We start from the raw sequence: 144,179 nt of genomic DNA, 5'->3' as shown, positions 1-144,179 counted from the left end.
AAATAATTTCCCAAGATCCGGAATATCACTAAGTCACAAGCTGCTATAATCTATGTAGCTCTATACAAAAGTCTGAAGATAATAAGAAAAATCTCTAGACGATGGAGTAGAAGGGGACTCCGAAGATCTGCGGATGCAAGCAGAGGTACCTTGAAGTCTCCTAGAATCAGCAGCACGTACTAACCCCGAGGCTGATAGCTCGCACCTGGATCTGCACACGAAAAACATGTGCAGGGAAAGGGCATGAGTACACCACAATGGTACCCATTAAGTGCCAAGCCTAACCTCAGTCGAGTAGTGATGAGGTCAGGTCAAGGCCCTACCAGAGTAAATATAATAAATTAAATAGAAAAAGATATAAGTAGAGTTTACGGTAACACAGTTAAAGAAATTCTCAAAAATTTAACAGTTAAGGGAGCCCTCGGCTCAAAACAAGGTAAACACAGTGGAAAACTGTCTCGGGATACCGTCCCGTAGTTTCAAATAAATATACAGTACAGGGGGATCTCCCGGAATACGTCTGTAGTCCCAAAGTAAATATGCACTACAGGGGGATCTCCCAGAATACGTCCGTAGTCCCAATTTAAATATGCAATGCAAGATGAAATGGAAGGTATGGCATCGAGTTATACAGTTTATACTGGACACAGATAAGGCAAATAAGGACTTAACTAAACATGACGCACAGAATGTCAATTAGGCAGTCAAAATACGTAAGCATGCTTTTCAAGTCTAAATTACACAATTAAACATATTAGTACAATTAATAAGAGAAGCAATTTATGATTTTAAAAGGTTAAACATGATTTTTGCAATAATAGCTCGTGTACGTACTCGTCACCTCACGTACACGGCGCTCACACACCAAATAATATCAAGATATCTTAAGAGGAAAGTCCCCAACACAAGGTTAGGCAAGCCACTTACCTCGAACCGCTCAAATCAACTTGATATCACGGTCTTGCCAAAAGTATCCGACTCCAAATGGCCCAAATCTATTCAAAACAGTACAATACCATCAATACGCGCTAATGGAATGAATCTCACAAGAAAAACTATAAAATTAGGCCAAAACCCGAAATTGGCTCAAACCCGGCGCCCGGGGCCCACATCTCGAAACCCGACAAAATTCATGAAACTAGAAAGCTCATTCAATCACGAGTCTAACCATATCAAATTTACTAAAATCCGATACCAAATGGTCCTCCAATCCACAATTCAAACTCCCAAATCCCTAGTCTCCAACTTCAAATTTCCACCTTAAATACACATTAACTAGGTGGGAAAATACATGGCAAGGCAAGATTATTGGCCAAAAATAAACACAAAGAAATTACCTCAAGAAATGCCTCGAAAATTCTCTAAACAATCACCCCAACCCGAGTTTGCAAAGCCAAAAAAAGATAAGAATCGCGAAGCCCTTCGGTTTTAATCACTGCCCAGGTATTTCCGCACCAGCGGAACCTGGGCTCGCACCTGCGGGTGCGCTTATTCGGAAAAACGTACGCATCTGCGCAACTCACTTACCCCCTCTGCCTTCGCACCTGCGACGAAGGGGTCACATCTGCGCCCTCGCGCCTGCGGAGTCCCTTCCGCTTCTGCGCATCTTGCGCATGTGCGAACATCCTTGCGCATTTGTGGGCATCGCAGATGCGGAAACTTCCTAGGACCTGCGACCCCATACCAACTCTTGATTTATCGCATCTGCGCTTCCATCTCCGCATGTGCGGCTCGCGCACCTGCGGTCTCTTTTACGCATGTGCGAAAACACCAGAACCAGCAAAGTTCAGAAATTTCTCTAAGTCCAAGTTTTCATCTGTTAAGCATCTGAAACACACCCGAGGCCCCCGGGACATCAACCAAACATACCACCCAATCCTAAAATACCTTATGAACTTAGTCGAGCTCTCAAATCTCATCAAACAATGCAAAAATCACGAATCACCCTCCAATTCAATTTTAAAGAACTTGAAACTTCAAAATTCTACAACCTATATCAAAACCTATCAAATAACGTCCGATTGACCTTAAATTTTGCACACAAGTCATAATCAACATTATGAACCTACAACCACTTTCGAAATTCTATTCCGAGCTCGATATCAAAATTTCCACTATCGGTCGAAAAACTAGCTTCTGTCAATTCAAGCCTAAATCTGCTACAGACCCCCAAAACACATTCCGGACGCGCTCCTAATCCCAAAATCACTCAACGGAGCTAACAGAGTTGACGAAATTCCATTCCGGATCTGTCTTCATACAGTTCCGACTAAGGTCCAAATCCTAAGGCTTAAACTCTCATTTGGGGACTAAGTATCCCAAAACACTCCGAAACTCAAAACCAATCATCCCGGCAAGTCACAATAATAGAAAAACATTTGGGGAAAGCATATAATAGGGGATCGGGGCTATTACTCTCAAAACGACCGGTCATGTCGTTACATGAATTAAGAAAATATGAAGGATAGCGAGAGTATAGATCCATCAACTATTCTATAGCAGCGTAAAGAAACTAAGCAAAGATAAAGAAAATATAAATCACACGAGTGAAAAGATATTAACCAAGCTGAAATTCATGAATAAAATCTATGGAAGATTAAATATTAAAAAGATAAATCCAAATCATACGATAAGTAAATATATTCAATACATTGTAGATTGCTACTCATAATCGCTAGAATACTGTGAATATGCTAGAAATAATTTAGTGACAGTAGGGGTAGGATAATAGGTTTGGGAATTAGGATTTTACTTGTAACTGTTCTCATAATTCCAAGGCCCAAGAAAAATATTAATGCTTTATTATATATATATATATATATATATATATATATATATATATTTATTAACAAGTATGGCAGTAATGATTAACAAGTATGGTAGTAAAATATTTTTATATATAGCAGGTTCCAATAAATTCAGATATGATAGTAATAAATTTCGAGCGACAATCAAGCTACTACTAATTACACTCCTAATACTTTTTAATATCTTTTCCTATATATTCTCTTGAAACCAATCCATTACCTAAAACATTTACATGGTTAGAAACTAATTCATTCCATAACATAATATATTTTTGTCACGACCCAAAATCTGACCATGGTCGTGATGGCGCCTATCGTGTTACAAGGCAAGCCTACTTCCCAAAATATTTCTACTAAACCGATTATAAGAAATTAATAAAATATTTCAACACTTGAATTTCTCATAACTAAATCAACTCTAAATATATTTTTTGAAATACGGAAACGAGCCCCAAACATCGGGGTGTCACTAAGTCATAAGCGTCTAAATCTATGAACTAAGAAATGAAACTGTCTAACTGTCAATACAATCCAAAAGAATAAATGATAAAAGGCGTAACAAGGTCCTGTGGACGCTAGCAGCTACCTTGCAATCTCCACGGAATTCAACGATCGCCGCGCTCTAACTCACGTGAATCTGCACATAACATGCAGGGTGTAGCATGAGTACAACCACCTCAGCAAGTAACAGAAATAACTAAGGAACTGAGCAATAGTGACGAGCTAAGTAAAACAATCCAATTATTTATTTTTCACAATTTAAAAATAAACAGAAATAAATAGGTAAATTACATAACTTAGTAAATGCCACAAGAAGTTTAACAGTTAAATGCAGCAACAACACAAATAAATACAAGCTCACAGCAGTGTCACTCCATCACTCATCACTCGTACTCAGCACTCAATACTCAACACTCTGCGCTCACTGGGGTGTGTACAGATTCCGAAGGGGCTCCCAAAGCCCAAGCGCTAAGCACAGACAACTCACGTGCCATCATATCAATACCTAGATCCGCACGGTCAACTCACGTGCCATCATATCAATACCTAGATCCGCACGGTCAACTCACGTGCTACGCGGATAACTCATGCGCTATGGTATCAATACCTAGACCCGCACGGTCAACTCACGCGCTATGTGTACAACTCATGCGCTATGCTATCAAAATCCTCATAACCAGGCCCTCTGCCTCACTCAATCAATATCAATACCTGGATCTGCACGGTTAACTCACGTGTTACGCGGACAACTCATGCGCTATGGTATAAATACCTCGACCCGCACAGTTAACTCACGTGCTACGCAGACAACTCACGCGCTATGGTATTAATAGACTCACAATCAGGCCCTCCGTCTCACTGAATCATGTACCTCACTAGCCTTACCATCATCAAAAATAAGGGAACACAACCCACATCAAGTATCACAATATATTAGCAATTAATAGAGACTGAGGTAAACATGTACAATAATTTCTATGACTGAGTACAAATAATGTGAGCATGAATAAAGCCTAAGCATGATCTCTAACATGAAGGCAAACAAGTTCAACAACAAATAAACACATAACTATAGATAATGGCCATTAGGCCTCACGGGACGGACCAAGTCTCAATCCCTCGTGGTGCACACCCACACGCTCATTACCTAGCGTGGTATCACTTCCAAACAATCACGTGATGTCAAATCTCCAGGTTTATACCCTCAAAGCCAGAGTTAAAACTGTTACATACCTAAATAACGTAAAATCCTACTCTGGGATGCCCTCGTCTCTGGACTCATTCTCCAAAAGCTCCAAATCTATTCACAATTAATTCAATTACTCAACACGAATTGTAGTAATTAATTCCATATGAGAATACAAATTTTTTCCAACAAAATTAGAAATTTTACTCAAAAATCGCCCGTGGGACCCATGTCTCGGAATGCGACGAAACTCACAAAATCCGATAACCCATTCAATTACAAGTCCACCCATACCAATTTTATCAAATTACGATATCGGATTGACCTTCAAATCTTCATTTTACCTTTTTGGAAGATTTTACAAAAATCTGATTTTGCTTCCATAAATTCATGGATTCATGATATTAATGAGTATTGGATCATGAAATATAATCAATATAGGATAAGGAACACTTAACCCAATGTTTACCCGGGAAAATCGCCCAAACATCGCCCAAACCGAGCTCCCCAACTCTATTTTTGTCAAAAATGGTCAAAAAACCCGTTTATAGAGCCTCTGGTGTATTTGAGCATCACAGGTAGCGTGGGGCGCTGCATGTGGCGTAGTTTCCAGTACCCAAAAATTCCCAGCACCAGGGATAGCGCCCCACGCTACCCTGGGCGCTCGCGGCGACGGGAAATCTCCTCCGATACAGAAATTATCATAACTCTCTCATACGATGTCCGAATTCGATGATTCTTTTTTATATGGCTCCACAATTTCAATACGGATCTATTGAAATCATAAAAATTCAAATCCGAATTCGTTTACTCATAAGTCAACTTCTGGTTGACTTATGAGACTAAGTGTCTCATTTTCCTCCAAGTTTCTTCCGGACCCGAACCAACTAACCCAATAAGTCATAAATCAATTGCAAGACATAAATTGAGCAGTAAATGTGGGAACGGGATTATAATATTCAAAACGATTGGCCGGGTCATTACATTCTCCCCCTCTTAAACAAACGTTCGTCCTCGAACGAGTCTTACAGAAGAACATACCTAAAATCACATCATCTGAAGCAATAGCGTCTGTCCTGGATGGGAGGGCATAGAAACGGTCCTGACCTCCCCCTGATCTACCTCCCCCTCTCGGGCGACCCATAGCTGACTGGCCTTCGCCCCTAGCTGGCTAAACTCCACCCCTAGTTGGTTGGGCGGGTGGTGGGGGAATTGGTGCTGGTGCCGTTGGCCGAGTACTCCACTGTGGAGTCCCATCCAACAGCCTAGGGAAATATCTCGCAATGTGTCCAAAATTCCCGCACTCGAAACAATCCCTCCTCTGACAAAACTATTGTTCCTGATGCCCAAAAGAATTACCCGATGATACATGAGCGGGCGGGGCATAATGAGAACCATGTGCTGCCAATGCACTGAATGATGACTGACTCTGCTGAAACTGACCTCCCTGAGGAGCACCACTGAAACCACCCTGACCACGAGGCCTCTTAGCCTCCCTCTCAGTCCTTTCCTGACCTCGAACCATCTCAATATGTCGAGCAATGTCGACAACCTCATCAAAGATACTCTCTCCCTGGTCATAAGCAATCGAAGATGAAAACCGAGGCCATCTATAAACCTCTTGATCCTCTCTCGGTCTGTGGGAACCAACCAGACTGCATGACGAGCTAAGTCGGAGAACCGCATCTCATACTGTGTAACAGACATCTCACCCTGGCGAAGCTGCTCAAACTGCCTGCGCAGCTCCTCTCTGCGGGGAATTAGGTACAAACTTCTCGAGAAAGAGAATGGAGAACTGCTGCCAAGTAAGGGGTGCTGCGCCAACAGGCCTATGCCTCTCGTAAGTCTCCCACCATCTGAGTGCAGCCCCAGAAAACTGAAAGGTAGTGAATGAGACTCCACAAGTCTCCAGAATACCAGCAGTATGGAGTATCCTCTGACACCTGTCCAAAAAGTCCTGAGCGTCCTCTCTCTCTGTGCCACTGAAAGGTGGCGGCTGGAGTCTCCCAAACCTCTCCAACCTACGCTGATCATCCTCAGGCATAGTCGGAACCACATAATCCTGTGCAGCCGCAACCAGCTGGGCTGGTGGTGCCTCCGGTGTCTGAAGTCCCTGAATAACCTGCTCGGGCGTGCAAGCGATGGGAGTTTGAGTGCCTCCCCCAGCCTGAGAGGCGGCTACGGCCGTCGAAATAGAGACCGCCTGAGCAAGGCCAATACATGCTGTCAGAATCTGAGCTAGGGCCTCCTGAAGGCCTGGAATCACAATAGGCACAGGTGGTGCCTGGGCTGGAGCATCAACAACTGGAACCTGGTCCTGATCTGGGACAACCGGTGGATCTGCAGGTACTGCCCCAGCTGTTGTACGGGCTGCACCTCTGTCCCTACCACGGCCTCTACCGCGGCCTCGGCCTCTCGCGGCCCGAACTGGTGGCTGACCCTCTTGACCGGTAGCACGAGTCTTCACCATCTATGAGAGAATGAAATACGGATGTTTAGTTACTAGAATACACAGGACGCACGATAAGAATCCAAGAATGTGAAATTTTCCTAAAGGTATCGCAGCCTCTCGAAGATAAGTACAGACATCTTCGTACCGATCCGCAAGACTCTACTAAAACTGCTCATGACTCGTGAGGCCTATGTTACCTAGAGCTCTGATACCAACTTGTCACGACCCAAAATCTGACCATGGTCGTGATGGCGCCTATCGTGTTACAAGGCAAGCCTACTTCCCAAAATATTTCTACTAAACCGATTATAAGAATTTAATAAAATATTTTAACACTTGAATTACTCATAACTAAATCAACTCTAAATATATTTTTCGAAATATGGAAACGAGCCCCAAACAATGGGGTGTCACTAAGTCATGAGCGTCTAAATCTATGAACTAAGAAATGAAACTGTCTAACTGTCAATACAATCCAAAAGAAGAAATGATAAAAGGCGTAACAAGGTCCTGCGGACGCTAGCAGCTACCTTGCAATCTCCACGGAATTCAACGATCGTCGCGCTCTAACTCACGTGAATCTGCACATAAAGTGTAGGGTGTAGCATGAGTACAACCACCTCAGCAAGTAACAGAAATAACTAAGGAACTGAGCAATAGTGACGAGCTAAGTAAAACAATCCAATTATTTATTTTTCACAATTTATAAATAAACAGAAATAACTAGGTAAATTCCATAACTTAGTAAATGCCACAAAGAAGTTTAACAGTTAAATGCAGCAACAACACAAATAAATACAAGCTCACAGCAGTCTCACTCCATCACTCATCACTCGTACTCAACACTCAATACTCAAAATACTCAACACTTTGCGCTCACTGGGGTGTGTACAGACTCCGGAGGGGCTCCCAAAGCCCAAGCGCTAAGCACGGACAACTCACGTGCCATCATATCAATATCTGGATCCGCACGGTCAACTCACGTGCTACGCGGACAACTCACGCGCTATGGTATCAATACCTGGACCCGCACGGTCAACTCACGTGCTACGCGGACAACTCACGCGCTATGGTATCAATATCCTCACAACCAGGCCCTCGGCCTCACTCAATCAATATCAATACCTGGATCTGCACGGTCAACTCACGTGCTACGCGGACAACTCGCGCGCTATGGTATAAATACCTGGACCCGTACGGTCAACTCACGTGTTATGCAGACAACTCACGCACTATGGTATTAATATCTTCACAACCAGGCCCTCCATCACACTGAATCATGTACCTCACTATCCTTACCATCATCAACAATAAGGGAACACAACCCACATCAAGTATCACAACATATTAGCAATTAATAGAGACTGAGGTACACATGTACAATAATTTCTATGACTGAGTACAAATAATGTGAGCATGAATAAAGCCTAAGCATTATCTCTAACATGAAGGCAAATAAGTTCAACAACAAATAAACACATAACCATAGATAATGGCCATTAGGCCTCACACCCTCACGGGACGGACCAAGCCTCAATCCCTCACGGTGCACACCCACACGCTCGTCACCTAGCGTGGTATCACTTCCAAACAATCACATGGTGTCTAATCTCCAGGTTTATACCCTCAAAGCCAAAGTTAAAACTGTTACTTACCTAAACAAGGTAAAATCCTACTCCGGGATGCCCTCGTCTCTAGACTCGGTCTCCAAAAGCTCCAAATCTATTCACAATTAATTCAATTACTCAACACGAATTGTAGGAATTAATTTCATATGAGAATACAAATATTTTCCAACAAAATCCGAAATTTAACTCAAAAATTGCTCGTGGGACCCATGTCTCAGAATCCGACGAAACTCACAAAATCTGATAACCCATTCAATTACAAGTCTACCCATACCAATTTTATCAAATTACGATATTAGATTGACCTTCAAATCTTCATTTTACCTTTTTGAAAATTTTTACAAAAATCTGATTTTGCTTCCATAAATTCACGGATTCATGATGTAAATGAGTATTGGATCATGAAATATAATCAATATAGGATAAGGAACACTTACCCTAATGTTTACCCATGAAAATCGCCCAAACCGAGGTCCCCAACTCTAATTTTGTCAAAAATGGTCAAAAAACCCATTTATAGAGCCTCTGGTGTATTTGAGCGTCACAGGTAGCGTGGGGCGCTGCCTGTGGCGCATTTTCCAGTACCCAAAAATTCCCAGCGCCAGGGATAGCGCCCCACGCTACCCTGGCCGATCGCAGCGATGGGATATCTCCTCTGATACATAAATTGGCATAACTCTCTCATACGATGTCCGAATTCGATGATTCCTTTTGCTATGGCTCCAAAATTTCAATACGGATCTATTGAAATCATAAAATTTTAAATCCGAATTCATTTACTCATAAGTCAACTTCTGGTTGACTTATGAGACTAAGTGTCTCATTTCACTCCAAGTTTCTTCCCGACCCGAACCAACTAACCCAATAAGTCATAAATCAATTGCAAGACATAAATTGAGCAGTAAATATGGGAACGGAATTATAATATTCAAAACGACTGGCTGGATCGTTACAATTTTCATATTTTTATGTTGAGAACTTGCCATAACAAAATTTCTACTTTCCATACATTGGATATTTTTACCAGTAAAAAATATTCATGGGCTATTTATATAACATAACTCTATTGAAATTTTACATCGTATATTCTAAAAGTAATAAAATACATATATATTTTGAAAAATATAATGTATATTAGAGATATATATACATTATAAATTATGTATTTTCTAAGGAAAATCATGTATATATACATATATTGCTTATACTCATATTTATATTTAAATATATATCATCAATATACCATTTATACTTTTCACTAATATAACATATATATTTGTATACATTATATCTATATAATAAGTTTATCTAATATATTTCTTTTCTACACACATATTAATGGCATATTAAAATTTTAGATTTTTTTTCTGATAAGGTGTTTGCTAGTAATATACTTTGAACAATACATATTGTGTGAGAGAGAAAAAGAAATAAATGTCGAGAAGAGGATAAAATTGAAAAGTAAAACTCAGTTGAAAAGATTTATTGTAGATTCAATTTTAATATCGAAGACTCCATGTGAGAGAAATTAGCTACTACTATTAAATTGTGAATTTTAGATCCCATAATTTATGTCTTCCAAGTATTGTAAAAAATAATTGTTATTTGTGGATTAAATTAATTTTTTTTTTTTTAAAATACTTTTTGGAAAGGGATTAGGCGTGTAAAAATCTCAGTACAAAAACTTTAAAAGACGACAAAGATGTCGTACTATGTATGTAAGCAAACATGCCTAAAGGTCCACTGGTGGTTGTGGTTGTGGTGGACTTGTCATACCCCATATTAGGTAGAGTCCATAAATTGTCAAACATTTGTTGAGGGTTGAGGGTCAAATGTGGGGAATGAAGTTAGGGGCGGAGGTTAAAAGTCCTGGTGGCTGGAAAAGAGTATTAATAGCCGGGACTTGCGGAACCATAGAGGGCGGTAGCAATCCTTGTGGCCTATCAGTGTTGGTAGGCACCAACACCAGTTGAGAAGATGTTCCAAAAGGAGGCAATAAAGGTGGAACAATAGCCGGCGACGCCAATTCTTGTGGCCGACTAGAGTCGGCTTCTTGTGAAGGTTCTCCGTTTTTTTGACTCTTCGATGGAGCCGGGATAAACTTGTCACGCCATCTTGTAACGGTTTTTCTAGACGCTGCAAAAGCAAACATCAGAAAGTTGGCCAAAAAATAAACTGAAACTCGTTCACATAAATGTGCAAAAACTTACTCCTAAACAACTTCTGCATCTTTGTGTCTTTTGCTGCATGTGTGTTGTAATGAGGACTCTTTTGAATGGCATCGTAAATCTTTAAAAAATCTCCGGAAAGAATGTCAAAGGTCCCATTTTTAGGTTCAGGCTGCCCTCTTAGATCGTCCCTCTCGACCTCCACATGGTACATAAATCGGTTGTTATCTAAGAATTCTTTTACTAGCGTGTCACAATCTAACATCTTGACCCTCTCTTCATTTTCATTAAGTGCAAAGATATCGAATCCTATACTAGATCTTGTCCGCCCAAAAACTCCCTCAATATATTTTCTCAATTGGAGGATGGAGAAATCTGACCCTTTCCAGTCAAAGACCCTGCTGGTCTTGGGGTTGACCAGGGTTGCAACAACCATGGGATAATAACCTGCCATAAAAGAAGTTAGAAGTTCAGGGGAGGTATAAGTTATAAAATTAATAACAACGACTTACCAAATGGGGGAAGAACATTATCTCCCTCTTTCTCTTTTCCTTTTGAGGTTAGCAAGGGACCAAAAATCAAATTCTGTTGGTTTCCTTTTGAGGCTAGCAAGGGTGAGGGTGCAACAATCAAAACTTGCTCATTTTCTTGACTAGGTACCAAATTCTGTTGGTTTCCTTTTGAGGTCAGCAAGGGTGAGGGTGCAGCAATCAAAGCTTGCTCATTTCCTTGATCAGAAACGAAATTCTGTTGGTTTCCTTTTGAGATTAGCAAGGGTACGGGTGCAACAACCAAAGCTTGCTCATTTTCTTGAGCAAAAACTTGCATTTGCCCTTTTGCGGCAAAATCAAATCCCATGCTCAATGAGGTTTCCAAGCTAATTTTCTGCAGTTCTTCTTTAATCTCCATGAACTCATTTATGGGAAAGAGTGAGTTTCTTGAAGTAGTGAGTAGTTCGAACATAGCAAAAGGCCGCCATTCAAAGAACAAAGGAAAATATCTAGAAAGACTAACTCCCATGCTTTTGGCAAGTTCATAGTGCAAAACTTCCCCTCTGTATTGGAAATCCCTTAAGTTGCTAGGGATGTCCCGTGTCAAAGTCTGATCCCGGTATCGCTCGAGCTCATCAATGCCCTTTTAAAATGCCATAGCGAAAGGAGTATCCCTAACGGTGAGGGTGCTCCCTTCTTCGATCCAAATTTGCATTAAGAAACTTTTAGGGATGAGACTTTGTTGATTCGGGCTTCGTTTCTGGTATGGAACAATGTTGCGAACAAATCTACAAGTGATTTACAGAATTTATTGGTCCATTCTTCCTTGCCTGAAAAAACAAAAAGAATAAAAGCAATCAAAAGTAAAGTACAAAGATAGCACCTTGCCTGAAAAAACAAAAACAAAAAAAGCAATCAAAAGCACGGGGAAGATAAAAAGATAAACGTGGCTAGACGCGTGTCTAGTTAATGCTTTTGCTTAGAATAGGTGTCTTTTATTATAGTAAAAATATTCAGTTTGGGCCTAAGTGTGTCTAAGCCCAAAACATCATCTGTTGTAACTCTACAATCTCGAAATCCAACATTAAACACTAATCGTTTATGGATCCAGCATCTAACATACAAACATCATCGGCTGTAACTCCTACAATCTAGAAATCCAACATAAAACACCAATCATTTATAGATAGATCCACCATATAACATAAGAGAGTGGTAAAAACACACACATACACGTAGAGGTGGTTAAAATTTACTTTACGAGATTCAACTAAACTCAGTAATTAAGTACTCCACTATTACTTTTGAAAGTGCAATGGTTTAATAGTAAAAACTCCAAAATATTTTAAGCCTTTAAGAGACGATTATTGCATAGAAGTTGGGGAAATTCAATTTGATCAAGGAAAAACAACTAAAGTCGATTGTCGTTCTAATAAGACAGAATAATTTTCTGAATCAACAGCGCAATTTTTTAAATTTTGATAATGAAAAACCGCGACATTTGGTCGGCTTTTCGAATACGTTTTTTTATTCTTATAGTATTGAGAAAGACTCCTTTATATCCATATGAGCATAAGTTTCCAGAAATATCGTCGATTCTCTCCAGTATCCTCCCCAAGCTCTGACCAAATTCCTAGTATTGACGAGGTGCGAAACAAATTGTGTAGTTAATGAAACTACACAATGGAAGCATTGGAGTTTATGAAACTAATTAAGTAGTTGTTTTGCCTTAATTTCATGTTTGAATAGCTATTTTTTTAAATAAGATTTTGACTAACTACTACAAAAATATAGTAAAACAAAATAAGGAAGACAAAATCATGTTTCTGATAATTCGCACGATAGTCGAATGTGGATGAAAAAAATAGAAATATGTGAAGAAGATGATTGTGATCGATCATGGATCTACTACTTACTTGGAGGAAGTTCCGAAATTAGACTCACTGTTGGGATGATCATTATTGAGAAATGAAATTGGCGGCAAAAGAGCTATTCTCAGAGAAGTGAAATAGTAATTTGAATTTGTAAATAAGTAGCAGCTTATATAGTGGAGTATATGTATTGGAGTGTGTTTTGAATCTGCACAAGTAAATGCATCATGTATAGACCAGTTGGTATTAATTTTGTGTCACGATTGATCCACTGAATGCCACTTATGACCCCTTTCAAATTGGTAAGACTCTCTAGTTTATGGCCGCTTCTCTATGGTACCAGTTGTTGCTTTATTGAATTTGCGGGTTTTTGCTTTCTGAAAAAATCTCTTACTAGATGGTTATTCGCTACAGCCTTTAAGTCTCGCCTAACCTCTCCCGCCGTTCTCCGAGTTGGACATCCAATTACTTCGATTTGAATTATCCGGAGAATGCAATGCGATGAACCGAGGAATCCAACCAAATATGAATGAATAGGCATATGGGAACAACATTGCTTGCATTGATTCAATTGATTCAAGGGTAAGGACGAGATGGTTTTCTTTCACAGTACCACTCCCAACAATGGGAGTGTGTTGAAGAAACAGTATATTGATAAAGAAATTTTTTTCCGAAGTCAAAAAAGCGATTAGGTTGAAAAAATAATGGATTCCAATCCACCTTATAGTCATCGTAAACCCATGTCCTCGGTGCTCCCTTCTTTAGCACATTATCTAGCGTTATAGTGGCCGTATTCCTTAATTCGCAAATTTTGAAATGTAAGCTTCAATTAATTAACTCAATAGTGGTTGCAATTGAAAGGTCAGAAAGTGGCTATTAATCAAAGACCCATTTCATTTGGCCTCATGAATTTGGCAAAGTTTTAAATAAGATGGGTTGCCAGCGTTCGACACTTAACTTAATGTCGCATAGGCCCTGAGTTTGTCCTGGGACAACTCCAATAAGGCTATGCGTAGGATATTAAAGTTAGTCCAAATCTAAACCAACATTAGTAATATTAGTTATATAGCTAATTAGAATACCTAAGCAATGTTAATAGGGAAATCTACACAAAATGCTCATTTTTCCCAAACTAATTACTCACTCTAAACTTTTTATATAATACACCCATGAGATCCAAAATTTATCGTGACATTCCCTTTTCCCCATTAATTAATTAACTCTCTGTGTTTTGTGTTTTCTCTCCCATGTTTTTTTCCTATTTATCTTAACTTTTCGTTAACTTTCCCTTTTTCCCATTAGTTAGTCCGCTCCTATTGTTTTCCTACATTGCATGTTATTCATTTTTTTCATCATATGTGCTTCTATTTGAAGGCTTCAAGAGCTTCTTTTTACTTTTTTTCCTGCATTCATAGATCAAGAGCTCCCGATCCAAAACGTCTCGTTAATGAACTCCATGGATAAGTTAACTCTTCAACCACATACAGAGACTAATTCGGAATTTAAATTTAATGGTTCAGCTTTTAAGATTTTAGCATTGAACTCGTTGTATTGTTAAAATTATGGGTTCAAATGTAATACTTGTTGGGATTTTAATAGAATTTTACATATAAATCCATATGTTGTGTCGAAGTTATTGGTTCAGGTGAACCCGTATCCCAAAGGCTACACCCCCCTAGCCACATATTGCGATTAACTAACTTTGAGAATTATTATTAATAGAGTATGACTTATTATATGATATACAAACTAATGGCAAAGAAAAACAAATTAAAATGATTTTTTTTAAATTAGAAAAGAGCTAACAAAATGCAGGGTAAGGCTGCGTACAATAGACCCTTATGGTGCGGCTCTTCCCCGGACCCCGCGTTTAGCAGAAGCTTAGTACACCGGGCTGCCCTTTTTTTAAAAAGAGCTAGCAAAACTATATATTGTAATAATATACAATATTTCAACTGAAACTTGAATAAATACATTTAACCAACGATATACCGCTACTGTATCAAAATATACTATAAGATTGTACAGTTATACTACAACAGTATACTGTAATGGTATACATATATACCGAAATAATATACTATAATAATATTTAAATTAATTATTTTGATGTGCAGAATCAGGATATTTGTTTTTGGTTTCTATGGGTAATCCTATGTATATCCCATATTAGTAATCTAGTACCCTTGTAATATAATTAATCTTAGGGCCTTTCAGCGCATCGGGCTAGAAGAAATTTATTTTCGCCAAGCCCATTGCAATGAAATATTTAAATGGGCTCACCTCCCAAAACAAATGCTAAGCCCATTCACAAAAAGCGGGCTAACTTAATCTTCTTCAAAGAAGATGTCCGTCTAGTCTTTCATAACAAAGTTAGACAAATAATTAAGGGGTATTATCACTTTTAACCCGCGACAGAAACTATTAACATCTGGTAGTCAAAAATATGTATAAATTTTGTATATAACATACATAATGTATATATATACAAATTCTATACATTTTTCGGCTATTATGTTTACAGCGGCTATACAATGTCATTTTTTCCGATAATTAACAACTTTATCCGGAAGAGCTTTAAACTCATCAAAGTTAATAAATTTGTCCTACCCGATGTCAGAATACTCGCTTCGAAACAAAGACATAAATAAAAAGCAAGGTCGTGGAGACACGTCTTGACCTAATTACTCAAATAATTTCCTTTAATCATGTTAGACTTAATTCTTTAGAGTCCAATGCACAAACTAAGGTCGGGAATACTTATCTTGGTGAGTGTAGGCTAGGGTCGGGGAAACTTCCTAATTTGTGATTATTAATTTTCAACAATTGAAAGCAAGTATAGGCAAAACATGCAAGCCCTATAAGACACAGTTTAACCAAAAACTATTAGTAGGAATTAATAAATCGACGGTGCCAGAAATACAGAATTCAGGGAGTGCCTCATACCTTCTCTCCAATCAATAGAATTTTATACCCGGTCTTCTGTGTTCGCGGACCATAAATGGAGTCAAAATTTTTCTTGATTAGGGATTTAATAAAAAGTGGCCTGAAACACTGAAATGACACTATTCCAAGTGATGACTCCTAAATTAATAGAATAATTTTTTTTCGAATAATATCACTTTAATTGAAAAAACTCTTTTACCCCACATGAAAAATAGGAGGTGTGGCATAACCAAAACAACCCTACCAAAATATAAGAGACCATTTTTGTTAGTTTTCTCCCAAAATTTTGGACTTCCTAGTAAAAACAATAAACATGACCTAGGGGTGTCAATGGTTCGGTTCGGTCGGTTATTTTATAAAATTCGTACCATACTAATATTTCAGTTATTCTATTATGTATAACCAAATTAGACTTTTCGAAACTGCCCAAATCATGTCGGCTTCTCTTCGGTATGATTCAATTAATTTTCGGTATTTTTGTCAAGGTCTTATAAAAGTCACTAGTAGAATGCAATAACATACGTACTTTTATAGGATTTAACAAAATTCTCTAGATATTTTTACTGTTTAAAGGGTAATGAATTAAGAAAATATGAAGGATAGCGAGAGTATAGATCCATCAACTATTCTACAGCAGCGTAAAGAAACTAAGTAAGATAAAGAAAATATAAATCACACGAGTGAAAAGATATTAACCAAGCTGAAATTCATGAATAAAATCTATAGAAGATTAAATATTAAAAAGATAAATCCAAATCATACGATAAGGAAATATATTCAATACATTATAGATTACTACTCATAATCGCTAGAATACTGTGTCTTGCTTATGAATATGTTAGAAATAATTTAGTGACAGTAGAGGTAGCATAATAGGTTTGGGAATTAGAATTTTGAATTTAATTACTTGTAACCGTTCTCATAATTCCAAGGCCCAAGAAAACAATTAATGATTTATTATTTTTAAACTTATATATATATTTTTATTAACAAGCATGGGAGTAATAATTAACAAGTATGGCAGTAAAATATTTTTATATATAGCAGGTTCCAATAAATTCAGATATGATAATAATAAATTTCGGGCGACAATCAAGCTACTACTAATTACACTCCTAATACTTTTTAATATCTTTTCTTATATCTTCTCTTGAAACCAATCCATTACCTAAAATATTTACATGGTTAGAAACTAATTCATTTCATAACATAATATATTTTCCTATTTTTATGTTGAGAACTTGCCATAACAAAATTTCTACTTTCCAGACATTGGATATTTTTACCAGTAAAAAAAATACATGGGCTATTTATATAACATAACTCTAGTGAAATTTTACATCGTATATTCTGAAAGTAATAAAATACATATATTTTTAAAAAAATATAATGTATATTTGAGATATATATACATTATAAATCATGTATTTTCTTAGGAAAATCATGTATACATACATATGTTGCTTATACTCATATTTATATTTAAATATATATCATCAATATACCATTTATATTTTTCACTAATATAACATATATATTTGTATACATTATGTCTATATAATAAGTTTATCTGATATATTTCTTTTCTACACACATATTAATGGCATATTAAAATTTTAGATTTTTTTCTGATAAGGTGTTTGCTAGTAATATACTTTGAACAATACATGTTGTGTGAGAGAAAAAAAGAAATAAATGTCGAGAAGAGGATAAAATTGAAAAGAAAAACTCAGTTGAAAAGATTTATTGTAGATTCAATTTAAATATCGAAGACTCCACGTGAGAGAAATTAGCTACTACTATTTAATTATGAATTTAAGATCCCATAATTTATGTCTTCCGTTCACTCATCAATGATGTGCCTAAATTTTACAATATGCTAGTATTGTAAATAACAATTGTTATTTGTGGATTAAATTAAAATTAATGTTCTTTTTTTAAATACTTTTTGGAAAGAGATTAGGCGTGTAAAAATCTCACTACAAAAACTTTAAAAGATGACAAAGATGTCATACTATATATGTAAGCAAACGTGCCTAAAGGTCCACCAGTGCTTGTGGTTGTGGTGGACTTGTCATACCCCACATTTGGTAGAGTCCATAAATTGCCAAACATTTGTTGAGGGTTGAGGGTCAAATGTGGGGAATGAAGTTAGGGGCAGAGATTAAAAGTCCTGGTGGCTGGGAAAGAGTGTTAGTAGCCGGGACTTGCGGAACCATAGAGGGTGGTAGCAATCCTTGTGGCCTATCAGTGTTGGTAGGCACCAACACCAGTTGAGAAGAGGTGCCAAAAGGAGGCAATGAAGGTGGAACAATAGCCGGCGGTGCCAATTCTTGTGGCTGACCAGAGACGGCTTCTTGTGAAGGTTCTCTACTTTTCTGTCTCTTCGATGGAGCCGGGATAAACTTGTCACTCCATCTTATAACGGTTTTTCTAGACGCCGCAAAAGCAAACATCAGAAAGTTGGCCAAAAAAAAAAACTGAAACTCGTTCACATAAATGTGCAAAAACTTACTCCTAAACAACTTCTGCATCTTTGTGTCTTTTGCTGCATGTGTGTTGTAATGAGGACTCTTTTGAATGGCATCGTAAATCTTTAAAAAATCTCCGGAAAGAATGTCAAAGGTCCCATGTTTAGGTTCAGGCTGTCCTCTTAGATCGACCCTCTCTACCTCCACATGGTACATAAATCGGTTGTTATCTAAGAATTCTTTTACTAGCGTGTCACAATCTAAAATCTTGACTCTCTCTTCATTTTCATTAACTGCAAAGATATCGAATCCTATACTAGATCCTGCCCACCCAAAAACTCCCTCAATATATTTTCTCAATTGGAGGATGGAGAAATCTGACCCTTTCCAGTCAAAGACCCTGCTGGTCTTGGGGTTGACCAGGGTTGCAACAACCATGGGATAATAACCTGCCATAAAAGAAGTTAGAAGTTCAGGGGAGGTATAAGTTATAAAATTAATAACAACGACTTACCAAATGGGGGAAGAACATTATCTCCCTCTTTCTCTTTTCCTTTTGAGGTTAGCAAGGAACCAAAAATCAAATTCTGTTGGTTTCCTTTTGAGGCTAGCAAGGGTGAGGGTGCAACAATCAAAGCTTGCTCATTTTCTTGACTAGGTACCAAATTCTATTGTTTTCCTTTTGAGGTTAGCAAGGGTGAGGGTGCAGCAATCAAAGCTTGCTCATTTCCTTGATCAGAAACAAAATTCTGTTGGTTTCCTTTTGAGATTAGCAAGGGTACGGGTGCAACAACCAAAGCTTGCTCATTTTCTTGAGCAAAAACTTGCATTTGCCCTTGTGCGGCAAAATCAAATCCCATGCTCAATGAGGTTTCCAAGCTAATTTTCTGCAGTTCTTCTTTAATCTTCATGAACTCATTTATGGGAAAGAGTGAGTTTCTTGAAGTAGTGAGTAGTTCGAACAAAGCAACAGGCCGCCATTCAAAGAACAAAGGAAAATATCTAGAAAGACATTCCCATGCTCTTGGCAAGTTCATAGTGCAAAAATTCCCCTCTGTATTGGAAATCCCTTAAGTTGCTAGGGATGTCCCATGTCAAAGTCTGATCCCGGTATTGCTCGAGCTCATCACTGCCCTTTTGAAATGCCATAGCAAATGGAGTATCCCTAACGGTGAGGGTGCTCCTTTCTTCGATCCAAATTTGCATTAAGAAACTTTTAGGGATGAGACTTTGTTGATTTAGGCTTCTGTTTCTGGTATGGAACAATGCCGTGAACAAATCTACAAGCGATTTACAGAATTTATTGGTCCATTCTTCCTTGCCTGAAAAAACAAAAAGTATAAAAGCAATCAAAAGTAAAGTACAAAGATAGCACCTTGCCTGAAAAAACAAAAACAAAAAAAGCAATCAAAAGCACGGGGAAGATAAAAAGAGAAATGTGGCTAGACGCGTGTCTAGTTAACGCTTTTGCTTAGAATAGGTGTCTTTTATTACAGTAAAAACATTCAGTTTGGGCCTAAGTGTGTTTAATCCCAAAACATCATCTGCTGTAACTCTACAATCTCGAAATCCAACATAAAACACTAATCGTTTATGGATCCACCATCTAACATACAAACATCATTGGTTGTAACTCCTACAATCTAGAAATCCAACATAAAACACCAATCATTTATAGATATATCCACCATCTAACATAAGAGAGTGGTAAAAATACACACATACACGTAGAGGTGGTTAAAATTTACTTTACGAGATTCAACTAAACTCAGTAATTAAGTACTCCACTATTACTTTCGAAAGTGCAACCGGTTTAATAGTAAAAACTCCAAAATATTTTAAGCCTTTAAGAGACGATTATTGCATAGAAGTTGGGGAAATTCAATTTGATCAAGGAAAAACAACTAAAGTTGATTGTGATTCTAATAAGATAGAATAATTTTTTGAATCAACAGCGCAATTTTTTAAATTTTGATAATGAAAACCGCGACTTTTGGTAGGCTTTTCGAATATATTTTTTTATTCTTATAGTATTGAGAAAGACTCCTTTATATCCATATGAGTATAAGTTTCCAGAAAAGTCGTCGATTCTCTCCAGTCTCCTCCCCAAGCTCTGACCAAATTCCTAGTATTGACGAGGTGCGAAACTAATTGTGTAGTTTATGAAACTACACAATAGAAGCATTGGAGTTTATGAAATTAATTGTGTAGTTGTTTTGCCTTAATTTTATGTTTGAATAGCTATTTTTTAATAAGATTTTGACTAACTACTACAAAAACAGAGTAAAACAAAATAAGGAAGACAAAATCATGTTTCTGATAATTCGCATGATAGTCGAATGTGGATGAAAAAAATAGAAATATGTGCAGAAGATGATTGTGATCGATCATGGATCTACTACTTACTTGGAGGAAGTTCCGAAATTAGCTTCACTGTTGGGATGATCATTGTTGAGAAATGAAATTGGCGGCAAAAGAGTAATTCTCAGAGAAGTAAAATAGTTATTTGAATTTGTAAATGAGTAGCTGCTTATATAGTATATATATGTATTGGAGTTTGTTTTGAATCTGCACAAGCTCCACTTACACGATGCATCATGTATAGACCAGGTTGGTGTTAATTTTGTGTCACGATTGATCCACTGAATGCCACTTATGACCCTAAGTGAATCCACCTTATGGTCATCGCAAACCCATGTCCTTGGTGCTCCCTTCTTTAGCACATTAGCTAGCATTATAGTGGTCGTTTTCATTAATTCGCAAATTCTGAAATGTTAGCTTCAATTAATTAACTCAATAGTGGTTATAATTGAAAGGTTAGAAGGTGGCCATTAATCAAATACCCATTTCATTTGGCCTCATGAATTAGGCCAAGTTTTAAATAAGATGGGTTACCAGCCTTCGACACTTAACTTCATGTCGTATTGGCCCTGAGTTTGTCTTGGGACAACTCCAATAAGGCTAATGTGTAGGATATTAAAGTTTTCCCAAATCTAAACCAACATTAGTAATATTAGTTATATCGCTAATTAGAATAACTAAGCAATGTTAGTAGGAAAATCTACACAAAATGCTCATTTGGGCCAAACTAATTACCCACTCTAAACATTTTATATAATACACCCATGAGATCCAAATTTTACCTTGATATTCCCTTTTCCCCATTAATCAATTACTCTCTGTGTTTTGTGTTTTCTCTCCTATATTTTTTCCTATTTATCTTAACTTTTAGCTGGCTTTCTCTTTTTCCCATTAGTTACTTAATGTTGGATTGTGTTTTTCCGCTCCTATATTTTTTTTTTAACATTGCATGTTATTCATCTCATCATCATATGTGCTTCTATTTAAAGGCTTAAAGAGCTTCTTTGTACTTTTTTCCTGCATTCATAGATCAAGAGCTCCCGATCCAAAACGTCTCGTTAATGAACTCCATCGATAAGTTAACTCTTCAACCACATACAGAGGCTAATTCAAAATTTAAATTTAATGGTTCAGCTTTTAAGATCTTAGCATTGAACTCATTGTACTTTTAAGATTATGGGTTCAAATCTAATACTTATTGAGATTTTAATAGAATTTTACATATAAATCCATATTTTGTGTCGAAAGTTATTGGTTCAGTTGAACTCGTATCCCAAAGGCTACAACCGTCCCTGGCTACATATTGCGATTAACTAACTTTGAGAATTATTATTAATAGAGTATGACTTATTATTTGATATACAAACTAATGGCAAAGAAAAACGAAATAAAATGAAATTTTTTTAAATTATAAAAGAACAAACAAAATATGGGGTAAGGCTGCGTACAATACACCCTTATGGTACGACCCTTTCCCGTACCCTGCGCATAGCGGAAGCTTAGTGCATCGGGCTTTTCTTTTTTTAAAAAGAGCTAGCAAAACTATATATTGTAATAATATGCAATATTTTAACTGAAACTTGAATAAATACATTTAACCAATGATATACCGCTACTGCATCAAAATATGCTATAAGATTGTACAGTTATACTACAACAGTATACTGTAATGGTATACATATATACCGAAACAATATACTATAATAATATTTAAATTAATTATTTTGATGTGTAGAATCAGGATAGTTGTTTTTTGTTTCTATGGGTAATCCTGCGTATATCCCATATTAGTAATCTAGTACCCTTGTAATATAATTAAACTTAGGCCTTTCAGCGCATCGGGCTAGAAGAAATTTATTTTCGCCAAGCCCATTGCAATGAAATATTTAAATGGGCTCACCTCCCAAAACAAATGTTAAGCCCATTCACAAAAAGCGGGCTAACTTAATCTTCTTCAAAGAAGATGTCCGTCTAGTCTTTCATAACAAAGTTAGACAGATAATTAAGGGGTGTTATCACTTTTAACCCGCGCCAGAAACTATTAACATCTGGTAGTCAAAAATATGTATAAATTTTGTATATAACATACATAATGTATATATATACAAAAAATATACAAATTCTATACATTTTTTCGGCTACTATGTTTACAGCGGCTATACAATGTCATTTTTTCGATAATTAACAACTCTATCCGGAAGAGCTTTAAACTCATCAAAGTTAATAAATTTGTCCTACCCGATGTCAGGATACTCGTTTCGAAACAAAGACATAAATAAAAAGCAAGGTCGTGGGGACACGTCTTGACCTAATTACTCAAATAATTTCCTTTAATCATGTTAGACTTAATTCTTTAGAGTCCAACGCACAAACTAAGGTCGGGAATACTTATCTTGGTGAGTGTAGGCTAGGGTCGGGGAAACCGGTCCTAGTTTGTAATTAATAATTTTCAACAATTGAAAGCGAACATAGGCAAAACATGCAAGCCCAATAAGACACAGTCTATCCAAAATCTATTTAAGTCAAGTAGGAATTAATAAATCGGCGATGCCAGAAATACATAATTCAGGGAGTGCCTCATACCTTCTCTCCAATCAATAGAATTTCATACCTTGTCTTCTATGTTCGTGGACCATAAATGGAGTCAAACCTTTTCTTGATTAGTGATTTAATAAAAAGTGACTTGAAACACTGAACTGATACTATTCCAAGTGATGACTCCTAAATTAATATAATATTTTTTTTTTGAATAATGTTACTTTAATTGAAAAAATTCGTTTACCCCACATGGAAAAAGGGAGATGTGACATAACCAAAACAACCATACCAAAATATAAGAGACCATTTTTGTCAGTTTTCTCCCAAAAGTTTGGACATCCTAGTAAAAGCAATAAACATGACCTAGGGGTGTCAATGGTTTGGTTCGGTCAGTTATTTTATAAAATTCGTACCATACTAATTTTTCGGTTATTCTATTATGTATAACCAAATTAGACTTTTCGAAACCGTCCAAATCATGTCGGCTTCTCTTCGGTATCGATATGATTCGATTAATTTTCGGTATTTTTGTAAAGGTCTTGTAAAAGTCACTAGTAGAATGCAATAACATACGTACTTTTATAGGACTTAACAAAATTCTCTAGATATTTTTACTGTTTAAAGGATGATGAATTAAGAAAATATGAAGGATAGCGAGAGTATAGATCCATTAACTATTCTATAGCAGCGTAAAAGAAACTAAGCAAAGATTAAAAAAATATAAATCACACGAGTGAAAAGATATTAACCAAGCTGGAATTAATGAATAAAGTCTATAGAAGATTAAATATTAAAAAGATAAATCCAAATCATACGATAAGGAAATATATTCAATACATTGTAGATTGCTACTCAAAATCGCTAGAATACTATGTCTTACTTGTGAATATGCTAGAAATAATTTAGTGACAGTTGGAGAAGCATAATAGGTTTGAGAATTATGATTTTGAGTTTAATTACTTATAACCGTTCTCATAATTCCAAGGCCCAAGAAAACAATTAATGCATTATTATTTTTAAACTTATATATATATTTTTATTAACAAGTATGGCAATAATGATTAACAAGTATGACAGTAAAATATTTTTATATATAGCAGGTTCCAATAAATTCAGATATGATAGTAATAAATTTCGAGCGACAATCAAGCTACTACTAAATATACTCCTAATACTTTTTAATATCTTTTCATATATCTTCTCTTGAAACCAATCCATTACCTAAAACATTTAAATGGTTAGAAACTAATTCATTCCACAACGTAATATATTTTCCTATTTTTATGTTGAGAACTTGCCATAACAAATTTTCTACTTTCCATACATTGGATATATTTACCAGTAAAAAAAATACATGGGCTATTTATATAACATAACTCTAGTGAAATTATATATCGTATATTCTGAAAGTAATAAAATACATATATTTTGTAAAAAAATATAATGTATATTTGAGATATATATACATTATAAATCATGTATTTTCTTAGGAAAATCATGTATACATACATATGTTGCTTATACTCATATTTATATTTAAATATATATCATCAATATACCATTTATATTTTTCACTAATATAACATATATATTTGTATACATTATGTCTATATAATAAGTTTATCTGATATATTTCATATTAATGGCATATTAAAATTTTAGATTTTTTTCTGATAAGGTATTTGCTAGTAATATACTTCGAATAATACATGTGTGGGAGAGAGAAAGAAATAAATGTCGAGAAGAGGAAAAAATTGAAAAGAAAAACTAAGTTGAAAAGATTTATTGTAGATTCAATTTTAATATCGAAGGCTCCACGTGAGAGAAATTAGTTACTACTATTTAATTGTGATTTTTAGATCCCATAATTTATGTCTTCCGTTCACTCATCAATGATGTGCCTAACTTTTATAATATGCTAGTATTGTAAAAGAAATTGTTATTTGTGGATTAAATTAAAATTAATGTTCTTTTTTAAATACTTTTTGGAAAGGGATTAGGCGTGTAAAAATCTCAGTACAAAAAAAGACGACAAAGATGCCGTACTATATATGTAAGCAAACGTGCCTAAAGGTCCACCGATGCTTGTGGTTGTGGTGGACTTGTCATACCCCACATTTGGTAGTTGGCCAAATGTGATAAATAAACATACATAGATATGAAATGTTGATGTGATTTTGGGAAGAGAAAAATAGAGTCCTAAACGAACCGAAGGGAGGACATGAACCTCCTCTTGAGATAGGTGTCCCCAAACTTTGGTCCGCATGTTTGTAAATTTGCGAAAAGGTCACTCAAATCTGTAAAATCCTCCTCAAATACCCTGGTACATGTCTTTCATTGCCCAGTAAGTAAGTCTTCATAGCGTCATGCTTGGACATGGTCGTACCTGATTACTACATTCCTCTTCTATATGAAATTTTGATTGATCGTACGCTGTGACGGACCCAGAATTTTGTGCAATCGGGTTTAATCTTAGAAGTACATAACTTTAGTCGTAAAATAGTAGTTGTCAAGTGAGTTCAAATAAAATATTTATATAAAATTTATGCAGCTTTAATTCTAATTTATATATATACACAGTATTATTTTTTGATGAAACGGGTTCAACTGAACCTTGAACCCACTTGCCACCACGTGCGTCCACCACTGATCGTACGTGATGAGCTTTATTAAGTATGTTTGTCAAAGAAAATGAGACTAAGCAAACATTGAATATTCTGCAGTGACTTAATGTGATTGTTGTATCAATAAGAGGAAATTGTTATAGCACTGAATCAACAATTTGGTTAGTTCCTAGTAACATAAGCAGTAACAGAGGTACTTGTGGCAGATAAGGATGGTGATGACATAGGTGACACCTTGGCAGCCACGGAGGACAGGAATTATCAATTTGGTTTTGTGCTCGTAGGGAACACACATTAATCCTAATATGAGCAGGTGTTTCAAAAAGATATTTGCACGGTCATCCAAACACATTCTTTTTCCAAAAATGTTTCTCCAAAATAATTCAAAAAGCTGTCCAAACTCCATATATGTATGTGTGTGTGTTCATTTGCATAATGCTGCTTCATGTTCTTGATTGTTTCAATGCACTTAGTTTACTTGCATTCTCTTGACCTTGGGTTTGATATTTTGACTTTAATACAGTAATTGTTATGTAGAATGCACGAAGGCAGACCTGAGAGGTTGGTTCTTTTGAAGGAATAGAAGCAAAGGAAAGGAAATTATAAGAGGATAAATGCATTTCTAAGTCAAAATATTCAGATTATATACAAGTATTCAGTTTCCATCTTAGCCAATTTGCCTCTAAGAGATCTACATATCATTTGAGAAACTGCTCGCATCATCTGCTAAATGATCACCGTCATTTTATGATTTCAGCTTCCGGCTTTTACAGAACCTTTGTTCTTTCAGGTTGAAAGAGTTTCCCATAGAGATAATTTGCGGAGCTATATTCAGAAGTCTGAGGATCTTGAGAAACAGTGTCTAGCAAAAGCAATTAAATCATATTGTGAGCTGGGTGAACTAAATAATAAACAAGACAATAAGACAACAATAAAAGAACACCAGAATTTACGAGGTTCGGCCAATTTTGCCTACTTCCTCGGACACAATCAATATTTTATTCCACTCCAAAATTACAAGTGAAATAATACTAAAGAGAGAAGATACAAATGCCTTAAGAAGATAAAAGGCAAATGAGAGGTGTATTTAAATCCTAAACATTAGGCCTCCTTTTATAGGGTGAAATTCTCATTCAAAATTGTCATCCACCGATGTGGTACTTTTGCCAATTTCAACAAATCTCCACCTTGGCAAAATTCCACATCTTCAATTTTCTCTCAATAACAAATTTTGGTTGTGTCTTCATCTTCAATCTTTAGTGTTCAACAATGTTGATCAAATCCAAACAATGTTGAAACTTGACCGCAGTCACCACTTTTGTCAGCATATCAGCAGGGTTCTCCGTAGTATGAATTTTCTTCACCGTGACTCCACCTTCTTCTATGATTTCTCGTACGAAATGATACCGAACATCAATGTGCTTCGTCCTTGCATGATAAACTTGGTTCTTCGCTAATTGAATAGCACTTTGACTATCACAAAAAATTGTAATATTTTTTTGTTCAATACCAAGCTCCTTTAGCAACCCCTGAAGCCAAATTGCCTCCTTCACAGCCTCCGTAATAGCCATGTACTCTGCCTCTGTTGTAGACAAAGCAACTGTTGACTGCAAAGTAGACTTCCAACTAACTGGTGCCTTTGCAAAAGTAAACACATAACCAGTAGTTGACCTTCGTTTGTCCAGATCACCCGCAAAATCTGAGTCACAATATCCAACTACAGACCGATTGCCTTCCTGCTCAAAAACTAACCCAACATCTACAGTACTATGAATATACCGTAGAATCCATTTCACAGCTTGCCAATGCTCCTTTCCTGGATTATGCATATATCTGCTAATAACTCCAACGGCTTGTGAAATGTCAGGTCTCGTACAAACCATTGCATACATCAAGCTACCAACAACATTTGCGTATGGTACCCTTGACATATACTCCTGTTCAGTTTCATCCTTTGGCGACATAGTAGTACTTAGCTTAAAATGGGGAGCAAGTGGCGTACTAATTGGCTTAGTCTTCTTATCTATGCCAAAACGCTGTAGTACTCTCTTCAAATATTCTTTCTGAGATAAACAGAGTTTCTTTGAACGTCTATCTCTTATTATCTCCATGCCAAGAATTTTCTTTGCCTCACCCAGATCCTTCATCTCGAACTCCTCCTTCAGTTGAATCTTCAACTTATCAATTTCTTCCGAATTCTTGGAAGTTATCAACATATCATCAACATATAGGAGAAGATATACAAAGGAACCATCATTAAGTTTTCTCTAAGTCCACTTCTATGGTTTGAATAAAAAAGCCAGTTAAGAGCCATTTTAACTTTTTCAATTTCAATATTTAAAATTCTCGTACCATCACCCACAATTAAATGGTAAATATGATAAATACATCTAACATGAAAAATATCACTAAATGTAGGATTTAGCGTAGTGGTAAGCAAGGCTATAACATTTGTGTTACTAGTAGCATTATTCATTGAAATTGACATTATTTTATCACTAATGCAAAAATATCTACAAATATCTGTAACTGTGCTAGCAATAAAATGCCCTGTGTGACGTGAATTAATTATTCTATAAGAAATAATGCGCTTTTACATTATCCAATCCTCATCAATCCAACGACTGGTAACAGTAAGGTAATCACAATCGTTACCACTTCTACCAATATCAGTTGTAATAGCAATACGATAATTTATATAAGTAAATAAATAGCGCAAATATTATTCATATTCATGTTTATATTTATAAATATCACTCTTTACGGATTTGCGAGGAAAACCTTTATAAGTAGGATTAAAAAAATTCTAATATAATGAACAAAGTTAGGGTCAGAAGGAAAACTATAGGGTAAACACATAACAGTTACCATTTTTGTCAATTCTTCCCAATCTTTTTTTGGATCATAATATAAAATACCACTGGTAACAGTATTAATTCTCGGTTGAAATTGATTTGAACCGGTACTAGGGTCAACCTGACTAGGAGTAGGTAGACTTTTCACCTCGGCCAAAGCTTTTAGACGAAGATATCTCACTCTATCTTTAGGGTGTTTCATTATGTGTCTAGCCAAAGTTCTCGTCCCCCCTCCCCGCGATCCAAAATATTTAAAAACTAACTCCGTGCCACAAGTTTTACACTTAGCCTTATTTTCTGGAATTAGTTGAGTAAAAAATGGCCAAACGGGAGATATTTTCGTCCGTTTACTAGGTTGTCTAGAAAAAGTAGGGGTAGTAATAGGAGTATCAAATGGGGCATCATTTGGATTAGCAGGGTTATCGCTAGTTGGGTTAACATCAGGAGCAAGACTAGTTGGTGTATCATCATCCGGTTGAGTTTCATCAAAATCTATTTCCTCGTCATCATTTTCATCAATAGTTGGATTAGAATAAAGAACATTCATTAATTCATGATCTAATTGTTCACCAGCTATAATATTATGGAAAAATTGACTTTCAGTAAATTGTAATAAACTATTATCGCTATCAAGAATAGCATGTGTAGGACGTATATGGAGTTTGGTTCGGGGAGCCCGGAGTAGTGGAGGAGGAACAGATTGAGCACTAGATTCGTCACTCTTGGATTTTCCCTTATTTTTACCAAAAAGTTTTTTTAAGGAAGTCATCTTAATTAATAAAGTAATAGCAGATAAATAAAATAAACAAAATTATAATATTAAAACTTAAGAGTTGGAACGAGTTTACCGAATTGACGAACAACTTGTTGAAAATTGATTATCGTTGAAGACTTCATTTTACCAACTTCACAATTGTTTCATAAATTGTAACAATAAAGTAAGCGATAGTAGCAATTATAGAAGAAAGAAAAAATGAAAGAATGATGGGGTATTTATAGTTGAAAATAGGGAAAAAGTATAATTATAAAAAGTTTGGGATTAAAACAAAGTTAGGGGGGATTAAATAGCTATTTTATAAATAGCCAACGGCTATTTTTGACAGCCCAACGGCTATATTTTTTTTAAATGGTCTCGGGCCTGGCGGGCCCAAATTATAGGACCGGCCCACAAGACCGGCTCACTAAAACCGGGCCAAACGGTCCTGGCCCATTTAGCCCGTTTGGCCCGCGGTCCCGGGCCGGTCCCGGCCCACTTGCCATCCTTACCTGTGGTGCACAAAACAGAATGCTAAAAAGTTGAGCATCAGGGCCAGCGCCCCATGCTGCCCTGGACGCTCAAAACGTGAATATGTCCTATTTCGACAAGAAATCGATTATTTCGACCCCAAGACGCCCCCAACTCATATAAAAGCCAACCTAAACCTATTTTAATGGGGAGAATATTTTTTAAAGTAATTTTTGACAAGGGGAGAGCACAGAGCCTCCGTTGAGGCCGGGTTTCATCTTTTCTTCCACCAAAATTAGTAATTTTTGTGTTTCTTTGTATGATTTATTGTTTGGCTACCATGTCGATGTGGAGCTAAACTTCACGTTCTAGGGCTGTGGCTCTTCCATGACTATTGTTATTCGGATATTGATTTTGCTTTCTTGATTTATCATATTGGTTTATTTATTCAATCCTACACTTAATTATTTGATTGCATGATCACCAATTGAATACTATCTACGAATCTAGAATTGAACTCAAAAGTGGAAATTCTAGATTGCATATAGGATTGAGTAGAGCAAGTTCTTGAACCCGGACATCGGAGAATGGATTCGCGGTTATGATAGACATATATATAATTGCCTTTCTTGGTTGATTTACAGGAATTATAAATGCGTTCTTGTTAGTTCTAATTCCATAGACATATAGGCGTTGGGTTAATTTGAATTGGCGAGTAAGAACTCGACATATTTTTATGAGCAATATTAACCCTGTTAACCAATAATTTAGATAAATTAGTTAGTCAATTCAATTGAAGAATAAATAGGAATGTTAGATAGCCCATAACCCTAGATCGTTTTCATCACATTGATAATACAAAAAATTGTTCTTCCTCTGTTTAAAGCTCATTAGTTATTTTCTTTTTAGTTTAATTACTTTAGCATCATTATTTTTGGGTTTAATTCTTGTTTAGATAATTAGGATAGTCTAATTTAGTTAATAGTTAATCACAAGTCCTCGTGGGTTCGACATCCGGCTTCTAGTCACTTTATTACTTGACGGCCGAGTATACTTGCGTGTGTGTTTGGTCGCAACAACGCGCAGATGCGCCTAGCATTCCGCTCCTGCGGATCCCCCCTTCCAGTCCAAGTTTCGCTTTTGTGATCCCCTGCTTCTAGCTCTTGTTGCGCTCCTGTGCTTCGACTGCCGCTTCAGCGGCTCCGCACTTCGACTGTGCTTATCCTGATTTTCTTATCATATGTGATTTCTCTATTCCTTGAAGGAAGGACAATATATTTACCGTATTTTTTTCTTTTACAAAAAAAGGAAAATATAATTCTTCCATATTTGGCTAGTCATTTTTCTTGGAGGAAAATATTTTGACCTTTATAAAAGGATCATTCCTTCTCGTTCATTAACATCTATAATAGCCACAAGGGGTTTGAGAGTCTTGTTTAGGGGGAGAATTTCGGGACAAGTGTTAGCCTAACACTTGTGTATGCTTTTTGTGAGGTTGTTCTCTCGATATTTTGTACTCTCTTTTATATAATGGATTGCTCATCTCTACATGTCGATGTAGGTTAATTGACCGAATCACATTAAATAATTATGTTTCCTTTGGTATGTTTATCTTTTGTTATCGGATTTATCGTCGTAGTTAGCTTTGCTAGCTTCTACATTACGTCTGTCCTATCAGTCTCATTGGAGTGGGAATCTTTCATTGTATTCCTTATCTTATTTCTGTGTGTAATAAGGCAACTCTGCAATAATGACATGTTCATTAATGGTGGAATTCTTTACACTAGTGTTTCGTTTAATGCATTAGCTGCATCTGTACTTACCTAATTCAGACCTTTGACCATGTTTATTTTGTAACGGATTCAAAATTTGAGTCAGTCATTTTTCTATAGTAGGTTTGATCGAACCTGCTTGCGTCTACTTTAAATCTGTCCTTGTGTATGTCCAGCCAGCCTCATGTGCCATCTGAATATATTGTGGTTTAATTGCCAAATGAACTTAACTTTGACTTTTTCTCGAGTGAAGAAAACTTTTGGTTCGAGATATTTGGTGTTCTTTTTAAGCAACCGCTATGCGCATGTGAACTAAAAATGTGGGCTAGCTTTCAGTTTATTTGATTCAAAAGTTTAACGTTATTATATTTTTATATATATACAAAATGAGTGAGTGAAAATTTGAATTGCTTGCTTCTTCTTTTTTTTCTATTTAAAAGTTGGTTAGTATTCATTTTATATAACTTTATGTTGGATCATTTTAAAGGGGAATTTAAACAACTATGCCTAATCCTTTTTATTGAAATTATCTTGATGAAAATGAGAAGATCATCTTAATACTTGTTTCATCAATCACGCTAATAATTTCAGTAGTTCACTAAGATTTTGTGCAATTTAGCATTTCAGTAGTTCCTATTGTAGTATATTGAAAAGCTAGACTAGTACTCCTATTTCTCTCGATGGACACAATTGAAGGGAAACGAAATACTCCCTCGTTAAAATTTATGTAGCGAATTTAGGGAGTAACGGTTTTCTTTGATCATGATTTGTTCATGCTTTTAGATATTTTGAATTGTTAATTACTGTGACTTATAGTACTTTTACGTAATTTTCAAATATATAAATTTTGTTTCAAAAAAAGTTAAAGATTTTATGTCTGAATAAAATTCGAGCTCCGACACATAAATTGGGAAACAGGGAGTAATTAACAAGTTGCACATTTTTCAGTTTTTATGAGAAGTATAATTCTCTTTCTCTAGGTTTTGGATCATCATTTCTTTTTCTTCGTGGATTTGCTATATCAGATTAAAGGAATGAACTAAGGGTATTTGGCTTATTATTTAACTGGTTGATAATCGCAAATTGGACGCTTTGATGTCTGATTGATACTAGCCTTTTAATGTGTTCAACCTCCTACATTCCTTAAAACATGCTTTGAATTTTGACCAGCTCCTTCAAATGATTTCTCTCCACTCTATCTAATTCCATACGAGGAAAATCTAGCTGTGGAATTTTGGAGCTTGAAAAGTTTTGATTACTTTGTCTTGAACTGCTGCCTTAAAAAGCTTTACAAACATCCCCCATTATACACATCTTGAAACAAAGAGTTGTGTGTTTCATCAACTTTGTGTTTTATTTCCCAAAACTTATTACTTACTGAATAATATCAACAACCAAGTGAATGTGCGACCTTTTAGTTGTTACTACAAGTCTCGATTCCCAACAAGTTAGTGATAAAATTTGAGTACAGATCTAGAAGAAACCACAGTTGCATGCGACTAAGAATGGACATTGTAGAGAGAAGAAGATGAATGAAGAAGAAGATCATTATTTCTGCTAGAGAGTAACCGACTCTGTTAATACATAGTGCTTGTTTTATACAGCTCACTCACACGACGTGTGTAAGAATGAGTAAAAAGACTAAAGTACCTCTGACTAACTAACATAACTACCAATTGGCTAATATGCCTACCCTACTTTTGTACTCCCCCTCAAGCTGAAGGTTGGAAGACATCCAACACTCCAAGCTTGGAAACTAGTGAGTGATGTTGAGCTGCAGACAGACCCTTTGTGAGCAAGTCTGCAAGTTGTAGAGCAGAAGTGACATGGTGTGGTGTAAGGAGCCCAGACTTGATTTTCTGTCGTACAAAATGGCAATCTATTTCTATGTGTTTGGTGCGTTCATGAAATATGGGATTCTCAGCATTTGAATAGCTGCTTTGTTGTCACAGAATAATTGGACAGGTTTGGAAATTGGTATCCGCATTTCTTTAAGTAGGCATGATAACCAAGTGACCTCTGCTGTCACAACTACCATACTTCTATATTCTACTTCTGCTGAGCTCCTACTAATTATTTGTTGCTTCTTAGATTTCCATGAGATCAGAGAGCTCCCTAATTTGACAACATATTCTGTCACAGACCTCCTAGTATTAGGGCAGGCTGCCCAGTCTGCATCACAATAGGTAGTTAATTTGTTAACTGGCTTTGCATGCTGAAGTACTCCTAGACCTGGTGCTCCTTTGATATACTTGATCACCCTTAAGGTTGCATCCATATGATATTGCTTTGGACTTTACATGAACTGGCTCAATGTTTGTGCTGCAAAACTAATGTCAGATGTGTGTGATTGTCAAACACAAGAGCTTCCCAATCAGCTTCTGATATGCAGTAATGTCTTCTAAATATGGATCTCCTAGATTTCCCACATGAGCATCATATTCTGATGTGGTAAGCTTTTGATTCAACTCTAGAAGTGTTAAAACATGCTTAGATCCACTTAGACTAACACCTGAAATAAACTCAAGTGCAAATTTTCTTTGGTTCAGTAGAATCCCCTTTCTGTGATCTGGGGACCTCAATACCAAGAAAGTATCTCAGTTCACCCAAATCCTTCACTTTGAACTGGCTTTGTAGTGTCTTCTTAGCATCATTGACTAACTGAGGACTGCTTCCAGTGATCAATAGGTCATCTATATAAACAAGTATGATGACCATATCTGAGCCTTGCCTCTTGCTGAACAAAGAGTGATCAAAATTACTCTACAGATAACCATATGTAACCAAGGCATCTGTCAATTTTATGTTCCATTGTCTTGACGCCTATTTCAACCCATAGAGTGACTTTAGTAGGTTGCAAACTTTCCTCTCCCCTGTCTATGAAAGTCTTGTGGTAATCCTATGTATACCTCTTCATATAAGTCACCTTGTAGAAACACATTATTTACATCCATTTGATGCAAATTCCATCCTTTTGCTGCAGTAATGCTCATAATGGTCCTAATAGTTACCATTTTTTTCACTGGGGAGAAAGTGTCATGGTAGTCTAAGCCCTCCTTTTGATTGTAACCTTTAGCCACTAATCTGGCCTTAAACCTTTCTACTTCTCCATTTGCTTTATGTTTTATCTTATAGACCCATTTTGATCCAATGGCCTGCTACCCTGGTGGCATATCAACCAGCTTCCATGTGTTTTTTTTCCTCTAGTGCACTTATCTTCCGCTGCATTGCCTCAACCCATCTGCTATCTTGGACAGCTTCTTTAAATGAACCGGGTTCAATGTGTGCTGAGAAGGCCTTCAAATAGGACTGATATCCTACAGTGAGGTTTACATATGAGAGTCCTTGTGAGATTAGATATAGACTGTTCCCTATGAATGTCCATGTTGTCACATAATCCTTTATCCATATAGGTGGTCTAGAGGGTCTTGCTGATTTCCTGACATCATTCATAGCATCTCCTTCTGATGAAATGCCCCAAGCTTCTTCAACTGGATCTGTAGCTAAAGGATCTAAATTCATGCTGTTGATATCTACCTTTTCTTGATTCTGTGATGGTAATTGATCAACACTGTCTGCAAGTTTGTGTGATGATTGGAGATGTGCCTTTAGATGATGTAGGGATATTATGAGAATTAGGTTGAGAGGTGTTAGGATTAGAGGATATCTCAATAGTTGTTAGCTCAGGACGATATTGTGGGAATATGTCATCTAGGTCTGAAGTCATTCCTTTGAAAGGGAATACTTGTTCTCTGAATGTGACATCTCTGCTCACTATAAAAGTTCTATTCTCCAAATCATATACCATGTAGCCCTTTTGGGTTTTTGAATATCCTATTAGTACAACTCTCCTAGCTGTTGGAGCAAATTTGTCTCCTCTAGGCAGAATGATTGCAAAACACAAACATCCAAAAACTTTCAGATGCTCAATCTTAGCTGGTTTCTTATAAAAAGCTTTATAAGATGATTTCCCTGATAGAACAGAAGTTGGCCATTTGTTTATCAAGTAAATTGTTGTTTTAGCACAGTCACCCCAGAATCTGTTTGGCAAGGAGCTTTGAAAATTTAAGGCTCTAGCTACTTCCAATATATGCATGTGTTTTCTTTCCACCAGCCTAATTTGTTGGGGGGGTGTATGGGCAGCTACTTTGATGCACAATTCCTAATGATGTCAATAACTCATTACATTTTGAATTAAAGAATTTAGTGCCATTATCTAATCTCAATTTTTTGACATTCAAACCAAACTGATTTTGCATCATGGTAAAGAAATCCTTCAATACAACAACTACTTCACACTTTGACTATAACAAACATACCCAAGTATACCTGCTAAATTCATCCACCAATGTTACAAAGTAGTATTTTTTGTCATATGTTGGTATCTTATGAGGACCCCAAACATCTACATGTACAAGTTGAAAGATCTGATTTGTTCTACTAATACTAGGTTGAAAAGGAAGTCTATTTTTCTTAGCTAAAGAACATACTTTACAACCATATTGTAACTTGGTATTCATCTTATTCTTTAATAGAGGAATATGTTGCATTGCAACAGTTGAAGGATGGTCTAATCTGATATGCCACAGGGCTGAATCTTCCTCCACTTGCACAATATTTCCTGCTATAGCTGGTAATTCCTTATTGAGCTCTTTCTTCAGCAGATACAAACCATTGTGTTCTTTACCAATCTCCAGAGCCTTCCCACTGTAGAGACCTTGAAACATACAGAAATTAGGAAAAAATGCAGGACAACATGACAACTCCCTAGTCAGTTTAGAAACCGACATTAGATTGAATTTAAAGTCAGGGACATGTAGTACATCTCTCAGTGTCAAATCCTCCAATATCTTCACATTTCTTGTATGTGCTACATGACATTTACCCTGTTGTAGGTACTTGCACAACATTGTTATTTTGGTTTTCAATCTTTCTTACATTATCTAACACTTCTTTATAAGGTGTAACATGATGTGAAGCACCAATATCTATTATCCAAGCATAGTTAAATGCCTTGGACAATAATGAAGTTATACCTTCCATTAAAATTTGACAATCACCTGGATCAGGATCTGGATTGTTTAAAAGTCCCAACAGCTATTTGTATTAATCTTCCGTGAAGAAATGCCCCTGCATCTGAGGAGTGGTGTCAGAACTCCCTCCTTCTCCTGCTGATATGTTAGCATATCCTTTCACACTAGTGTTCTGAGGCTTTTTCTTACTTCTAAAATCTGGTGGATAACCTATAATCTTGTAACACTTCTCCTTCAAATGACCTTTGTAACCACAGTAATCACATATGAGACCTGGTTTCCTTGAAGCCTTGAAACCTTGTCCTCTTCCAGCCAGCATAGTTAAAGGCTTCTTGTTTTAATTAGCTACACTAAGTGTTCGTTGACTCTCTTCCTGAACTTCTAGTGCATACGTTTGATTCACAGTTAATACAAGTGTTTTCAGAAGGATCTCACTTATCACATGACTGTAGCTTTCATTTAAACCAACAAAGAATTGTAGTAATCGCAAGTTTTTGAACTGATCTATAAAAGGCCTAGTTTCCTCACAATCACATCTTGCTCCTTGAACCATTAGATCCATTTCATCCCAAAAATCCTTTATTTTAGTATAATAGGATATTATAAAGTCTGTACCTTGCCTTAGGGTTCATATTGTTGTCCAGAAGTGATAAAACCTAGTAAGGCTCGATTTGTTAAAACGTTCCTTAAATTCATTCCATACATTCCTCGCATCTGATGTGTAGATGATGCTAGGCTGCAATTCAGTAAATACAGTGCGACCAATCCATGAAAGCATTACGATGTTACCCCATTCACATTGATTCCCTAATTTACCTCTGTAAGATATTCTCAAACAGGTTTCATCTATGAACCGTAACTTTTTTTTACCAACAATGCCATTCTCATCGATCTGCTCGCGCATAGTTTTCAGGTCATGTATGCTTGATATCAATCAGTATTATTCCAAGAGTTTCAGTTTAATGTAAAAAATAGTGGATGATTGTGATCAATTTATAAATTTCCAGTTTCTGCCATGACAAACCAGCTCAAGCTTCGAAAATGGCCGTCAATTGGAATTTTGAAATCTTTGATCTAATCTCAAATCACCCGCTCTGATGCCATGATAAAATTTGAGTGCAGATCTAGAATAAATCACAGTTGCATGCGACTAAGAATGAACATTGTAGAGAGAAAAAGATGACTAGAGAAGAAGATCATTATTTCTGTTAGAGAGTAACTGACTCTGTTAATACAGAGTGCTTGTTTTATACAGCTCACTCACACGAGTCACGCGTGTAAGAATGGGTAAAAAGACTAAAGTACCCCTGACTAACTAACATAACTACCAATTGGCTAATATGCCTACCATACTTTAATAGTTAGGGAGCTTTTGGTTGTTACTTGAAAATAGCAAGAAGTCTGTTAAAAAACCCAAATGGAAATAGAACAAAGAAACATATACAGATAACCAAGGAAACATCTCACATTCAAGATTTCATTTTAGGAGCAGAAATAATGTGTCTGTACAATTGCCCGCAGTAATCACATCATTCATTTGTATGTTTGATGCTATTTTACCTAAGAGAGAAAACAAAAACAAAAATAACACTGCATGATCTATAAAACCACCATGGTTTCTACCCTGCCATATATATTCATTTTACCCGAGAAAAAGAAAGAACTTGTAATTGCTAAGGTTTCTGTTTTCTTTCCTGTTTGCAGTTCCAAGTTGAAAATCCAGAGAAAAACTGTTTGAGTACAAAAGGGATTTCAAGGTTCTTGTAACTCGACAACCCAAGCTGAAAAAGACTCTCTTTTCCTGCCAATTGACACATGATCATTATTTTCTAGCCTCTTGCTTGTGAGAGATTCTTGTAATTTTTTCTCAAACTTCACATCCCAAGCCTCTTGCTTCTGATCCTTTCATTATCTTTAACCTTTTGCAAGAAGAAAAAAACATATCCCAAGGAACATCACCAACAAGCATCAAGTCACCATCTTTATCTTTCATAAGCAGGTGCAAATTCTGACTTCCCTTTCTGAATATTCACCTATACTGAGCTTGAACATGTTCTCTAACACCTTAAGTAGTTCTGAACATCCCTTATACATTTTCAGATCAATTTTTCTAAGATAAGGGGCTCCATCCATTTTGTTTAAATCTCAACATGAAGAATCAACTCCATTTTGTGAAATAAACAAACATATCCCGTTCTATAGTGATAAGTAGTGATAAGTAGTTCAATCAATATAATAAATTTACAGACTAAACAATGTCATTAAATCTTCTCGAAATTATAATGGCATACATTAAGATAGCTTTCGGTAAATATTATAAATATACTTTAATAGTTGGGATCAGAAAGTTTTTTTACTTATATGAGAAGACCCATCAACAGCTCATCAGATTGACATTATTCAATATCTACAGCAACCATACATGGGGTTGGAGTTGCACCATCTAAATACTAACTTAATCAAAGCATCTCATTTAACTATTCTCAACATCCAATCCTCAACTCATGCCCGAAGACCGCTATTTTTCTGGAGGATTACTGATGAAACTTGATGTAGTAAATCAAGCATGCTGCCCTGCTCTGAGATGGTAAATGCTTAAAAAACAAAAATTACTCAAGAACTAGCCTTTAGCTTATCTTTTTAAAACATATTCAAACTCTCCCACTACGAGTCCTTCGAGAAATCTGTCTTGCATCCAGGAGGAAACGAAACTGACATAAAACATAACCAAATAAGTTGTCAATCAACTAATAGAGGATAACCTATTGATCCCGAACAATGTTTAACTACAAATAAAATGTACTTTGTGGGAGCAAGAAATCACTTAAAAAGAAAGAAAATGTGTTAAAATAAGCAGTTTATGGTGCAATAATTGACACTAACTATACATAAAACCTAAGACAATGAGACCTAAGCACATCCACGTAGTGCCAATGATATTTTAGACTCTTCAACATCCTTACTGGAACGTCCTTAATGTTTTAATCTTGGCAAGTTGCTCATCTCAGAAACTGTGAATTCACATGATATCGTCATTAGCTTGTATAAATACTTCTAAGTTTAATGAATAATCTATTAGCCATAATGGCTGATACCGATTTATTATTAGAACATTATAGCATGCCTTCTTCAAGCCATCCCTCTCTAACTTTGTCAGTTATTTTGTGAACGAATAGCAGAACCCAGCTCTAAAGCTACTTCTTTTCATTTCTTTTTCTTTTTCTTTTTCCTGATAAATATGTCCAAAAAGCTTCGACGGAAACAGGGGTAAAAAGAAAAAGATAAAAAAGTTGGTGGGTTGAAGGTGAGAGAGACTAAGTGGCTCTTCTAAAATTGTCAGCAAAAAGTGATATTACCCCGCTTCTTTAACTCTGAGGTAGAACATGACCAAAATCATAGAACACAATTAAGCCAGACCTGCTCCTAAAAATCCACCAGCAATAAAACCTCAAAACCTCTACTGAAGTCATACAAATAGATGAAGATTTACATCCATACTAAGCACTGACTAAAGCAGTTTATGAGAACAAAATCTATTGATCACTTCTTTACCAAAAAAGAGATTTAAATTAGTCATCCTTAATCCAAGTCATCATCAATCCAACAATCATTTACTTGGAACTCATCCCCTTGCAAAGAAGAGTCCATAAATTGTCAAACATTTGTTGAGGGTTCCCCTCTCTGCAAAGAAGAATATTCTTGTTGTTCCCCTCCCTGCAAACAAGAATATCTTTGTTGCCAAACATTTGTTAAGCCCGGCAAAGAAGAATATTCTTGTTGTGCCCCTCCCTGCAAAGAAGAATATCTTTGTTGCCAAACATTTGTTGAGCCCGGCAAAGAAGAATATCCTTGTTGTTCCCCTCCTTGCAAAGAAGAATATCTTTGTTGCCAAACATTTGTTGAGGGTTCCCCTCCCTGCAGCAATAACAACAAAAATAACAACATACCCAGTATTATCCCACACCAGTGGGTTTTGGGGAGGATAGTGTATACGCAGACATTACCCCCTATCTTGTGAGGATAGAGAGGTTGTTTCCAATAGACCATCGGCTCAGGAAAGCATAAGCACCATATTAATAAAAATATAGACAAGAAGGGACATCACCAAAAAGCCATAGAAAAGCAGAATAAAAACAACAAGATAGTAAGGTGATCAACAATGAAAGAAAATAATGATTAGTCATAAAAACCTACTACCAGCGGAAGGCGAGATTGCGTGCCAATACTACTGTTATGAACACTCTAGACTACCTACTCTATTATCCTAATCCTCAACTTTCATATCTTCCTATCAAGGGTCATATCCTTGGTTAGCTGAAGTTGTGTCATGTCTTGCCTAATTCCCTCCCTGCAAAGAAGAATATACTTGTTGCGGAATATGGAATTGAGCAGAGCTTTGGTCAAATGTGGGGAATGAAGTTAAGGGGTAGAGGTTAAAAGTCCTGATAGCTGGGAAAGAGTGTTGGTAGCCAAGACTTGCGGAACCGTAAAGGGCAGTGGCAATCCTTTTGGCCTATCAGTGTTGGTGGGCACTAGTTGAGAAGAGGTGCCAAAAGAAGGCAATGAAGGTGGAACTATAGCTGGCGGCTCCAATTCTTGTGGCCGACCAGGGTCAACTTCTTGTGAAGGTTCTCCACTTTTCTATCTCTTCACCAATGGAGCCGGGATAAACTTGTCACGCCATCTTGTAATGGTTTTTCTAGACGTTGCAGAAGCAAACATCATAAAGGGAAAAAAAACTGAAACTTATTCACATAAATGTGAAAAAGCTTACTCCTAAACAACTGCTGCATCTTTGTGTATTTTGCTGCCTGTGTGTTGTAGTGAGGACTCTTTCGAATGGTGTCGTAAACCTTTAAAAATACTCCAGGCAGAATGTCAAAGGTCCCATTTTTATGTTCAGGTTGCCCTCTCAGGTCGACCCTCTCGACCTCCACATGATACATAAATCGATTGTTATCTAAGAATTCTTTTACTAGTGTGTCACAATCTAACATCTTGACCCTCTATTCCTTTTCATTAAGTGCAAAGATATCGAATCCTATCCTAGATCCTGTCCACCCCAAAACTCCCTCAATATGTTTCCTCAACTAGAGGATGGAGAAGTCTGACCCTTTCCAGTCAAAGACCCTGCTAGGGGTGGTAATTTGAACCTAAACCCATCCAACCCGCTCAACCCGGCCAGAGATTAATGGGTTGAGCTATAACATTTTAGCTCATAGGTCAATTTGGGCTGAGCCCAAGTTAACCCATTATTTTTTGTAGCCCATTCTGACCTATGAAGTAGCCCAAATACAATTCATTAAGCTCACCCCAAAACAAAAGGATCTCAACCCAACTTATCTAGAAATTTACTTAGTTACCCCCACCCACCCATGCCCCACCCCCGCAAAAAAAAATATTTTTACTTTTTTTTTTTGTATTTTTAGTTTTCTGTTTTTTCGTTTTCCTGCACCACCCATCCCAACCCCCCATTGAATTTTTTTTTTTTACTTTTTTTTTGTATTTTCAATTTTCTGTTTTCTGGTTTTTCGTTTTCCTGTATCACCCACTCACCACCCCCAACCCCTCTCCCCCCGCGCGCAATTTGTTTTTGTATTTTATTTTCTATATTTTTGTTTTTCTGCACCCCCGCATCCCCGCGTGCAATTGTTTTTTGTATTTTATTTTTTATTTTTTATTTTTTTACTTAGTTACCACCCACCCCCGCAAAAATATTTTTTTTTTTGTATTTTCAATTTTCTGTTTTCTGTTTTTTCGTTTTTCTGCATCACACACCCCACCCGCAAAATATTTTTCAACTTACATATTTTAAATACTAATTTGTTATTTAAGAAAATATATTTTGATTCTCAAAATATTAATAGTATTTATTTACAGTTTATACATAGGTGTATAAAAGATAAAAGGCTTTATTTATGCAAAATGATTATGGTTCTAAAATATGGGTCAAGTTGGGCAGGTTGGGCTATGACCTATTGTTTAGTCCATCTTGACCCAGCCCATCTTAGCCCAAGTAAACTTTAGGCTGGGTTGGGCAATGACCCATTTATTTACCTAACCCATCTTGAACCACCCAAATTCAGTTCAACTCGCCCATTTGTCACCCCTAGACCTTGCTAGTCTTGGGATTGACCAGGGTTGCAACAACCATGGGATAATAACCTGCCATAAAAGAAGTTAGAAGTTAGAAGTTCAGGGGATGTATAGGTGATAAAATTAATAACAACTTAGAAAATGGGGGAAGAACATTATCTCCCTCTTTCTCTTTTCCTTTTGAGGTTAGCAGGGACCAAAAACCAAATTTTGTTGGTTTCCTTTTGAGGCTAGCAAGGGTGAGGGTACAACAATCAAATCTTGTTCATTTCCTTGACCAGAAATCAAATTATGTTGGTTTCTTTTTTAGGTTAGCAAGGGTGCGGGTGCAGCAACCAAAGCTTGCTCATTTACTTGAGCAGAAACTTGCATTTGCCCTTCTGTGGCAAAATCAAATCCCATGCTGAATGAGGTTTCCAAGCCAATTTTCTGCAGTTCTTCTTTAATCTCCATGAACTCATTTATGGGAAAGAGTGAGTATCTTGAAGTAGAGAGTAGTTCGAACAGCACAACGGGCCGCCTTCAAAGAACAAAGGAAAATATCTAGAAAGACTAACTCCCATGCTCTTGGCAAGTTCATAGTGCAAAAATCCCCTCTGTATTGGAAATCCCTTAAGTTGTTAAGGATGTTCCGTGTCAAAGTCTGATCCCTGTATCGCTCGAGCTCATCACTGCCCTTTTGAATGCAATAATGAAGGGAGTATCCCTAACGGTGAGGGTGCTCCCTTATTCAATCCAAATTTGCATTAAGCAACTTTTGGGGATGAGACTTTGTTGATTTGGACTTCTGTTTCTAGTATGGAACAATGTCGCAAATAAATCTACAAGCGATTTACATAATTTATTGGTCCATTCGTCCTTGCCTAAAAAAACAAAAAGAAAAAAAGCAATCAAAAGTAAAGTACAGAGATAAAAACCTTTCCTGAAAAAAGAAAAAAGAAAAAAAGCAATCAAAAGTAAAGTACAAAGATAGCACCTTGCCTGAAAAAATAAAAAGAAAAAAAGAAATCAAAAATAAAGTACAGAGATAGGGAAGATAAAAAGGGAAACGTGGCTAGACGCGTGTCTAGTTAACACTTTTTCTTAAAATATGTGTCTTTTATTACAGTAAAAACATTCAGAGCCCGTTTGGGTTAGCTGAATTTAAGTAGCTTTTAAGAAGTAAGTACTTAAAAATAATTTTTAAGTGTGGAGCTGAGAATAAGAAGCTTATGTGTTTGATAAAAAGTACTGAAAAGTTCTTTTATTATTAAAAAGACTGAAATACCCTTAAAACTATTAAGCGAAAAATGAGCTTGTTATTGCAATGATAAATCCACAGGATGCCAATAATAAGAACTTCCTTTTTTTTTTCCTACAACAATAATGATAATTTCAACCTCCTAAAGTGCATGTTGCCACATTCTTCCATACTTCAAATAAAATCCTAATATATAACCAATTGTCGACGATAGAGCAATACATTTGCACCTCAATCTAATTAATGGAAGAATTTGCACATAAACAATTTATAACTTCCCTTGCAAATAATGACAACAATATACTCAAGACTATAGTGATCTTATGGCTGATATATAATAGAAACAAAGATATATCATAACATTGCAATTATTCGTCCATGCAACGTTAAATTGCTTCAATCATTCATATTGAACTTTCTTCAAGTAACATAAGAAAAAAGAACAGTAATGACCCGACTTGTCGTTTTAAGAATTAATGTCTCGTTCAGTGACTTAAGGTATCGAGTAGCTTCGCAATATGTATTATGACCCACGGGTGTGATCGAGTTTGATTTACTGATAATTTAGAATTTAATTAAAAGAACAATCCTTATTTAGAAGCTTAAATGAAAAGAGTTGACCGGAGAGTTGACTTTTAAATAAATGACTTTGGAATGGAATTTTGATGATGTAAATAGTTCTGTATGGTGATTTTGGACTTAGGAGCGTGTCCAGGAAATTATTTGGAGGTCTGTAAAGGAATTTGTCTTGAAATGACGAAAGATGAATTTTTGGGAAGTTTGACCGGGGGTTATTTTTTGATAGCGGAAGCTTAGTGCATCGGGCTGCCCTTTTTTTAAAAAGAGCTAATAAAACTATATATTGTAATAATATGCAATATTTTAACTGAAACTTGAATAAATACATTTAACCAATGATATACCGCTATTGTATCAAAATATACAATAATATTGTACAGTTATACTACAACAGTATATTGTAATGGTATACATATATACCAAAAAAATATATTATAATAATATTTAAATTAATTATTTTGATGTGTAGAATCAAGATTTTTTTTTCCTGGTTTCTATGGGTAATCCTGTGTATATCCCATATTAATAACCTAGTACCCTTGTAATATAATTAATCTTAGGGGCTTTCAGCGCATCGGGCTAGAAAAAATTTATTTTCGCCAAGCCCATTACAATGAAATATTTAAATGGGCTCACCTCCCAAAACAAATGCTAAGCCTATTCACAAAAAGCGGGCTAACTTAATCTTCTTCAAAGAAGATGTCTGTCTAGTCTCTCATAACAAAGTTAGACAGATAATTAAGGGGTATTATCACTTTTAGCTCGCGTCGTAAACTATTAACATCTGGTAGTCAGAAAAGTGTATAAATTTTGTATATAACATACAAAATGTATATATATACAAAAACTATACAAATTCTATACAGTTTTCGGCTATTATTTTTACAACCGCTATACAATGTCATTTTTTCCGATAATTAGCAAATTTATTCGGAAGAGCTTTAAACTCATCAAAGTTAATAAATTTGTCCTACCCGATGTCAGAATACTCGCTTCGAAAGAAAGACATAAATAAAAAGCAAGGTCGTGGAGACACGTCTTGACCTAATTACTCAAATAATTTCCTTTAATCATGTTAGACTTAATTCTTTAGAGTTCAATGCACAAACTAAGGTCGGGAATACTTATCTTGGTGAGTGTAGGCTAGGGTCAGGGAAACCGGTCCTAGTTTGTGATTAAAAAATTTCAACAATTGAAAGCGAACATAGGCAAAACATGCAAGCCCAATAAGACACAGTTTATCCAAAATCTATTTTAAGTCAAGTAGGAATTAATAAATCGGCGGTGCCAGAAATACATAATTTAGGGAGTGCCTCATACCTTCTCTCCAATCAATAGAATTTTATACCTGGTCTTCTATGTTCGCGGACCATAAAAGAAATCAAAACTTTTCTTGATTAGTGATTTAATAAAAAGTGACTTGAAACACTGAACTGATACTATTCCAAGTGATGACTCCTAAACTAATATAAGAATTTTTTTTTCGAATAATGTCACTTTAATTGAAAAACTTTATTTACCCCACATGGAAAAAAGGAAGTGTGGCATAACCAAAACAACCATACCAAAATATAAGATTCCATTTTTATCAGTTTTCTCCCAAAATTTTGGACATCCTAGTAAAAGCAATAAACATGACCTAGGGGTGTCAATGGTTCGGTTCGGTCAGTTATTTTATAAAATTTGTACCATACTAATTTTTCGGTTATTCTATTATGTATAACCAAATTGGACTTTTCGAAACCGTCCAAATTATGTCGGCTTCTCTTCGGTATCGATATGATTCGATTAATTTTCGGTATTTTTGTCAAAGTCTTGTAAAAGTCACTAGTAGAATGCAACAACATACATACTTTTATAGAACTTAACAAAATTCTCTAGATATTTTTACTGTTTAAAGGGTGATGAATTAAGAAAATATGAAAGATAGCGAGAGTATAGATCCATTAACTATTCCATAGCAGCGTAAAAAAACTAAGCAAAGATAAAGAAAATATAAATCACACGAGTGAAAAGATATTAACCAAGTTGGAATTCATGAATAAAGTTTATAGAAGATTAAATATTTAAAAGAAAAATCCAAATCATACGATAAGGAAATATATTCAATACATTGTAGATTGCTATTCATAATCGCTATAATACCATGTCTTGCTTGTGAATATACTAGAAATAACTTAGTGACAGTAGGGGAAGCATAATAGGTTTGAGAATTATGATTTTGAGTTTAATTACTTGTAACCATTCTCATAATTCCAAATCCCAAGAAAATAATTAATGCATTATTATTTTTAAACTTATATATATATTTTTATTAACAAGTATGGCAATAATGATTAACAAGTATGACAGTAAAATATTTTTATATATAGCAGGTTCAATAAATTCAGATATGATAATAATAAATTTCGAGCGACAATCAAGCTACTACTAAATATACTCCTAATACTTTTTAATATCTTTTCCTATATCTTCTATTGAAACCAATCCATTACCTAAAACATTTAAATGGTTAGAAACTAATTCATTCCACAACGTAATATATTTTTCTATTTTTATGTTGAGAACTTGCCATAACAAATTTTCTACTTTCCATACATTGGATATTTTTACCAGTAAAAAAATACATGGGCTATTTATATAACATAACTCTAGTGAAATTATACATCGTATATTCTGAAAGTAATAAAATACATATATTTTGTGAAAAATATAATGTATATTTGAGATATATATACATTATAAATCATGTATTTTCAAAGGAAAATCATGTATATATACATATGTTGCTTATACTCATATTTATATTTAAATATATATCATCAATATACCATTTATATTTTTCACTAATATAATATATATATATATATATATATATATTTGTATACATTATGTCTATATAATAAGTTTATCTGATATATTTCTTATTAATGGCATATTAAAATTTTAGATTTTTTTCTGATAAGGTATTTGCTAGTAATATACTTCGAATAATACATGTTGTGTGGGAGAGAGAAAGAAATAAATGTCGAGAAGAGGAAAAAATTGAAAAGAAAAACTCAGTTGAAAAGATTTATTGTAGATTCAATTTTAATATCGAAGGCTCCACGTGAGAGAAATTAGCTACTACTATTTAATTGTGATTTTTAGATCCCATAATTTATGTCTTTCGTTCGCTCATCAATGATGTGCCTAACTTTTATAATATGCTAGTATTGTAAAAGAAATTTTTATTTGTGGATTAAATTAAAATTAATCTTCTTTTTTTAAATAGTTTTTGGAAAGGGATTAGACGTGTAAAATTCTCAGTACAAAAACCTTAAAAGACAGACAAAGTTGTCGTACTATATATGTAAGCAAACGTGCCTAAAGGTCCACCAGTGCTTGTGGTTGTGGTGGACATGTCATACCCCACATTTGGTAGTTGGAAGTTGGCCAAATGTGATAAATAAACATACATAGATATGAAAAGTTGATGTGATTTTGGGAAGAGAAAAATAGAGTCCTAAACGAACCGAAGGGAGGACATGAACCTCCTCTAGAGATAGGTGTCCCAAGCTAGTATTGTAAAAAGAAATTGTTAATTTCATCGATTAGAGCTTCTTAAATGTCCATCAATCAAAGAGAAGAAACAACGCCCAATACGACCAGAAATGACCAGCCGGTCATCGATGCGAGCAGTCCTCTGTACATTCATCTTTCGGACAGTCCTGGAGTAATGCTAGTGCCAGTTCCATTCGGTGGAGTTGGATATAAGTCTTGGAGAAGAAATGTGTTACGAGCTATATCGGTCAAAAATAAATAAGGGTTCATAAATGGGGAATGTAGGAAACCTAGCCTTAATTCACCTCAATTGTGCCAATGGGAGAGATACGACGATATGGTGACCTTCTGGATTCTCAATTCCCTTGCAAAAGAGGCTTCTGACAGTGTTGAGTATGTTAATGACTCAGTCGAGCTATGGAGGGAGATGGAAGATCGATATGATCAAACAAATGGAGCGAAGTTTTTTCAAATCCAAAAGGAGATCAACGATCTTGTTCAGGGCTCATTAGACATCACTGCCTACTATACATGAATGAAGAGACTGTGGCAAGAATTAAACACACCGAGTGCTAAGTCTCAGTGCAGCTGTGTTTGCACATATAGATCAAAGGAAACGATGCATAAAGTAAAACAAGATCGACAACTCATCCAATTTTTGATGGGCTTAAATGAGGTCTATACAATAGTGCGAGGAAGCATTTTGATGATGAAACCTCTACCGTCTTTGGCACATGCTTTCTACCACCTAATACAGGAAGAGAAACAAAGGGAATTCAGGGCAAGTAATCAACTGAATCTCGAGTCTACTTCACTACATGTGAATTCCACATCTACAGAACATCAAAATCCATTCGAAGCTAGGAACTTCAAAACACACTACACTGGAAATAACAGAGGTCGCCCATTCTGTGACTATTGCAAGAAACCGGGTCACACAAAGGAGAAATGTTACAAGTTACATGGGTATCCCCAAGGCAACTCATACAACAATAAGAATTTTAATCGGGCCAATGCTCAACAGTTCAATCAGAATAACAACTCAAATCAGACTCAGGGTCACAAGTTCATCAGAGGAAAAGGAGTTGTGGCAAATGTACATGGAGTTCCAGTTGATTTACTTCATAAGAAGGAAGATGATTTAGTTGCACATGATGAGAATCAAAATGTCAACCTAACAAGAGATAAGTATGGGCAGATAATGAGTCCGTTGCAGCACTTTCAGACATGCAACACAGGACGACCCTCCAGCAATGCCAACATTACTAATGTTGTTGTCAATTTCGCAAGTATTGTAGTCTGCACCTCTTCTATTGATTTTGACAAACCATCATGCAAATACTTTGAATCAAAGTATGACCTTTGGATCATACACTCAGGAGAATCTAACCATATAACTTTTAATAAGACAACACTTAGCAATATCACCACTCTACCATATCCTTTATTGATTAGCCTACCAAATGGATATAGGGTGAAAGTACTTGAATTTGGAGATGTGATACTCAATCCTGAAATCATCCTACATAAAGTCCTCTATTTTTCCTTCTTTCAAATACAATCTAATCTATGTCCACTCTCTTGCAATGCATCTTAAATGTATTGTGCTCTTTATTAATGCACCGTGTCTATTACATGCCCCTTCAGTGAAGAGGCCTCAGGTGATTGGTAGTAACAGGGAGGAGGGACTATACTATCTGTGTTCCAGGTGCTTAAAGGGTAAAAGCACCTTCTCAAATTCTGATGTATCAGGTTCTTGTTGCAACTGTTTTTCCTCCACTAGTGTAAATAGTGAAGGCTTCAGAAGTCCTAGTCATTCATATCACCATTCATCAAATGTAAATACATCCACTCAAAATAATAAGAATGAGTCCTCAGTTGTGTTTGATAAGTATGATGTGAATCTCTTGTGGCACAATAGGCTAGGTCATGTTCCCTTTGTCAAAATAAGAGGAATGTCCTCCAAACCTGTACTTTTCTCACCCAGACCAGAGTTGTCAAAGGCGCGCTTAAAGCGCACTTAAGCCCTGAAGCAAGGCTCAAAACATGTTGAGCGCTTCGCCTCACTTTGTGGGCGCTTTAGAATCACATCAAGGCTCTAAGGCATACTATTCCTTGCCAATGAGTGTAATCATGAAAAGGCAGCATTAAACAATTGATATTTCACTTTATCGTAATCATTTTTCAATTTCTTTGTCCATATATTTATTATTCATGCTTATAATTATTAGTCTTGTACTACATATACATATTTTTATTTTTTTTCTCCAGTTGCGCCTTTTTTCATTAAAGCTCACACTTATTTGCGTTTTGCGCTTAAAGTCCCAACGGACCTTAGAGCATTTTTGCGCTTTTCGCCTTTGATAACACTAACCCAGACAACCATTTATCTTTTCAATTTTCCATATGGCTAGACAAGCCAGACTTCCATTCCCACAAAGAACCAGTACCTCTACCCAAATATTTGAGTTGATACATATTGACATATGGGGTCCCTACCATATCAATACTCATGAAAATTACAAGTATTTCCTCATACTAGTGGATGATTTCAGTAGATCCACTTGGACACATTTATTAAGTTGTAAGAGCAATGCTCTTCAAACCCTCGAGGCCTTTACAACCATGATTGAAAATCAATTTAACACCTCTGTTAAGACCATCAGATATGATAATGGGCTGGAGTTTACCAGTCATGAAGCTACCGCATTCTACCAATCCAAAGGCATCATTCATCAGAAAACTTGCCCCTACATACTACAACAAAATGGGGTAGTCGAAAGAAAACACAAGTATCTCCTAGAAACTGCTAGGGCACTTATGTTTCAATTCAAATTACCAACTAGATATTGGGGAGAATGCATTTTGACAGCCACCTACCTAATTAAAAGATTGCCTACCACCTACCTAAACAACAAATGCCCTTTTGAGCTTTTGTACCATAAGAAACCCAATTATTCTCACTCGAGGGGCTTTGGTTGTCTTTGTTACCCTACTACACCCAAGGTACATAGGGATAAATTTGAGCCCAGAACAGCTCCTCATGTCTTAATAGGATATCCTTTTGGGACAAAAGGTTACAAAGTGCTAAGCCTAGCCACTAGGAAGATACACATCTCTAGAGATGTCATATTTCATGAAAAAAAAATTCCTTTTGCTTTGAGTTCCAAGAATGTTTCCCCATACAGTATTTTCAAATCAGTCACATTTCCTGTTTGTATTGAAAGTGAAAATGCACTTCTTGATGTTCAAGGTACTGTAGATATCACATCTCCAGGTTTGCACCAACACCCTGAATTCTCTCCTGTTAATGACACTTCAACACAATCTAATAACTCATCCTCTTATAGCCTTGTTCCTGCATCTTCTTATGAGGCTGCTGACCTTAGTTCACCCACATCTAATCAATCAGAAATAACTGCAATCAGAAAGTTCAACAGAACACACAAAACCCCTAGCCACCTCAAAGACTATATCTACACCCTTCGTAACAGAACCTAACATACTATTTCTCAATACTCACCTTCTTTAAATGCACTATTCTCCAATCATAATCACATCAGCACTGATATTTTATGTTCTAAAAGTCAGCACTTAGTGACAAATGTTTGCCATGATAATGAGCCATCCACATATGAAGAGGCAGCATTTAATCATGCATGGCAGGCAGCCATGACACAAGAATTTGAAGCTCTTCATGCCAATCATACTTGGGATTTAGTTCACCTACCTGTTGGAAAGCAGGCAATAGGCTGCAAATGGGTCTACAAAGTTAAGCATAAGGCATATGGAAGCATTGAAAGATTTAAGGCTAGACTAGTAGTAAAAGGCTATACTCAACAAGCAGGGATTGATTACAAAGAGACATTTTCTCCTGTTGTCAAGATGACAACAGTTAGAGCCTTGATTACTGTTGTAGTGAAGAAAGGCTGGGACATATTCCAACTTGATGTGAACAATGTGTTCCTTCATGGTGACTTGTATGAGGAAGTATATATGGAGGTGCCACCAGGTCTTTTGATTGATCAGTCTAGCTCATATAAGATGGTTTGCAAACTAAACAAATCCGTGTATAGACTGAAACAAGCAAGCAAGCAGTGGTACGCTAAGCTAACTGAGGCCATATCATCAATGGGGTACAAACACTCTGAGAATCACTATTCGTTGTCTTCTAAAAGGACCTCATTCTCCACTGTCTTTGTAGCAGTGTATGTTGATGATGTTATCATCGCTGGTACTGATTCAGTAGAGATAGCCAACTTGAAGGTTTTTCTTAATAGACAATTCAGAATCAAAGACTTAGGGAGACTTCACTACTTCTTAGGCTTAGAAGTTCTTTACAAACCAGATGGAGTTCTCATCTCTCAAAGAAAGATTGCCTTAGACCTGTTAAAGGAATATGACTACTTTGCATACAACAACTTATCTTCTCCCCTAGATCCTACTCTGAAATTAAAGGCCAATATAGGGACTCTGCTGCCAGATCCCATATATTACAGAACACTAGTAGGCAAGATGAACTTCCTGACAAATACCATACTTGATATAGCATACAACGTGCAGCTCCTCAGTCAATTCATGCAAGTACCTAGAGACACACACTTGACTGCATCTTTCCACCTTCTCAGATATCTCATGAAGGATCCCACACTAGGGATATTTTTCTCCAATGGTGTTGATTGCTCCATATCTGCATACTGTGATTCTGATTGGGAAGCATGTCCTGATTCCAAAAGATATGTTATTGGCTACATTGTTCTAGTAGGAGATAGTCCTATTAACTGGAAATCCAAGAAACAAGAGACCATTTTCTTGTCATCAGCTGAAGTTGAATACAGGTCTCTTAGAAAAGTTGTTGGAGAACTAGTGTGGCTGAACAAGTTGTTTGAGGAACTTACTATCTCACAGTCCAGTCCTATTGTTGTCTTCTGTGATAGCCAATCTGCCATCCACATTGCTCACAATCCTGTGTTCCATGAGCGGACCAAACATATTGAGGTGGATTGCCATTTTGTGAGGACTAAACTCCAGGAAGGTCTCATTTCTCTCCATCATGTAGCAACTAATGATCAGTTGGCTGATATCCTTACTAAAGCCCTCACAGGAGTTAAACATGTTGTTGTCCTTGGCAAGTTGGCTGTGAGATCCGCCCATCCAACTTGAGGGGGGAGGGGGGGGGATATTGAGAGTCTTAAATTATTGTATAGTTGTACATATTTGTGTTTGAGTCAGCATGTAACTATACACTATTAGTTGTAGTAGTTATACAGTAGTTATACAATTAGTCTAGTTGTATTAGCTGTCATACGTGTACATGTACATATATACACACTTTGCAATTAAGCAGAATATCATTTCACATTCTATTCTTTACTCTCTCTCTCTCTCTCTGCTCTCTTAAAACTCTCGAGAACCTCCATTGGAGGTCTTGCATGAGCTTGATTTTTTCAGTTTCGAGCTAATCTCAATAGTTGTTACAAAAATACTATGCTTTCATAATGACCATCAAGCAAGAAATTACGAGCACCAAAGGGAAAATTCATATTTTGCCCGCTGCAAAATATTGTCTATGACCAATCATCTGGATTAAAATGACGGAAGTTCTGAATCCAGAAAATTTATCGAAGAAGCGAAATAGAGAATAATAACTTGAATTAGAAGTCAATATATAATTATAATATCCAAAAATGAACGATTATCCAAGATACTTAGACCAAAAAAGTCACCTAATCATTGCAAAAAGCCACAGTCGCAGTCAACATTCCCAAAGTCAACACACTATTTGCCATATTTAATGCTTAAACTTTGAAGTTGCTCCCTACTTTCATCATCCAGGTAACAAAAATAAAGAAGACTATGGAAACATCTCAAATTTAGTTATGACTCACAGAAAGTAAACAATATGAAATAAAAATTTGAACTAAGTTTCATCCTAACAAAACTTCTAATGAACACTTCTATAAGAAGATTTATATCAAGCTCAGATTAAAATATTCAGAGAAAAATTGAGTATATAATAATATCCATGTCAATTCATTCTTATTCCTAGTTACCTAAGCAAAAATAATTTAGTCCGCACCCTCTAAAAAATGGAATTATATGAACACCAAAATTAGGTAACATGAGACAAAAAGAATAAGTACTAAGTTAGAAGCAAGTTACATACCTCTTCAAGAGCCATGATTTTCAGAGGCACAAAATCGAGTTAGTGAGCACACAATGATACCAGTTGTCCCAGTCTGAATAGCAAGCATAGCTGCTGATCCGAGGTTGAAAAGTTGTTTCACCACTAATACCCGACTATAGGACTGAATAATAAAAGAGAATACCACCCTCAGCCGCAAGTACACCATTCACCAGGATTGGCAACGGAGTGATTGTCTGGAGCTGCTAAATTTCCTGTCAATGTCCAAACAAAAATCTTTGACATATGATAGCTTTCTTGAGATTCGTTGTAAGCACAAAATGCACATACACAGCAGTTTCAATTGATATCACCAAATCCTTTTTGTAATGTTAGATTGAGTCTCAATCCTAATTTCTGTGGACTTTTACTACTGGAAAACAAAGTATACCAAATTTTATAGGTTCTGCATATGTTGGGAAAATTATGTGTATTATAGTTTTTTTGTGCTTCTATAAATTTGAAGTCAATGCTACACATCCCTAGTAAGATTTAGGCACACACTTAATGGTGATGTAATGGTAATAAAATGATCTTTTATCTATCAAAGCAATCTCAACAATACTCAAAACCTAATCAAATTCCAACTTTCCCCTGTAAAAGTTAGTGGATGAAAATTTGTTCAGGAAAAAAAATTTATTAGCCTTAGCTAGATTATAAGATTTGATATGGGAAAATCTGTCTTAAACTAATTTTAGGAGGGATATTGTAAAGGGATAACCAAAATCAGATATCTAAGGACAAGAAACTCTCAAATAACAAATTTGCCTTAATTTATTTAGACAACCCTAAAAGAAAGACATGTCCATCACTAATCTGCTAATATAACAAAAAATAAACTAAAAATATCTTAAACTTTATGAAAGCAATCAAATTAGTTAAAGGAGACAAAAAGCTTAACTTTATTGTAGAAACAAAAAGGATGCGATCGCTTACTGAGTTTGTCAGGCTTGCCACCAATCCATTTGGAGATGGAGTAGTGAACTTTTTCCCGAGTCAAGGCTTCAGACTTGTAGGAATCACTATTCTTACATATATGAAAGGAAGGGCTTGCAAGGGTCAAGGGAGAAAAAACTATCAGAAAAACTGATCAGAGTGATCGAGAAAATGAAACTCTGAATAGCTTGTCAAAATGTCCAGGGATTACTTTACGCTTCGAGAGCTCTTTGTTCTGATTGTTTGAAAATAAAGTCATTGAGCAATCAAGCTGAAGATCGTCTAACTTTTAAATAGTAGAATCAAAAGCAGATGGTGTAACTTGCGCAAAATTGTATTAACATTAAAAAAAAAATTCAATATGAATACTTTTACACGCAGGATTGTACTAAAGCACGTAAGAATATTAATAAATATATAAGTACAATCATATGAACACTAAAGAAAGCAAAAGATTAAACCTTCCTTATAAACAAGCCAAAAAGAAGAATTGCTTCTTGCAATTTAAGCACTTAAGCAGAGATCCTGGTAGCTACTTATACACCAATGAGACATATTTGTCTTTATTTTACGTAAATTCTTTCCATTCATTACAGCAGTTATCAGGTAAACACAACAATATATCAATTCTAAATAACATCAGTTATGAATTAATTAAAGCGAAAGCTCGGAAGTAAAAGATATTACTTTACATTTTAACCAATTGGAAGGGGTTCACTATTTTTGGATCTTTCAAGGCTAACAGAACCAGCAATATTGAAATTCTCTTATTGATAGTTCATCTTCATCAACAATTTTCAATTGTAAACCTAGTTACCCGAAAGCACAACATTGACAAATAAATATAATCAATTAACCATTATTATTACTACTATATACTAATGAATGTCGCAAACCGGAAAGAGAAAGAAATGCGTCGTGTGTTTTTGCAACTGTAGGACATAAATTTTGGAATACTTATTTATAAACAATAGTTTTCAATTAACGAATTCACACCATTCATCTGTGTGGGTAGGGAAATGCATCTAACTGTCAATTAATTCATTAGTCTACATCTATACTATATTAAAAGCACGATTTTTTTACCCTTTAAAGATAAATTTCATACTAGACAAAATCGTCATTTAATTATTTCTCTAACTTTTAGAGTTCTGAAATTAACTAAAATCTTTCTTATTAAATTTTTTCTTATTTGAATTATATAGAAAGTCCTAATAATTAGGACAATAAATCAATCAATTTTTTACCTTATTTAAATTCTTAAATAATAGTATGAACTAGGTAACATAACTATTATAATACCTTGCCTACTACTTATTCTAATGCTTAAAAACCTAGGCACGAAGAGTAATCACCAATATATCCGCCGCTCTTTAACTTATGGCATATTAATGAAAATTCATCGTGTGATGAATTGTATATTGTTTTTTATGACGAGCAATGAAAATTAGAAGTCATCTTAAATTCACTCTCTGTTGATTGGTCTTCTTGAAAGCTGGTGAGCTCCTTCTTTTCTTTTATTTTTTATATGTGCCTATTATGCTAGGATGAATTTATATTATGATAAGATTTAGTTTTGCGTGTAGGAAATAAATTATTATCATAGATAAAAACAGAAAAAATAATGGTCTGTGGAATTATTTTAGACCTTATCAAAATTAATGGTGTAGTCTACACAAGCTCCGATTTCTTTAACAGTCTTTAGCCAATAAGGAATTATAGTTCTACTCTTTTTTATTCGTGAATATAATATCATTGCTTGACGAGATAATTGAAAGAATTAACTATAACGACTCGGCCGGTCGTTTAGAATATTATAACCCCATTTACTGCTCAATTTATACTTTACAATCGTTTTATGACTTACCAGGTTAGTTGGTTTGGGTCCGAAAGGATTTCGGAGTGAATTGAGACGCTTAATCTCATAATTAAAAACTTAAGTTGGAAAAGTTGACCGGATGTTAACTTATGTGTAAACGACCCCGAATTTGAATTTTGATGGTTATAAGTATTATGATATTTCAAACAAGTGATAAGTAAGAGTCGTGAAGGTGAGAGGGTAAACGAGTTGAAGAAAATGAGGTTGGTCGAAGTTTGACATTTTGGGATAAAATATGGTTCAAGCTATAATACCCCATATTTATGGACTAGTGCTATACCATATGGCCTTGATAGTAAGGTATATGAATTATATTAGTATTTAAGTGAAATAAAATTTAGAAATTAATTATGTGGGTAAATAGTTAAATGCAAGGATGTAATTAGGGATTAGTGGAAGACAAGTGTCCAAAATAGGGGACAATTATGGAGTCCACGTAGGACTACTCAAATCTCTATTTTATGACTGATGTTTCATGGATAGGTATATCTTGGTGGCTGCTCCATGGCCAGGCTTCTTTTTCTTATTAAATGATTATCATGTGGGCCCAACAACCCACTAAGTATTAGTAAACTTCAAAGTTTCATTTTCAGAATATGTATATTATTAACAAGCATCATCATCTAGCTTTAAAAGCACAAAAACGTGAGAGATTGAGAGGCAACTTTGTGATTTTATTTTCAAAACTTTTCTATAGTTTGATGGGGAAAAACGTGGGCAACAAAATCATAATAGAGAATTTATCCCTCCATCTCTCATAGATTAGCTTGTCGTAGCTGCTTATGGCATGACTGTTTGGAGCATAATTGGTAGGTCTTAGTTTATTAAGGTAAGATTCCATCTCTCTTACATGTTCTTGAGGTTGTTGTATTATTATTGATATGTTTCTTGAAGTTGGAAGAAGGAAGTGTATAAGGTACCGTATAAGAAGCATTTATTGGATTATCATTGAATATTTCGACTAGATTATATATTTTTGAGGTGAAATTAGAGGATTTGGGCCTAGGGATTTGAAAATAAGATTTGAGGATTTGAAGGTCGAGTTGTTGTCGCAATTTGGTAAATTTGATATGGTTGGACTCATGTTGCGTTCCAAGATGTGAGCTCCATGGATGATTTTTGAGTGCAATTTCGAATTTTTATTGGAAAATTTATATTTTCATATTGAATTAATTCCTATAATTTGTATTGACTTAATCGAATTATTTGTGTCTAGATTCGAGGCATTTGGAGGCCGATTTGCGAGGCAAAGGCATCACAGAATAAAGAATTACACGGTTTGAGGTAAGTAACAGTTCTAAATTTAGTCCTCAGGGTATGAAACCCTAGATTATGTATTATGTGATTGGTTTAGAGGTGACGCATATGCTAGGTGACGGGCGTGTGGGCATGCACCGTAGGAATTGTGACATGGTCAATTCCATAGATCTGTGTTGTTGAATAAATTGTTGCTACCCGTATATTTTTTTCACGTATTAGGGAAATTGAACTATAAATCATGTTTAAACCATGTGTTGACACTATTGGGACCCACATAGGTCGTGTACATGTTGAATTATCTGTTAAATTACTATTTTATACTCGGTCACGGTTTTACTTGTATATTACATCTCAGTCTCTCTTGTTCATTATTGATGCATCATATCATTGTTGTTGGGCTGCTTATCAAGATTTCTGAGAGCCCGAGAGACTGGAGAGGTTGATGACCGAGTGAGGTTGAGGGCATAATTGTGAGAATATTTATAGGATTGGGTTGCACGCCGCAGTATATTTTATTGATTTATGTCATGATTGGCTTGTTATAGCGCTTGGGCTGAAGGATCCCCTCCGGAGTCTGTACATACCCCCAGTGAGTGCAGGTACCTACTGAGTGCGAGTGCCGAAAGTCGAGTGCTGAGTGATTGAGAGGAATGAGTGACTATGAAGAATGAATGATTGTGAGGAAAGAATGACTGTGAGGTTGGAGTGAATGGGAGGACAGAGTGACTGTTACTCTGAGAGGATGCATTGATTTCATTATTGCTGCATTTCAGCGGTCATATATTACTATTTTGGAAATTTCTGAAAGACATTATCTTCTGTTTCAGTCGAAGTTGATATGAAATTACTGTGAAATTTTAAATGTTGAACTTGAGAGCATGCCTACCCTTTTATGTTGAAAATTATTGTATTTGGACTTAGTTGTGAAGATTGTCACTATCTTCAGTTCTTTATTTTGTATTGTTACTTACTGAGTTGGTTGTACGCATACCATACCTTGCACTTCGTGTACAGATCCAGTATTTCCGAATACAGTGGGTGTTGATTCCTTCGCACAGTTAATTTTTCGGAGATTCCAAGTAGATGTCGTGTTTCGTAGACCTTGTCTCTCCTTTCCTATCTTTTGTTTACTATATTTGGTCTCAGACTATTATAGACCATGTTTTCCAGACTAGTGATATATAGATGCTCATGTACTCAGTGACACCGAATTTTGGGAGTGTATTTATATCCAGTATTTGTGGGATTTTCCCTTAAACTTAATTATTATGTTTTTCGTATTTAAAAGAAATTGTGGGTTATTGATCTTATCATCTTGCCTAGTATTGAGATAGGCATCATCACGACGGGTGAGATTTCGGGTCGTGATAAGTTGGTATCAGAGCCTAGGTTACATAGGTGTCATGAGCAGGTTTAGTAGTCTTGCGGATCGGTACGGTGAAGTCTGTACTTATCTTCTAGAGGTTGCCGAACCCTTAGGGAAATAAATTACTTTCTTGTATTCTGTCGTGCGAATTTGTTGATTCCGGAAACTAATTTGTTGTTATTTTATTCTCTCACAGATGGTAAGGACGCATATTACTGGATCGGACGGTTAGCCACCAGTGCCCCTAGTTAGGGTCGCGAGAGGCTGGGGTCGTGGTAGAGTCCGGAACGAGGTAGAGGTCGAGCTGTAGCTCGTACAACAGTTGGAGCAGCACCTGTAGTACCACCAGTTACTCCAGCTCAGGAGCAGATTCCATATATAGTTGAGTTAGCGATACCAGCTCAGGCACCAGCTGTGCCAATTATGATTCCAAGCCTTCAGGAGACTTTGGCCCAAATATTGACAGTTTGCGTTGGCCTTGCTTGGGTGGTTTCGGCTCAGGCCACACCAACCACTTCTCAGGCCGGGAGAGGTACTTATACCCCTGTTGCCCCAGCCGGCTCAGCTATTCAAGCCCTAGTAGTCCCCGTTATGACAGATGATGAGCAGAGGAGACTTGAGAGATTTGGGAGGCTTCGACCTCCATCATTTAGCGGTGTTGAGTCAGAAGATGCTCAGGGTTTTCTGGATAAGTGCCAGCGGATGCTTCGGACAACGGGTATTCTGGAGACCAGTGGGGTCTCGTTAACTACTTTTTAGTTTTCTAGGGTTGCCTTCAGATGGTAGGAGGCTTATGAGAGGCGCATGCTGGTTGGTGCAGTACCACTTACATGGCAGGAGTTCTCTGTTCTTTTTTTGGAGAAGTTTGTGCCGCAGTCTCGCAGAGAGGAGCCACGCCGATAGTTTGAACAGTTACGTCAGGATGGCATGTCTGTGATGCTGTACGAGATGAGATTTTTTGATTTGGCTCGTCACGCAGTTTGGCTGGTTCCCACTGATAGGGAAAGGATTACGAGATTCATTGATGGCCTCACGTATCAGTTGTGGTTGCTTATGACTAGGGAGAGGGTATATGGTGCTACTTTTGATGAGGTAGTCGACATTGCTCGGCAGATAGAGATGGTCTGTAGCCAGGAGTGTGGAGAGAGGGAGGCCAAGAGGCCTCGTAGACCGGGTGGTTTCAGCAGTGTTCGCTCAGACGGGTCGTCCAGCTCACCGTTGTGCATCATCCAGCCATGGTTCATATAGTTCTCATCAGGATCAGTCATCTCTTAGTGCCCTTCAAGTCCAATGTTCGTTTTGTGCTCCTTCAGTTCAGGGTTCATTTGGGTCGGGTGCTTCTAGCGGTTATTCTGGTTCACGGGGCCCGATTCAGTCCTCACCACCACTAGTACCAGGGAGTTGCTTTGAGTGTGGGGAGTTTGGCCATATATGGAGGCAGTGTCCTCATCGCTCGGGAGGTCCAGTGCAGTAGAGGAGTTAGACTACAACTTCAGCACCAGTTACTTCGCCACCCGCCCAGCCAGTTCGGGTGGGGCTCAGTCAGCTAGGGGTCACCCAAGAGGGGGAGGCCGATTAGGTGGCGGTCAACCCGATTCTATGTTTTTCCTGCCAGGACAAATATTGTTGCTTCAGATACAGTAATCACATTTATTGTCTTAGTGTGCCACATGGAAGCTTCTATATTATTTAACCATGGTTCTACTTATTCGTATGTATCATTGTACTTTACTCATCATCTGGATATTCCCCGTGAGTCCTTAGTTTCACTTGTTCGTGTTTCTACGCTGATGGGCGATACTATTATTGTGGACCGTGTATATCGGTCTTGTGTGGTAACTATTGGGGGACTGGAGACTAGAGTTGATCTCTTACTACTCAGTATGGTTGATTTCGATGTAATCCTGGGTATGGATTGGTTGTCTCTGTGTCATGCTAATCTGGACTGTCACATAAAAACCGTAACGTTGGCGATGTCGGGATTGCCGAAGGTCGAATGGAGAGGTTCTCTAGATCATGTTCCCAGCAGGGTAATTTCTTATTTGAAAGCCCAACGTATGGTTGGGAAGAGGTTTTGTCATATTTGGATTTTGTGAGAGATGTTTATGTAGATACTCCTACTATTGATTCAGTACCGGTTGTACGAGACGTTTCAGATGTATTTCCTGCAGACCTGCCGGGTATGCCGCCCGACAGGGATATTGATTTCGGTATTGACTTGGTACAGGGCACTCAGCCCATTTCTATTCCTCTGTATCATATGGCACCAGTTGAATTAAAAGAATTGAAAGAGCAACTTCAGGAACTTCTTGATAAAGGGTTTATTAGGCCTAATGTGTCACCTTGGGGTGCACCGATTATGTTTGTGAAAAAGAAAGATGGTACTATGTGGATGTGCATCGATTACAGGCAACTGAACAAAGTTACAATCAAGAATAAGTATCCTTTGTCGTGTATTGATGATTTATTTGACCAGCTACAAGGAGCGAAGGTATTCTCCAAAATTGATTTGAGATCGGGGCATCACCAATTGAAAATTCAGGATTCGGATATTCTAAAGACGCCATTTAGGCTCGTTATGGTCACTATGAATTTCTTGTGATGTCATTTGGGCTAACCAACGCCCCATCAACATCTATGCACTTGATGAATAGCATATTCCAGCCGTATCTTGATTCGTTTGTTATGGTATTTATTGATGATATCTCGGTGTACTCACGTAGTTAGGAGGAACATGCACATCACTTGGGTATTGTATTACAGAGGTTGAGAGAGAAGAGACTTTATGCTAAATTCTCTAAGTGTGAGTTATGACTTAGTTCAGTGGCATTCTTGGGACACTTAGTTTCTAGTGAAGGGATTACGGTGGATTCGAAGAAGATAGAGGCAGTTCAGAGTTGGCCCAGACCATCTTCAGCTACTGAGATTCGGAGTTTTCTTGGCTTGGCCTGTTATTATCATCACTTCGTGGAGGGTTTCTTGTCTATTGAATCGCCTATGACTAAATTGACTCAGAAAGGTGCTCCATTCAGGTGGTCGGATGAGTGTGAAGAGAGCTTTCAGAAGCTCAAGATATCTTTGACTACAGCCCCAATATTGGTGTTGCCTACGGGTTCAAGATCTTACACTGTGTATTATGACGCATCGCGTATTGGTCTCGGCGCAGTGCTTATGCAAGACAATAGGGTGATTGCCTATGCGTCCAGACAGTTAAAGGTACGTGAGAAGAATTATCCAATCCACGACCTTGAGTTAGCAGCTATTGTTTATGCCTTGAAGATTTGGCGGTATTATTTGTACGGTGTCCATTGTGAGGTTTATACTGATCACCAGAGTCTATAACATCTGTTTAAATTGAAGGATCTTAATTTGCGGCAACAGAGGTAGTTGGAATTGCTTGAGGATTATGATATCACCATTCTTTATCATCCCGGAAAGGCCAATGTGGTGGCCGATGCCCTAAGTCATAAGGCGGAGAGTTTGGGCAGCTTATTATACTTACCGGTAGCAGAGAGGCCTTTAGCCTTGAATGTTCAGGCCTTGGCCAACCAGTTTGTTAGATTGGATGTTTCCGAGCTGAACCGAGTTTTGGCTTGTGTGGTTTCTCAGTCTTCTCTTTATGATCGTATCAGAGAACGTCAGTATGATGACCCTCATCTGCTTGTCCTTAAGGACACGGTTCAGCACTGTGATGCCAAGGAAGTCACTATTGGGGATGACAGTGTATTACGGATGCAGGGCAGGCTATGTGTGCCTAATGTAGATGGTTTGTGTGAGTTGATTCTCCAGGAAGCTCACAGTTCGTGGAACTCCATTCATCAAGGTGTCGCGAAGATGTATCAGGATTTGAGGCAGCACTATTGGTGGAGGCGAATGAAGAAAGATATAGTTGGGTTTGTAGCTCAATGTTTAAATTGTCAACAGGTAAAGTACGAGCATTAGAGACCGGGCGGATTGCCTTAGAGACTTGATATTCCGGAGTGGAAATAGGAGCGTATTACCATGGATATTGTTGTTGGGCTCCCACGGACCTTGAGGAAGTTTGATGCTATTTGGGTGATTGTAGATCGGTTGACCAAATCCACGCATTTTATTCCAGTTGGTACTAATTATTCTTCAGAGCGGTTGGGTGAGATTTATATCCGCGAGATTATTTGCCTATATGGTGTGCCAGTGTCCATCATTTCTGTAATGACCCGACCGGTCATTTTGAGCCCTAGCGCGTCGTTCGGCGGTTTGAGTCCCTGAGAAGCTTCACTTCAGGTATTATGACTTGTACGTGTGGTCAGAATTTAATTTCGGGAAGTTCAGAGTTGATTTGGAAAGAAAATTCTCATTTCAAAAGCTTTAAGTTGGAAGAATTGACTAAGGTTGGATTTTTTATTAAACGATCTCAGAATCGGGATTTGAAGGTTCCAGCAGGTTTGTATGTTAATAAGTATACGAGTCATATTATAGGTGATGTGGGGTCTAAGTAGATCCCTAAGTCTAAGTCAAGTTGGAAAGTACATGATAGACTAAAGTTTCAAATGAGTACACACAAAACCTAACTTTGGACGAGCATGCCTATATATATATATAGTGCACAACCTATCAAATGAAAGATATTCGAGTCTAGTTTCTAACGCTTTAGACCGTTCATCATTTGGATATTTATACAAGGAGTTATGGACGTTTTAGTAAAAGGTGTCCAGCAGGGAAAAACTTGTAATACGAGGTACGACTTGCAAAATGCAAGGTACAACTCCCTGAAGCACATGTGCCTATATAAGGCAGTCACGGGCAGCAGCCATTTTTGGGGATTTTCTTGAGCTAGGGATTGGTTCTTTCATGGTAGATTCGACCTTGGGGACTACTTAAGAATACAACGTGAGTTTTTTTTGGATACTTTAAGTTAATAACATTCTATTAACACTAGTATTAACATCCTTCAAACTTTGGAATTCTTAGAAATCTTTCAAGTTGTTCAAGACCACCAAATTTTCCAAACATTGGAATTTTAAGGAAAAGCTTCAAGAAGGTAATACTAATGCTTCAAGCTCATTTCTTATGAGTCGGTGAGAGTAATTCTAATATTTATTTCAAGTTGTTATGGTTGGATAATTGGTTTCATAAACCCTAGTTCATGGCATGAATGGTGTTTTTGAGAAAATGAGGGAAAGATAAATAGTGTTCTTAGAAATGAAATTAAAGTATGCAATGAACCTATGGAATCATTTTCTAGATTAGTTAGAAGTGTTCAACTAAGTAATCACCAAATTGAATATTTTGAAAATGTTGGTTAAGGAAGACGATGAATAGTAATTTGTCGGTGTTGGAGAATTAATGTAGTGTCATTGATGACTTCAAATGGGTATTAAATGATAAGAGTGGAGTTGAATGTGCTAGTAAGTGAACCTATTAGACGATTTGAGTTGGAGGCTTGTAGCCAACTTGTGAGCCATAAATGGATATTGATAAATATTTTTGAGTCATATTTTGACTGTAATTGGGATTGTAATTGTAGATATCAATTTGTTGGTGGCGTATGAGCATTTTACTCAATGTTACGATGTCGAAGGAGGATTAAACGCTTGTGAATTTTAATAAAGTGAAAGCGAGTTTTGGAGCGTTGGGCATTGGTCGAGTTGTTTGAAAGGCTTGGGAGACGGCTATGGAACTTTTGAGCAAGGTAAGTCTATTGTCTAATCTTGTGTGAGAAAATTACCTCATAGGTGATTAAATTAATAATTATTTTTAATTATGGGAGCTACGTACGCACGAGGTGATGAGAGTCCGTGTGTAGCTACTATAAATGTTAAAGTTCGGGTAGTTTAGGACTCAAAGCATGAATTACTTGTATAAATTGTATTCTTTGTTTAATTAATATTATTTGATATGTATGTATATATATATATATATATATATATATATATATATATATTGTAAATTGTTTTTAAAAATATTAAAGGATGGAAATATCATATGCTTGATTTTCTGTTTAAATTAATTAATTATTAAGAGAAATTGTTCATCCTCTCGAGCTGATCTTATAATAATTATACTCTCTTTCCGGAGGTACTTAAGAAAATGTCCTCCTTTCTTGTGGAGCGGGCCGAATGCCTCGACAGGATTGATGCATCTATGGATCGCGTCGCACGCCCCTCTGCAGTGTACACATCACTCTAGATCTGGCCGTACAACCTCGGCAGAAATCGTACTTAATAATAATAATTACACGATACTTTGATAGTTTATTGCAACTTGTGAAGCTAATTGATAAATTGAAAATCTTTGAAATTTAAAGAATTAGTTATCTCTGCTTGTTAAGGAAATTATTGTTATTCCTGTAAATGAGGCTAATTGATAAATTGGAAAGTTGTTGGAATTGAAGGAATTTTAATTATTTATGCTGGTTAAGTAAATTATTGTTATATTCTGTGAATCATGCTGATTTAGATATTCTAGTTTTATTTCAATTATTATTATTGACCCATAGTGAGTGTCAAAGTCGGCCATCTCGTCTCTACCACTTCGAGATTAGGCTTGATACTTACTGGGTACATATTGTTTACGTACTCATGCTGCACTTGCTGCACATTTTATTGTGCAGGTACATATATGTCTAGCGGCCTTGTGAGCACAGAGGTTGGTTAATAGTTGTGGGAACATAGGTGAGCTGCATTCTATATTACGATCTGCAGCCAACAGAGTCTCCATCAGAGTTATTATATTTTTCTGTCTAATTTGTATTCTGGACAGATGCTGTATTTTATTTTGAATTCCCTAGTAAATGCTCATGCACTTGTGACACCGGGTTTTGGGATTGGTTATGAATTGTTTAGAAATTTAGTTGCTAAAAATATTTATCATTTACTCTATGAGTTCTATCTTTATTATTTTATTGAAGAAATTTTGATTTCAAAAATACTAAAAGAGGATTTAATTAAATGTATAGTGTTGGCTTGCCTGACAGCGGTGTCGGCGCCATCACGACCTTAAATGGATTTTGGGTCGTGATAATTCTAGATCGGGGCACGCAGTTTACATCACAGTTTTGGAGAGCAGTGCAGCGACAATTGGGCAAACAGGTTCAGTTGAGTATAATATTTCACCCTCAGACAGACGGACAGTCCGAGCGGACTATTCAGATATTGGAGGATATGCTATGCACTTCTGTCATTGATTTTGGGAATTCTTGGGATCAATTTCTGTCACTAGCAGAGTTTGCTTATAATAACAACTACCAATCGAGTATTCAGATGGCTCCGTATGAGGCTTTCTATGGGAGACGGTGTTGGTCTCCTGTGGGTTGGTTTGAGTCGGGTGAGACTAGGTTATTAGGTATTGATTTGGTTCAGGATGCTTTGGAAAAGGTTAAATTGATTCAGGAGCGGCTTCGCACGGCGCAGTCTAGACATAAGAGTTATGCCAACTTTAAGGTCCGTGATGTTGCTTACATGGTTGGGGAGAAGGTTCTGCTCAAGATTTCACCCATGAAGGGTGTGTTGAGGTTCGGGAAGAAAGGCAAGTTGAGCCCTCAGTATATTGGGTCATTCGAGGTGCTTAAGAAGATTGGAGAGGTGGCTTATGAACTTGCCTTGCCACCTAGTCTATCATCCAGTGTTTTACGTATCTATGCTCCGGAAGTATGTCGGGGATCCGTCTCACATTTTGGATTTCAGCACAGTGCAGTTGGATGGTAATTTAACTTATGATGTGGAGCCGGTGGCCATTTTAGACCGGCAAGTTCGAAAGCTGAGATCAAAGAACATAGCTTCAGTGAAAGTGCAGTAGAGAAGCCAGCCAGTCAAAGAAGCTACTTGGGAGATTGAATTGGACATGCGGAGCAAATATTCACACCTATTTGAGGTTCCAGGTGTGATTCTGAACCCGTTCGAGGACGAACGTTTGTTTAGGAGGGAAAAATGTCATGACCCGGCCGATCAGTATTATAACCTTGTTTCCTCATTTACTGCTCAATTTATACTTTACAGTCATTTTATGACTTATCGGGTTAGTTGGTTAGGGGCCGGAAGGATTTCAGAGTGAATTAAGATACTTAGTCTCATAATTAAAAACTTAAGTTGGAAAAGTTGACCGGATGTTAACTTATGTGTAAACAAAACCGAATTTGAATTTTGATGGTTAAGTATTATTCTATTTCAAACAAATGATAAGTAAGAGTCGTGAAGGTGAGAGGGTAAACGAGTTGAAGAAAATGAGGTTGGTCGAAGTTTGACATTTTGGAATAAAGTACGGTCCAAGCTATAATACCCCATAATTATGGACTAGTGTTATAACATATGGCCTTGATAGTAAGGTATATGAATTATATTAGTATTTAAGTAAAAATGAGATTTAAAAATTAATTATGTGGGTATTTAGTTATATGCAAGGAAGTAATTAGGGATTAGTGGAAGACAAGTGTCCAAAATATGGGACAATTATGGAGTCCACGTAGGACTACTCAAATCTCCATTTTATGACTCATGTTCCATGGATAGGTATATCTTGGTGGCTGCTCCATGGCCAGGCTTTTTTTTCTTATTAAATGATTATCATGTGGGCCCCACAACTCACTAAGTATTAGTAAACTTCAAAGTTTCATTTTCAGAATATGTATATTATTAACAAGTATCACCACCTAGCCTTAAAAGCACAAAAACGTGAGAGATTGAGAGGCAACTTTGTGATTTTTTTTTCAAAACTTTTCTATATTTTGATGGGGCATAACGTGGGCAGCAAAATCATAATATTGAATTTATCCCTCCATCTCTCATAGATTAGCTTGTCGTAGCTGCTTATAGCATGACTAATTGGAGCATAATTGGCAGGTCCTAGTTTATTAAGGTAAGATTTCATCTCTCCTGCTTGTTCTTGAGGTTGTTGTTGTGTTATTATTGATATGCTTCTTGAAGTTGGAAGAAGGAAGTGTATAAGGTTCCGTATAAGAAGCATTTATTAGATTATCATTGAGTATTTCGACAAGATTACGTGTTTTTGAGGTGAAATTAGAGGATTTGAGCCTAAGGATTTTAAAATAAGATTTGAGGATTTGAAGGTCGAGTTGTTGTCGGAATTTGATATATTTGGTATGGTTGGACTCGTGGATAAATGACCGTTCATATTTTGTAACTTTTGCCGGGTTCCGAGATGTGGGCCCCACGGACAATTTTTGAGTGCAATTTCAAATTTTTGTTGGAAAATTATATTTTCATATTGAATTAATTCCTATAATTTGTATTGACTAAATCGAATTATTTGTGGCTAGATTCGAGGCGCTTGGAGGCCGATTCGCGAGGCAAAAGCATCGTATAATAAAGAATTACATTGTTTGAGGTTAGTAACAGTTCTAAATTTGGTCTTGAGGGTATGAAACCACAGATTATGTGTTATGTGATTGGTTTTGAGGTGACACACATGCTAGGTGACGGGCGTGTGGGCGTGCACCTTAGGAATTGTGACTTGGTCAATTACATGGATTTGTGTTGTTGAATAAATTGTTGCTACCCGTACATTCTTCCACGTATTAGGAAAATTGAATTATAAATCATATTTAAACCATGTGTTGACACTGTTGGGACATACAGAGGTGTGTAGATGTTGAATTATCTGTTAAATTACTATTTTGTACTCGGTCACGATTTTACTTGCATATTACATCTCAGTCTTTCTTGTTCATTATTGATGCATCATATCATTGTTATTGGTTGCTTATCATGATTTCTGAGAGCCCGAGAGACTGGAGAGGTTGGTAATGTCGGAGCCTCTGCCTAGCCCACACCAAGGCGAGGCACGTCTTTTCCAAGGTCGAATATGATGACTCGTAGTCCGTCAGCTTCTTTCTCAGGTAGTAAAGAATAAGTGAGGCCGAGGGCCTAATTGTGAGAATATTTATGGGATCGGGCTGCACACCACAATATATTTTATTGATTGATGACATGATTGGCTTGTTATAGTGCTTGGGTTTAAGGAGCCCCTCCGAAGTCTGTACACACCCCCAGTGAGTGTAGATACCTACTGAGTGCGAGTGCCGAAAGCCGAGTACTGAGTGATTGAGAGGAATGAGTGACTATGAAGAATGAATGACTGTGAGAAAAGAGTGACTGTGAGGTTGGAGTGAATGGGAGGACAGAGTGAATGTTACTCTGAGATGATGCATTGATTTCATTATTGCTGCATTTCAGCGGTCATATATTACTGTTTTGGAAATTTCTGAAAGACATTATCTTCTGTTTCAGTCGAAGTTGATATGAAATTACTGTAAAATTTTAAATGTTGAACTTGAGAGCATGCCTACCCTTTTATGTTGAAAATTATTGTATTTGGACTTAGTTGTGAAGCTCGTCACTATATTCAGTTCTTTATATAGTATTGTTACTTACTGAGTTGGTTGTACTCATACTACACCCTGCACTTCGTGTGCAGATCTAGGTATTTTCGGACATAGTGGGTGTTGATTCCTTCGAACAATTGATTTTCCGGAGATTCCAAGGTAGTTGCCGTGTTTCGCAGACCTTGTCTTTCCTTCCCTATCTTTTGTTTACTGTTCAGACTATTTTTTCCAGACTAGTGATATATAGATGCTCATGTACTTAGTGACACCAGATTTTGGGAGTGTATTTATATCTAGTATTTTGAGATTTTCTCTTAAACTTAATTATTATGTTTTCCATATTTAAAAGAAATTGTGGGTTATTGATGTTATCGGCTTGCCTAGTATTGAGATAGGCGCCATCACGACGGGTGAAATTTCGGGTCATGACATTAATTAAATCAACTTATTCTGTAATAGTGTATGTTTTAATTGGATTATTTGACTCATTGATTGTAAGAGTTTGTTTTATGTTGTGCGGCCATAGGAATCCGATTCAGTGATTGTCCTGCAAATTCATACATGTATTTTACGCATGGCATAGTATTATAAAAAGGTTACTACTTAATTATTGAGAGAATTTGTTTGAAGGAGTAAAACTTTGTTAGTGTAATTTTTCTTAATTCTGTAGGCATCTGTTAAGTCAAAAAAAGATTGTTACAAAAATAAACTGAATGCTTAAAAGTTGGAAGCATTTGTTGAAACCCAAAAAGAAATAGACTATCAAATCATAGAAGAGAGAGATACCACTTATTGGTCATCATGTCATAAATACAAAATATAGAAGCCATAAATTAGTTAAATAAATACTACGCTCAACTCCCAGAGAATGTGAAGATGTTTATATAATTTAATATCTATTGTATAACTCAAACAAATCTTGATATGTCTGCAATAAAAACTTTATAATTTTTTTATACTAATTTTGTGCTTTTCAAATAAGTTAAATTACACGTACAACGTACGTACACTAATTCTAGTACTATATTAAAAGCACGATAACCCTTAGTGAAATGTCGTTCGCCTTTTTTACCTTTTAAAAATATAATTGATATTAGAAAAAAACAGTCACTTAACTAATATTTAGGAATTTGAAAGAAACTATAACTTTATTGAATAAATCTTCCCAAGTCCTAATATATAGGACTTTAAGTTCAAATACGATTTACTTTCTATAAATCATTTACCTTTAAATTACTGAGCTCTAATTTACACTTAATTCAAAATTTTGAGAATATTGCTATTTGTGTATTTGTTTTTATTCATTTTGTTAGAGTTAGAACAAATGTGTTCTATAATTAGATATCACAACTAATTTGTTTAGTGATTCGATTATCATGAACCGATACTTAGGAGTTAGGACAAGGTAAACTATGATTCTGCTACTTTAGTTAAAAGATTTTTATGATTGATCTTTCAGTTCAAAAAATAGTGTTTTAAATTTTGTAGATCTTTTAAATTATTAGTATTTCTTTCCAATAATTTATTTCACAAAACAGGGGATTACAACCTAGATCTACTTATTCTATTTTCTTTTGAATATGATTGCTTGTGCTTAAGTTTTTTTTTTTTATGAGTTTAAATCAACTAAATTTTGTGCATTAAACTCTTCATTATCCATATATATAAAAGATTCTCATATTACATACCTTGTATACAACTTTTTCTTATTTGAATTATGTAATATATATATTTTGCAAAAAACAAAAATAATCTAAAATGAAACGGCAAACTCCATAAAGAATAAGTGAGAACTTATTATTATTAAATTTAATAATATTAGGTGACACTCTTCAATATTTAAGGATATTTAGATTCTCAGACTCTTAAGTCTTTTGCTTTGCAAATATATAGGATATCTAAATTTCTTTTTTGCAAGGTGTTCTAACTCATATCAATTAAGGATCTTATTAGTTCATATTATTTTTGCCTATATTTTATAAATATAATTACTAATAGTTATACCAGCTCAAATGGCTAGCCACCTAAATAGAATCGATATATATCATTTTCAGAAATTTTTACTATTTTTAGTTTATATTTAATTACTCAAAACACATTGATTAATAATATTTGTATAACTTTAAAAAACTTATAGTCATCGATATAGGTGTCACGATCCCAAATTCCCTCCGTAGGAGGTCGTGATGGCACCTAGTCTCTAAGACTAGGTAAGCATATCAATGCGAAATAATCATAAATATCTGAAATAAATAAATTTCAATTCAAATAATTATAACTCCCAAAATCCGGTAGAAATAAGTCACAAGTTTCTAAGAATTTATTCTCAATATCTCTATATATCAAGGTCTAAAGAAAAATAAGGAAGCAACATAGTAAGATAGAAGGGGACTCCGGAGTCTGCGGACGCTTGTAGGTATACCTCGAAGTCTCCTCGTACACCTAGTTTACTGATGCCTAGTCTGATAAGATATACCTGAATTTGCACAAAAAGATGTGCAGAAGCGTAGTATGAGTACACCACATCGGTACCCAGTAAGTGTCAAGCCTAACCTCGGTAGAGTAGTGACGAGGTCAGGTCAGGCCCTGTTGGAAAATAAATAGTAACATGGTAAAATATTTAATCAATATAATAAGATAAAATGACAATAAAAATGAATCAAGTAGGAGGTCACCATTTAATTATACAAAATAATGGCAAATAATATCTCGTAGAAACCAATAAAATTTCCTTTCAACTTAAGAAAATCACAACAAATAATCAACGGCAACTACGGCCATAAGTCAATATCAACAAGGGCACTACCGAGGTACCGCCTCGTAGTCCCAAATCATAAATAAATTCACAATATCTCATTTCCTTATCCCACCACAGGAGCCTTCACAATTTATTTTAAAGAAAATATTTTCCCCCGAAATAGCATCCCGCATTTTAGCCATCCTTATCACACCGCATGACTTCTAGTAGTTCCCCCTACTAGCCACGCGTATCAGGCCATCCTTATCTCACCGCATGCGTTTAAATACCCAGACCTTATGCCACCACATGCATATCAATATTACAACATATCACAATTTGCACCCCAAGTGCCCAAAAATTTCAATTTATCAAAGTAAATCAACAACAATATTTTTTCACAATAAAGAGCTCACGGCTCATGCTAACATAAATCATCAATAAGATTTTTACACAATAAAGAGCTCACGGCTCCATCACAATGAGTACAAAAATATTACAAAAATATCCGAAAATAAATAATTTAGCAAAATAATATTTCAAAATCTTTAATACGTTGCTTCAATACCAAATTTAAAAATGTCAAATACTTCATATGAATAATATTTAATTTAAAGAAAATCCATTTCAAATAATGCACAGAATAAAAGAAATCAAGTTTCAACTAAACAGGTAAAATAATTAGCAGGAAAAGGTCGAGCAAATTTTAAGTATACAAATTAAATCAATGATGTAGAATATAACAAGATTTAATAATTTATTTAATGTGCAACAATGATCTTCATAATTTAAAAACATAATCTTTCATATTTAGTCCGTGTACACACTCGTCACCTCGTATACACGACTTTCATCACATTACAATTAATATCAATCCTAGGGAAAATTTCCCCCACACAAGGTTAAACAAGTCACTTACCTCGACTTGCTCCAATTTAACCAAGTAGTATTCTTTTTCCTCTATTTTCCGATTCCGATCGACTCGTATCTAATCATAATTAATTCGATACAGTCAACAAAAATTATAGAATTAATTCTATAAGAAAATACTATATTTTTCAATAAGAATCTGAAATTAACTCAAAAATGGACGTCTCGGAATCCGACGAAGGTTACGAAATATGAACGCCCGTTCAATCGCGAGTCTAACCATACCAAAATAACTAAATTTCAATAATAATTCGACCCTCAAATCCTCAAATCTATCCATGATGGGTTTTTAAAATTTTCCAACTTAAATCACCAATTAAATGTTAAAAACAGTGATGAATTCGGGTAATCTAACCAAGGTTGAGTTAAGAACACTTACCCCGATATTTTCTCTAAAAATCTCCCAAAAAATTCCTCAATCCGAGCTCCAAATTGTTAAAAATAAAAAATGGGACGAAGTCCCATTTTCTGAACTTAAATATTTTGTCCAGTGGTTTCTACTTCGCGAACGCGACCCTTGTCTCGCGTTCGCGAAGCACAAAAATGTTCTACCCAACTTTTCTTTTCGCGAACACGACCAACGCTTCGCGAAAGCGAAGCTTTGCAAACTCAGACCTTCGCGAACGCGTCCCTTACCTCGCGAATGCGTAGAACAAAAGACTAGGGTTTCCAGCTGCCTCACTCTCCTTCGCGAACACGACGCCATTCACGCGTTCGCGATGTACACATTGCCCTACCCTTCACGTTCGTGTCCTCTCCTCTGCGAATGTGTAGAACAAAAATCTCACCAACCCAGAACACTCTTCGCGAACGCGAGGCTCCTCTCGCGAGCGCGAAAGAGAAAATCAGAAGAATTGCAGCTGTAGATATCAACCATCTCACCAAGGCTAAAAATGATCTGTTAACCATCCGGAACACGCCCGAGCCCCTCGGGCCCTCAACCAAATATACCAACAAGTCTTAATATATCATACGAACTTAGTCGAGTCTTCAAATCACATCTAACAATACTAAAAACACGAATCACACATAGATTTAAGCCTAATAAACTTTGAAACTTCCAATTCTACAAACGACACCGAAACATATCAAATCAAGTCCGATTGACCTCAAATTTTGCATGCAAGTCATAAATGATATAACAGAGCTGTTAAAATTTTTAGAACGGGATTCCGACCCCGATATCAAAAAGTCAACTTCCCGGTCAAACTTCCATACTTAAATTCTTATTTTAGTCATTTCAAGCTTAATTTCACTACGGACTTCCAAATAAAATTCGGATCACACTCCTAAGTCCAAAATCAGCATATGGAGCTGTTGGAATCATCAAAATTCTATTCCGGGGTTGTTTGCACATAATTCGACATCCGGTCACTATTTAAATTTAACTTTTAATTTGTTTTCTTCAAAATTCCATATTTCGGGTTAGGGACCTCGGAATTTGATTCCGGGCATACGCCCAGGTCCCAAATCATGATACGGATCTACAGAAATTGTCAAAACACTGATCCGAGTCCGTTTGATAAAAATATTGACCAAGGTCAACTTAGTTGAGTTTTAAAGCTCTAATTCACATTTTAATTTATTTTTCGCATAAAAACTTTCCAGAAAATTTTACGGATTGCGCACGCAAGTCGAGTAATGATAAATAATATTTTTCGAGGTTTTAGAACACAAAATTAATTATTAAATTTAAAGATGACATTTTGGATCATCTCAATAGGATGCACGCGCAACGTGCGTACTCTCAGACTAGTCATTATAATATTACATGCATACTAATAAAGAACTAGTAGATCTTAATTTCAAATAGATAGAAAACTGAACATTGTACATGAATCATGAAGAAAGAAGAGAAAGGAAATTACGTTGCAATCAAAGGGACCCGAAATACTGCGACTCCGAACCGTCAAAAAGATGAGTCGAAAGGACGGTAGAGTGGTATAAGAGAGCTCAAATGGCCTGAAGAAAATTAATGGGTTGGGTCACGGATATGGGTCCGTCGGATCAATATAGAAAGTCTGTAACCAATTAGATTGGGCGAAAGTAGTGGAAGTGAAGGTAGATGTGTGACTTTTGAGAAGGGGAGGCGACTTTTGAAGTTCTTTTTTTTTTTTTTAATTAATGTTTCTTTTAATTTTTAAATGCCAAAAATTGAGAAATTAGATAAATTGTCATTCTAATCAAAGAGATGTGGACTTGGGCCCTCTTTTATATAAATTAATTTTAGACTTTTAGTATAAACACACGCGTGTATAACGTATATCAATTAAAAAATATATATTAACGTTAAAATAAAATATAATATCTATTAAAATAATAAAAGTAGATGTTATCTCACTCACATAGTAGTTAAATTCAATATCTTCTAAATATGTAAAGATGATGAATTTAATTAAATTGGTTGCATATTATTTTGTAATCATATTTACCTTATAATATGAGATACAAATATGTTAGATTGTGTCTTACTTGATATCTCTTTATTAAATATATTTTGATTCTACCATTTCATCCTCATTTCTTCAATTTTGTGTTTTAACAAATTTAATTCTTAATACTATAATTAATTTAATTTAATTTTTTTTATTTCTTTTATTCTCGATGGTCTTTTTACGAAAAATAATTTATGTAACTTGAAAAATAATTTTACCTATATGATAAACTTGAAAAAAATGAAATTGGATTATTTTGCCAATTAGTTAATTCAAATACGGGGAAAAAAGAGTTAATTCAAATAGTTAATTATCTTTTTAGAATATTAAAATAAATAATTTATTCTTTGAGGATTCAAATTCTTATATTATCTCATACAATATTTTAAATATTTAATTATAACTATCTTTTTTATCCACGGAAGTTCTATTCAAATGATAAAAAATAAAAAATTTACACTTTATGTTTGTCGATACATTAGTAAATGACTTTTGTCAATCACTTTTCTTTCTCACTTTCTCTTTGCTATTATTAAACATTTTCATAATTATTTATTCTACTTATTTTGAAATCTATGTTAATATTTATATCTAAGCAAATTAATTATCAAATAATAAAATTAATAGCCAGTGGACCAATCTCACATAGACAACTCACAACATGTACATGTTAATTTTTGAATTGGGATAACGAACAAAGCAAAATGGTTCATCTTTCTTTAATTATTTTTTTTTAAATTTTGTTTAAATCACAATTGTTCACCTAAAATTTAGCACAGTTAAAGAATCTCTTTTGAGCTAAAAAACGTTCAATTAGAGACAATTCATACCCATAAGATTCGGTATTTATTTAATGATAATTTAATTGTATAATTTATATATGGTAAAGTTTGAATGAATTTAAAGTTCTAAATATAATAGTTTCTTAATTAAATCAAATAAGGTAAGATTTAATAAGTAATAAATTTAATTTAATTTCAAAGTCCTAAAAATTAGTTAGGAGAATAATCAAATAATTATTTAGTCTAGTGCGGACTCTATTTCAAGGAGGTAAAAAGGCGAACGACATTTCAAAAAATATTATTTGTTTGGATTGGGTGTTGTTGCAAACAATTAAAAATATCATTTGGAGTTTATATCTCAATTTTGAGGGTGTTTGGCGAAGATTAGAGTTGAGTTTTGCTGGATTTCAGATTGAAACTTGATACAATATACATACAAATTGTATTACAATTTGATTATTATAGTACAAGAAGAAGAAGACATGCCATACAATATACATATAAATTGTATTAAAATTGTATTATAGTTGTATATAAATTGTATTTAAGTTGTATTCTGTTGTAGTTTTATATTTGTTTATTTGAATATTGTATGAAAGTTGGAAATTAGTTGTATATTGTATGAAATTTATATTTAAGTTATAAATAATATTTTTTTACAGATAAGTTGTTGATATGTATCAAAATTATATTAAGAGAGGAGTTTTAATTGGAATTTCAGAGGAGAAGAAGAAGAAGAAGAAGAAGAAGAACACGCCGCATATAAAATATATACAAATCATATACAAAATACGTACAAAAGACATATTATATAAAAAAAATTATTGCAATTGTACATAAGTTGTATGATGTTGTAGTTATATTTAACAGATAAGAATGATGTGTGAAAGTTGTAGATAAGTTATAAATAAGCTGTATACTGTATAATTAGTTGTATGAAATTTATTTTTAGTATGTATGTTATTGTAAATGTAGCAATTTGTAGTAAATTTATTTTTAATTTGTAAGTTGTTGTACCATATATTATTGTTTTCTTACTCGATTTGATAAAAAATAACAGAGAATGAATTTCAAATCGACTCATGTGCACTGATTCATGTTTGTTTGAACTGAAAAATCAATGATTCAATTTTTCAGATTGCTTTGCCGCCCTATAGCAACCTTAGCAATGACTATAAAAGGGTGAAAAGTTAATGAACTCAAAATTTCAACATTTTTACACGCTGATTCTCACTTTAGTACTATTCCTAATAGAAAGTACAAGTACAATTCCCTTCGTGGTTCGTAAGATTTTTGTCAATTTTATAGAGACCCTCTCATTGGACTAGCAGATAAGAGAGACACTAGTGCCTCGTGAGGGCAAAAAGCTAAAAGAAGAAATGGTATTAGTTTCCTCTATTCAACCTCGTTTTTATCTCTACCTTGATTGGAGATTGCCGCTTTATTCAATCTTCACCCTCACTTCATCGAATCTTCTGTTGCAAACCCATGTTCTTTTCTTTGCTTCCCCTTTGCGTGAATCATGCTTTAAAGAAGAAAAACACGGCTGGAAGAAGACTCCTTAAAAGAATTGTATATAAATTATAAAGAAATCATGATTATCGCAAATTAATTACAAATTTAAGACAATTTTAATAAATAAATTTAAAATATTGTATAAAAAGGAAAAAAATCTAATATTAGATTGCTATAATCACACTTGTTTTCTTTGACCTTTGAAGTTCTTCATGAACCGTGAGAGGAAATGTGACAGAATTGTTTTATCATCACAATAGCCATTTACGGTACTCTGCAAATTCCAATCATTTGAACTTTCATATTGTGTACAGGTAAAAATCGGGCTCATGATACACTCCAGCCTTCAACAGGGTAAAACGAGCTCGATATAAAGGGGAGTCCGATAATTTATTAAGTACGTTGTGACACACATTCAAAAACAATATACTATTATTTTCACTGTTATTATAAAATTTTCTTTCATACATCAATATTGACCATTGTGAGCTCGGATCGAGGGCAAATAGTTCACTAAGGCTGAAGATGTCTTCTCCGCGTGGTTTGAATTTACTGTATTTCTATTTGTTCGTTTTAATCTAATTTATCGTTTTGTATCAAATTAATTCGTTTATCCTTAAAACCACTTACAAATTTAATTGTTATCCGATTTTGAAGATAAACAGTTTGGCACACACCGTGGGGGTAAGGATAATAGTGAAAATTTAATACAAATTTTCATAACACACCTTACTTCACATTTGTTCTTTGAAGTGTCTTTGATTTCATGTCTACGTTTAAAATGTCGAACTCCCAATCTTCCCCTCTAAATACGGATGCTGAGTCTGGTCACCATGGTAAGAACAACAATATAGCGCCCGGCAACGAGGTGCCCCATACCGATCCCAACGGAATTCCAGCCGCGGACCCGATCGATGCCAGCTCACGTGTGGCCATCAACACAAATTTGCCCACCGATCCTAAAAACAGTGTCCGCGGGGAAGTCCAGTCGGTAGCCCAAAATTATCGTGACGGTGAAGGAGATGGGATCAACTTACGGGTGATCTTTGAAATACTACATGCTCAGCAGGCAGCGATAGCCCAACTGCAGAACCGAAGATATGCTCCCAGCAGAGTTGAGCATGAATCATCCCGGAAAAACACTCGCAGAAATGATCTAGCCGCAGATAGGCCAAACGAAGCTGAACCCGTGACCAACCTCGAGATAATAAAGATGATCGAGGAATTGAAAAAGTGGGTGGAAATGGGAGAAAAGAAAACTGAAGCCAACGACAAGAAGGTGGAGACTTACAACTCCAGGGTCAACCAAATCCCCGGAGTGCCACCGATATTGAAAGGCCTAGACTCCAAAAGGTTTGTTCAAAAACCCTTCCCTCCGAGCGCAGCCCCGAAGCTGATCCCTAAAAAGTTTCGCATGCCTGAAATTCCTAAGTACAACGGGACACTTGACCCAAATGAACATGTGACATCATACACGTGTGTCATCAAGGGGAACGATCTAGAAGATGATGAAATCGAATCCGTCTTGCTGTAAAAGTTCGGGGAGACCTTGTCAAAAGGAACTATGATATGGTATCACAACTTACCCTCCAATTCTATTGACTCATTTGCCATGATTGCAGATGCTTTTGTAAAAGCACACGCCGGAGCCATCAAGGTCGAGACCAGGAAATTAGACCTTTTCAAGGTAAAGCGATAACGAGATGCTCAGGAAGTTCGTGTCAAGATTTCAAATGGAACGGATGGACCTGCCGCCGGTGGCAGACGATTGGGTCGTTCAGGACTTTACCCAAGGATTCAATACTCGAAGCTCATTGGCTTCACTGCAGTTGAAGCAAAATCTAATAGAATATCTGGCCGTAACTTGGGCCGATGTGCATAACCGATATCAGTCAAAAATTAGAGTCGAAGATGATCAGCTTAGGGGCCCTTCCGGGTCTGTTTATCCTATCTGAGCTAGTGACAGACCCAAAAGAGACATTGATCGTGAACCAAGGTCAAGTAGGGATCGATATCAGTCGTACAACGGTGATCGTAGGGGTAACGGATCAGGACGAACTCCTGTAAGAAATGAAAGGAGAAACAATAAGAGTCAAAATAACCGGGGACTCATGAGCAAAAATGGTTTTGACAGGCCCGCCGGGCCTAAGGAAGCACCGAGGTTATCGGAGTACAACTCTAACGTCGATGTTGCTGCTATCTTATACGCTATCGGATGCATCAGAGACACCAAGTGGCCTCGACCTTTACAGTACGATCCAGCCCAAAGGGATCCCAGCTTAATATGCAAGTATCATGGCACACACGGCCACAAAACAGAGGATTGCCGATAGTTAAGGGATGAGGTAGCCCGGTTATTCAACAACGGACAACTCCGGGAGTTCCTAAGCGATCGAGCCAAAAATTATTTCAGGAATAGAGATTCTAATAAACTGACCGAGCAAGAGGAACCCCAGCACGTCATTAACATGATCATTGGTGGTGTTGACGTTCCCCAAGAGTCGATGTTAAAGCGCAACAAAGTATCCATCACGAGAGAAAAATGGACTCGAGATTACGTACCAGAAAGGACCTTATATTTCAACGACGAGGACGCTGAAGGCATCGTGCAGCCCCACAATGATGTACTGGTAATATTTGTACTCATAAATAAATCTCGAGTTAAGCATGTGTTGATTATTCCAGGTAGCTCTGCCAATATCGTTATATCGAGGGTCGTGTAACAACTGGGTTTGCAAGACCAAATCGTGCCTGCAGTCAGGGTTCTAAATGGATTCAACTTGGCATGCAAGACCACTAAAGGGGAGATAACATTACCAGTGAACACCGTAGGGACCATTCAGGAAATGAAGTTTTGCGTGATCGAAGGTGACATGACGTACAATGCTTTGTTCGGGAGACCATGAATTTACAACATGAGGGCAATACCCTTGATACTGCACCGGGTGCTGAATTTCCCAATGCCTTGAGGAATTAAAATAATTTACGGAGAGCAACCGGTCGCAAAGGAGATGTTCGCGGTCGACGAGGTGATCCCGGTATCCGCACTTTCGACATTATAGGGTATGAACTCGATGGCCAAATACGAAACCAAATAGCAATTACCGATACCGGCCTTGATGGAACTGGAGAAGTGGGGGATGGATGAAGACGATGACTACAGAGTTCCCAGGTCTTTCATCGTCCCCGATGATTCCGACGCCACCAAATCAACAGTCGAAGAACTTGGAGCAAGTCATATTGATCAGACACCTGCATATCGTAAGGTACACCTGGGCACGAGATTAAGTCCCGAGCTCAGAAAAAAACTTATGCAATTCCTTATAGCTAACATAAATTGTTTCGCTTGGTTCCATCTCGATATGACAGGGATTTTGCCGGAGATAACCACTCACAAGCTAAGCCTGGATCCAAAGTTCCATCCAGTCAAGCAGAAAAGGAGACCTCAGTCCGAAGTCAAACATGCATTCATCAAGGACGAGATATCTAAACTCCTTAAAATAGGGTCAATCCGGGAGGTTAAGTACTCGGATTGGTTAGCAAACGTAGTAGTAGTCCCTAAAAAGGGAAATAAATTAAGAATGTGTGTAGACTATAAAAACTTCAACAAGGCATGCCCCAATGACTCTTTCCCCCTGCCAAACATCGATAGCATGATCTATGCAATAGCAGGCCACGAGATCCTCAGTTTTCTCGATGCCTACTCTAGGTACAACCAATTCGGATGGACCCGGACGACCAGGAAAAAACATCTTTCATCACTAAATATGGTTACTACTACTATAATGTAATTCCATTCGGACTAAAAAATGCCAGTGCTACTTACCAACGCTTAGTAACTCGAATGTTCAAAGAACAAATAGGAAAATCGATGGAGGTTTACATTGATGATATACTAGTTAAGTCCCTGCGAGCAGAGGACCATTTGAAATATTTGTAGGAAACCTTCAACATATTGAAGAAGTACAACATGAAGCTGAACCCAGAGAAATGTGCATTCGAAGTCGGATCTAGAAAATTCCTTAGGTTTATGGTGTCCAACCAGGGAATCGAGATTAATGACGATAAGATCAAGGCCATCGAGAACATCACCGTTATGGATAGTGTCAAGGCCATACAAAGGTTAATCGGGCATATAGCCGCTTTGAGTTGATTCATATCGAGGTCCTCCGATAAGAGCCATCGGTTCATTTCACTATTAAAGAAGAAGAATAACTTCTTATGGACCCCTAAGTGCCAACAGGCCCTGGAGGAACTTAAGCGGTACCTATCGAGCCCGATTTTGCTTCATACTTTGAAGGCAGACGAACAATTGTTGTTGTACCTAGCGGTATTCGAGGTAGCGGTAAGTGGAGTCCTAGTCTGAGAAGAGGAAGGTACGCAATTTCCAATCTATTATGTTAGCAGAACTTTAGGCGAGGCTGAAACTAGGTATCCTTACCTAGAAAAATTGGCTCTCGCTTTGCTAAGTGCCTCTAGAAAGCTAAAGTCGTATTTCCAATGCCATCCCATATGTGTTGTGACTACTTAACCCTTGAGAAACATAATGCATAAGCCCTAACTCTCAGGACGATTGACCAAATGGGCCGTGGATATCAGCGGGTACGACATCGAATATCGACCCCGAACCACCATCAAATCACAAATTTTAGCGGACTTTATGGCCGACTTCACGTCGGCTCTAGTTCCTGAGGTCGAAAAGGAGTTGCTAGTGAACTCGGGGACTTATTCTGGAATTTGGACCCTCTTTACGGACGATGCCTCGAACACAAAGGGGTCTGGACTTGGCATCGTGTTGAAACCACCGACGGGTAATGTAGTTAGACAATCTATTAGAACGGTAAAATTGACTAACAACGAGGCCGAATATGAGGCCATGATTGCAGGTCTTGAACTGGCTAAAAGCCAGGGAGCCGAGGTGGTCGAAGCTAAGTGTGATTCTCTCCTCGTGGTCAATCAAGTCAATGGAACGTTTGAAGTCAAAGAGGAACGAATGAGAAGATACTTGGATAAGCTACAAGTAAAGCTACATCGATTCAGGGAATGGACTTTACAATATGTACCTCGGGATCAAAACAGCGAGGCCGATGCTCTTGCTAACTTGGGATCGTGAGTTGATAACGATGAATTCAACTCGGGAACGGTCATACAACTAATGAAATCGATAGTGGAGGAAGGCCACGCCGAGATAAACTCGACAAGCTTAACCTGGGTTTGGAGAAACAAGTACATAGATGACCTGAAGACCGGAAAAATTCCCTCGGATCCTAAAGAATCGAGAGCTTTGCGTACAAAAGCGGCCTGGTTCAGCTTGTCCGAAGATGGTACCATATTCAGAAGAGCATTAGATGGCCCACTTGCCATATGTTTGGGGTCGGGATACACCGAATATGTTTTGAGGGAATTCCACTAGGGCACCTGCGGGAACTATTCGGGGGTCGAGTCGTTGGTTCGGAAGATAATTAGAGTCGGCTACTACTGGATCAATATAGAAAAGATGCAAAGGAGTTCATATTAAAATGTGACGAGTGTCAGAGGCATGCTCTGATGATCCACCAGCCCGGGGAGCCGTTACATTTGGTCTTGTCGCCCTGGCCATTCATGAAATGTGGGATGGACATCATTGGTCCCTTGCCTTGGGCACCCGGTAAGGCTCAATTTATCTTATTTATGACTGATTATTTTTCTAAGTGGGTGGAAGCCCAGGCATTTGAGAAAGTTAGGGAGAAGTAGGTTATTGATTTCATATGGGATCACATAATATGTCGATTCAGAATGCCGGCCAAGATAGTGTAAGACAATGGGAAGCAGTTCATCGGCATCAAAGTGAGAAAGTGTTTTTAGGACCACCATATCAAAGGGATCCTATCAACACCCTATCACCCTGGTGGAAACGGGCAAGCAGAGTCTATGAACAAAACTATACTCCAGAACCTCAAAAAGAGGTTGACCGATGCCAAAGGAAAATGGAAGGAAATCTTGCCCGAAGTCCTATGGGCATATCGTACGACCTCAAAATCCTATACCAGGGCCACTCCATTCTCGTTGGTCTGCGGTGCCGAAGCTCTTATACCGGTCGAAGTAAGAGAATTGAGTCTCCGGGTCCGATATGCGATCGAAGAGTCAAACAACGAGGTCGTGAGTACGAACTTGAAATTGTTAGACAAAAGGTGCGAGGCCGACCTCGTCCGAATGGCCGCCCAAAAGCAACGGATCGAAAGGTATTACAATTGAAGAACCAACCTTCGACACTTCAGTGTCAGGGACTTGGTGTTAAGAAGGGTGACACTGAGTACCCGGAACCCGAACGAAGGGAAGGTTGGACCGAATTGGGAAGGCCCGTATCGAATTATCGAGATCACCGGCAAAGGATCGTACAAACTCGAAACAATGAACGGTGAACGGCTACAGAACAACTGGAACATAATTTACTTAAAACGATACTACACGCTTGCAGGTAACAACCAAGGAATGATGTGACTATTAGGCCAGAAAGCATGCGTTGCACTCTTTTTTCCTTGAACCAGTTTTGTCCCAAATGGGTTTTCCATTAAGGTTTTAACCGAAGCAACAATGGATCGTGCTAACTTAGAATTGAAGAATGACGTCAAAGTTCACATCAACAGTATTAGAGCCCTCTTTAAAATCGGTTTGGAATACTGGGGGCCATCATCATCGGGTAATGATTTTAGTAAGGAGGGAAACTTTGTGCTCAAACGAGTATAGGCTTGGTGGATAGGATTTGTTATAAGGGCCAAACGGTCAAATGAACCGTGCCCACATAGGCCACTTAAGCCCGGATGAAACTTGTACACATTTGCAGTCTTGTATGTTGCGCGAAAATAAAAGAAAATTTCTACCTTGCAGATACATACTTTGCCTCTTAAAAATCTACTGTATTTTGTACCTTAAGGACATCGGGACCAAGGAACACCTTTGTCTGAATTCAAGAGATCACCCCTGCTCGGGGACTATTGTTATGGGCAAGCCCGGACAGCTCGGGCTACGAAGCCTGGGGGCACAAAACCTATTAGGCAGTACCCGAACTTCAAAGGTTATAGCCATCTCTATTGTTCAACATTGGGTAACACCCGAACTTAAAAGGTTACGACCGTCCTAGAACGGCTCGGAGACGTCCGAGATCCGTAACCAAAATATAAGGCCTTCAAAATTTCTAAACCGGTTCGAAGGCTACCCTCGACAAAATTATAAAAACTTCTAAGTTAACATTTCGGGAAAAGCTTCCGGTTATACCAAGCCCCCACGAGTCTTAAGAAAAATAATATCGAAAATGAACATTGTTCCAACCTCCGAATAAGACCTAATTATTACGTGTTAAGGTATCCAAAATCTTTGCAATCATAAAGAAAAAAGCAAAAAGAAACAAGCTTGAAATTTTCCGCAAGGAAAAGGCCTTATATATATATATATATATATATATTTTTTTTTTTTTTTACAAAGGCCAAACGACCTCAACATAATGCAAAAGTACAAAAGCAAAAATTACAAGGCACCTAAGAAGCCTGATCCTCACCGGATCCCGCCATATCACCAGGGTCATCGGAATCTTCCCCGTCCTCGGATCCGTCTGAAACCTCAGAATCTTCCTCATCCTCGGGGTACTCCAGTTTCTTGGCCTCGGCCTTGAGCCTCTTAACATTTTCAAGCTCGGCCGATAAATCGAACCCCCAGGCATGAACCTTCTCAAGAGCCTCCCTCTGGGACTGCCACTTCACATATTTGACTATAGCCTTTAGGTGTTCCTGAGGTGCATCAGCGTCGGCTTGGTACTAGGCCACCATCTCTTCAACGTCGGCTTTAGTCATCTCCGCCTCTGACTTGGCTGCTTCGAGCTCCTTGACAAGGGTATCCCGGGTGGAAATTGTCGAGCCTAGTTGAGACTGGAGATTTTTGATTTATCGGGACTGTATCTCAACCTTCTCCTTCGCCGATCGAAGTTGAGCCTCCATCGAGGCCAGCTGCTCTCGGGCAGTCTCATTTTATGAATCCAATCAGTCCATCTTGAATTTCCACTCTTAGGCCATGGCTTTGACTTCGTCCATCTCAGTCCGAAGCTAGTCGACCCGATTAATCTTCAGCTGGACCTGTGGGTTCTGACCATTAGACACCGTGTCTATCTCATCATCACTAACTTCAAAGATTTTTACCTATTCCAACAGGTCGGCGTGTTCTTTTTGAGCCGCATCCAACTCAGCTCGGAGGCTCTTGATTTCACCCTCACGTTGCTCGTTAAGAAGTTTATACATGCCTCTTTTCTCAGCAAGCTCTTTGACTTCGGTCTCGAGTTGGCTCAGCTCATCCCGGTACCGGAGGAAGGTCTCGTGGTGGAGCACCAAGGCCTGCAAATACGAGAAAAGATATTAGAATTATCAAAAAATTAGTTCAAATATCATAAGAGGTATTAAAATCATCACGAATTATCAAGAGTTACCCGGTTTAGCGCATGTTGTGCTTCGTTGAACAGGCATGGCGCATCTACCTCATTCATTTTGGCCTAGTCTTCTTGAGTCACCAGACATCGGAGATAACTGGATATCCCTATGGGGGCGGAAAAGATCCGGGCATCCTCCGGAATGGTGATAATGACAGTCCGCTTCCGACCAGGATCCATGCTTAGAGCGGGGAACCAGTTGGTTAATTTCGGGATCGAGCTTGACCCGCCGGCCTCCGAAGATGGACTTTTATTCGGTACCTCTAAGTCACACAACCCGGTAAAATCCACCATAGTGGATGAGTCTATACCGTCAAATAAGCCTCGGAGGGGATCATCCGTTCCATGGGCCTCCTCATGGGACCGCTCATTCATCGTTCAGGCTGCATCAAACATCGAATCTATGAACGAAGGCGATCCCGAAATATCTATCATGCCGGGAAGGATCGGCATATCGCGAGTCCTTGACCCTTACCTCGGCACCAGTCTCGCGGATGTTACACCCCATGTTTTGTACGTGAAAGTACATAGTAAGTCAATTGATGTAAGCTTGAAAATGAGATCCTCTTTGAAAGTATATAAAGTGATTTAATGATGTTACGTCCCATTTTCGCAAGCCTTTAAGATTTATCATTCGGGTACAAATGTTTCTAAGGGGACATGTGTTACACCCGTACTTCATATGTCACTGTCATTATAGGATTATCTAATGTAAGCTCAAAAATGACGAAATCCTTCTACAAGGATAAGAAAGGTTTATCGAAGTCTTAAATAAGTTAAGATGAATATGAGACTTATTAATCATGATTTAAACGAGTTTAAAGTCATGATACGACTATATATGATGTTTGGATATGAAATATAAAGTTTGAAAAAATCGGATTTAAGTTGCGGAAAAATCGAGCTAAGATTTTCCTCGTAACGAGCCGTTTTGAGAAGTTAAATTCGTAAGATTTATGATGTCATTTTGGGACATATATCATACAAAAATTAAGGCCTTTTAACCTAGTTTTCAATGGTCTAAACCATTTATTCATACGATATCGGGGTAGATAAATATGGATTTTTAAAGTAGGGTCGCCAAGTCACATCGCCGCACTTCGGAGAAACTGGCAGGTTTATAGGCCAGGTTGCGAGGCCGTTTTCTCCTAATATATTTAGAGTTACAGGGATATATTTATATTGAATTAAATCTCCATGTATCTAGTTTCTAACTCTGCAAACCGTTCGTCGATACAATATTGTAATAGAGAGATATTCGTATTTTTGCGAGACTACGCAAGTAGCTCGGTTGGGACCTACTTGAGATGGCCACCGACCCCTACGTCTTTTAAAAGATGTTTCAGCCTCATTTAGGGTCATTTCTCACCCAAATTTAGTCAAAAAGCTCTCCAAAAGCCTCACTAACATATCCCAAGATCACAAGAATCAAACTCAAGGGCAATCAACTCAAATCATCATCAAAGGTGTAAAAGACTACAGGAGAATGCTTCTATGATATTGTGGTGTGATTGAGGGCTATTGTGAGCTAAGTTGAGATAGAGTTTCGAGTTGTAGCTTCTGTCCAAGGTATGTATAACATCTTCTTGATTGTGCCTAAGGTTAATCTTGTGTTGGTTGTGTTGGTTGAGTGAAAAAACATAAGATAGCACTTGAAAGAACATGGGATATGGTTGTCTTTTTGGTTGGACTTTTTTGTGGCTAAATATATGGTTTGTGGTGGCTGGAAATTATGAGAAATAAGTTGATAATGTTGTGGCTACTGTTGTTAATCTATTCTAGGTGTTAATTAAGTTGATTGAAGAAGTAGAGATAAAAAACAAGTGATTGACGATAAAAATTAAGGTGCTAGACGTATGGGGCTATTTTGGAAGGTATTTTGTGATGTTTTGAACTAGAAATAATATAGTACATATAAGTATGATGTTCTGAAGGTTCTAAATTAATTTATGGAATAAGAGTTGGATTCAATTTATATCTTGGTATGAGTAAAAATGATCTTGTCGCTCAATATGATTTTTAAGATAATTGGAGAAACTCATATTGGATTATATTGTTGTTGTTGCTATTGTTGGTTATAGTTATTGTTGGGCTATTAATGACCCTTAGTGATCTTTGGGATGTATTAAAAATAAGGGATTTTCTGCCCTATTTTCCTTAATCCATACGACTAGACAAATACGATGGTACGACATTATATGTTAACGGCAATATCATTTCACTTGTTGTAGATGCAAAAGGTTGTGTTGAGCTTGGGTGAGTAATAAGGAAGAGATAATACATGTATGTTAAGTATATCCCTTCTTTCCTTTTGGCATGATCCATATGATACAACGAAACGAGCAAGCATGCCACTTTCATAAATGACTCTATTCATAGAAGTACTAGGGGTGCCTATGTTCTTGATTTCCCATGTGTCCTATTATTATATCTTTTGTTCACGGATATCAGAAAAATACGTAAGTTGCTAAAATTTATCCGAAGGCATATTGATCTTATGACATTCCGAATAATCTTACTGACTTACTTCATTATGCATTGTATTCATTTATACATATACATTGACCCATGACCATATGACGTTATTTACGCGTATATTATATGTACATGGGATATGGGAAAAGGTTATGGCGTTATATACATACCACCACCTGATCAGCTGGTATATGTTGATGATTCGCCCACAATAGCCGAGATGATATGATGGGATGCTTCAGATGCTTGATGATATTATGTACGCATATACCTATGCATGGTATGGCATATAAACGCATATGCAAGACATTATAAATTTTTCATGATTCACAGAGCTATTCAGACTTACATGTTGAGTTCTCTACTCCGTGTTTTTTTCATGTCTTTTATATGCTACTTTCATGCCTTACATACTCGGTACTTTATTTGTACTGGCGTCCCTTTTTCCTGGGGACACTGTGTTTCATGCCGGTAGGTACCGATAGACAGATTGAGAGTCCTCCTAGTAAGCTATCAGCTCATCGGAAGGTGTTTGTGCACTCCACATACTCCAGAGTTGCCTATTTGGTCTATATGATTTGGACATTTATTGATTGGTATGGCGGGGCCTTGTCCCGACCTTTATGGCATTTATGTACTATTAGAGAGTTGTAGACAGATATCATATATATGGATACTTGTATAGCCTTGTCGGCCTATGTTTTGAGTATACAAATGATCATATCGACATTATAGGCTCGTATGTCATATGTATAAGTTTATATATCATGTTGGGCCGGCCTATGTCTAGTATTCCCTTTTGTTTTATTCCGGTTATCTCATGACACCCCTTCTGGTCCATTTACCCATGATGGTATGATAAGAAAGATATGTTACGTTGGTACTCGGTTGAGTAAGACACCGAGCTTGTCGCGGCCCTACGGTTTGGGTCGTGACATCGAACTTGAGGGGGATTAGTGTCAGTCGTTTCCCCCTCGGCTGCCACCTATTCCTCGGGTCAGATGGAACATGGGCCATGAAGATGTCATCCTCCTCAGGCTTGTCTCTGAGCCAGAGGAGTGATTCCGAGTCAAGCACTCGGGAGCTGGAAGTTCCCTTTGGCTTACAAACCAGCCTCCTTCTTGTTTTCTTTTTCTCCGAGCTTGGTGAACTTAGGGCCTTTTTTCTTTTCTTCTACCCTGTTGTGGCTCCGGACTGTCCCTAAATGGAAGAACCGGGAGGTAAGTCCTCATCCCCAACCGAGGGCCTAAGCTCGATGGTCTTAGGCAAATCTGCAAACGGAAAATAAAGAAAATAAGAACGTAATGCTGAAGGGAGAAGCCTAACACAACCTACTCAGGAAAGGAATCTTACCATGGGAACGAGCCTCCCAACGCCCCTTCTAGAGTTTTTGCCACGAGCGCTCGGAGTAGGGAATTTGTGAGACAATACCTTCGACTCACTCCTTGAGTAGAGGAATAACATTTGGAACTCGGGCAACAACTGCACCACTATGAATACCAATGAGAAAAAGTAATATGAGCACGAAATCAACATTCGAAGGAACGTTTTACTTATGTGATGTATTCCATTTCTCGGGGAATGGCTTGGATTCGGCCGAGATCAAATCTGAGGTCCGCACCCGGACAAAATGACCCTGCCAGCCTCGGTCCCGGTCCTCGTCGATACTCGAAAATGGGGATTTGCTGGCCCTGCGAATAAGCTTTATCAGTCCTCCCCCGAAAATTTGGGGACTATATAAATGGAGCAGATGATCAACGGTGAAGGTGCACGAATCGATTTTATTTACAAAACATCGGAGGAGGATCATGATCCTCCACAGTGAAGGGTGAATTTGGCCGAGACATACCTCGTACCTCTTGCAGAAGTTTATGATGACCAGATCCACCAGGCCTAGCGTAAAGGGATAAGTGTAGACACTTAGATACCCTCAACGTGTGTAGAAATGGCCTCCTCAGAGTTGGGGACCGCTATGTCTTTATCGTCCCAGTTACAGTCCTTTCGGACTAAGGGGAGATCGTCTTCGGTGATTGAGCAAATAAATCTCGATGCCTCCTCACACCGACCCTGCACCGAGGAGGACTTGCTGACCTTGAAGTCATCAGTAACCGAACAATCCCCGGGAATGAACATCTTCAAGGGAGGTTTAGGAGTCGGTTCATCGATGACCACGTTAGCAGCGGATCTCCCGTGGTCGACCACATCGGAAGTAGTTTCGTTGGTTCCGGCAGCCATTTGGGAGGTAGAAGCAACCTTTTGGGGAACAGATTTTGAAGTTTTTGCCATTGTTATAAGGGAAAGCTTGAAGGAGATAAAAAAGGTTGAAAGCTGGAAGCTCAGATGTGTTGGTTTGAGTGGATGTTGAGTAAAGATTTCAAAGGAAACTCGAATACCGGAGGTAAAAATGCTAGAATGTGAAAGAGAATAGTGAAATCCTGAGGGTACGAGGGTAGACGGTTTAATATAAAGTAAACAATGAACGAAAGTGGGGTTATTTATAGTGGTGTCGCAACGCTTCGCCTCCAGGGACAACCGACCGGCGGCTGACATGCATTTAATGCCATTATGACATAACTGACGAGATGTTTCAGATTTTTTGTCGTTTATGTCACGGTGTATCGAAGAAGGAATCGAGACGCTCATGTCGTTTCTCATTAGCTTACTTTTCGAGAAACGAAGGGACTATATGTGTACGGGTAAACACCGGGCTCATGATACACTCAGGCCTCTAACAGGGTTAAACGAGCTCAAGATATGATTGCAAAAGATCCGAATCGAAGCAAGGATATCCTCAAGTTAGAGTACGAGGGCCGACCATTGACCCTCGATAATATCGGGGTCATGATTCGAGATCGACCTAAAACCTGAAGGACTTCGGAGAGCGTCGCCGGGCAATCAAGCACGGTCAACAGGAGGTCGTAATATCCGTGACCGGCCGTATATCACGGCATGGATCTCGGCACTTATCGATGAAGAACCGGCGATTAGTTAAATAGAAGATTTTTTTACCTTTTATAGAGTTATACTTAGAGTAAAATTCTCCTACTATATAAATGAGGGTCTGATAATTCATTAATCACGTTATTACACGCTTTCCAAAATAATATACTATTATTTTCACTGTTATTCTAAGTTTTTCTTTCATCATCAATATTGACCATTGTGAGCTCGAATCGAGGGCAAATAGTTACTAAGGCTGAAGACATCTTCCCCGAGTGGTTTGAATTTACTGTATTTCTATTTGTTCGTTTTAATCCAATTTATCGTTTAGTATCAAATTAATCCGTGTATCCTTAAAACCATTTATAAATTTAATTGTTATTCGATTTTGAGGGTAAACACATATTACTCATTTTTCTGGAAATTAAATAAGATAATCGCGATGGAGTGCACACAAGTTAGAAGAAATATAAATTAAGTTTATTAGAAAAAGCTACACAAAAGCCACACAGAAACTAACTAGTCTGTCTTCACTCCTCTTCCTCATCAGTGACAAATTTGCCAGTTCCTGGATTTATGGCAGCAATGAAGAAGAAGACAATGTTAAACAACAAAAGGGGCTCAATCTCATTGATTGGGACACCTGTCTCAAAGTTAAGTTGTGCCAAAGCTCCTTTCCCTGTGATAATTTCTCCTATAATAGAGAAAGCAATTCCCAGTTGTGCCAATCTTCCTACAAACAGCTCATTTGCCTTTGTGAATCCAAATAGAGGACCTGAATTTATACAACGCTTTCGTTAAATCCAACGCCAAACCAACTAAAGATTATTTTATACACCTCTTTCATAATGTACATGTTTATAGTATACTACAAGTTGATTCTTGAAATCAACTCAAAACACTATAAAATAGTGTAGATAATTTTACTCCTAAAAAGGAGTATCTTTTGTTTAAATGCAGCTGATACAACTCAATTAATAAAAAGACTAAAATATATATCCCGTACCCGCTACCAGAGGCAGATCTAGAATTTTTACGTAACGAGGCATAATATTCTGCTTAACCAGTGCCCCCTAAAGGTTTTTACTGTTCAGGGTGCCAAGGGCCTTAAATTAACTATTTTCAAGATATATACATTTGCATATACAAAATTTCTACCGAAACTTTACGCGGTCGGTGACCCCTCACTATAACACATAGGTCCGCCTCTGGCCGCCAGAGGCGGATCTAGGATTTCAAGAGGATGGGTGCACTGTTGTGAAGAAGTGGATTTAGAATTTACACTTGACAGGTTTAACTTTAGTCTCTTACCATGAACCCACTACACTATTGAAATTATAGGTTCAAAATTATATTCTTTTTAAAATTTTAGTAAGTTTCACATATATATCTATACTTCGTACCGAAAACAAGACCGTTTGGAGTGGATTTGAATTGTCAATGTCACTCGTAGAGGTGCACCAAATAATAATTGCATCATAGGAGTCTTTGAGCATGGGTGCAAACACATATATTTAAATAATTTTGAAGAAATATGACATTATTATACATGATTTAGGGAGAGGAGTATGAATTCACATGAACCCATACCCCTTAACCTAGATACGCCTCTGCTTGCCGCTACCTTTCGGGTGAGCACATGGTAAACTTCACTAATAGCAAGCCCCATACGATGGGCTCGACTAAAGAGGCATGTAAGTGGTTTCGAACTCTAGACCTCCTATTTGGAAAGTCCCTTGCTCAACCAACTCGGCCACCCGAAGGATTTAGTAACATATATATTTCACGTGGTGTTTTGGACATACTAGGAGTACTTTTTTAAAAATATTATCCGCTTCCTAATCAAGTAAAAATATATATCAAGAAAAGGAGGAGCTTATTATTACCTCCTTCCCTAAGACCCAAAGCAGCCTTAAAGCCTTTGCCAGGAGGGATAACAGCCTTATCAAGACCAGTAGCAGGGGCAGGGTCATCAATAAATTTTCCTCTATCTCCCAAAGCTCCAATAGCTCCAAGCAGATTGAATAGGATGAAGAACAAAAGTAGTGGCTCAGCTTCATAGATTGGAATTCCAGTTTCAAGATTCAATTGTGCCAAAATTCCCTTTCCTGTTACTGCTTCTCCCAACAAAGATGCCTATATAACATCATTGCATTAGTGGTGCACAATGTATTTATAGGAGGAAATATCACTTAAATTTTAGTTATTAAGGATGGCTGAAAAGGTGTCAAAGTATTTTCCAAGTTATTTATAGGTTCCATAAATGAAATGAAGAAAAAAATAATGTTGTTATTTTTTCATTTGTCTAGTCGGTTTGCCGATTCAGCCTCAAATCCTTTCCCAAAGTAGATAGGGGTTGTTTAAAATGACTTGAGGTTTGTTTTTAAATTACCTTTTAAGGAACCGTCTTCACGAACTCGTACCTAATTCTTGATCCTATCCGGTGCTTCACGTGCTAAGTTGGACGAATTACTTTTGAATTTTGAGAAGAAATTAAAAGATATTTACTCATACTTACAAAGGAGGAATGAAAAGGTGTCAAAATATTTTCATAAGTCATTTATAGGTTCCTTTATATGAAAAAAGCAACGCTGTTTAGTACCTTTCAGAATGTAAAGGAGATCTTCTCATATTTTTCGTCCACATTTGAAATGGTCTAAAAATCCAAAGTATTCTGATCTATAGCGTCTAAACACAGAGCTATATATATATATACACGCGTGCAAGTCATATATTTCTTACATAGAGTTTTAGTAATTAATAAGATTTTTTACATTGAATTATCACTAGACAAAGCTATACAATAGCAATAAGTGCAAGTCAACAAAGGGTTTTAATTAATATAAGGGTTTATCACTTAACTACGACAAATCTACATGTTATGAATTACGTGCATTGAGTCCGAATATTATTTTTCGAACTGATACCACATTATCCGTTACCCGTTCAATAAAATAAGACTTTGGCCTTGGGATGCGACTCATTTGTCTAACTATGTAATACTATAATATTGAGCCTTTAGTAGAATAATAAAAGTATTTTATTTATTTTTATTTTAAGAACCATTAAAAAATTAAGATAAACTAATTAATCGAAATACTCACCGCAAAACCAATCATAGCAACACGGCCAACAAAGAGCTCATTTTGCTTAGTGAAACCAATTCCTCCTGAGGTTCCAAAAATCCCATCCTCAACTTTTTCCTTTGGCTTTGGTACAGCCTGTTGCTCCATCAAAAATAAAAAATAAAAATAAAAAGATATTAAACAAATTGCATATGCAATTTAGCCCAATTATATTAAAGAAAGACGGTAAATGAAAATAAACAAAATACATAATTAAAGGGGATAATGACTTTTTTTCAACAGTAATTAGCTAACCTTTTTGGCAGGAGCTTTAGCTTTTGACTTGAAAAGAGCAACAGTAGTACTTGCGAAATGTGAAGAAGAAGAAGCAGAAGGGTATTTCAAAGGAAGAGAAGGCAAAAAGAAAGAAGACAAAGGCTTAGGCTTTAGTCTTTCGACTAAGGATTCTTTACTCCTTAAATCAACTTTGGCATTGGCTGTCAGCAACATTGTTTGAGCCATGTCTTTTTCTTTTTGCTCTTGAGAACTTGAATTCCCTTAAAGTTAGAAGAAGAAGAAGAAGTTTGAACAAGAATTCAGTTCATTAATTTTTTATGATATCTTGGTTTTTATAGAAAATGAATGGTGTCCATTTATTTTGATTCTGGAGATTTTTGAGGTTGAGATTGTTATCACTGAACTAGGATAGAAAGTGAGAGTCGATAGAGCGACCACGTCCACCTATGTACTTTGTGCGCTTGTGAAGTAAAATGTCCCTCTTTTGTGCGGCCTGTTGTGTATTTTTTGGTTGTATCTTGGTTCTCAAATCAAATGTCTACGTATATACTTTTATTATTGTAAACGGGTAAAATCGAGTCTGTTGCATGACTCGTCTTCCCGGTGAACAAATTAGAGCAGGAACATGATCGTATTGTATCGGAGTCAGAACGAAAAACCTCTCGTATTAGGACTCGGGTAAGGCACCTGCACCGGGAATATCGAGGCCATATCCTCGTGGGCCGATATGAAGATTGAAGACTTCGGAGAATATTAACAACCATACAATGGAGATCGAAGGAGTAATGGGTCCGGACGCAAACCTGCGAGGAGTGAAAGAAGGAGCGATCGAGGTCATAATAACCGGGGACTCATGAGCAAAGATGGTTTCGACAGACCCATCGGGTCTAAGGAGGCACCAAGGTTATCGGAGTACAACTTCAACGTCGATGCTGCCGGCATCGTATCAACCATCAGATGCATCAAAGATACTAGGTGGCCTCGACCATTGCAATCCGATCTTGCCCAAACGGACCCCAACCTAATATGTAAGTATCACGACACTCATGGCCACAAAACCGAAGACTGTTGAGAGAAGAAGCCCGGTTATTCCATAACAGACATCTCCGAGAATTTCTGAGTGATCGAGCCAAAAATCACTTGAGGAATAGGGACTCCAACAAGCAGATCGAGCAAGAGGAACCTCAGCACGTCATTAACATGATCATTGGTGGAGTTGACGTCCCCCAAGGGCCGATGTTAAAGCGCACTAAGGTGTCCAATACAAGGGAAGCACATACTCGAGATTATGTACTGGAGGGAACCGTATCTTTCAACAACGAGGACATTGAAGGCATCGTGCAACCACATAATGATGCACTGGTAATATATGTACTCATAAATAAATCTCGAGTTAAGCATGTGTTAATTGATCTAGGCATGTTCAAAACCGAACCAAAACCGTTAACCGAACTGAATCGATGACTTATTGGCTTATTGGTATCGGATTATTGGGGTAATGGACGATGAACAGATTGAGATTTTATAATTAACGGATTAACAGTTTGGGGGTGGATTACTCAATTTTCTTATCGGATAAACCGTTAACCCGTTAAGAATTTTTATATTTATACTTTCCTAAGGATCTTGAGGTAGCAAGAACTCCTAAGACTCGATGTCCATTCCAATTTATATATTTTCCACCCGAATTTTCAATTCTATCCGGCTCATCAGGTCGGTTAGGATGCTTACAGGAAGTCAGTCAATAAAACCACCCATAAAAAAGAATCCATTTCAATATTATACCAATTATTTTTATTTGGTTTAGCCGATAAACCGCCCAATAACCGTCCGATAATCTCTAATCTAATACCAATCAGTCTGTTATCTTATTGGATGGCTAGAGGATCACTATATTTATAATCCGATAACCGATAAGTCGAACCGTTAAGCGTAACTATCCGCTTGATTCGTCTAATTCGCCCGATAAGCACCCCTAAATTGATCCAGGTAGCTCAGCCAATATCATCAGATCGAGGGTCGTGGCACAGCTGGGTCTACAAGACCAAATAGTGCATGCAGTCCGAGTTTTAAACGAATTTAACATGGCATATGAGACTACTAAGGGAGGATAACCTTGCTAGTAAATACCATCGAAACCGTTCAGGAAACAAAGTTCTACATGATCGAAGGAGATATCAGATACAATGCACTATTCGGAAGGCCATGGATTCACAACATAAGGGCAATACCCTCGACACTACATTAGGCGTTGAAACTCCCCACACCGGAAGGGATCAAGACTGTTTACGTAGAATAGCCGGTCGTAAAAGAAAGGTTCGCAATCGATGATGTGACCCTGATATCCGCACTCTCGACATCAAAGAACCTGAGTTTGGTTACTAAGGAATAAACCAAATAGTAATCACCGACACTGGCCCCGACTGAACCAGAAAAGCAGGAGACATGCGAGGATGATGATTATGGAGTCCCTAGGTTGTTCATAGCCCCTGACGATTCAGATGCCCCCAAGTCAATGGTTAAGGAGCTGGAGCAAGTCAGATTGATCAAGCACTTTCCCGATCGGAAGGTATACCTGGGCACGGGGCTAATTCCCGAGCTTAGGAAGAAACTCATTGAATTCCTTATAGCTAACATAAATTATTTTGCTTAGTCCTACCTTGATATGATATGGATCTCGCCATAAATAACCACTCACAAGCTGAGCTTGGACCCGAATTTCCACCCGGTTAAACAGAAGATGAGGCCTCAGCCCGAAGTCAAGCACACATTCATAAAAAATGAGGTATCCAAACTCCTTAAAATAGGTTCCATTCGGGAAGTTAAGTACCCATACTGGTTAGCAAACGTAGTAGTAGTGACTAAAAAGGAAAATAAATTAAGAATGTGTGTAGACTACAAAGACTTGAACAAGGCATGCCCTAAAGACTCTTTTCCTTTTCCTAACATCGATCGCATGATCGATGCGACGGCCGACCATGAGATACTCAGATTTTTTTACACCTATTCCGGGTACAATCAAATCTGGATGGACTCGGGCGATCAGGAAAAACTTCCTTCATCACTAAATACGGCACCTATTGTTATAATGTAATGTCGTTCGTACTAAAGAACGCTGGTGCCACTTACCAATGCCTAGTAAACCGGATGTTCGAAGAACAAATAGGTAAATCAATGGAGGTTTATATTGACGACATGTTAGTTAAGTCCCTGTGAGCAGAGGACCATGTTAAACATTTGCAGAAAACCTTCAACATACTGAAGAAATACAATATGAAGCTGAACCCAGAGAAATGTACATTCGGGGTCGGGTCCGGGAAGTTCCTTGGATTCATGGTGTCAAACTGGGGAATCGAGATCAATCCCGACAAAATCAAAGCTATAGAAGACATCACCGTAGTGGACAATGTCAAGGCCGTTCAAAAGTTAACCGGGCGTATAGACGCCCTAGGTCGGTTCATATCAAGGTCCTCCGATAAGATCCATCAGTTCTTCTCATTGCCGAAGAATAATAATAACTTTTCGTGGACCCCAAAATGCTAGCAAGCTTTGGAAGAACTCAAATGGTACCTTTCGAGTCCACCTTTGCTTCATACTCCGAAGGCAGACGAGCAGTTGTACCTTTACTTAGCGGTATCCGAGATAGCGGTAACTAGAGTATTAGTCCAGGAAGAAGAATGTATGCAATTTCCTATATATTATGTTAGCAGGACTCTAGGCGAGGCCGAAACAAGGTGTCCTTGATCTCGCCCAACTGACACCTCAAATTTGGGGTTGTGAAGCGGTCGATTGCAATAATAATACCCAACTAGGAGTCGGGATCGAATCCACATGGAGCGTAGATGGGATTAGTGGTATGTATTTGGTCTAAGCACGTGAATTGTCTAAGTTGCACTGCCACAAACGTTGTTTTGATTTTACTTCTAAAATTATACTAAGGATTGCAATTGAAAAATATGAAATTAGAGAAGAATGTGTTTTACTTGTTTTTCAAATATGTAAAAGGTCTAAGGATGTGACTTTCACCTAGGTGTTTTCCTAACGAGTTGTGGGCTTTAGAGCGAGTTTCGTTAGTCGGGGTGTATTATAGCAATCAACACTCAAATACCCACTCAATACCTCTCGGTAAGAGAGTGGTTTTGTCCAATTTGGCTTTCTCAAGTCCAAATGGGTATTGAACTAAACAATTGACAAATTGCTCAAGTCCGGTTTTACTATCTCTAGGTTGAACCCTTTAATTAGGACTATCAATCTCTTGATTTCATCCCAATACCTTGTTAGCCGAGTTTTCCTAGACTAAGTCTCTCTTTCTCAAGTAGAGACCAAGTCAAATAGGATTGAACCAATGTTTGCAACCATTAATTCTACAATTATATCAAGAACTAGGCTAAATAATACACACCCAACCGTAAATAAGCCCTAAATCAAATATCCATTAGGTTCCCACACTAGGGTTTGGTCACAACCCTAGCTAGAAAATTAGCTACTCATAGTGGATATTGAAGAAAATAAAGAAGAAAAGATGATAAAACTCATATTGAATGATTAATAGATGAAAATCCAATGTAAAATCAACAATATAAACTAAAGTTGCCTAAAAGAGTAAATAAAAACGGCTACAGACTTTCTGGTATTCAAAACTTGACCTAATTTCGTGAAAGTAGTCTATTTATACAGAGCTGGAATTTTCGGACAAAATTTCCCTTTAGGAGGTTCTACGGCCGCACAATTCTGTGTGCGGTCCGCACTTTTACTTCAGCTCTTGACAGGAGTAGGGTCTGCGGCCGCACAATTCTTCACTACGGCCGCGTCTCTTGAGTTCTGCGGACAGCACAATTCTGGGTGAGGCCGCATATTTGATTTCTGCGGCTGCACAATTATAGTGCGGTCCGCAATTCTTGCTGGGCTTGGAGTTGGAACTCTCTGAACCTTAACTTCTGCGGCCGCACAATTATTGTGCGGTCCGCACCTTACATTGCAGCTATGTTTATTCTTCTTCATGTTCTGCGGCCGCACACAGAATTCTGCGGTCCACACTTTAGCTTTTTGTGCTTGATTTTTGTCCTTGTTCCAAAGCACTCCTCTTGAGTTTGATTTCATCGTAATGACTCATTTTCCAATACTCCTGCAAGTAAGCATATTTCATCAGTTTTCGGGAATACTTTTAAATATTTTTTATCTAAAACAAAAGTCAAAAGGCGCAACTAAGTAGTCAAAATCCTCACTTATCAACTACCTCAAACTTAAGCTTTTGCTTGTCCTCGAGCAAATAAGGTAATTTCCACCTCCACAAGAAAAAAGCTATTCCAGCTTATCTAAGGTGAAGCAAATACACATCAATTGGGACCAACAATTACCCACAACAATTATGAATTATCAACAAGGCAATGATTTGAAGTTTTAAGCACAAATAGTTCTAATGTGACACTTGAGCATCAAGAGTTGACTTACTCATCAAGGAAGTTCGCTCTTTCATGTAGGTCACTGTGGATCCCAAACTCCTCTTCCTCTACTCTCTATTAGCTTATCTCATTTAAGAATGAAGCACTCAATTCAAGAATTTGTGAAAAGTTCACCTATCTCTCTCAAAAGAATGCCATAAGTACGGCTCTAAGTACCATATGTTTGTCCCTCATGTAAATCACCACTAATGTAAGCTCACTCGGCTTGAAATCACGTATGGCTTTTTTGGCATGTAATGAAGGCTTTTGGACTGAGGTAGGAAATGTTAGAGTAGAACGAGTTCATCTTTCCTTAAGCACTCTATTTTCTCTTTTTGGCTCATGCTTTGCCGACTCTTTGTGTCATTTTCTCTTTCCTTAGAAGAACTAGAGAGACTTGATATCACTCTTTCTTGGTCATGATATTCATTTTTTTCCTTCTTTGTTTCCTCCATGCTTTGCCCTTTTTCTTTTCTTTGAATCCCTTTAACTCTTCAATTTATTAACTTTCTTTTTGTATTTTTCTTTTGTTCTTTCTTTCTTTTTCTTTGCCTCGCCTTTTTTTCATTTCTTTTCTCTTTTTGTACCTTGATACCACTTTCAAACTCCTCGTCTATCCTCCAAACTTATGTTTTCACCAGTTGCTTCTCATGAGTGTTAAAAAAAGCTCGGGTGCCAAGAGAGGGTCACTACAAAACGGGTAAAGGCTTGTAACATAGTTATCAAATGAGAAAGGCTTTAGGCTCAAAAGGGTTGACTAGGGATAACATCATTGGTGGGCCATGGAAAATTTTAAAACGGGTCAAGGAGAGCCTATAATCACTTCTCAAGCCAAGAAAAATTTAAAATTTCGCTTAAAGCACATTCGAGGCACGTTCTAGACCATTCTCACGGGTACTTGGACTTGCAACAAAATATCTCACCTCTCACACAGCTCGATTGTTAAAGAGGATAGAGTCGAGGGCCCACAATAACCGTATTCAAGATTGAAAATCACTGATGGTTCAACTAAACCACTCGATGATTGCCTAAGTCAACGCAAGAGTCACAAGGTCACTAACAAGAGCTAATCCTTTCCAAGAACTTATTTTTAATCATAAGCATGTAGTTAAGTGTGTTGGTACCAAGTGAAGCATGCTTGACTCTTCTAGTTCAACTCAATTAGGTCCTCTTATTCATTATTATTACTATTCTTACCTAAATATCAAAAACAGACTCAATCTCTTAAGAAGGTTGTCACGCCATCCATCGTTGGGAAGAGTCACCCGGTTCACACAAAAACTACCTTTGGAAAGAACCGTGGCATTAAGAAAACCAAAGGCTTATTGATCATTAAAATATAAAAAGAAGATACTAAATCAAAAAGAAGCTATTAAAGTAAGTAAGAAGCTAGACTACTAAGAAAACAAAATAAAGAAGCTATGAAATAAACTACTGAAAGCAAAAATGAATATACAAACCGAGAAAGGGCAAGAGAATATATACATCAATAGAGAGAGAAGAATATATACATAATGAAAATAAAAATAAAAAGAGAATGTTATCAGTTATTACAGGCCAATGTCAAATGTCAAATCAAAATATACTCCACCCCCTGAATAAAAATAAACATTGTCCTCAATGCTTAACAAAATAAAAACAAGGAAGGGAAAGAGTAGAGAGGACTCCCTATGTGGTCTCAGTGTCCATAGCAACATCACCTCCCTCGGGATCCTCCAACTGGATCTCACCATCCTCTGCTCGGGGAGTAGCTGGGTTGGTGAACATCTGTAGCACTGCCTCAGCCGTGTGGACATCGAGGTCTGGCTCCTCAGACTGGCCAGCTGGTTCCACTGGTACTGGTGGTGCTACTGGGTCTACTGGTACTGATGGATCTGTCTCCATCAGTAAGTCAAATGGAAGATCTCCAGCGGCTGCTATCTTGGTCACCTCTCGTCTCAATTTGTCAACTGATTTCCTCGAAGCCTGAGATTTCCTCATCTTCTTCACCTGCTTCCCAAGATCCTCAATTTCTCCCCCATGTGCCATCAAGGTATCCATGATGGTCTTCTGATTATCCAGTATATTCTTTGATATTTCCTCCACTTACGGAGAAACCTGGGGTGCTAGGGCAGAAGACTGTGCTGCAACAACACTGGATAGGCCGGACAACTTTGTAGTAGCTGTCTGCATCCAGTTGTTGAGACTCGCCAATGTCTAGGAGACTCGCAGCGCTGTAAGTGGATAAGTGGAGGAGGAAGGTACTGGTACTGATGCTGATGGCCCTGACGATGGAGGTGGTGGCATGGCAGCTGTCTCGGTGGAAGGCTCGGCTTCTGTGGAAGGCATGGAAGTTGTAGAAGGCATAGCAGCAGAATCAACAACTACCATTGATGGCTCATCAGACTGGCCTACGGTAGTAGTCGATTTACCCTTATTCTTAGGGTTCCTTGGGTCCTTCAGAGAGTACCAGGAGAAGGGTTTCTTAACCCTAACCTTCGTATCAAAGCTCTTGGGCTCCACCCCCGTATCCGTGAGATACTCTGTGATAGTGTTGGGATACGGATAGGAGCTTTCACCCTGCCTGACAACCAGAGACATGTTGGCCGACATGATGGCACCCACATTGATTGGGTACCCTACCATGATGGAAGCAACTAGGACTGCTTGAGGGATTGGGAGAATGTTTTCATTCCGGCTTGGGTCTATGCGACTGGACACAAATGTTTGCCACCCTTTTGCTTCAAAGTTGAGGGTGTTCCCCAGAACGGGAACCCCTGTTATGATCTGTGGTGGTGGTGGTCCTGCAGCTGCTAATATCTCAGCTAGCCAAGGGCAAATTGCATCACCCACTGCGAACTTCTCTAAATACTACATCGGCTCCATATCCTCGAGCCCCAAATAAGTGTTCAGGGTACTCTATTCAAATCGTACCTTCAGGTTCCTCACCTTGGTCACCTTAGTCCCCTTCTTGATGTGCTCCACATTGGCGTAGAACTCCCGGACTAAGTGCTCCTTGGCATCCAGTACGCTTTTTGTGAACCACTTCCACCATTATCTTTCCCGAAATTGTCTTAACACATTTGGATTGTGCCTATCCAAGTCTTTAAAAAAAACCTGACGCCCAAGTGTGAGCGATCTCTAAGGCCACTACCCTCGGAACCTGTTGAATGCAGTCAGGCTCATAAACCTATTTTTGCCATACTTCCTTCTTCTTTGTCCTCTCAAGGCATGCATCTCTGGTATCATCCCCCCGACTGTCATTCGGAATATCCTCATCACTATCAACTGTGACTGGTACGACGAGGGCATGAGCAGATGAGGGCTTCGTAGCCTGACTGTTCCTTTCCGATCCCTCAGAAGTACTCTCAGAATAGGTAGGATCATCTCTCAATCGGTATCTGTCCTGGGGCAGATGTGGTTGTGATGGCATGGCAGGCTGCCTTTGCACTGAGTTGCCCTCCGATGCTTCCCTAGACGGGGAATATGAACTTGATTCAGAGGGCTTCGGCTGTCTACCTCGACCTATTGTTGCCTTCTTCCTAATCACTTTTGCACAGAGAGTGGTAGGGTACCCCTGCCTCGACCTCGGGAGGGTTCACCCCTCCTCTTAGATGTATCACCTCGTCCCAGTGAGCTAACCATTGTCTTCAATATATAGCAACATGAGTCAGTTAAAGTTCAAACACAGACTATAAAATAGTTACAGACAAAATAATGGGCAGGAAGGGGAAGTGCGGTCCGCACAATTCTGAGTGCGACCGTAGAATAGCTTGTACGGATCGCACAATTTTGGAAGTGAGGACGCACAATTGAAGTGTGGTCCGCACAATTCTGAGTGCGGCAGCACAATTCAAGGCCCAGAAATACCAATTCTCTGAAGTTTTGATCTGCGGCCGCACATATTTTTCTGAGGACCGCACAATTTTTAGTGCGGTCCACACAATCAATGCACAGACTTTGCCCTCGCCTAAGAATCTACGGACCGCATAATTTCTTGTGCGGCTGCACAATTCAAAGTTAGACGACACTGAACTTAGGTTTTGTTTTTAAATATTTGAACAATTTAGACGTGGTATTGGCAAATTATACATGATGCATAGTCTACCCATCCCCAAATTAACAAGTATGAAGTTACCCACACAAATTTAAGCACACATGATGATTAATTTTGATATTTAGGCCTAAAAATAACTAAACTAACGAAGAACAAAAATTAAGAAATTTGAAAGAATCTAAACATGAATTGAACACACCAGTAATGAATGATGCAGGGAAGAATCTAGGGTGACAAAGTGAATGTGAGATGAATGAATCAATTTGAGTGCACTGTGCTTGCATTGGTGTCAACTAGTCAGAGTGTGTAATGTTTTGAACAGTGGTAGAGGGTCATTATTTATAGTTGGCCGATTTTAGGGCAAGGATTAGCAGGTGAGTGCGGCCGCACAATTTTATGTGCGGTCCGCACTCTTTACCTGTCACCTGCTTCCCTCTTTGTCAATCTGCGGTCCGCACAATTCCTTATGCGGCCGCAGATTTTTTTGTGCGGACCGCACAATTCCTTATGCAGCCGCAGATCGGCCATTTCTCTGCAATTCAAACTTCAGAGAGTTTGCAATTTTGTGATCTCTAGTTGTGCGGTCGCACAATGAGTTGTGCGGCCACAGACTCCTTTCTGTTGTAGCCAACAAGATTGTGCGGTCCGCACAATAAATGTGATCCGTACTTTTTTCCACACTTAGCATTTTTCCTGAGCACAGTTCCTGCAAAGCACACTCATTCCTACAACATACTTCAAAACCAGTTAGCACAAAACAAGACCTATCTAAAAAAGAAGAAAAAATAAAAAAAATAAAAAGAAACATGGGTTGCCTCCCAAGAAGCGCCTGATTTAACGTCGCGGCATGACGCAGATTACCATCAATCACTTGAAATGAATCAAGGCCACAACGTGGCCATCATCAACTTTTCCCAAATAATGCTTCACCCGATGACCATTGACTCTAAACACTTCATGATTTTTATTCTTCTAGTCTAATGCACCAAATGGTGTCACACTCATAACCTCAAACGGGCCACTCCATTTAGACTTCAACTTTCCTGGAAATATTTGTAACCGAGCATTGAACAATAACACAAGATCACCTTCTTTGAACTCCTTGTTCCGAATATACTTGTGATGGAGATATTTCATCTTCTCCTTGTATAAGGAAGAACTTGTATATACATGGTACCGAAATTCATCAAGCTCATTCAACTGTGCCACCCTTAAGTTGGAGGCGACATCCCACTCAAGATTTAGCTTCTTCAATGCCCACATACCCTTGTGCTCAAGTTCCACCGGAAGGTGACAAGCTTTCCCGAATACCAACCGGTATGGAGACATACAAATCCGTGTTTTGTAAGCCGTCCTATAGGCCCATAGAGCATCATCAAGCTTTTTCGACCAATCCGTCCGGTTGGCATTCACTATTTTTGACAAAATATTCTTGATCTCCCAGTTGGATACTTTCACTTGTCCGCTTTCTTGAAGGTGATAGGGGGTAGTGACTTTGTGAGTGACACCATACTTGCTAAGCAAGGTATCAAAAGCTTTGTTGCAAAAATGCGACCCCCATTGCTTATAATGGCCCGCGGAGTATTAAACCATATGAAGATGTTCTTTTTCAAAAATGCCACCACACTTCCAGCTTGTTGTTGGGTAGAGAAACAGACTCAACCCATTTTGACACATAATCCACAGCTACCCAAATGTAGGTGTTCCTACAAGAGCTTACAAACGGTCCCATGAAATCAATACCCCACACATCAAAAATATCAATTTCCAAGATGGTGGTGAGTGGCATCTCATTTTTCTTTGAAATTCCACCGGCCCTTTGGCATTCATCACAACGCTTGACTAGATCACTTGCGTTATTGTATAGAGTAGGCCAATAGAATCCACAAATCAACACTTTGGACGCCTTTCTTGCTCCCTCATGGTGACCACCGTAGGGTGAAGAATGACAAGCCCCAAGAATTTCAACTTGTTCTTCCTCTGGCACACATCTTCTAATCACGCCATTGGTACAAATCCGGAAGAGTTATGGTTCATCCCAATAATAGTCTAGGAAATCCCGTTTGAGCTTCTTCCTTTGGTTTGAAGAGAACTCATTCGGTACAATACCACTCACAAGATAATTTGCTAAATCAGCGAACCATGGTATCTCGGTCATTGAAATGGCTAGAAGTTACTCGTCGGGGAAGGAGTCATTGATTTCAAGGCCGCCATATGGCCTCCCTTCCACCTCCAAGCGAGACAAGTGGTCCGCCACTTGGTTTTCATTGCCTTTGCGGTCTTGGATGTCTAGATCGAACTCTTGCAATAAAAGCACCCATCTCATTAATCGAGCCTTTGAAACTTTCTTGCTCATAAAGTACCGAAGTGCCGAATGATCTATGTGGACAATCACCTTTGTACCTATCAAGTACGGACGGAACTTCTCCATAGCAAAACTAATAGCAAGGAGCTCATTTTCGGTCATAGTGTAATTTACTTGGGCATTATTCATGGTCTTACTAGCATAGTACATCGGATGAAAGATCTTGTTGACACGTTGCCCCAAAACTACTCCGACCGCCACATCACTAGCGTCACACATGAGCTCAAAAGACAAGCTCCAATTCGGGGTGGTGATGATAGGAGTAGTCGTCAATTTAAACTTGAGCAATTCAAATGCCTTCATGCAATCCTCATTGAAATAGAATTTGGTATCTTTCTCCAAAAGATTACACAAGGGGTTCACTACTTTGGAAAAATCCTTTATGAAATGCCGGTAGAACCCCGCATGACCCAAGAAACTCCTCACTCCCTTCACGGATGTTGGAGGTGGAAGTTTAGAAATTACCTCTATTTTTGCCTTGTCGACCTCAATGTCATTCTTTAAATTTTTGTGGTCAAGGACAATGCCTTCCTCAACCATAAAATGATATTTCTCCCAATTCAACACCAAGTTCGTCTCTTCACATCTTGCCAAGACCTTATCTAAATTTTTCAAGCAATAATCAAAAGAATACCCGACCACCGAAAAGTCATCCATGAAGACTTCAAGGAAATCCTCCAGCATGTCCGTGAAGATAGCCATCTTACACCTTTGAAAAGTCGTTGGTGCATTGCATAACCCAAATGGCATCCGCGAGAATGTGAAAGTACCATAAGGACATGTGAAAGTAGTCTTATCTTGATCCTCCGGAGCAATAAGAATTTTATTGTATCCGGAATACCCATCAAGGAAACAATAAAAAATACGGCCGGCCAACCTATCAAGCATTTGATCAAGGAAGGGAAGTGGTAAATGATCCTTCCTTGTGACTTTGTTAAGCTTGCGATAGTCCATACACACTCTCCACCCGGTCACCGTTCTTGTAGGAATTAACTCGTTCTTGTCATTGGTGACCACCGTCATGCCCCCTTTGTTTGAGACACGTTGCACCGGAGAGATCCGCGAACTATTGGAAATGGGGTAAACAACCCCGGCATCCAACCACTTTATGATCTCCTTTTTGACCACCTTTTACATTTCTTTATTTAGTCTTCTTTGATGTTCAACGGAGGATTTGGCATCCTCTTCCAAAATAATCTTATGCATACAAAAGGCGGGGCTTATACCCTGAATATCCGTCAATGTCTATCTGATAGCTTTCTTCCTCTTTTGTAGCACCGCCAATGTGGAGTCTACCTGCACGTTAGTCAAACAAGAGGAAAGAATAACCGGTAAAGTAGAATAAGGGCCAAAGAATTCATACCTGAGATGTGGAGGCAATGGATTTAACTCCAAAGTGGGAGGCTCCTCGATTGAGGGCATTGTTGGAGGAGTCTTCCGATTTTCAAGATCCAAGGAAAATTTGCGGGGTCCATAAGTGTATTACCCCATTCCTTGCAATGAGTTCACGCATTCAACATAGCCATCCGTCTCGTCATCATCAAGGTTAAGCAAAATGGCCTCCAAAGTATCATCAACATTCATCGCGACACTAGTATCATCAATAATCACATTGGTCACCAAGTCCACAAATGAACACACTTCATTGCTATTCGGTTGCCTCATAGATTTGCACACATGGAAAACCACCTTTTCATCACCCACCCGGAAATTGAGCTCACCGGCTTCCACATCAACAAGAGCCTTCCCTGTATCAAGGAAAGGTCTCCCTAGAATAATAGGCACCTCATAGTCTACTTCACAATCAAGAATCACAAAGTTTCCTGGGAGGATGAATTTATCCACACGAACCAACACATCATCAATAATACCCAATGGTCTCTTCATAGTACGATCAATCATTTGTAACCTCATAGATGTGGGTCTTGGTTGCCAAATTCTCAAAGTCTTGAAAACCGAATATGGCATCAAATTGATACTTTCCCTAAGATCACAAAGAGCTTTTGCAAAGTCGGCGCTTCCAATAGTACAAGGGATGGTGAAAGCATCGGGATCTTCCAATTTAGGAGCCATTGAGTGCACAATTGCACTCACTTGATGTGTCATCTTTATAGTCTCACAATTTATCGACCTCTTCTTTGTCACCAAATACTTCATGAACTTTGCATAACCGGGAATTTTCTCCAAAGCCTCAACCAATGGCACATTAATAGATAGGCTTTTCATCATGTCAATGAAACTTTTGAATTGGTTATCGCCATTTTGCTTGGCAAGCCTTTGAGGGTATGGAGGAGGAGGCCTTGGCATTGGTGCCTTAGCCTTTGTCACTACCGGTTCCGGTATGTCTATAATGTGCTCTCTAGACGGGTCCACTTCCTCTTGAGTCTCCTCCACATTGTCATCAATATCAATTCTTACTTCATCATTGGCTTGCACCAAATTGTTTGGAATCTCATCTTCTTGAATCACTTGTTCATCATCCATAATTCTTCTTTGACTTGAGGTGGTTGCATCCCCACCTTTTCCACTCCTTGTAGTCACGGTCATGGCATGTCCCGTGTTGTTCCCACCCTTTGGGTTCACCACCGTGTCACTTGGTAGTGCCCCCTTAGGATGAATGTTCAAAGCTTGCGAGATTTGCCCCAATTGAACTTCCAAATTGCGAATTGAAGTGTTGTGAGAGGCTAGTTGAGCATCGGAGTCGGCATTCTTCTCCATCATTTGTTTGAACATGTTCTCAATTCTCCCCATCTCACTGTTGGAAGAGCTTGGACCATTGGAAGGATAGGGAGGCGGGTTGCTTGGTTGTTGATACATCGGGGGCCTTTGAAAGCCCGACCCCCGATTCCTTTGGTTATTGTTCCATCCCCCTTGGTTGTTGTCTCCCCAATATCCTTGACTATTGCCACCCCAATTGTTTTGGTTGCTTTGACCATTCTAATTTTCTTGATTATTTTGATTGTTCCAATTACCTTGGTTGGTACCACCACTCCAATTGCCTTGGTTATTTGAGATCCAATTCCCTTGATTACCTTGAGATCGCCAATGTTGTTGATTAGAGCCTTGAGAGTTGTTTATTTTCTCTTGGAAGTTGTTCACATATTGTACTTCCTCCTTTTGTTCATTGTAAAATTCATCTTAGTCAAACTCACTATCTTCTTGCACATATTGTTCCGCACAGTTTTGCACTTGTTGACCCTTTTGCCTTCTCTTGTTTACCATCATATTGACACCCTCCATTGTATTTACTTTCTTAGGACCTTGAATTTGTTGAAGTTAAGCATTGGCTAATTGATTCATTGTAGTGGTTAACTCGGCAATTTCTTTCCCATGATCATACAATTATTTATGTAGGTGAATCACATTTGGATCATCTTGAGGAACATTTTCTCTACTTTGCCATGTCGATGAAGTATCCACCATTTCATCAAAGATCTCACAAGCTTCGGCATATGGTGTTGTCATGAAATTTTCACTGGCAATTTGGTTGACCATGCATTGATTGGTAGTATTGATCCCCCTATAGAAAGTTTATTAAATCATAGCCTCCGTCATGTCATTGTTCAGGCACTCTTTCACCATAGTTCGGTACCTCTCCCATATCTCATGCAAAGGCTATTTGGGTTCTTGTTTGAATGCTAGAATCTCATCTCTAAGAGTAGCCATATGCCCGGTAGAAAAGAACTTGCAAATAAATTTCTCCATCAATTTATTCCATGTATGGATGGAATAGTTTGGCAACCTTTCTAACCAATCCAAGGCTTTCCCCCATAGAAAGAAAGGAAATAGCCTCAACCTTAAAGCATCCTCGGATACGTTTGTCTGTTTACTCCCCTAGCAAGTGTCCACAAATCCTTTCAAGTATTTGTACGCATTTTGATTCGGAGCCCCGGTGAAGAATCGCCGTTGCTCTAGCAATGTGAGAATAACATTTGTGATTTGAAGGTTGCCCTCCCTAATGCGGGATGCGACTATGGCACTTGCATACCCTTCATTCGATAATACCCAGTGTGGAGCCGCTCTTGGTGGAGGTAGGGGTGGAATGTGAACAATGTCTTGAGGCGGCCGGCCTCGTCTATTTTCTTGAGGTTCAAGAGGAACCTCTTCAACTTGGTCATCTTCCACGTCCACATCCTCCAAAGGCATGTTTCCGAGAGGATCATTGTTGTTGAGAGCTATTGTTTCACCAAACAGATTAGTAACACAAAAGGAAAAGAAGAAAATTCACACATAAAACCAAATATATAGCTAAATCCATTGTTATGATCCCCGGCAACGGCGCCAAAAATTGATCTCGCCCAAGTCACACCTTAAATTTGGGGTTGTGAAGCGGTCGATTGCAATAATAATACCCAACTATTAGTTGGGATCGAATCCACAGGGAGCGTAAATGGGATTAGTGGTATGTATTTGGTCTAAGCACGTGGATTGTCTAAGTTGCACTTCCACAAACGTTGTTTTGATTTTACTTCTAAAATTATACTAAGTATTGCAATTGAAAAATATGACACTAGAGAAGAATGTGTTTTACTTGTTTTTCAAATATGTAAAAGGTCTAGGGTTGTGACTTCCACCTAGGTGTTTTCCTAACGGGTTGTGGGCTTTAGAGCGAGTTTTGTTGGTCGGGTGTATTATAGAAATCAACACTCAAATACCCACTCAATACCTCTCAGTAAGAGAGTGGTTTTGTCCAATTTAGCTTTCTCAAGTCCAAATGGGTATTGAACTAAACAATTGACAAATTGCTCAAGTCGGATTTTACTATCTCTAGGTTCAACCCTTTAATTGGGACTATCAATCTCTTGATTTCATCCCAAACTCTTGTTAGCTGAGTTTTCCTAGACTAAGTCTCTCTTTCTAAAGTAGAGACCAAGTCAAATAGGCTTGAACCAATGTTTGCAACCATTAATTCCACAATTATAGCAAGAACTAGGCTAAATAATACATCTCCAACCATAAACAAGCCATAAATCAAACACCCATTAGGTTCCCACACTAGGGTTCGGTCACAACCCTGACTAGAAAATTAGCTACTCATAGTGGATATTGAAGAAAATAAAGAAAAAAAGATGATAAAACTCATTTTGAATGATTAATAGATGCAAATTCAATGTAAAATCAACAATATAAACTAAAGTTGCCTAAAAGAGTAAAGAAAACCGGCTACAGACTTTTTGGTATTCAAAACTTGACCTAATTTTGTGAAAATAGTCTATTTATACAAAACTGAAATTTTCGGATAAAATTGCCCTTTCGGAGGTTCTGCGGCCGCACAATTTTGTGTGCGGCCCGCACTTTGCTTCACCTCTTGACAGGAGTAGGATCTGCGGCCGCACAATTCTGCACTGCGGCCGCGTCTCTTGATTTCTGCGGACCGCACAATTCTGGGTGCAGCCGCACATTTGATTTTTGCGGCTGAACAATTATAGTGCGGTCCGCAGTTCTTGATGGGCTTGGAGTTGAAACTCTGTGAACCTTGACTTCTGCGGCCGCACAATTATTGTGCGGTCCAAACCTTACATTGCAGCTCTGTTAATTCTTCTTCATGTTCTGCGGCCGCACACATAATTCTGCGGTCCACACTTTAGCTTTTTGTGCTTGATTTTTGTCCTTGTTCCAAAGCACTTCTCTTGAGTTAGATTTCATCGTAATGACTCATTTTCCAATACTCCTACAAGTAAGAATATTTTATCAGCTTTCGGGAATACATTTAAACATTTTTTTATCTAAAACAAAAGTCAAAAAAGCGCAAATAAGTAGTCAAAATTTCCACTTATCAGTCCTCACCTGGAGAAATTGGCGCTCGCTTTGCTAAGCGCCCCCAGGAAGTTAAGGTCGTATTTTCAATGCTATCCCATATGTGTCGTAAATACTTACCCATTTAGGAACATAATGCACAAACCCGAGCTCTCGGGATGATTGACCAAATGGGCCGTGGAAATTAGCGGGTATGATATCGAATATCGACCCCGAACAACCATCAAAACTCAAATTTTGGTAAACTCTGTGGCCGACTTCACGCCGGCCTTAATACCCGGAGTCGAAAAGGAATTGCTATTAACCTCGGGGGCCTCATCGGGATTCTAGACCCTCTTTACGGACGGTGCCTCGAACACAAAGGGGTCTGGACTCGACATCGTGTTGAAGCCGCCCACGAGTAACGTAGTTAGGGAAGCTATTAGAACTGTGAAATTGAATAACAATGAGGCCGAATATGAGATCATGATCACATGTCTCGAATTGGCTAAAAGCCTGGGGGCCAAAGTGATCGAAGCCAAATACAATTCCCTCATCATGGTAAATCAAGTCAATGGAACATTCAAAGTGAAAGAAGAACGAATGCGAAGATACTTAGATAAACTACAGGTAACACTACATCGATTCAAGGAATGTACCCTACAACACGTGCCCTAGGATCAAAATAGTGAAGTCGATGCTCTGGTTAACTTGGGGTCGTTAGTTGATGATGATGAATTCAGCTCAGGAACAGTCGTATAACTCATGAAATCGGTAGTGGAAAAAGGCCATGCCGAGATAAACTCGACAAGTTTAACCTGGGACTAGAGAAACATGTATATAGATTACCTGAAGGCCGGGAAGCTACCCTCAGATCCAAAAAAATCAAAAGCTCTGCGCACGAAGACGGCCAGGTTTAGCCTGTTCGAAGATAATACCCTGTTCAGAAGAACGTTCGATGGCCACTTGCCATATGTTTGGGACTGAGAGACACCAAATATGTTTTGAGGGAAGTTCACAAAGGCACCTGCGGGAATCATTCGGGGGTAGAATCGCTGGTTCATAAGATAATCAGAACCGGGTATTACTGGATCGACATGGAGAAAGATGCGAAGGAGTTCGTGCGAAAATACAACGGCTGCTAGAGGCACGCACTAATGATCCACCAACCCGGGGAGTTGCTACACTCGGTCCTATCACCATAGCCATTCATGAAATGAGGAATGGACATCGTCGGTCCCCTACCATAGTCACCCGGTAAGGCTCAATTTATACTATTTATGGCTAACTATTTCTCTAAATGGGTTGAAGCTCAAGCGTTCGAGAAGATCCAATAAAAAGAAGTAATCGACTTCTTTTGGGACCACATAATATGTCGATTCGGTATACCGGCCGAGATAGTATGTTATAACGGGAAGCAGTTCATCGGCAGCAAGTTCAGCAAATTTTTCGAGGACCATAAGATCAATAAGATCTTATCAATATCCTATCACCCTAGTGGGAACATGAAGGCAAAGTTGACAAACAAAACAATCCTTCAAAACCTTAAGAAAAGGTTGACCAATGCCAAAGGGAAGTGGAAGGAAATCCTGCTCGAAGTCTTGTGGGCATATCGTATGACTTCAAAATCCAGTACCGGGGCTACCCCATTTTCGTTGGTCTACGGTGCCGAAGTACTAATACCGACCGGGGTGGGAGAATAGAGCCTCAAGTTCCGATATTCAACCAAAGAATCAAACGATGAGGCCACTCTAGTCTGGCTGGCCGCCCAAAAATAGCGGATAAAAAGATATTAAAATCGAAGATCCAATCTCCGAAACTTTAACATCGGGGACTTGGTATTAAGAAGAGTAACATAGAACACCCGAAACCCGAATGAAGGGATGTTAGGACCGAACTAGGAAGGTCCGTATCGAGTCATCGGGATTACCGGTAAAGGTTCTTACAAACTCGAAGAGGGAAACGACACACATCTACCAAACAACTGGAATGTCACCCACTTAAAATAATACTACTGCTAAGGTACGCCATCATTCATTTTCTTTTATTTATTTTATTTTGGCTAACACTTGCAGGCAACAGCCAAAGGAGAATGTAGCTGATTAGGCCTGAAAGCATGTGTTGCACTCTTTTACCCTTGAATCGATTTTATCCCAAATGGGTTTTCTGGCAAGGTTCTTAATGAGGCAACAATAAATCATGCTAACTTAGAGTTGAAGACCGATTTTAAATTGGAGTCAATGGTCGCATCAACAGTATCCGAGTCCACTTGAAGACCGATCTCGAATACTTGGGGCCATCACCCTCTGGTCATGATTTTTAGTAAGGAAGGAAACTTTGTGCTCGAATAGTCTAGGCTCGGTGGTTAGGATTCATTGTAAGGGCTAAACGGTCAAATGAATTATGCCGGCATAGGTCACCCAAGCCACAACATGAGCTTTTATGCAATCTTGTACGTTACACATAGAAATGAAAGAAAGTTTTTTTACCTTGTTAACAAACACTCTTTGCTTCTTAAAAGTATCGAGCCCAAGTGCTATTCCTACCCGAGAACTATCGAGCCCAAGGGCCACCCCTGTCCGAGCCCAAAGGGCTAACCCCACTCGGGGACTGCCGTCCTTGATAAATTCGAATGGCTTGGGTTATCAAAACCAGGAGGAACAAAACCTATTAGGTAATGCCCAAACCTAAAAGGCTATGGCCACTCTAAAACGGTTTGGAGATGTCCGAACCCGTAATGAAAACATAAGGCCTTCAACAAAATTCCAAACCTGTTCAAAGGTTACCCTTGGCAAAGATATAGTCTAAAAACCTTTAAACGAGTATCTTGGGGAAAACTTCTAGTCATTCCGAGCCCGCATACGTTTCAAGCAAAACTTGTACCAAGGACGAGTCTTGTTCGGACCTCAAAAAATGACTTATTACTACCTTTGATTTCGTGCTAAGGCATTTGAAATTTTTGCAATTAGGATACTAAAAATAATAGACTTCAAAATTGTCAAAAGGGAAAAACTTTATATACATTCTGGAATGTCTTTACAAAGGCCACTGAAAATGGCCTCAACAAAATAAATGTACAAGATAAAAAAGCAAAGACAAAAAATCCTAAGGCATCTACGCCTGATCTTCACCAGGACCCGACTCGTCACCAGAGTCGTCAGTGCCTTCTTCATCTTCAGGTTTTCTGGAGCCCTCAGAGCCTTCTTCATCGTCGGGTTCAACTAGCTTCTTGGTCTCGACCTCAAGTCTTTTCGCCTCTTCGAGCTCGGCTGATAGGTCGAAGCCTCGGGCATGGATCTCCTCAAGGGTCTCCCTCCGGGATAGCCACCTCACGTACTCAGCAGTAATCTTCAGTCGAGCCTCGACTGCTTCAACATCAGCCCTATACTAGGACACCATCTCTTCAACATCAGCCAAGGTTGCTTTCGACTTGGACCTCGCCATTTCAAGCTCCTTGCCAAGGGCATCCCGTTCGACAATGGCCTAACCCAATTAAGCTTGAAGGTCCTCATTTTGTCGAGCCCGAGCATCGGATTTCTGTTTTGCCACTCAGAGTTGAACCTCCACCGATGCCAGCTGTGCCTGGGCGGTCTCCTTCTTCGAAGCCAGCCAGTCCATTTTGCATTTCCAAACATCGGCCATGGCTTGGACCTCATTCATTTCAGGTCGGAGTTGGTCGATCCAGTCAATCTTCTGCTGAACCTGCGAGGTTTGGTCGTTAGTCGCCATGGCTAGGTCTTCATTGCTAACTTCGAAAGGCTTTACCTTTTCCACCAAGTTGGCATGCTCCTTCTGAGCCGCATCTAGCTCGGACTGGAGGTTCTTGACGACCCTTTCGTGTTGCTCGCTGAGAAGCTTATACATGTCTCTTTTCTCGGCAATCTCCTTGACCTCAGCCTCGAGCTGGTTAACCTCAGTCCAGTACCGAAGAAATCTATCATGATGGAGTACCGAGGCCTGCAAAAGGGTAAAAGAAAGAAGATATGAGAAATATCAAGGACTAAGTCAAAGGTCGAAATAGCGTAATGATGTCTTACCCGATTTAGTGCCAGCTGCACCTCGTTGAACATGCACGACAAGTCCACCTCATTCATTTTCGCATGATCTTCTTCGGTCACTTGGCATCGAAGGTGGCTCGCTACTCCCACAAGAGCAGAAATAACACGGTCATCCTCCAGGACAGTGATGATTATCGACCTCTTACGATCGGGGTCCGCACTAGGGGCGGGGAACTGGTTGACTAAATTTGGGCTTGAGTTTCTCCGACTTGTGAATACGGATCCTTTCTCGACACTTCCCAGGTCTCCCACCCCGAAAAAGTCTTCCAAGACGGACGAGTCCACGCTGTCAAAAAAGGAACGAAGGGGATCGTCTACGCCATGAGACCCTTCGTTAGATTTCTCCTTCCTCGCCTGGGCTTCTACGAGCATAAACTCGGTATACGAGGGCGTCCCTGAGATCTCAATCACGCCGGACACTTCCTTCAGTGCAGAACCGACATCCTGGGAAGTTTCACCCCGGGGATCCGCGTCGGCTTTCTGAGGTGGAGGGGGTCGGTCTCACGACTCTCCCCCTCGGATACCTCCCAATCCCCGAGATATGTGGTCGTCCCGTGAGTTACGGAGACAAACTCATCCTCTGGCTCATCCCTAAGCCAAAGAGGGAGTAAAAGGCAAGCACATGGGAACTGGAGCCCCTCATGGGCTTGTGGAGCACTCACTTCTTCGGCTTCTTCGCCTCGGAGCTCGGGGAGCCCGAGGGTTTTCTTTTTCTCTTCTTCTTTCCCTCCGTGGCAGCAACAGAGGGATCAAAGGGTGGGGGCACATATTCGTCCCCTTCCGAAGGTCTAAGTACGGTGGTCTTAGGCAAACCTACAATGATAAAGAGAAGGGGTTAGCATAATAGTATCTTAGAGTAGTAATGGAGAATAATGATTTAAGAATATGAAAGATGACAATAAATGACATTCAAGTAATAAATAGAGCTAGGTTCACCTGACAAGTGTGAGATTTTACACCGATCCTTCTGACAATGATGGATAATGATAAGCACTTGAATATTTCGATTCTTCTTTGATCGGGGGAGAAAGATAGAAAAAGAGATGTAAAGGTAAGGCTTGTGTGTATTCAATAAAGAGAGAATTTTCACAGAGAATGTCAATGTTATTCTTTACAAAAATGTTCAATGACCCTTCTAGAGCTACATCTCTTCCTATTTATAAGAGTACATGGGCCACAATACCATAAATAATACAACAGAAGGGAATATTCACTGGAATATTCTCTAGGGAATCTAAATCTTTGAACTAGCCGTTACTGCGCGCCGAGGACGGGTGCTCACCCTCATCCTCGTCTTTTATCAGGCCATCTCGACCTTGATGAGGATCTGCCTTATTCACGTGACTTCAACCTTTTAAATCAGGTTGATATATCATATCATTGACATGTCACAATTTTTAAAGACTTTATCTCTATTGACCTCATCAACATATGACATGAAATTTTTCGCCCACACAATCACGTGTCTTCAAAAAATTTCACTTATACACAAAGCCACCACCTTTGTATTTTATAAACATACGAAATATTTATATTTAAGAATGTTCGCGCTTGAGATAAAATTTACTGTCCCCATGCAGTCAAGAACAATGTGGCAAAATTTTCACCACTAACTAGAATCGAACAAGAAAAGAGGACAGGTGTGTTGTGGGATTTAACTTGTGCGAGTCTCATCTGTGGTCTTACAAATGTACATAATTACACGTGGAAAGACCAAGGAATATCCGGAGTTGCGAACCACAACTTGTGGGAGGAAATCGTGAGTACGAAATGTTTCCATCTGCCACCACACGATTATTCAACACTAATCTTCATACCTCTTTCTCGGTATTTTAGTCCCTATATCTCTTGCATTCCGTTTATTTATAACACGTCATTAGCGTGGGTCTCCTATCCTATTAAGGGGTACTTGCGCTTTTTTTAATTAAATTAAATTATAATCAAGATGGTTTGAACCTATTAGATGGTATTGCTTTAATATATTTTAGTTATTATTTTATTTATCGATATAATATACCCAATAATAAAATATTTATTAAATTAAAAAGATGACTAATATAGTTATCGAATAACTTTTTTATTATATAATTTTTATTCTATAATCCAACGTTTAGTATTATTATATTCTTAATATAAATTTGTATTAGTGTATTATTTTCTTTAATAATTTTTTCCGCTACTCTCTTTTTAATATAATATAGAATATATATATTTGGTTACTCTTTAAATATATTACTTTTAAATTTTATTCTATTGACTCAATTTTTAATTGTGTAAATTTATCAATAATATTATTTAATTTATTTTATTTTTTTAAAATTAATTCAAAACGCATCCACATTAAATCATGTGTCAGCCTAATAATAAGCCACTTGGCATTACTCAAGACAATGCTCGAAGAGTCCAGAATTCGGAAGCTCTTCGAAAAACAAATCTCATGCATTTTAATGCAAGAAAAGCCAAAAATTAATTATATCTCCTAAAATTTTGGTAACCGATACATATGCAATAACTTGTTTTTCACCAAAGGTGTTGGCTATCTTTTTAATTGATTATCTCCTAAGATTTTTTCTTTACATTGATTAAAAAAATATTGTATTACTTATTTGATGAAAACTTATAGCTTTCAATTGGATCTTAGGTTACAAATATTGTTATAAAAATAGATACGTATTAATTATTTTTTCTTTACACTAATGAAAAAAATATTGTATTACTTATCCTATCCCTTTTTAATTTGTTAATTATGGTAAGTGTTTTGTTCCATGCAATTTTTTATTTATTAATTTTTTTAATATTTTATTTATTTATTTTGCTTTTTAAAATTAGAAATTTTCTGGTTATGACACTTGTCATCCTATCCTTGAATTTTGCTAAGTATTTTATTTATTTATTTGCTTTATAAAATTGAGATATTTCTGATCATCATCTCCTTGTAATGACTTAACTAAGGTTGATTTATCCTTGCACGGAATTCGTTTGTTATTCTGGAGAATAATTTCTCTCCTCACTGTTTTACAACCTTTTTAATTGAAATTATGTAAAAAAAAATATCAATAATGAGGATATGTTAGAGAAAATGTTCTCCAACTTTTAAGTTGCTCAATACTTAGAAAAAATGTACATTTAGTGCCTTTTCCACTTACCTTCTTTCCATTTTTCCCTTCTTTGCCCATCCTCTGCCTTGTATAAAGAAAGGACTATTATGACTATTTCCAATTGGGCAATTCATTTGCCCAGAAGAGGTAATTTTTAATGCCTTCGCTCGTAAGGGCCTGACGCAAACTTGCCTCTGTGGAGAAACAAGCAAAGAGAAAAGAAATAAACCATTATTTGGCGCAGATCTTGTTATTGAAGGAACCAAGAGAAAGACGAAAAAAAGCATACAGAGGAAGCGTAGAAGTTCAGGCACAGACCTCTGTCAGTTTTTCTGTGCATCAAATTATTACTCTCCCTTCTTAACTGAATATATTAAAAATACTCCCTTCTACAGTACACCACTTCGTCTATAAAGGGCGGGAATGAATCTCAGATTAATTTCAAAATAAACAAATCCTAAACAAACAAAAAAAGAAAGCTTAAAAAGGGTGCCATGAAAAAAGTGTAGACTCTGCGGTGTTTCCATTCTGCATCACATGCGCTCTTGGGTCCTTTTCGGTATTCGAAAATATTATCTTCAAACCAAGAGGAAAACCCATTAAAAACTGTCCGAAAAGAATAAAATAATCCCTTTTTCTTTAATGCATAGAGCGTTCCTTCCTCTGTCGTTGGAGTAATTGTTACCTAAACACTTTAACTGACATTCCACAGATCTTTGACTGAGTTGGTCTTTTAATTGGTTCTGCAGTTCTGTTATCTCAACACCCACTAACGCCAAACTCTTCTTCTTTCATATACAGTAGTTAATAGTATTGGTTCCAACTTCCAACTTCCCATTTGATTTTCTTGGTCTACACTCAGGTGTGCTGTTATTCTTCTTTGTTTCTTTTTTTAGTTATTCGTATGACCAAACCTGGATCTAATTTCATTGGTTCTGTTGCTCGAGAATTCTCATTTTAGTCATTCGTTCATGTTTCTGTCCTTATAGTTAATAATATATGTCGAGCTAGGATGTTATTGAATGCTTTGTTCGGAATAAATTATTTATACATATTGAGTGAATCTTTTAACACAAATATATGGTCTGAGGCTCTCTGAGCCAAGATTCTGTCAAACCCGTTAGCAGAACTGTAGATGTGTTTTGTCATTTTGGAGATTTAGTGAATTCTTTTGGATGAGTGTTGTTTATTGTATAATTTGAGTAATGGGGTCTTTTGCTTTGTTGAGATGTTTATCTTTTTGGTATGTTTGGTTTCAGTTCTATTTGAGTCCAAGATACATATTCGTTAGTGGAGTGGATTCGAAGGAAAGCTGAAAGAATGCGAAGCCAAGTTATCATTTGTTTGTTGAATGACTATAGGCATACATACATGTATATTTTTTCGTCTAGGAAGGGATATAAATGAAAAGTATTTTGCTTCCTCTCGCTTCTCAGTTGTTATCTGGACCACTTACCAGAAAAGTTTTTAATTTGGTCATTTAATCAGTTATTGAATATTGGTGTCAATTATATGCAGGTGGACATTGAGGGATGAGGTTGTAGGAGATTTACTTGGTTATTTGAAATGGAGAAGAGGAACTGGTTGTGGAAAAGGAGACCTACTGAGAAGAGCCTTGGTGAAACTGAGAGTTGTGGTTCATTGTCTTCACATTCAGAGAGACACTCTGATGAGCACCAGGTACAAGCCAAAAAGAAAGAGATTCTTTGTTCATAGGTTGTCTTGATAATCTTATAAATTAGTCGTGTTGATACGGAGAAGCTAACCTCGTAACACACTTGATAAAATACATTACTGATTTCCCACAGCAACATACTTAAAGCTTTATATGAATGATTTCGAACTGATAATGGTTGAGCGAAATATACTGCTCAAATTTTCATAGTTAAGAAGTGTTCAAAGTTATACTATGTATTAAATTTATGCACTTGTGTAAATTTTAAGTTTTTATCAACTCAAGATCTGTATTCAAAGATTCCAGTTCTGAAGCCATGCATCAGATCCAATATAGGTGCGAAAGACTTCAGCATGGAGCTGATTATGTCAGTCCCATATTATATAGTTAAGCAGCCAAAACATCTTTCATTATCTGTGAAGAGTATCTATCTAGAGAAAAAAATAATGATTGGAAGTTCGTTAATTTGCATTTTGCATTGTACTAGCTAAGTATAATAATGATGAACACATCCCAAATTTGATGCCGCTGTGTGCCACACTCCTAGTCTAGAGATCAATGCACAAGTTAGAAGCTATTCAGTGCTGGAAGGAGATGGTGTACAGAGAAAGCGCCAGAGGTTTTCATAAATGACCGATGCTGTGTACTTAGATTCAAGGACTATAGTCTTGAAACATTAGCAGTGAATGTTTCTGCTTTTGACAAGTAATTCTAATTCAAAAGCAATTCTAATGCAAAAACAGAAGGACTCCAAAAAGGGGCAAATGATTATAAATGCGTGTGCATAAACATAGAGTAGGCAAAAGTTAGAAATGTCAAAGCCAATCAACCAAATGTTAATCATTTACCTGTAAGTCCTTGAAAGCAAAAGTATGCCTCCTCAAGTAATTTTCTTACTGATAATACCGCTGTTCACCTGTTATCATAATTTATGCCACGCTCCTGGCGCCTTTACTCCTGCTTTGTTTTCTGCTTGTCTCTTCTTCCTGGTTATTTCCTGTCTGTGCTTCTTGTTGACTTGAATTTTCTCACTTCAACACTTGCAACTCTCTGCTATTTGAAGCAGGATGCATTAAAAGAAACTCCAGATCATGACAACCAGTCACCGGAAGTAACCTCAAAAGCTGCAACTATTGATCATGAAGCAAAGGAAAGTCCTAGGAAGTTGATAGAAAAGTTATCAGCTGCTCTAGTCAATGTTAGTGCCAAAGAAGACTTAGTTAAGCAGCATGTTAAAATAGCAGAAGAAGCTGTTGCAGGTATCTTCCACCATGCCCTTTCTTCCACAGTTCTGAATGCAATCTTAGAAAGTGTCTAGACTATTTCCAGTGCTTTTGCTGTACATGAATCACATGTGGAAATAGTTATCTGGAACTTGAGCATCTTTCTTTACTTTCCAATCAATCATGTATTTTTGTCTCTTGATTAGTTCCATGTTCTTTTTGTAATATTTGGTAGGTTGGGAAAAGGCAGAAAATGAGGTTGCAGTTCTAAAGCAGCAACTCGAGGCAGCTGTGCAGCAGAACTTGACGTTGGATGTTCGCGTCAAACATCTTAATGGTGCTCTCAAGGAATGTGTCAGGCAGCTGAGACAAGCGAGAGATGAGCAGGAGCAAAGAATTCAGGATGCTGTGGAAGAGAAGAAAAAAGAATGGGAGTCTGCGAAAGCTGCACTTGAAAATCAGCTACTTGAGCTTCAGACACAAGCTGAGGCTAGTGGAAGTGGTTCTCCTGTTTCTACTGATCCGGATGTTCTTGTCAGGCTTGAGTGTCTAGAGAAGGAGAACACAACTCTTAAACTCGACCTTTGTTCTCGTTCAGAGGAGTTGCAAATTACGACCATAGAGCGTGACTTGAGCGCCCAAGCAGCTGAAACTGCTAGCAAGCAGCAGCTAGAGAGCATAAAGAAGGTGACCAAGCTTGAAACCGAGTGTCGAAGATTACAAGCCTTGGCTCACAAATCATCCCTACTCAGTGACCAAAGATCCTTTGATAGCCACATGATGCGCAAACTGGAAACAAGTGAATGTGAACAAAGTTGCTCTGATTCATGGGCATCAGCACTAATTGCTGAGCTCGATCAATTTAAGAATGATAAAGCCATGCCTAAAAGTCTTGCTGCCCATTCTATGGAAATTGACATGATGGATGATTTTTTGGAGATGGAGAGACTCGCTGCAGTATCTGAAATTGTGAATAAAACCTCTTCACTTACATGTGATGCTGTTGCCCATGACTCCCCAATTGAAGAGAATCCCATGGCAGCAGAATGTGAGGCCATTTCACAAAGGGTAGCCGAATTAGAACAAAAGCTGGAGACGATTGAAGCAGAGAAAGATGAACTGGAGAATGCTTTATGTGAGAGCGAAGATGCCCTTAAGGCGTCCGACTTGGAGCTTAAGGAAGCTCAAATCACGATAGAAGAGCTGCAGAAGGATCTAGATGTAGTGAATGAGTCGAAAGCGTTGCTTGAGGTTCAACTCTTTGGCATGGAAGTAGAAGCACGGACTATGTCAACAAATATTGATTCTTTAAAGACAGAAGTTGAAAGAGAACGATCTTTGTCATCTGCTCTTAAGGTGTCCGACTTGCAGTTTAAGGAAGCTCAAATCAAGATAGAAGAGCTGCAGAAGGAGCTGGATGTAGTGAATGAGTCGAAAGAGTTGCTTGAGGTTCAACTCTTTGGCATGGAAGTAGAAGCACGGACTATGTCAACAAACATTGATTCTTTAAAGAAAGAAGTTGAAAGAGAACGATCCTTGTCATCTGATATGGAAACTAAGTGCCACGAATTGGAAATTGAACTAAGAAGAAAATCTCTGGAAGCTGAACTTCAGAAAGCTTCTAGTTCAAATGGTGAATCGAAAATAAAGCAGGTAAGGTTTATCTCAATGAATTCGTTTTCTGTTCTTGGAAAGTCTTGAAACTTTTCTTGTGCATGTGAAGAGAGAGGAAAGAGGAAATAACTGATCAATTCTGAACTTTTCTATACGCAGGAAGACTTAGCTGTAGCTGCTGACAAGCTTGCAGAATGCCAGAAAACAATTGCATCTCTTGGCAAACAGCTTCAATCATTAGCTACTTTAGAAGATTTCTTGATAGACACTGCAAATCTTCCTGGATTTTCTGGGGGAGGACCAGTTGTGGCTAGAGCTAGTGGAGAGGAATGGAAGTTGCATGTAAATGAGACATTTACCCAAAGACAGAATCCAGATACTTCAAAGATTGGCAATTCTAGTAATTCTATGAATGGAAATGAAGGAGAATCGTCATCTTCTTCCTCGTCATCATCTACTTCATCAGCCACTCAGGTGATCACCTCCAAAAGTAGAAATGGTTTTGGGAAGATGTTTTCTCGAAGCAAAACTGGAATTCAGCTCTAAAATATAAGAGTGGAGTTGGGTCCTAAATCAAAAGGGATAAATACAAAAGGAAAGCCAAGATGCAGAAACAAAGTTTTGTCAGTCATCACACAGTCATATGGTTGAGTAGGATGGCTAATTAAATTTTGTTTAATTACATAATATGTGCTTTGAAATGGTTGTGAAAGAGTGCATATCTATCAAATGGCATTAGATCATGACTTTCTGGTGCTCTATTCCATAGATGATATATCCAGCTGTTTCTTTTACTCTATTCCCTGAACTCTGACGTGATGCCGTGATCTGTGCTTGCTCCTAGGGGTGTACATGGTTTGGTTTGAGTCATTCTTTTTCATAAATAGCTAGGAGAATTTCCAATTTAATTGCAACTTACACGACCTCGAGCGATCTGTTAGTGCGCTCAGCTCATTTTAGTTACAGATTTCTTTAGATATTAGCTCTACTGAATTACGCAGTATATTAATATGTGACTATCCTCCACCTGCAATCCTCCACCTGCAATGATATGCAATTTCTCCCTTCCTCCTCTTTCAATTGGATTAACTTGTGTTCCCTGACCCTTACTACTTCAACTTCTTGAGCATTTTTCATCTCCTTACTAAGTTTATGTTTGGTACACCGATGCAAAAATTCTAACTTCAACTTCTGTAACAAACAGAATATATTAACATAACTCTTACCTGTTATGAATCATCCCCAGCCCAATGTCACAAATGTAGCTATTGGGCTGAGAAGAGCTATTGGGCTGAGAATAAGCAATTGGGCCAGATTAATTTGGGACCCAGGTTGAGTTGTGAGCGTAAGAACGGTTATTATAAAGGCTTAGTGGTCTGTGATTTGGGGGTTATGCCTATTGTGGAAGAAAAGAATGTTTGTTCCTTTCATCTCCTTGCTCTGAGTCTAAGCTTCTCATCTCCGTTCTTCTATCTATCCCTAGTTACTTCGTGCAATTCCTATTGTAATTCTGGTATTTGAGTTGTAATCGCACTTCAGTCTTAGTAGTACAGTTGAGAATTTGGGTTTCTGTTACATTAGATTTGATATCATTACATTGGTGCTTTCATCGTTCGTGCTCCAACAATAATGGTTGTATTAGATCGATTCAGCGGTGGAAACCCAGAGGGTTGGATTTTTCGGGCAGAGTTGTACTTCACATACCTTGGCTTCTCCGAAAAGGACTGGTTACCTCTTCCTTACCACTACCTTGATGGCGAAGCTGTTGCTTGGTTTGATTGGTTATTTTGACACAAGCAATTTTTTGATTGGAATTATTTTAAAGAGAAATTGAAGCTGCGTTTTCGCACCCGAATGAGAGAAGCACATGGCGGGTGTTTAGCCGTTCACCAGCAGCGCAAGCCAGTGGGCGATTTTCTAGAACGAGTTGCGGCTATTCCATCATGGTGCAACATTAGAACCTCACCAACGCCTCAGTATTGGAATAATCACTCGACCAGCAACAACCTGAACGCGGCATACGAGGTGTTCGAGGAAATGCCGGACACCTCCCAAGATGATGAAGCAGCAGCTGAAACTACTGGGTCACCAGAAAAGCATATTGATGTCAATTCCATGTACAATGTCGCTAATGGAAGTCATATTGGAATTGAACCTCTTAAAGACAGGGAAATATTACAGGAGCTACAAACTGGTAATAAACTAATGACTGAGAAAGAGGATTTCATAGAGGAAGGCCAGGTGTTTGACAACATGCCGCATAACTGTTGCTCCAAGGTACTAACTAATGAATCTGATTTGGATGATGGCAACTCAGAGGTAGACATGGTGCTTGCTGAAAATTTTCAGAAAGATACATGTCGGTTGCCTAGTCAAATTGTCGATATGACTTCATTTCTGATTTCTTTTGCTGCACGTGAGTATAAGGTTAGAAATAGGATCGTGCTAATTACTGGAATCAATTACCCGTTGGCAGACAACTTAGCATTTTCCAGTCAAGTACTTTCACTAGTACCACACTCTGGTAGTTGGGCTACGGATGCAAGGGATATTGGACTATCAAATTCTAGTTATGTGCCCAAGTGGTTTGACATAGGGCAGGAATTTCTCATTGCTTCAGGGTGTGCATCTCTTTGCATATTCCTTTAAGTTTTCCATCATATGCACATACAATGTTTGAAGCAATTAGAAAGAAATTGAGTTATTTATTTGCAAAGTCGTATGATGGGGAGTTGTTAGGCGAAGCTAAATTTAGTCTCGAGTCCTTTAATGTTGTGTATCTTGATGGAAATCCCAAACGCACCATTGACAAGAACTATGTCTCTCCAACTGATGCGGCAACCAATTTTTTGGTATACCTATTACTAGCGGAGAAGATTAGTGCCGAAAGAGATTGAGCCCTGCTGAAGTCGCATATCCATTAGAAAATGTCATATCGCTTCACATTCACATGAGTCTATGTCCGTGGAAATTTTTCGATAAGAAGTTCATGATGACTAATGAGGTCTCAAATATTGTGCGGTATGTTCCTTGCAACATTTTATTTGTTGGTTATGACAAACCAGCCTAGGATGAGGAGTTCACGTTAATAATTAAGCAGCCATCATTATGTGATTTTCGACTTCTAGTTTTGAGTTGCATAGACCTAAATGGCTATGCTACTTTACCTTATGATACTAAGAAGATAATTTTGATGGATGACAAACTTTCTATGGTTGGTGATTTTATCATGCAATCATGTCTTCTTTCTATTGATAGCAGTGAGTTGGTAGTCTCTGTCACAACCCAATTTCACCTATAGGTCATGATGGCGCCCAACACTATAGTTAGGCAAGCCAACTAATAAATTAAACATATATCGATAAAATTTAAGTCCAAGAAAAATAATAAGACACCAAATTCTACCAATGTGTGTGCCAAGACCTGGTGTCACAAGTGTATGAGTATCTAGTAGATTATACAAAACTCCAAATACTGTCTGAAATGAAAATAGACAGAATTAAAAATACAAAAAGAGGCACTGGTAGCTGCAAGAACGCTCAGAAAGGCAGCTCACCATTACGCCCCTAGATAACGAGGATGTGCGATGATAGGTTCTCCACTAGTATCTGTCTCAGATCCTGCACAAAAAGTGCAGCAAGTGTAGCATGAGTATGTAAACAACGTGTACCCAATAAGTATCAAGCCTAATCTCGAAGTGGTAGAGACGAGATGGCCGACTTTGACACTCACTAAGAGTTAACAATAATAAATAGAATAAATTATAATTATTCAAATCAGCATGATTCGCATAGTTAACGATAATTTTATTCAATTAACAGAAATAATAAAAATCCTTCAAATGCAACAATTTCCAATCTATTAATTAAATCCTTCAATTTCAATAAAAATTCCAATTTATCAAATAGCTTTACAAGCTGCAATTCAATTTCAATAAATTTTCAATTTATCAAGTAGATTTACAAGCTGCAATAAACTGTCCAAGTATCGTGTAATTATTATTATTATTATTATTAAGCACGATTTCTGTCGAGATCGTACGACCCGATCCAGAGTTTCGTGTACACTGCCGAGAGACGTGCAGCACGATCCATAGATGCATATATCCTGCCGAGGCGTTCGGCCCGCTCCACAAGAAAGGAGGACATTTTCTTATGTACCTCCGGAATGAGAGTATATTTATTATAAGATAAATTCAGGAGGAAAAATAATTTTTCTTAACAATTAATTAATTTAAACAGAAAATTTAAGCATATGAGATTTCCATCCTTTAATATCTTCCCTAACAATTCACAATATATATCAAATAATTTAATTAAGTAAAGACTACAATTTACATATATATATATCAAATAATTTAATTAAGTAAAGACTACAATTTACGCAAGTAATTCATGCGTTTGAGTCCTAAACTACCCGGACTTTAGCATTTAATAGTTGCTACGCACGGACTCTTGTCACCCCGTACGTACGTAGCCCCCACAATTAGCAAAAATTATTTAATTTAATCACTTATGGGGTAATTTCCCCCTCACAAAATTAGACAAGAGACTTACCTTGTCTTATTCCAATTTAATCCACTAGAAGGACCTTTCCTCGATTATCCAACTTTGATTGGCTCGAATATAACCAAAAATAATTCGATACAATCACTAAAATTCAGTTCTATAAGAAAATACTATATTTTTAATAAAAATTTCGAAATTAATTAAAAATTCGTTCGTAGGGCCCACATCTAAGAATCCGACGAAAGTTATGAAATACGATAACCCATTCAATTACGAGTCCAACCATACCAGTTTCATTCAAATCTGACTCCAAATCGATACCGAAATCTGAAAAATTCGTTTCTATGAGATTTCTAAATTTTTTCCAAATGTCAATCTCAAAACATTAATTAAATGATGAGAACAATGATATATTTATGTTTATAGGCCAAATCCAAGTTAGAATCACTTACCCCAAAGTCTTTTCCTTGAAAATCTATCAAAGATCGTCTCTGCTCAAGCTCCAATTTGTTAAAAATGGCTAATGAGACGAATGCCCTCTTTTATAATTCTGCTTGGGCAGCCCTCGATCATGTCCTCGATCATGGCCTCGATCATGGCCTCGATCGTGGCTTCGATCGTGGGTCTCGATCTTGGGCTCGATCTTAGCCCAGAATTCCCAGCAGAAAGGAAAAATTGCAGCCGCTGTTTTAAGTCCAACTTTTGATCCGTTAACCATCTGAAATTCACCCGAGGCCCTCGAGACCTCAACCAAATATACCAACAAGTCCTAAAACATCATCCAAACTTATTTGAAACCTCAAATAACATAAAACGACGCTAAAATCACGAATTATACTCCAATTCAAGCATAATGAAACTTAAAATTTCTAACTTCTACATTCGAAGTCGAAACCTATCAAATCAAGTCCGATTGACCTCAAATTTTGCACACAAGTAATAAATGACATAACTGAGCTGTGAAAATTTTAAGAACTGGATTCCGACCCCCGATATCAAAAAGTCAACTCCCCGGTCAAACTTCCAAACTTTAAATTCCTATTTTAGCCATTTCAAGCCTAATTTCACTACGCACTTCCAAATAAAATTCCGATCATGCTTCTAAATCCAAAATCACCATACGGAGCTGTTGGAATCATCAAAATTCTATTCTGAGGTCGTTTGTACATAATACGACATCCGGTCACTATTTGAACTTAAACTTTTAATTTTTTATCAAAATTCCATATCTTGGGCTAGGGACCTCGGAATTTGATTCCGGGCATACGCTCAAGTCCCAAATCACGATACGGACCTACCGGAACTGTCAAAATACTGATCCGAGTCCGTTTGCTCAAAATATTGATCAAAGTCAACTCAGTTGAGTTTTAAAGCTCTAATTCACATTTTAATCCATTTTTCACATAAAAAACTTTTCAAAATTTTTTACGGACTGTGCACGCAAGTCGAAGAATGATAAATAATGCTTTTCGAGGTCTTAGAACACAGAATTAATTATTAAATTTAAAGATGACATTTTGGGTCATCACATTCTCCACCTCTAAACACAAACGTTCGTCCTCGAACGGGTTTAGAATTATACCTGAAGTGCTGAATAAGTGTGGATATCTTCTCCACATGTTTTTCTCGGCCTCCCAAGTCGCTTTCTCAACTGGTTGCCCCATCCACCGGACCTTTACTGCAGAAATCCTCTTGGACCTCAACTGTCGAACCTCTTTATCAACAATGGCAACTGGCTCCTCTTCATAACCCAAGCTATTATCTAGCTGAACTGTGCTGAAGTCTAACACATGTGATAGGTCGGCATGATACTTCCGGAGCATAGATACATGAAAAATCGGATGAACTCCCGATAGGCTAGGAGGCAATTCAAGCTCATAAGCAACCTCCCCAACTCGTCTCAACACCTCAAATAGGCCTATAAACCTTGGGCTCAACTTGCCCTTCTTCCCGAATCTCATGATTCCCTTCATCGGCAAAACTTTCAAAAGAACTTTTTCACCCACCATAAATGATAAATCACGCGCTTTCTGATCCGCGTAACTCTTCTGTCTAGACTGTGCTGTACGAAGTCGCTCCTGAATCAACTTTACCTTTTCCAAGGCATCTTTCACTAAATCAGTACCATATAACTTAGCCTCACCGAGCTCAAACCACCCGATGGGCGAACGACATCGCCGACTATATAAAGCCTCAAATGGAGCCATCTCGATGCTGGATTGGTAACTGTTATTATACGCGAACTCGGCCAAAGGCAAGAAACGATCCCACTGACCTCCAAAGTCAATCACACATGCCTTGAGCATATCCTCCAAAGTTTGAATTGTCCGCTCCGATTGCCCGTCGATCTGCGGATAAAAGGTTGTGTTGAGCTCTACATGGGTCCCCAACTCACTCTGTACTGCTCTCCAGAAATGTGAAGTAAACTAAGGGCCTCTATCTGATATGATAGAAATTGGCACACCGTGCAACCGAACTATCTCCTGGATATATATCTGGGACAACCTCTCTGAAGTATACGTAGTCACAACAGGAATAAAATGTGCCGACTTGGTCAGCCTGTCAACAATGATCCAAACTGCATCAAACTTCCGCAAGGTCCGCGACAACCCAACTACAAAGGCCATAGTGATGCGTTCCCATTTCCACTCTGGTATTCTACTCTGGTATAGTCATCTGCTGAAGTAGGCCACCTGGCCTCTGGTGCTCATATTTAACTTGCTGGAAATTTAGACACCTAGCTACATACTCAACTATGTCCTTTTTCATTTGCCTCTACCAATAATGTTGTCTCAAATCACAATACATCTTCGTAGAACCTAGATGAATAGAATACCGAGAACTGTGTGCCTCCTATAGGATCTTTTTCCTCAGTCCATCCATATTAGGAACACATAGACGATCCTAGAGTCGCAGAACACCATCCGCTCCAATAGTCACTTCCTTGGCACCACCCCGTAGTACCGTTTCTCAAAGAACCATTAAGTGTGGATCATCATACTGACGAGCCTTGATCTTCTCAAATCGTGAAGAATGAGCTACAACACATGCAAGAACTCGGCTGGGCTCTGAAATGTCCAATCTCACAAGTCGGTTAGCCAAGGATTAAATTTCCAAAGCTAATGGCCTCTCCTCTGCTGTAATGAAAGCCAAACTATCCATACTCTTCGCCTTTATACTCAAGGCGTTTGCAACCACATTCGCTTTACCCAGATGGTATAGGATATTAATATCATAATCTTTCAGTAATTCCAGCCATCTGCGCTGCCTCAAATTTAGGTCCCTCTGCTTGAACAAATACTGCAAACTGCGATGATCAGTGTAAATTTCACAAGACAACCCATAAAGATAATGCCTCCAAATCTTAAGAGCGTGAACAATCACAACTAAATCTAAATCATGTACCATATAATTCTGCTAGTGGGGCTTCAGCTGACGTGAAGCATATATAATAACTCGCCCTTCCTGCATTAATACACAACCCAAACCAACGCGTGAAGCATCGCAATACACTGTATACATTCTCGAACCGGAAGGCAACACTAACACTGGTGTTATAGTCAATGCTATCTTGAGCTTCTGAAAGCTCACTTCACAATCATCAGACCATCGGAACGGAGCACCCTTCCGGGTTAATTTGGTCAAAGGTGCTGCAATAGATGAAAATCCTTCCACGAACCGACGATAATAACCTGTTAAACCCAGAAAACTCCTGATATCAGTCGCCGAAGTGGGACGATGCCAATTTTGAACTGCCTCAATCTTTTTGGGATCAACTTAGCCTTCGCCCGATACAATATGCCCCAAAAATGCTACAGACTCTAGCTAGAACTCACATTTGGAGAACTTAGCATATAATTTTTGTTCCCGCAACGTCTGAAGCACTACTCTCATATGTTGCTCATGCTCCTCCTTATTGCGCGAGTAGATCAAGATGTCATCAATGAAGACAATGACAAATGAATCAATATATGGCCTAAATACCCTGTTCATCAAATACATAAACGTTGTCGGGGCATTAGTTAAATCGAAGGACATCACCAGAAACTCATAATGACCATATCTAGTCCGAAAGCAGTCTTCAGAACATCTGAATCCCGAATCTTCAACTGATGGTATCCCGACCTCAAGTCAATCTTAGAGAACACCCTAGCACCCTACAACTGGTCAAAAAGATCATCAATGCGCGGCAACGGGTACTTGTTCTTAATAGTGACTTTGTTCAATTGGCGATAATCAATACACATCCACATTGTTCCATCCTTCTTCTTCACAAATAATATCGGTGCACCCCAAGGCGATACACTCGGTCTGACGAACCCTTTGGCTAGTAACTCCTCAAGCTTCTCTTTCAATTCTTTCAATTCTTTCGGAGCTATGTGATATAGTGGGATAGATATAGGCTGTGTATCTAGATCCAAGTCAATACAGATGTCAATATCACGATCAGGTGGCATACCTGGAAGATCTGAAGGAAAAACATCGGAGAACTCCCGAACTACAGGCACTGAATCAATAGCCGAAGTCTCTGCAGTAGTATCCCGAACATAGGCTAGATAAGCCAAACAACCCTTCTCAACCATGTGTTGAGTCTTTTATAAAAGAAATAACTCGATTAAATGAACTAACAGACGAACTCTTCCACTCCAGCTTAGGCAATGCTGGAATAGCCAAGGTAACAGTTTTGGCATGACAATCTAGAATAGCATGATATGGAGATAACCAGTCCATGCCCAGAATAATTTCAAAATCGGTTATCTCAAGTAATAGGAGATCTGCTCTAGTTTCATAACCACAGAATGTAATAATACAGGACCGGTATATCCAGTTTACAACAACAGAATCGCCCACAGAAATACCCAGAAATGGAGCAAATACAGATGACACATATGAATACGTAGATCCCGGATCAAATAATACTGAGGCATCTTTTCCGCAAATAGAAATAATACATGTAATCACGGCATCTGAGGCCTCTGCATCTGGTCTGGTCGGCAAAGCATAGAACCAAGCTGGAGCGCCAACTGGATGGCCTCCGCCTGGCTGAACTCCACCTCTAGGATGGCCTCTACCCACCTTTCCTCCACCTCTAGGTGGTCGAACGACTGGTGGAGCAACTGGGGCGGTAATCATAGGTTGCTGACCCTGCTGCACTGGTCTACCCCACAACCTAGGGTAGAATCTCTGCATGTGACTGGGGTCCCCGCACTCGTAACAACTCTTCGGTGTGATGGGCTGCTGACTAAGTGTTTGGCCCTGGGGACCTGAATACCCACTGGAAGGACCCTGAATAGCTGGTGGGCGATAAGAACTCTCTGTTATAACACTAAGATAAGGTCGCACTGGAGCACCTCGAGGAGGCGGTGGTGCTGGATATGGGGGCCTGCTGGACTGCCCTCTCACGAACTGACCTCTGCCCCCAGACGGAACACCTCTAAACTCTCCAGAATACCTAAACCGCTTATATCTCGTAACCTGCTCTCGGCTCCGCTGACGTACACCCTCAATCCTACGGGCTATCTCCACGACTAGCTCATAAAGAGTACCCATCTCAACCTCTCAAGCCATAGTGGCCTGAATGCCAGTATGTAAACCCGAAACAAACCTCCGCACTCTCTCCACCTCAGTAGGGAGTATCATAAGTGCATGGCAAGATAACTCAAAAAACCTCGCCTCATAATCGGTCACTGACATCTGACCCTACTGGAGCTTCTCAAACTGAACCTCAACTCTTCCCTCTAAGAGGGTGGAATATACCTGTCCAGGAAGATACAGGTGGATGAGACTCTAATATCCTCATGTTGTACAATCTATCCTTGCACCTATCAATGAAATCCTGGGGATCCTCATGTCGCTCACCCCCAAAGACAGGAGGATGTAGTCTAGTCCATCTGTCCAATAGTTTCTAAGGATCAACGACTACATCTGGCCTGGGCTCAAGTATAGCTGCTGCCACTGGCTGGGCTCCACCCACGGATAGTGCACCCTGGGTCTGATATACAGCAGTTGCATGTCTATGAGCCTGTGCGGTAGGGGTCTGTGCTCCCCCACCCGCCTGAGATATGACTGGCTCTGCCGGAAATAAACCGCCCTGAGTCATATTGTCCATGAATCGCAGCATACGACCCATGACATCCTGAAATCCCAGTGCATATGTGAAATCCATCGGAGCTGGCTCTGCCACATGCACCTCATCCTGTTCCTCAACAATAGGGTTCTCTACTGGACTCACTGGCGGCATAACTGGAACAGTCCTGGATGTCCTCGCCCTCTACCATGAGCTGGAACCCTCCCTCGGCCTCTAACAACTGGGGGAGTAGCTCTTCCCTGGTCTGGAACCTCATTAGAGCGCGTTCTCACCATCTGTGAGAGAATAAAAGAAGGATATTTAATACTACATTAATTGCACGATGGAATATGAAGAAAGGTAGTTTCCTAACACCCTATAGCCTCTCGAAGATAAGTACAGACGTCTCCGTACCGATCCGCAAGACTCTATTAGGTCTGCTCATAACTTGTGAGACCCACGTGAACCTAGTGCTCTGATACCATATTGTCACGACCCAATTTCACCTATAGGTCGTGATGACGCCCAACACTATAGCTAGGTAAGCCAACTAATAAATTAAACATATATCGATAAAATTTAAGTCCAAGAAAAATAATAAGACATCAAATTCTACCAATGTGTGTGCCAAGACCTGGTGTCACAAGTGTATTAGCATCTAGTATATTATACAAAACTCCAAATACTGTCTGAAATGAAAATAGACAGAATTAAAAATACAATAAGAGGCACTGGTAGCTGCAGGACGGCTCATAAAGGCAGCTCACCACTACGCCCCTAGATAACGGGGATGTGCGATGATAGGTCCTCCACTAGTATATGTCTTAGATCATACACAAAAAGTGCAGCAACTGTAGCATAAGTACGTAAATAACGTGTACGCATTAAGTATCAAGCCTAATCTCGAAGTGGTAGAGACGAGATGGACGACTTTGACACTCACTAAAGGTCAACAATAATAAATGGAATAAATTATAATTATTCAAATCAGCATGATTCACACAGTTAACGATAATTTTATTCAATTAACAGAAATAATAAAAATCCTTCAAATGCAACAATTTTCAATCTATTAATTAAATCTTTCAATTTCAATAATAATTCCAATTTATCAAATAGCTTTACAAGCTGCAATTCAATTTCAATAAATTTTCAATTTATCAAATAGATTTACAAGCTGCAATAAGCTGTCCAAGTATCGTGTAATTATTATTATTATTATTAAGCACGATTTCTGCCGAGATCGTACGACCCGATCCAGAGTTTCGTGTGCACTGCCGAGGGACGTGCGGCACGATTTATAGATGCATCTATCCTGCCGAGGCGTTCGGCCCGCTCCACAAGAAAGGAGGATATTTTTTTATGTATCTCCGGAATGAGAGTATATTTATTATAAGATAAATTGAGGAGGATGAATAATTTCTCTTAATAATTAATTAATTTAAACATAAAATTTAAGCATATGAAATTTCCATCCTTTAATATCTTCCCTAATAATTCACAATATATATACTCTCTGGTAGTTTAGGACTCAAAAGCATGAATTACTTATATATAAGTAAAGACTATAATTTACATAAGTAATTCATGCTTTTGAGTCCTAAACTACCCGGACTTTAGCATTTAATAGTAGCTACGCACGGACTCTCGTTATCCCGTGCGTACGTAGCCTCCACAATTAGCAACAATTATTAATTTAATCACCTATGGGGTAATTTCCCCTTCACAAGATTAGACAAGAGACTTACCTCGTCTTGCTCCAATTTAATCCACTAGAAGGCCCTTTCCTCGATTATCCAACTTTGATTGGCTCGAATCTAACCAAAAGTAATTCGATACAGTCACTAAAATTTATAGGAATCAATTCTATAAGAAAATACTATATTTTCAATAAAAATTCCGAAATTAATTAAAAATTCGTCTGTAGGGCCCATATCTCAGAATCCGGCGAAAGTTATGAAATCCGACAACCCATTCAATTACGAGTCCAACCATACCAGTTTCACTCAAATCCGACTCTGAATCGATACCGAAATCTCAAAATTTCATTTCTATGAGATTTCTAAAATTTTCCCAAATGTCAATCTCAAAACACTAATTAAATGATGAGAACAATGATATATTTGTATTTATAGACCAAATTTAGAATCACTTACCCCAATATCTATTCCTTGAAAATCTATCAAAGATCGCTTCTCCTCAAGCTCCAATTTGTTAAAAATGGCGAATGGGACGAATGCCCTCTTTTATAATTCTGCCCAGGCAGCCCTCGATCATGTCTTCGATCATGGCCTCGATCCTCGGCCTCGATCCTGGCCTCGATCGTGGCTTCGATCGTGGCTTCGATCATGGCCTCGATCCTCTGCCTCGATCGTGACTTCGATCTTGGTTCTCGATCTTGGGCTCGATCTTGGCCCAAAATTCCTAGCAGAAAGGAAAAATTGCAGCAGCTGTTTTAAGTCCAACTTTTAATCTGTTAACCATCCGAAACTCACTCGAGGCCCTCGCAATCTCAACCAAATATACCAACAAGTTCTAAAATATCATACGAACTTATTTGAAATCTCAAATCACATAAAACGATGCTAAAACCACGAATTATGCTCCAATTCAAGCTTACTGAAACTTAAAATTTCCAACTTCTACATTCGAAGTCGAAACCTATCAAATTAAGTTCGATTGACCTCAAATTTTGCACATAAGTCATAAATGATATAACTGAGCTGTGAAAATTTTTAGAACTGGATTCTGACCCCGATATCAAAAAGTCAACTCCCCGGTCAAACTTCCAAACTTCAAATTCCTATTTTAGCCATTTCAAGCCTAATTTCACTACGGACTTCCAAATAAAATTCTGATCACGCTCCTAAGTCCAAAATCACCATACATAGTTGTTAGAATCATCAAAATTCTATTCCGGGGTCGTTTGCACATAATTCGACATCCGGTCACTATTTGAACTTAAACTTTTAATATTTCATCAAAATTCCATATCTCGGGCTAGGAACCTCGGAATTTGATTCCGGGCATACGCCCAAGTCCTAAATTACGATACGGACCTATCGGAATTATCAAAATACCGATCTGAGTCTGTTTGCTCAATATATTGACCAAATTACGCAAGTCGAGGAATGCTAAATAGTGTTTTTCGAAGTCTTAGAACACATAATTAATTATTAAATTTAAAGATGACATTTTGGGTTATCACAGTCTCACTTTTCGGTGCGAGATCTGCTAGACTTGCTTATCCATTTCCTTACGGTGGCCGAGAGTCTGTAGTATCCCTAGTTGAACAAGTTACTGGAACTTTCGTATTGGGGGACCGCAATCCATGGACTGGTGGTGCACTGGTTTCCATAGCGCATATGGAGAATTTCTGTGCTCCTAAGAGTAAGGCATTACTACTGCTGGAATCTACTGGAAAGTTTTGCTCATTTGCATCAGCTTACTCTATGATTAAAGTGTGGGATCCCGGATGACAATGGTGTGTGAATTTCTATATAAGTGAAATAATTGAAAATATAATTTTTGGCTTAGAGATTAGTGATATATCGCTGAAGGCAATTAAATGTGACAATGTTGTTTCACAAGTGGCAGAACTTTCTTGGCTTGGCTTACACTCACCAACAAATGCCTTGACATGGGTACCAACTGAACATTTGAGGTCATCTTCCACCATTGTAGATCTTGTGGCCACCTCAAACCAAATATTTGGTTCCCCACATATTTTCTGTAATACTCTTGGATATTCAATTTATTTTATATTTGCACAAGACTTGCATAGTTGTTCTTCAACCGTGAATAAGATAGGGCAGCGACATCCTAGTGCTAATGATGAACAACGAGCTAGCCAAACATCCTTATTCCTTCGACACATTAGCGCATGTATTGCTTCCAGGTATGTGGTAGAGGTGGCTGATAAGCTTTGTGTGAAGAAGGTCAAAGAGGACTCAAGCATAGTAGAGCTTTCTAATGGCTTTTATGTGGAAACTACACAATACCCGAGAGTAAGGGAAATTACAAGTACTGGTCATCCTATTGTCTCTTATAAGACCCCATTCATGGGCTTTGCAAGAATGATAACTTGGATGAGGCACTCATTTTGAAGGAAGTAATGAGATTAAATGGTATAACATCAAGAATTGTCATGTATATGATGCTTATTCTGCTGAAACTTACTAAATATAATGAAATTGAGTGGGTGTTGACAAACATATCTAACAAGGGGCTTATTCCAAAAGAGGTGTTGTACAATACCATCCTTGAGGGCCATTACTCAACAGAAAATATCCTGCAGGATATAAAGGTTACTAAGGAGAGGATAGTTAGGTGCTTGAGGCAAATTGATGAGTTGCTGATCACATTACACGTGTTGCTTTTCTGGGGATTTACTTCTGAACAGTTTGCCTTGGTTCACTCATTTCGCTTTTCGCTAATTGCTTCGCGAAGAAGGCAAGCAAGATCATGCCGATACGCAGGGCAGGTTATGATGACACTCAAGTTGATAACACTACTAATGCCTGAGAGCCACAAAGGACAAGGTTTAGATTGGTTCGCTAAAGGTGCACTGGATCCTCTATTTTCCTCTAGGCATAAAGAACGCCTTAGTATTGATATAGTTGGTTGGGATGGGAGCTCGTGAGTATCAATATTCTTGACTTGAACCTTCAGGATAAAGTTCTTATCGAGGATTGGAGTATTGTTATGAATCATCCCCAGCCCAATGTCACAAATGTAGCTATTGGGCTTAGAAGAGCTATTTGACCGAGAATAAGCAATTGAGCCAGATTAATTTGGGACTCAGGTTGAGTTGTGAGCGTAAGAACGGTTATGATAAATGCGTAGTGGTCTGTGATTTGGGGGTTATGCCTATTGTGGAAGAAAATAATGTCTGTTCCTCTCATCTCCTTGCTCTGAATCTAAGTTTCTCATTTCTCTTCTTCTATCTATGCCTAGTTACTTTACTTCGTGCAATTCCTATTGTAATTCTGATATTTGAGAATTTGGATTTCTGTTACATTAGATTTGAGATCATTACATTAACCATCATCATTTTAATGGACTGAAGTGTTCTACCCAGTGTAAAGTCTACAATAACGAGAGGAATAGAATTTACATTAGCATCCTCCAAAAGCAGGATACTATAAATTAAACACGAGCGAAACATCTACCGAAATCTGAAAAAAGGGGGATTAAGAGGAGCCTCCTTAAAAAGTGCAAAGAAGACTGGATAGTCAGGTGCATAGGAAACATCCCTCATGCAACATACACCTTTAGCAGATTACTGCCCTTTTCCCATGGTCTTAATAATATTGTTATAAATTGTGGATTCTAAGCCATTGGAAAATTTCAGGCTCAAAAGAGGTAATAAAACTTGATCCATAACTTTTACTTACATTATTCTAATATTGATTTTGATTGCAGGTTCCTAGCTCACAGATCCTTTGATTGAACATAAATGCAGGAAACGAAAAAAAGGTGATGGATGAATAGGTAAATATGGAAGAAAGATGCAATATAATACTAATGAATTTAAGTTTTAAGCACTAATGGCGTAAAAAATATTCACATTATTAAAATCAGGTCACGTGTTAGGTAATTAAAATAAATCTTTTAATAAACATTAAATAATAACATGGGAAAAATGTAAGTATATAACCTGCTATCACATATTATATTTCATTGATAGCATAAAATATTTTTTACGCTTAAGCGTAAATAACTTAAATACATCATCCGTTTCAATTCACGTGAAGGTGTTAGATTATGCACGAAATTTAAGAAATAAACAAAAACAAATTAAAATATATGATCTAAAACAAACCGTAGAGATTTGTGTGGCCATAAATTATTCATTAACGATAAAAATAAGAAGTAAAAAGTTAAGAAAATTTGTCATTCTTTTTTGAATAAAGTGAAAAGAAAAATATGTCATGTAAAATGAGGCGGATGGAGTATTAATATAATACATTTTGCAGTTCTTTCTTTATTGGAGATAGGGTCAAATATACCCTCTATTTTGGTATATTGTTCACTTCTACCCTCCGTTATAATTTATCGTTAACAAAACTTTTTAAAAATACCTTCCATCCATCCACCAAATTAGTAAAATAATCATTTTAAAAAAAATGATTAACCTATAACACGTTAACCCATCATATAAAAATACAGAACCTAAATTTCTAAGACGTCTTAAGTCTTAACAAATTTTATTAATTTAGAGAGAGACCGAGAATGATGGTGGCAGTAGAATTTGTAAAAATTTATATTTTTGGTTCTTAGTTGTTCATGGTGGCATTAGGATGTCATGTTATCACTTTCGGTTATATTTTTATGTGGTTATAATATAACATCCCTTTGCCTAATGTAATGCACACTTAACAATTGGTTTGTATGTTGGTAACAACTGATATATACTTTAAAAATACTACTGTTTAAAGTATGTTGGCTAATACATGAAGTTAGTGTACTTAGGTTGTTAAGTAACTTTCCAACTTGTTGATGTACTTTCTTTCATTCTTGAGAATTCCTTAGACTGTTGCTTGATATTAAATTAAGTCTCCTCTAATTTCTTTTTAAATTTTTGTTCATTATAAGTTCAATTGTTACTAAGAATTATGAGTATCCCATTCCATAGCTTGGAGTCTAACTTTGGTTCTTAAGACGTGATTTGACGATAATTACTCGTTGCCCAAATGCTTAAAGAAGAATAAGAAAATCATTGTGCGTGAATACTCATCAACAAAGGCTCACTATTGGAGGAAGAAATACATCGGTAGCTACCTTAAGACTTCTGAACTGTCAACCTAATAAGATGCTATAAACATTCAATTCACGGTGGAAAGAAAATCATGGTGAATACTCGGTATAATTCGACATGGTGAAAAAAAAAAAGCTAGAAGGAAAAAAAAAAATTAAAAAAGGTAGAATATAATAAACAAACAATAAGGATATTAAAAGAATTGGAACTCAATATATAAATGAATATATGGTTGTCGGTATTTTTATATCTTTAACTTCTTGAGTTTAACAAGTGACTACGAAGGAGATGACTAATATGTGAGGAAAAAGGCAGTAAATAAAAGTGGTTGAACGTGTTATTAATGGGTTTTAAAAAAGACAGGTCTTTTTATTTTAATTTGGTGGCTTTTCGTAAGGTAGAGGGTATTTTTAAAAAGTTTAGCTAACGGTAAAGGTAAATGTGACCCGATAGTATAACGGAGGATAGATATGAATAATATATTAAAGTAAAGGGGAGTCCAAAACCCATTTGTGGTTCTTTTTGACAAAAAGAATGGAAATACATGTAAAAGAAAGAGTTACCTAACTATGTATAACGCTCTTTTAAAGAGCGCTATACTTTAACAGATGTTTTGGACGTTAAAGTATAACGCTCTTTAAAAGAGTGTTATACATATAACGCCTTTAGAAACATCACTATATATGTATAGCGCAGTTATAAAGAGCGTTATACCTGTTTTGTGGGGCCACCAATAAGTCTCATGCGTTTAACTGACATAACAATAATTGAAATGGGTATAGCGCTCTTTAAAAGAGCGCTATACCTAAAAAAATTCAGCCCCCCGAGCTAGGCATTGCCTTATTTAAAGGCGTTAGGATTTTACAAAAATTCATTAAAAAATATTCCTAACTCCCGTTCAAATTTTTTTTCTTGTTAAATTCTCAAAAGCTGTCAAACTCATGCGACTGGCCCCTCAGTGTGCAGTCTCATCCTGTGGCCTGAAACCAGTGATCTGCTGCAGCATGTCCAAATACTGCCCACGCGTCATCTCTCTCATGGCCTGAGGCAGTGCAACAGGCAGTCCATCAACAGGCATATCATATAAAACCTCCACGTCCTGCAGCGTGATGGTGGCCTCGCCAATGGGCAGGTAAAATGTATGTGTCTCCGGTCGCCACCGCTTTATCAGAGCCGTGACCAAAGACCAGTCGAGCTGCAGCCGGCCGATCTCCAAAATCCTGTAGAAGCCTGTATCCCGCAGGCGCTGGACTACACGGGGATGAAGATCTCTGTCCTTCATAAAATCCCACATGTCGTCCACTCTCCTGGCGTGGAGAGTCTGGGCCAGTAACTCTCCCTCCCATATGTAGGTAGACCGATGATCGCCCTGTAACACTAATAGCTCATCGGAGAAAGGTCCGGAATGCATAGGCGGCACATCCATGTCATCTACTGTAAATTAAACAACATTAATTGTATGTTTGATGTGTAAATTAAATAATTAATTTTTAAAGTTATACAATATTTAATTGGACAGAGTATATATCTATGGGTTTCGGGCTCGATATTTGAGATCCAGTAGCACCAAGCTATCCTGAATTCTTGTATGTGTCAATTTTATTATTTTCAAATTTTGTATGTTTGTTCTGTAAATTAAA

General features: G+C 38.0%; 6 protein-coding genes and 1 long non-coding RNA gene across 9 annotated transcripts; 2 read left to right on the top strand and 5 right to left on the bottom strand.

Annotated features, from left to right (window-relative positions):
- Positions 1 to 33,781: 33,781 nt before the first annotated feature.
- Positions 33,782 to 34,174, bottom strand: LOC138894576 (uncharacterized mitochondrial protein AtMg00810-like). Its single transcript, XM_070179279.1, has one exon. The coding sequence runs from the start codon at positions 34,172 to 34,174 to the stop codon at positions 33,782 to 33,784; it is 393 nt and encodes a 130-aa protein (XP_070035380.1).
- A 3,092-nt stretch (positions 34,175 to 37,266) lies between these two features.
- Positions 37,267 to 37,833, bottom strand: LOC138894575 (uncharacterized). The gene is made up of 2 exons (XM_070179278.1): positions 37,633 to 37,833; positions 37,267 to 37,506 (listed from the first exon to the last, which is right to left on the bottom strand). Exons 1-2 carry the CDS (start codon positions 37,831 to 37,833, stop codon positions 37,267 to 37,269), a joined length of 441 nt encoding a protein of 146 aa, XP_070035379.1.
- Positions 37,834 to 43,689: 5,856 nt separating this feature from the next.
- Positions 43,690 to 76,058, bottom strand: LOC104114569 (uncharacterized). The gene is made up of 3 exons (XR_011408792.1): positions 75,866 to 76,058; positions 54,554 to 54,786; positions 43,690 to 43,888 (listed from the first exon to the last, which is right to left on the bottom strand). It is a non-coding gene; the product is annotated as an uncharacterized lncRNA (long non-coding RNA).
- A 7,331-nt stretch (positions 76,059 to 83,389) lies between these two features.
- Positions 83,390 to 83,842, top strand: LOC138894574 (uncharacterized). The gene has a single exon (XM_070179277.1). It carries the CDS (start codon positions 83,390 to 83,392, stop codon positions 83,840 to 83,842), a length of 453 nt encoding a protein of 150 aa, XP_070035378.1.
- A 9,212-nt stretch (positions 83,843 to 93,054) lies between these two features.
- Positions 93,055 to 96,468, bottom strand: LOC104114568 (photosystem II 22 kDa protein, chloroplastic). The gene is made up of 4 exons (XM_009625049.4): positions 95,977 to 96,468; positions 95,701 to 95,817; positions 94,483 to 94,732; positions 93,055 to 93,371 (listed from the first exon to the last, which is right to left on the bottom strand). Exons 1-4 carry the CDS (start codon positions 96,181 to 96,183, stop codon positions 93,127 to 93,129), a joined length of 819 nt encoding a protein of 272 aa, XP_009623344.1. The 5' UTR covers positions 96,184 to 96,468; the 3' UTR covers positions 93,055 to 93,126.
- A 24,188-nt stretch (positions 96,469 to 120,656) lies between these two features.
- On the top strand, positions 120,657 to 125,947 carry LOC104114566 (filament-like plant protein). Of its 3 annotated transcripts, none has more exons than XM_009625041.4 (5): positions 120,657 to 121,014; positions 122,211 to 122,372; positions 123,431 to 123,626; positions 123,826 to 125,243; positions 125,364 to 125,947. In XM_009625041.4, the coding sequence occupies exons 2-5, from the start codon at positions 122,259 to 122,261 to the stop codon at positions 125,748 to 125,750; spliced, it is 2,115 nt and encodes a 704-aa protein (XP_009623336.1). In that variant the 5' UTR covers positions 120,657 to 121,014; positions 122,211 to 122,258; the 3' UTR covers positions 125,751 to 125,947. The 3 variants fall into 3 exon arrangements, with proteins under 3 accessions (XP_009623336.1, XP_009623337.1, XP_070033779.1); XM_009625042.4 differs by lacking the exon at positions 120,657 to 121,014 and adding an exon at positions 121,037 to 121,554; XM_070177678.1 differs by lacking the exon at positions 120,657 to 121,014 and adding an exon at positions 121,038 to 121,554 and having other exon boundaries at positions 123,434 to 123,626.
- A 17,547-nt stretch (positions 125,948 to 143,494) lies between these two features.
- Positions 143,495 to 143,965, bottom strand: LOC138894572 (serine/threonine-protein phosphatase 7 long form homolog). The gene has a single exon (XM_070179276.1). It carries the CDS (start codon positions 143,963 to 143,965, stop codon positions 143,495 to 143,497), a length of 471 nt encoding a protein of 156 aa, XP_070035377.1.
- Between the last annotated feature and the right edge of the window lie 214 nt (positions 143,966 to 144,179).

The sequence above is a fragment of the Nicotiana tomentosiformis genome, chromosome 6 (assembly GCF_000390325.3).
Source record: "Nicotiana tomentosiformis chromosome 6, ASM39032v3, whole genome shotgun sequence".
Classification (NCBI taxonomy): Eukaryota; Viridiplantae; Streptophyta; class Magnoliopsida; order Solanales; family Solanaceae; genus Nicotiana; species Nicotiana tomentosiformis.
The sequence above is the reverse complement of the archived record's forward strand: the minus strand, read 5'-3'. Positions and strand labels throughout refer to the sequence as shown.

Coding starts and splice junctions, on each gene's coding strand:
- LOC138894575 (XM_070179278.1), bottom strand. CDS start 37,833: ATGCGCGAGCAGATCGATGAGAATGGCATTGTTGGTAAAAAAAAGTTA. Junction 37,507..37,632: donor ACACATCAGATGCGAGGAAT/GTATGGAATGAA, acceptor ACTAAAATAAAG/GATTTTTGGGATGAAATGGA.
- LOC104114568 (XM_009625049.4), bottom strand. CDS start 96,183: ATGGCTCAAACAATGTTGCTGACAGCCAATGCCAAAGTTGATTTAAGG. Junction 95,818..95,976: donor CTAAAGCTCCTGCCAAAAAG/GTTAGCTAATTA, acceptor ATGGAGCAACAG/GCTGTACCAAAGCCAAAGGA. Junction 94,733..95,700: donor TTGCTATGATTGGTTTTGCG/GTGAGTATTTCG, acceptor GATGTTATATAG/GCATCTTTGTTGGGAGAAGC.
- LOC138894574 (XM_070179277.1), top strand. CDS start 83,390: ATGGCCGACTTCACGTCGGCTCTAGTTCCTGAGGTCGAAAAGGAGTTG.
- LOC138894572 (XM_070179276.1), bottom strand. CDS start 143,965: ATGGATGTGCCGCCTATGCATTCCGGACCTTTCTCCGATGAGCTATTA.
- LOC104114566 (XM_009625041.4), top strand. CDS start 122,259: ATGGAGAAGAGGAACTGGTTGTGGAAAAGGAGACCTACTGAGAAGAGC. Junction 122,373..123,430: donor GACACTCTGATGAGCACCAG/GTACAAGCCAAA, acceptor TGCTATTTGAAG/CAGGATGCATTAAAAGAAAC. Junction 125,244..125,363: donor GTGAATCGAAAATAAAGCAG/GTAAGGTTTATC, acceptor TTCTATACGCAG/GAAGACTTAGCTGTAGCTGC.
- LOC138894576 (XM_070179279.1), bottom strand. CDS start 34,174: ATGGATGCAACCTTAAGGGTGATCAAGTATATCAAAGGAGCACCAGGT.